The sequence below is a fragment of the Aedes albopictus genome, chromosome 1 (genome assembly GCF_035046485.1).
Source record: "Aedes albopictus strain Foshan chromosome 1, AalbF5, whole genome shotgun sequence".
In the NCBI taxonomy this organism is placed as follows: domain Eukaryota; kingdom Metazoa; phylum Arthropoda; class Insecta; order Diptera; family Culicidae; genus Aedes; species Aedes albopictus.
Window position 1 is genome coordinate 206,185,437 of NC_085136.1, and position 108,018 is coordinate 206,293,454.

Consider the following 108,018-nt stretch of genomic DNA (forward strand, 5'->3'; position numbering starts at 1 on the left):
TTTCACTTTGGATCGTATTGCTTTTTACAGTAGTGCAAATCGAAGGGATTTTCTGTTGATTTCTCTGGTGGGTTTGTTTTGGTCCTCAAATCAACATTGACAGCATTGCGATCTCAAAGGAAAAGCACTTCTGATCATGTTGATTACGACATTAAATAGTTAAGGGATTTTTCCCTTACATCTAGCGTGCAGAATTTTTACCGTGAATAGCTTTGGGCATGAAAGTAAATATATATAGATGACAGGTGGTAGAAAGTGTTTTGCTTTGATTCGCATCTCTCTAAGGGGGCCTACACACCAGTCAAACGGTTGGTCAAACATCGTGTGGCCAAAAAACAGTTCGCTCCGATTGACGCAATGTTTGTCACATACAATCAAACATAGCTCCAGTCTGAGCGAGTTGTTCGACCGTGCGGTCAGGTTTGACCAACCGTTTGACTGGTGTGTAGGCCCCCTAACAGATGTAAAGTAGTGTAGTGGTAGAACATATGATCATGACTCTCAAGGTCCTGGTATCGAAACTGGGTACGGGATCACACTTCTTTTTTAATTCTTGTTTTGAAATCAAAACATTCTCAATAACGAATTGAAGTGCATTTACATTTATTTTGAAAAGGCATTGGATGTTCTTTTCCAACTGATATTCGATTGATATCGAATGTATTAAACAGTAGTGCAAATCCAAATGCCAATCAGTTTATAGCAGCGTGAAGATTATTTACCGTGTAGGATTACTAGTAGATCCTACCCTATACGCCCACCCAAACGCCCACCTGCGCGCCATCTGCTGTTGGTTCTAATTTGTGTTGGGCGGTAGGGTTTGGTTGATTTTGTAAGAATTTATTGGGTAATTACAAAATTCCTGAAGGAAAAAAGTTACATTACAAAGTGTTCGCATGTGGATTAATTTGTTCTTACTGTAGTCTAGCTACCACTCAACAGAAGTTCTTCAACAGCAGGTGGTGGTCCACTATTTGCGGTTGTTACTATAAGATCTGTTAATGGGTGCGGTAAAACTAAATACAATGGGACTGAGTATGAAAACAGGACCTCTTACCCTAAACTGCTTAAATGGAGATTCAAATGGAACTTAATTGGCTACTATTGCTGACAAATCTCGCAGAATTCTAGCTGTAGGATCATAACATATCAATTATTTAATGGAAAGCAATTCATTGATGGTCATACCATTAATTAACTTTAAATTGATACACTGACAAAAATATCCATATTGGGTTTATGTGTCAGCTGATATAGATTTTTGCAATTAGATTTCAGTAATGTATTATATTGGTCAGACACATAACTCAAGATGAACTCTTGGCTATTCAAAAATATGTGTAGTTCTTTTGAATATCAAACCTATGATTTTTATTTTTTATATTGTGGAACGTTTGCAATTCATACACCGAAAAAAATCCAAACTTAAAGTTTATGTAGTTGGCAACCTTCTAGTTTATAAGACTCTTGAATGATTATTTTTATGTGTGTGTTTATAGCCATGTCCAGCTTTTTAAGTTGTATGGAGTTGGTCAATAAGCTGTATGTTCGACTCATTATCGTTTATGTTTGTGCAAACATAATGATTATAAGAGACTTCGTTATAGTTAAAAATTATAGAAGTTCACTTATAATTATAATGATTGCTTAGTCATGATGCCAAACAAATTTGCAACGGTTGAAAATTCCGCAACCGCCATTGCCGCCAGTTTGGAAGGTAAGTTGTTCTGCTAAATTTCTTGCCATGAAATGAATATTTCCAATTATTTTCATTCATATATGCCTCATCTGTGTCTTAATAGCCGTTACATCCCCGCATTTTCTCTTTCTTTTCAATATTTTACGAACGAATTATCTTTTTAATCATTTTATTCAAAATTACATCATACAATGATAATAATAATATAACATGAAATTCCATATTTCAATATGGCTGTTAATGTATGACGATGTAGTCCAATCCTCGTCAGATGCATGTGCCTCCCATATCGTGCATGGAACTGTTGGCCAACTGTAGGAACTGTTCCGATTCCGGTCCGTTTCCGACTTACGCCCAATCGACGAGAAAATTTGAATAGTTTCACTATGCTGGAAATTCACCTTAAGTTGCTGCAGATCCGTGCTTGTGGCCGGGTAAAGATGCTTCCAAAAAGTATTGTGCGTGGCGGGAGGCAGCGGCTTGAACCACAAGCAAATGCACTTATGTGTTTGGGCGCCGGAATGGTAGGAATGGTATTTAAAATCAGCAATTTGTTGCAGAAATTGTGGCCATGCGGTGGTCGCTTTTTCCTGAAAGGAATCTATTGTATTAGCAGTTTATAATACACGATCGTAAGCTTACCGTTATATTTCTTGTTCCTCGTTCCTCCAGCCGGACAAACCTGCCACGATGTTCGCTCTGACTTAATTTTTTTTTTTCTAATAAACTGTAAACAAAATTCATTTTGAAGTTGAATTTATTCTGGTTTGACCCATATTGGATTTATGCGTGAACAGTTTTGAATTTTTACTATTGCATTTCAAATATAAACGTGATTGGTGCAACTTTTCATAATTATGTGTGTGACATATTGAGAGTAAATGGTGTTCTAATAATGAACGAAGTGAACCTTTCGACTGAAGTATGTGTCAGGGAATATAAAGAAAATCATTGGAATTCTTTTCGTGTAGGATTAAGATTTAATTCAGTCGATATATGCCTTTCAATTGACGTGTCCGAATTCATTTGCTTTCCAAGCGACACTTTTATCAACCAGGCTGTAACGATTGGCATATGATTAGTGTGGAATATGGGCTTGACTGAGTGTAACTAATTATTTGTCAGAATTCAATAAATGTTTACATTTATATATTCTGCACCTTTTCAATTGTTACGCTTTAAATAATGTGCTCAAGAACGTGCACTCTTACGTTCTCACAACTACTGTGTAGACATTTTGAAACAGCTAAGAAAGAGGTGAGAAATACATTTTGAAACAAACGATAGAAAGAGAGAGAGTGAGCAAAACCAGAGAAAGCATTCTGGCGACTTGAGTTCATTTCCACTGGATGCTCGCACAAAGGAAGAGGGAGAGATTCTCTCGCATACAACTTGAGCAGAATTGTAGGTACCTAACGTGGTTGAGAGCTTCAGTCGAGTCAGTTTTACGAGGATAATGAACGACGACGGTTGCATCATGGAGCGAAACTCCAACGATTCGGCCGAAGACAATTTGGCTGGAGCGTACGTCCTTTCGGCCGATCAGCGTCACGCTGCGGACGAATTCGAGGAGCAACAGCCAGAAGATGACGTTTGTGCTGTTCCATCCGGTTACGACAGTGGCGCAGCCGGTAGTTCCACCGGTTCGTCGAAAAAGTAAGTATGAAAAATGTGACTAAGGAAGGTACGAAGTTAAAATACCTAAAACGACTCCGGTGGAAATAGACGGAGCTCGTTAAAAAAAGGACTCCGGTGGAAGTAGACGGAAGTCTGTATGAGAAAATATAAAACGGCTCCGGTGGAGATAGACGGAGTTCGTATGAAAATAAAAGACTCCGGTGGAAATAGACGGAGTTCTTTTGAAAAAAAAAAAAACTCAGACTCTGGTGGAGATAGACGGAGTTCTGTTAAAACCGGTAAAGATAAATGGACCCAAAACATAAAAGTGGAAGTTAATACTTATGATTACGTATAAAAAACAGGTTGAACATAACTTAATTTGTTTAAAAGTAACTAATAGCTAAAAAAAAAAATTAAAAAAAAAAAAGAATGAAACTGGCAAAAAAAGCAGCACAAAAAAAAATAAACGAAAGCATTTTTTTGTCTTACAGGAAAGTCTCGAAGAAAAAGCTGCTGAAAGAATTGAAGGAAGCTGTTGAGAAGAATAATTTCCTGCGGGAGCAGGTATCACGACTCTCCGCCGAGCAAAGTTTGGCTGACGCGCTTCATCATGCTCGATCAAGCACAACGCCGGAAGCCATCTCCGATTCAAGAAGCGAATCGATGTTTATTTCCACGATGAGCAACTGGACATTGGGCACTTTGAACATTCCAGAATGTGCACCTGCGGCAGGAGAATCTGAGATCGATAAACGGGCGTATGAGTTCTGGAAAGAAACGCTTGTCGCTTCCCTGCAGCTGGTCAGTTCAGCAGACGAGAAAGCGAAATTCGGAATGTTCAAAATTAAAGCTGGTGCCAAATTGCGTGAAATCTTCAGTACAACGGTCTCAGCCCCAGCAATGCCAGATGAACACACAGCTCCTTTCTCAAACGCTTTGGCCCGGCTTGATGACTATTTCGGGTCGAGAAACTATATCCTATCGCAAAGAGGAAAACTGATGAATTTGTGTCAGCTGCCGTAAGAGCCCAGTATTGAATTTGTGCGTCGAGTTGCCTCTGCGGCCAAGTTGTGCAACTACGGCAACGACGAAGAAATGGAAGCCGTCGTAAGAGTAGTTACCACTGGTGCAAATGACAGTAGGATCCGCATCTTGGCACGTAGAAACTGGGTAAAACAGGGCAGCATGAAAGATCTGATTGATCAAGTACAGGAACATGAGCTGGAACAGGCAAACGAAGAAGAATTCCGAAGGGCCCACAATCGCGGAGGTCCGGCAACTGTCGCTATGGTTGCCAGGAATCCTCAAGAGGCTCAAACGCAAGGAGGTTTCCGTGCAGATTGGCGTGGTAATTGGCGTGGTAGGAGACCGACACGAGGTAGTCGCGGTTCAGGACGAGGAGGAAGAGGTGCCAACCAAGGAATGTTGCGGATACAGCGCGGCGGTGGCTGCTGGAGGTGCGGTAGTACTTATCATCAACCATTTACGTGCCCAAATGCCAGCAAAACATGTCACACGTGTGGACGAATGGGTCATATCGCTCGGATGTGTTCGTCAGATGGCCAAGGAATTCAGAACCGACCGTGGAAACGACCAGCTGATTCGGAGGATCGAAGCGTACCGAGGAAGATTGCGGCTATCGAAAACCCAAGAATGGATGAAGAGGTTGCTGACGAGGTACGGAAGACCGATGAAGATCCAGAGTAGATACGTATTCTTAGATTTCGTTTTGTTTAACTAAGCTGAACTGCATTGATTTTTCTTTTAATACGTTGAAATTGATTTCCGAAACAAACAAAACAAAAAAAACTAAAGTACTACGTCTGAAAATACGAATATGTATTACTTTGAAACCATATGATTATTGAATTGCCAATAAAATAATAACACATGATAAAATAAATTGAAAAATCTATCTTTACCCAACATAGGAACTTGTTTATTTTGTTATTCAAATGGTCTGGTATGTATTACCGCAGACAGACGTTCTAGCTCGAACAAATTTATTCAAATTTTCTATGTAAATTTTCACTAGCGACACCTAGGCAACCGATTGCCACAGTGAAGTCGCGTTCAGTTGAGAGTTTGAGAAACCACGTGCTTCCAGCCGCTTACTTACCACCCAATTCACCACCCACCGAAAAATAAAATCAAAACAAACACTGTCAAAATCATTCCTACATTTGCGTCACATTCACAAAGATTTCCCAATGCGAGTGAAGTTCATCCAAATGCAGTTTTATTCAAGCAAATCTATGTAAAATGAAAGTTATGATGTGTAAAATATTTAACAAGAGTCCTGCGCTAATTTGTGGAAAAGATTTTAGACATTACATAAAAGTCATTTACTCTGCACACATTATGTGGAAACATTATTAGCGTGCAACAGGTGCGGTCTTTTCCCGCCATCCGGCTGGAAGACGACCGTGGTGACAGTTGTTGGTCGCAACGCACATGTGAGGCAGCGATTGAATATGAACGTCGCTAACGCCATCTGTTCGCTGATTGCCACTTGGCAATTTGTGGCGGCCATGTTTTTCACACAAGCTGCTGAGTCAAACTTGAACGTCTGTCTGCGGTATTACTGTGAACCCCCAATAATCCGTCAGTTTTAAGCATAAATCCCTCTTACAAAATGTTGTTTGATTGAGATGACAAAAAGGATTTAGTAGTAGAGTATATCAAACACAATTCAACATAATTAAAGAATTGTTGTAAATTTCAGTATAAAATGACGTATAATAAATTGTGTTCAGATTAGAGGGGATTAACGGTATACTACTCGTATGACATACAAACGGTTGTTTCGCTTTTGCATTTTCATATCTTTTTTCACTTCTCTAACGGAAGGTTTCATTATATCGTAGTCAACCAATTACTAGTAGCGCATTGTTTCATTTTGTTTTGTTTTTCTTCTTTTTCTGCTTCACGTTCTTATTTCGATCTTGTTGGGATAGCTGTCAGCTATTTGAAGGCAATTAACTCTTTAGTCATGTGGTTACAAGATAATACGCCAGGTAATTATCTAGAATGAAACAAAATAATAAAAGAAAATTATATTAATTACAGAAATCGATTTCCACGATAGAGATTGAGCCAAACAAGCTCATAGTAGACAACGTACACGCATACAACCCCCCAGTGATTTCAGAAGCAAACTGTCTCATTACGGCAAAGGTGGCTGGCATAGACGTTGAGTTCATGATTGATTCAGGCGCCCAGGTTAACACGGTAACGAAGTTATCGTTCAACAAAATGGTAGCTGACAAGTTAGCATCATCCAAAATACTGGGTATGAACTCCAGCACTGATCAACCATTGAAAGGCTATGGCTCTAACGATCCTATCGAAGTCGTTGCTGTGTTTTCAGCAGAGTTGTTCGTCTCTGAAGACCGACCCTTAATGGTAGAAAAGTTCTACGTCGTAGATGAACTGAGAGCACTGCTGGGTTTCAACACTGCTGTGAGATATAGTGTTCTCGACATCGGACTGAACGTACCTGTGCGAAACCATCGACTATCGCTCAACCAACGCGGTTCAAACATTGCTCAGATTGAATCTGCAGCTCGGCCCACAGAGTTCCCAAAATTTAATGTTCCTCCAATCACGCTGAAGTACAACATGAATATGCCACCCTCTCGAAATGTCTATACCAACATCCCGGCAGCATTTAAGGAACTAACCAAGCAAAAGCTAAGCGATTTGTTAAATTCGGGTATAATAGAGGAAGTCACCCCCGACATGGATCGCTCATTTTGCTCCTCCTTACTTGTAGTGCCCAAGGGCAGGGATGATATACGTCTGGTGATAGATCTAAGGGGACCTAACCGATGTATTCATAGGACGCCCTTCAGAATGCCAACGTTCGAGTCAATTCTGATGGAGCTCCACGGCGCGGAATGGTTTTCAACCATTGACCTGAAGAGCGCGTTTTTTCATATAGAACTAAACGAAGATTCACGCCATCTAACGAACTTTTTTGCTGGTGAAGGAATATACAGGTACAAGAGGCTGCCATTTGGCCTTTGTAATGCGCCTGATATATTTCAGGAAGTATTACAGACAGTCGTTCTCGCTGGGTGTGAAGGAGTGGTAAACTACTTAGATGACATCATGGTCTTCGGCAAAAACAAGGCCGAGCACGACCGAAACCTAGCGAAAGTAATGGAATGTTTGAAAAATCACAACGTGCTGATTAACGAAGAAAAGTGTAGATTCGGGCAACAGTCTGTAGATTTCTTAGGCTTCCTCGTATCCTCCGATGGGTGGAAATTGGCAGATGAAAAGATTGCGGCACTCAAGAACTTCAGAAGCCCAGCAACAGTAGCAGAAGTGAAAAGCTTCTTGGGACTGATTAATTTCATTGAGAAATTCATTCCTCACCGGGCTCAACGAACATGGAGATTGCGAGAACTGGCAAAGGGCGACAATTTCTATTGGGACCATGAATTGGAGCAGGAATTCGAATATTTGAAGAACGATGCTTGGAAAACCGTTACCACACTTGGCTACTACAGCAGAACTGACGAAACCGAACTATTCGTCGACGCGTCCCCCTATGGCTTGGGTGCAGTTTTAGTTCAGTTCGACAAAGACCATCAACCGCGAGTGATAGCATGTGCATCGAAGACTCTAACACCTGTGGAGCAAAAGTACCCCCACACGCAGAAGGAAGCGCTGGCGATGGTGTGGGGGGTTGAGAAATTCTCCATGTACCTCATGAGCATATCGTTCACTATAAGGACCGATGCCGAGGCCAACGAATTTATTTTTGGTGGCCTTCACCGAATTGGCAAGCGAGCTGTAACCAGAGCTGAATCCTGGGCATTGAAGCTGCAACCGTACAGTTTTACCGCAGACAGACGTTCTAGCTCGAACAAATTTATTCAAATTTTCTATGTAAATTTTCACTAGCGACACCTAGGCAACCGATTGCCACAGTGAAGTCGCGTTCAGTTGAGAGTTTGAGAAACCACGTGCTTCCAGCCGCTTACTTACCACCCAATTCACCACCCACCGAAAAATAAAATCAAAACAAACACTGTCAAAATCATTCCTACATTTGCGTCACATTCACAAAGATTTCCCAATGCGAGTGAAGTTCATCCAAATGCAGTTTTATTCAAGCAAATCTATGTAAAATGAAAGTTATGATGTGTAAAATATTTAACAAGAGTCCTGCGCTAATTTGTGGAAAAGATTTTAGACATTACATAAAAGTCATTTACTCTGCACACATTATGTGGAAACATTATTAGCGTGCAACAGGTGCGGTCTTTTCCCGCCATCCGGCTGGAAGACGACCGTGGTGACAGTTGTTGGTCGCAACGCACATGTGAGGCAGCGATTGAATATGAACGTCGCTAACGCCATCTGTTCGCTGATTGCCACTTGGCAATTTGTGGCGGCCATGTTTTTTACACAAGCTGCTGAGTCAAACTTGAACGTCTGTCTGCGGTTTTACCGTAAGTAGAATTCCAGGAAACATGAACATTGCGGATGCTCTCTCGAGACTGGTGGTGCAGAACCCTTCGGAAAAGTCGTTCGACGATGAGATAGATGATAAACACTTGCTGTATTTCCTGGACACGGGTGCGATGGAGCTAACATGGGACGAAATTGCATCATCTTCAGAACAGGATGAAGAACTCTGCAGCGTCAAGATGGCTATTGAATCCGGCCAATGGGGAAGTGAACTTCGACGGTACGAGTCACAATCCAGAAATCTTCGTTCTCTCGGATGCACGATATTCAAGAACGACCAAGTGATTCTTCCCCAAGCATTGAGGAATAAAGCGATACGCTCAGTGTTTACCGCATCAGCCCATCGTATCGAACAACCCTACGGTGAGCCATTGTGAGCCACTACCTAGGCCCAACGGCTTGACTGACATAAGTAAAGATGATTTGCAAAATTGAAAGCACTGGAAATTGAGACTTTGTTTTGGATAGATATTCGATCTACAGTGAAATACTAGTGATTTAAGGTGTGGTAAATTAAATGTAATATTATTGAAGTAAAGAGGTTAATTGAAATCTTGTTTGTAGAATTAGGAAACATATCTTGTCTCTGTTTGCGAATTGGTTAAAGTGAACTCAGTCGGAGACTAAAATGTGAGTACACACATTGAAATAGTAACCTGAACTTGATTGTAATAAAAACATTATTTATAGCTTTGAGCTGAACAGACTCCAAATTGCGAGTTTCTGCTACGAGAACTCCGAAAGAATCTCTTCGCAACAGATTCTCAAAGATTTTATCACGAGAAAGATGGACCTCCAGTCTAACGTGCGACAGACTCGGTCACGGACCAGGGCGATCCAGCAGGAGAATGCTGACCCCACTCCACCGGGTGACGAAGATGGGATGTCGCAGCAGTCGTCGGAGGATTTATTCGTTCCTTCGATGATAGATAGTGACGGAGGTGAGTTACGGGGCTGTGTCGGTTGTGATCGGCCGAATAACTCGGAAAAGTACATGGTACAGTGTCAGAAGTGTTCTCTGTGGTACCACTTTTCGTGTGCTAACGTTAGCACGACAACGGTACGTACGACGAAGTTTGTATGTACCAAATGCGTTCCTGGTGGTGATTCCCTTGTACCGGAGCAGACACCGAGTATTATGAGTGGGATTTCGAGCTCGTCTAGTGCTCGCCGGACAAGAATTGATCGGGAATTGAAGCGCTTGGAAGAGGAGAAAAGGCTCATGGAAGATTTGAGTCGGCAGAGAATCGAAATGGAGCGAGCTCTGCAGGAACGGGAACTTCGAGAAAAGCTGGATCGCGAGAAACAATTCATCGCTCGCAAGCATGAGTTGTTGAGCCAACAGGATGGAGAAGAAGGGAGTGTGCGGAGCGTGCAGAGTAGCCAGAGAAGTGTGCAACGCACGGTAGACTGGATCAGGCAGACTGAAGCAGCCAAAAGCTCCGGTCAGGTTGGCGTAGAAAATACAATTACGTCGATCGCTACGATTTCGGACCTACCAGACGACGCACCGGCAGCCAATCCGCAGGTTGTACAACACTCTTCAACACCACTGAAGGCTACAACATCCAAAGTTTCTCAGGTCATCGGGGAAAACCGACCGTGTGCCGGATCAGAGGTGAAGTCGATCCCTCGCACATTGGGGAGCATCACGATTGGAGACGAATCAGAGGATTCTCTCGAAGGTGCAGTCGGGGCGGATGCGGATAATCGAGATGAGCAGTCGTCCGATTTGCCGTTAGTTGACCTGCAACCCTATACCGATCTATTAAAGGTCGAAGAAGTAGCACCAGCTGGCGCAATCCCGAAAATAAATCGTTTCGGGGCCCACTGCTACAAACGCTGGAGTGCCGAAACCGGCGAGCTTCGTAGGCAGAATGCACAACAAATGGAAGCGGAACACCGAGTGATCCAGGAGCTTGTGGCGAAACATCGAGTGGACGTTGACATGAGAAGGAAAAGGGAAGTCGAGCTGGTGCACCAGATCAAAAGCCTTCAGTTGCAACATTCCAACGAGCTGAAGCTAGTGCGGCAATCAGAGGATAATTTGCGTTGTCAACTCAGACAGTGGGATCGTGAACGAACGGATATGAAGTCCCAAATTGAAGACCAGGAGAAACGGCTGATCGAAGAGCGGAAGCAGGCGCGCATTTCGGAGGAAGATTTGCGCGGCCAGCTCATCGAACGAACCAAGGAATGTGAAGCGCTTCGACTTCAAATGGCGGAACTGGAGAGCGAATTGCAGTGTCTGCGTGAGACAGAACTGCAACTGCAGTCTCAAATCGAAGCGGGACGTCAGCGAGAGTACGAAGCCATTCGTCTGCGGAATGTAGCAGAGAAGGAATATTGGGATCTACATGATGAGGTACAAGAGATTATAAATCGAGAGAAAGATCGTGCGACAAACGATCATTGTTCTTCTCCGTTGCCTCCTCCTCCGGTGTCGTGGGCTGAGCCCTTGGAAACGTCTCACAGAGGTGATTTCAATCATTGCGATGTAGATGGTTCCTCCTTTCCTCCTCCTCCACCACCTATAGCGGTCGACGTCGAATTATCCAACAGTCAGCGGAATTCAATGGCGCACCATAGATCCGCTGGTTGGGAAACGAACAATCCACCTTCAGTTCCCTTCGCTTCGAATGTCTATACTTCCGCACCAACTATCCATCCGCACACGTATTCTCAGGCATTGCGATCGCCTTTTCCAGGTGATCAGCTTGGACCATCGTCGCAACAACTTGCGGCAAGGCAGGTGGTGACTAAAGAGCTTCCCATTTTCTCTGGTGATCCGATCGATTGGCCGCTGTTCATTAGCAGCTACCGGCATTCCACGGACACTTGCGGGTATACCAATTCCGAGAATCTTCTCTGCCTACAACGAAGTCTAAAGGGAAGTGCGAAGGATTCCGTCAGTAGCTTCCTACTCCACCCTTCTACCGTGCCCCAGGTTGTGTCCACCCTTCAGCAATTGTATGGGCGCCCGGAACAGATCGTCAACAACATGGTCGCCAAGGTTCGCGCAACACCTCCACCGAAACCAGACCGGTTGGAGACTCTTGTTAGCTTCGGTCTAGTGGTCCAGAACCTCTGCGGGCACTTGAAGGCGGTTGGTTTAGAAAGACATTTGGCAAACCCGATCCTTCTTCAAGAGCTGGTTGACAAGCTACCGGCGACGGTGAAGTTCAGCTGGGCTCTCTATCAGGAGCAAGTTCCGGTGGTAGATTTGAATGTCTTCAGCGAATACATGGCGAAAATTTCCTCGGCGGCGAGCGGTGTTACTCCGCTTGTCAGCATCCCGCAGAAAGCAGTGAAGGACGAACGAAGTCGGCAGAAGGAGCGCTCCTTCGTGAACGCACACGTCTCAGCGAACCAGCCGAAAGGCAGCCGACGAGAAGAAGCAGAGAAAGCTGCAACGAGCAGTGGAAAGCAGATTGAGAGGGAGATCAACAAGAGCAGTGGTAAATTGTGCCCAGTCTGCAACGCTGAGAACCACCAAATCGAGAACTGCTCGTCCTTCAAGCGACTGGATTTGGATGGCAGATGGAAGGCAGTGAAAGTGCATAAACTTTGTGCTCGTTGCCTAACATCTCATGCTCGTTGGCCATGCAGAGGTGAACTCTGTGGAATCAACGACTGCCCTAAGCGACATCACCGGCTGCTTCATTTTGAGCCGCCATCGGAGACGAAGGCTACGAATGCTGTTGTAACAGTTCATCGTCAACTATCCTCCTCGACGCTCTTCCGTATTCTTCCGGTTACCTTGTTTGGGAAATCTGGTCGGGTCAACACGTACGCGTTCCTCGACGATGGATCATCGGTCACGCTCATAGAACGATCGATAACAGACGCTCTGGGGGTCAATGGAGAAATGGCAACGTTGCACATCGAATGGACCGGGGGCATCAACAAGACGATTACGGGTGCGGAAGTAGTTGAGATGGAAATATGCGAAGCCGGCGGAAGCAAGCGATACAAATTATCCGATGTGTACACCGTAGATAATCTTGGCCTACCAACACAGACGATGGACTATTCAGAGCTGGCAGCAAGGTACGCGCACCTCAATAAACTACCGGTGAAGAGCTTCAGATCCGCGGTACCTGGAATCCTGATCGGTCAGAGCAACTCTCATCTCCTAGCAACTCTGAAACTGCGAGAGGGAAAACTGAACGAGCCTATAGCTACGAAGACAAGAATTGGATGGGCAGTATGCGGCAGTTTGCGGAAACCTCAAACGAATTCGATGCATCGCCAGTTCCACATCGCGGAGCCAACGGTCGTTGATCTGCACGAGTTCGTTCGCCGCTTCTTCGACATCGAGAGCATGGGAATAGCGGTGGTACCAGCTGTGAAAGGAGCAGAAGAACAACGGGCACTGGGAATCCTAAAATCCACAACACGACGATTGAGCGGCGAGAAGTTCGAGACGGGACTGTTGTGGAAACATGACTACGTGGAGATGCCGAACAGTTGGCCGATGGCAGAACGTCGATTCAGGTGCCTGGAAAAACGTTTAACCAAGAAACCGGAGTTGTATGAAAGCATTCGACAGCAAATTGCGGATTTTATAAGCAAGGGGTATATCCACGTAGCGACAGCGGAAGAAGTTGAAGGATTCGACCTACGGCGCACATGGTTTTTACCGATTGGAGTTGTCGTGAATGAGAAGAAGCCAGGGAAGATTAGAGTCATCTGGGATGCGGCAGCGAAGGTTGACGGCGTTTCACTGAACTCGATGTTATTGAAGGGACCCGATCTTCTTACGCCGTTGTTGTCCGTAATGTTCCCATACCGGGAGCGACAGGTGGCAGTTTCTGCAGATATCAAGGAGATGTTTCTGCAAATCGCAATTCGTCAGCAAGATCGTAGCGCTTTGTTGTTTCCGTACCGAGATTCCCCTGAACTTCCAATGAAAATTATGGTATCTGACGTGGCAATTTTTGGTGCGGCTTGCTCACCAGCCCATTCACAATACATAAAGAATTTGAACGCGCAAGAGCAAGAACAGGAGCTACCCCGTGGAGCTGCGGCAGTCATCAAAAGGCACTACGTGGACGACTATGTAGACAGTTTCGACACTGCGGAAGAAGCGTGTGAAGTGGCGAGAGAAGTGATCGAGGTGCACAAGCGAGCTGGATTCTACATTCGGAATTGGATGTCAAGTGACAAGAACGTGTTAGAGAAGCTTGGAGAAGTAGACCGGAAACCGCCGAAGGACATGTTACCGGAGAAGGAAGGATTCGAGCGAGTGTTGGGCATGGCCTGGTTACAAGAAGATGACGTCTTTTTATTTTCGCTGCAATCCTGTGATAAAGTACGAAGCCTGCTAGAAAGTGATCGAGCTCCTACGAAACGAGAAATGCTGCGACTGGTCATGAGTATATATGACCCCTTAGGACTGGTAGCATCGTTTGTAATCCAAGGAAAGATTCTAATACAAGAAGTCTGGCGAACCGAGACCGATTGGGACAGCCGAATCCCAAAGGAACTTGCTGCAACTTGGTTGGAGTGGATAGCCATACTGAAGAAGCTGGGTGAATTGCGTATACCTCGGTGCTATTTTCCGGGGTATGATCCGAAAAGCCTTGAAACCCTAGAGCTACACGTGTTCGTCGATGCTAGTGCTCAAGCCTTCGCAGCAGTAGCATACTTTCGAATCATTGATCGAGGCCAGATCAGGGTAGCACTCGTTGCTTCGAAGACGAAGGTCGCGCCGCTTCGAGGACTATCTATTCCTCGACTGGAATTAATGGCGGCGTTGCTAGGAGCTCGGTTACGCAAAACTATCGAGGAAAACCATTCGCTGAAGGTCCAGAAAACTTACTTCTGGAGTGATTCATCTACGGTTTGTTCGTGGATCAAGTCGGATACGCGACGGTACCGCCAGTTTGTCGCCTTCAGGGTCGACGAGATATTAAACCTTTCATGTCTAGAAGAATGGCGATGGATTTCAACGAAAATCAACGTGGCGGATGAAGCAACGAAGTGGGGCAAAGGACCTTCATACAACATAGACAGCCGCTGGTTCCAGGGACCAGAATTTCTCTACAACAGTGATGAACATTGGTTGAAGACTCCGGATGAAGATACCGATGAAAGCGATAAGGAGCTACGGGAAGCGTATGTGTGCAGCCATCTAGTTAGACAACCATTGGTGAATACTGAAAGGTTTTCGCGCTTCGAAAGGATGCTGCGTACAGTGGCGTATGTCCATCACTTCGTGGATAGTCTACGGTTAGCGAAAGGGAAGGAAAAACCTGCTGATGTTATGGGGCTGACTAGTGCGGAGATTCAGAAAGCGGAAAGGACGTTATGGATGCTAGCGCAGGCGGATGCGTTTCCGGACGAAGTCGCAATCCTCAAGCAAAACTTGGAACGTTGCCGGGGAAGCCAGAAGTCAGTGGGATCGTCCAGTTGTCTTGCGAAACTTTCACCATTCGCTGATGATTTCGGAGTGCTGCGAGTAGGCAGTAGGGGCGCAGAAGCTCATGTACTGACCTTTGATGCTAAGTTTCCCGTCATTCTGCCAAGAAATCATCGGGTCACCGAGTTGCTGCTGGATTTCTATCACCGGAAATATGGTCATGCCAATGATGAAACCATCGTCAACGAGGTACGTCAGAAGTTCCATGTGCCACGCCTGCGAGTCGAAATACGTTTAACCAGGAAACGCTGCATGTGGTGCCGCATACACAAAGCAATGCCTGTGGCTCCAAAAATGGGACCACTTCCAGCTGTACGGTTAGAACCAGATGTTCGCCCGTTCACCTATGTGGGCGTTGATCTTTTTGGCCCATATTTGGTGAAAGTCGGACGGAGCGCAGCTAAACGATGGGTGTGCCTTTTTACCTGTCTTACGATCAGGGCTATTCATCTAGAGGTAGTAGCTAGTCTGTCTACCGACGCGTTTAAGAAGGCAGTTAGAAGGTTTATAGCCCGGAGGGGATCCCCACTGGAAATCTACTCCGACAATGGGACTAACTTTGTAGGAGCAAGCCGGGAACTGCTAGATGAAATCAACAGAATCTACACTGATCTGGGGAGCACCTTCACAAATGGTAACACTCAGTGGCGGTTCAATCCCCCCGCAGCTCCTCACATGGGGGGCTGCTGGGAACGTATGGTTCGCTCTGTCAAATCAGCACTACGAGCGATTCCTATAGAGCGAAAACTGGATGACGAATCGTTTGCGACCGTGCTTGCTGAGGCAGAAAGTATGGTCAACTCTCGACCATTAACGTTCATCCCTTTGGAAACGGCGGACCAGGAATCGCTGACCCCGAACCACTTTTTGTTGCTAAGCTCAAATGGTGTTCGCGAACCTGAAAAGTATCCAACAGATGTAGGTACGGCGTTACGAAGTAGCTGGAATATGGTTAAGCACACACTGGACAATTTTTGGCGGCGTTGGGTATTGGAATATTTGCCAACCATTATCCGCCGGACGAAGTGGTTTAAGGACGTAAGACCGATTCAGGTGGGCGATCTGGTCCTCGTGGTGGACGAAACCGTCAGGAACAGATGGATACGTGGACGAGTGATCCGGACTATTCCGGGCAAGGACGGCGTGACACGGCAAGCAGAGGTGAAGACTATAGGAGGAATCCTTAAACGGCCCGCTACGAAGTTGGCTGTGCTAGACGTCGGAATACCTGGTGACGCTGAACCGGAAGTCCAGACGACACGGGGGGGAGGATGTTTACCGCATCAGCCCATCGTATCGAACAACCCTACGGTGAGCCATTGTGAGCCACTACCTAGGCCCAACGGCTTGACTGACATAAGTAAAGATGATTTGCAAAATTGAAAGCACTGGAAATTGAGACTTTGTTTTGGATAGATATTCGATCTACAGTGAAATACTAGTGATTTAAGGTGTGGTAAATTAAATGTAATATTATTGAAGTAAAGAGGTTAATTGAAATCTTGTTTGTAGAATTAGGAAACATATCTTGTCTCTGTTTGCGAATTGGTTAAAGTGAACTCAGTCGGAGACTAAAATGTGAGTACACACATTGAAATAGTAACCTGAACTTGATTGTAATAAAAACATTATTTATAGCTTTGAGCTGAACAGACTCCAAATTGCGAGTTTCTGCTACGAGAACTCCGAAAGAATCTCTTCGCAACACTCAGCCCATCAAGGCCATATGGGCGTATCATCAACTAAAAGAATCATGCGTGAATACTTCTGGTGGCCGGGCATGAGTAGCGACGTTGAAGCATACGTAAAGGCCTGTGAAACGTGTCTCTTGCTTTCCAGAAAAAATCCACCGATTCCTCTTACGAATAGAGAACTTCCTAGAGGGCCATGGGAAATTATCCAAATTGATTTTTATACGGATAAAGAATTTGGATACGGCGAATTTCTCGTGGTGGTGGATGTGTACTCCAGATACTTGCATGTAATGGAAATGAGAGCGATCAATGCCGAATCAACGATCGATGCTTTGAATAAAATCTTCGTGGTGTGGGGATATCCGTTGACCATACAAAGCGATAACGGGCCACCTTTTCAAAGCGATCTATTCGTAAAGACGTGGCAGAACAGAGGCATTGCGATTCAAAAGTCAATTCCAATGAGCCCCCAATCTAATGGGGCAATTGAAAGACAAAATCAGGGCATAAAAAAAAGCTCTGGCTGCCTCCAAATTGGACAACTGCAACTGCATAATCATAACAAAGTGCGTCCTCTATCGCGGCTAGGAGTCACGCCATTTGAATTGCTTGTCGGGTGGAAGTATCGGGGAACGTTTCCTTGCCTATGGGAAGCCAACTCTGACAACAATCTAGATCGCGAGGAAATAAGAGAGAAAGATGCCTTTTCGAAGCAAGAGAGCAAGAGATATACTGATTCAAGACGAGGAGCTAAGGAATCGAACCTGACCGTAGGGGACACAGTAGTTCTTGTGCAACAGAAGCGGCTTAAATCTGATCCAACTTTCGGCACAGAAAAATACACGATTTTGGCCAGAGATGGCGCCAAACTTGTTGTTCGAAGCGATCGAGGAGTAGTGTACTCGCGCAATGTTGAGGATGCCAAGAGGGCTACTCGGGACACACCCGACGAGACCACGCCGGGTCCAACAGACAAACCGATGTTAGATCTTCCAGATTCCGACGAACCGCTAACAGGTCACACAAGTAACGATACTTTTATGCTATACATCTTAACCAAAGATATTCTTACAGGTGAATTGGATGATTCGATTGACGGAAACGTACAGCAGGCGAAGGATCAGCCGTCACGAGCGCGGCGAAACATCAAAAGGCCTACAAAGTTCAAAGACATGGTTTTATATCAGATATATGAATAGCAGCAAACACCTCGTTTAAACTGTTCAGAACATAACTAAATTGTCATCTATGCATACCGATAAAATTACCTAAATACACAATACGTTACGTACAACTTACGGGATGTTGATTGTTCAATATGTGATAGGCACATCACGGTTGGGAAGTGGCTTGTAATGTAGTAGGAGCGAATTTTGCAGCGACATCCAGAAATTCCATGAAAGACTCACACTAATTCCAGATACCAGATGTGCCGTCCAAAGGGTTCCCTCTCCCCTGCTGGCTGGACCCAATCTCCCTTCTTGTTGGTCTGCTCTAGCTCGAGTCCTGCTGCTTCACTTATCCGATGTTCTCAAATGTAATGTCCTGGCCGAGGTCCTAGAACCGTTTTCGTCTGGAAAACACATCATGCTTCGCTCAAAACGTCATTGGAGGGAACCACGTAGCAAATCATCCGGCAACACAGCTTCTAATGGGCGAGGAGATTGTTCTGAAGCTAGCAAAATATTGAACGGGACACTTTAAAACAATGAATTGCACTTGAAATTGCATCCTTCTGCAGTTTTCCCCGTAGAGATTTTTTGGTTTGTTTTGGCAACGGTGCTGACGTTTTGACTTTGACAAAAGACTTTGACAATCTGATCAACAATAAGGTGAGTGTTGCTTCATTCATCGTTTGGCCCATGATGTTCAAAATCATCGTGATGTTTACACGGAAAATAAATTATTTGTCGTGATCGTCGTGATGCATACAAATAAAGTAACGGAAAATATTGCGATTTTTTTTCGACTTAGACTTTGATGCGATAAATTTCGTCGTACTCATATTTCGCTGTCAATCTCAGTCGCAGGGTTTTTGCAACCTAGGGGCGAGACAGATCTAACGAGAGCAAATCTGTGTTCGAGGTGTTGCTCAGAATTCCTCACAGTTCCTCAGAATTTCTCCCATTTATGCCAAAGTGTGATCTGGCACCAATGTCAAACTGCAAAGTGTTGCATGTGCTGAATGAAAATTGCAGTTTTGGGGATGTCTTTCGACAAATTTTGTCGATCATTGCTAAAAAGAGTTACTCAGAAATTCTCAGAGTTGCTCTCGTTTGCACAGTGTCTTGCCCCTAGTTTGCAACTCACCCGATAATGTGACAGTTTTTTGCCGGCTGTCTCAATGTTTACCATTAAGGTCTTTTATTCTCGGTCCACCAGCTGGTTATGTTTACATAACAAAACCAGCTGGTTCACCGATGTTTACGTTCATCCTTATTGTTCTCGGCTACCAGCTGTTTATGTTTTCATAACAAAATCAGCTGGTTTCGCCTAAATCGGGGAAAGAAGGCGAAAATGTGTAAAAAATGTTAGGTTAGTACCATATTAGGGCGAGTTCAAAGTTCGTAAAAAATATATAATACAATAAGTTTTTTCAGCCCATTTTTTGACAAAAGCGGCATATACCCAAAATTGGCTTTTTGGGCCAAAGTACCCCCGGTGGGTCGATGCTTTGTTTTGACAACATCGTTGGGGGAGAATGGGAAAACAACCTTATTTTGGGTAGGAAGTTTAATCGATACTTACTTTTGAGTAAAATAAACCCAAAAAAATTAGTAGTTTTTTTTCTTCCTCACATTCTGCATCGTCTTCAAATTAATCTATAGATCATATAGCGCATTTAGTTCACCACTGGACTATCGCACTTTTATTTACGTTTTCGCACTTATGAAGTCGCAGTTCGCAGTCCAGTAGTGAACTAAATGCGGTATATGGTGTGCTGAATATGATACGCCGCGCGGCCTTTGTAATGAACCTTTCATCATGGATTTGTCGCGTGTACTAAATAGTTTAACACACTACATAATTTAATTTGTTGAATCATCCCTCAAGTCAAGCGTTTGGCTCTAAGCAAGGTTCTACACTCAGCCAAATAAACTTAAGATTTCCATAAGACCTAAGTTATGAAACGGCCTTTAAAATAATCAAAGTGAATTTCTTTATGTTATATTCTTTAAAAGCCTTAAAATAATCGAATGAATTTCATAAGTTCTCTCTATGACGCAAAATCGTCCCAGAGCTTGGTAGTCTCGTTGATAGCCGCGGGGATTAAACACGGGCTTAGTGATCCTGACGTTCATGGATCGAATCCAGTCTGCATCATTTTAAGAATATTTTTGTTTTTTTTTTTTCATAAATATGTCTTATGAAATTTGTCATAACATTGTGCTAGCACGATCAATTTTCATAAGGTATTTTTATGCATTTCGTTAGTTTTTTCGCTGAGAAAAGTGTCATTTCTTAAAATATTCGGATTAAAAAACAAAAAAAAAAAAAACAATGTTGACATAAATGGTATTAAAAATCACTTCTTATACTTTTTTTCTAGAGTAGAGGAGAGAGTGATTGTGGAATATGGGCTTGACTGAGTGTAACTAATTATTTGTCAGAATTCAATAAATGTTTACATTTATATATTCTGCACCTTTTCAATTGTTACGCTTTAAATAATGTGCTCAAGAACGTGCACTCTTACGTTCTCACAACTACTGTGTAGACATTTTGAAACAGCTAAGAAAGAGGTGAGAAATACATTTTGAAACAAACGATAGAAAGAGAGAGAGTGAGCAAAACCAGAGAAAGCATTCTGGCGACTTGAGTTCATTTCCACTGGATGCTCGCACAAAGGAAGAGGGAGAGATTCTCTCGCATACAACTTGAGCAGAATCGTAGGTACCTAACGTGGTTGAGAGCTTCAGTCGAGTCAGTTTTACGAGGATAATGAACGACGACGGTTGCATCATGGAGCGAAACTCCAACGATTCGGCCGAAGACAATTTGGCTGGAGCGTACGTCCTTTCGGCCGATCAGCGTCACGCTGCGGACGAATTCGAGGAGCAACAGCCGGAAGATGACGTTTGTGCTGTTCCATCCGGTTACGACAATTAGCACAGTATTTCCCGAATAAAAATTTACATTAGCCTGACATTATATTTCGACGTATACATCAACATCAAGATTTGATGTACTTCTGATGTTGAACATTAGTAAACATTACGATTCAGATGTGTTTATGCAAGGTAACATAATGTATACATCAGGAAATCAAACGTTTTTTAGATGTCAAGGATATAATCCGAAACATCAAAACCTGACGTTGTCAAATGTTTTTTGCTGTGCAAAAAACATGAAATTCAAACGTTTTTCTTATGTATGTTGATGTAAAAAAAACATTGGATTTAGACGTTTTCAGATGTTTTATGATGTGCAAAAACATTAGATTCAAACGTTTTTCTGATGTATGTTGATGTAAAAAACATGAGATTCAGATGTTTAGTGATGTATGTTGACGTTGATTCAGACATCAGTTTTAGACGTATTATGATGTGCAAAACATTAGATTCAAACGGTTTTCTGATGTATGTTGATGTAGAAAACATTAGATTCAAACGGTTTTCTGATGTATGTTGATGTAAAAAACATGGGGTTCAAATGTTTAGTGATGTATGTTGACGTTAATTCAGACATCAGTTTTAGACGTTTTCAGATGTTTTATGATGTACAAAACATTAGATTCAACCGTTTTTCTGATGTATGTTGATGTTAAAAACATAAGATTCAGACGTTTCCTGATGTATGTTGACGTTAATTCAGACATAAATTTTAGATGATTTCAGATGTTTTATGATGTGCAAAACATCAGATTCAACCGTTTTTCTGATGTTTGTTAATGTACAAACATTAGATTCGAACGTTTCCTAATGTATTTTGATGTATGAAACGGTTTCCTGATGTTTTGCGATGTGCAGTACGTTAAACATAGACGTTTTCATGTTCTTTGATGCACAGAAACATTTGATTCTCATGTTTCCAAAATATATAAGATTTAAACGTTTTCTGGTGTATGTGAATTTATGACAACGTTAGATTTAAACAGGGGGAGCGACACTAGTTTTGCCAAGCCGAAAAACTTTTGCGGGTTTTAGCGACTTTTTTGGTCTTTTTTCAGCTTTTTTGAGGTTTTTTGGCTTGGCAAAACTAGTGTCGCTCCCTCTAGATTTAAACGTGTTTTTGATGTTCGCAGAAAAAAATGTTTACACCTCAAACTACATAAATAACACATTATTGCCTTACTTCCGACATGATTGATTAACGCTATATTCTTAAATATTCGTTTCCCTCCTGATAGCCCGTCTAGAATATGTCTATATAACGCGTACATTTTGATCATAGCAATAGCTCCCGTGCCCCATCAGTCAGCTAACTGACCTCAGCTTACCTAACATCATATGTGGCAACTCTTTAAGCGGTATATTGGAACCAGTGCCGAACGCGCGAAGAGTTGTTAGACCACTGATATAGGCGCCAAATCATGGGTGACGAATTTTACGGCGTGCTTGATCATTTTTGTAGCATTTCAGATATTCTATGGGACAAGTAGAGAGAATCGAATAATTAATAATACCTAACGTCTTATCTCAATACACTTGTTGTTGTCTACACCTCTAACTACATAGCACAGTACCTTACTTCCGACATGATAGATTGGTGTTATATTCTTAAATACTCGTTTTTCTCCTGATAGCCCGTCTAGAATATGTCTATGTAACGCGTACATTTTGATCATAGCAATAGCTCCCGTGCCCCATCGGTCAGCTTACTGACCTTAGCTTACCTAACATCATATGTGGCAACTCTTTAAGCGGTATATTGGAACCAGTGCCGAACGCGCGAAGAGTTGTTAGACCACTGATGTAGGCGCCAAATCATTGGTGACGAATTTTACGGCGTGCTAGATAATTTTTGTAGCATTTTAGTAGACATTCTATGGGACAAGCAGAGAAATTCGAATAGTTAATAACTTCTCATCAATATACCTTCTATTGTCTACACCTCTAACTACTAACTCTAACTACTAATAGAGAAAATATAAAGAGTGTAAATCTTTCCAAGTGAGTGTTCTCATCCCAGTCCACTGTTTTTTTCCATCTCGTATTCAGAATCAGAGGATTCTTCACTAAAAAATATCATTAGCTCATTGATCAATTTTCGGCTTCGATCATTAAGGACCAAATCAAATTGGTGCATTCTCAAAAATTAAGAATGCAGCTTTCTCATTCATATTAAAATTGAAATAGGGTATTGGTTCCCTTATTAAGCATGTGGCTCCCTTTTTCATCCTACGAAAAACAAAGGATTGAAGCACTGTTTGTTTTGTTTCTTATTTTTGTTTTTTTTTTCTGTTAGAAGTGAGCACCCATGAAAACAGAAAGAAGGGAATCAATCGGAGCCGTAATCGCTTGTTTTCGAATAGGATTAATATAGGAGCGTGAGATTATTGATGGCACACATACCCTATCCCAAAAACGATCAGTCAATTCCACTGGCCTACAGAAACACGCTGATCGTTGTGCACAAGCCAATACCTAATAAAATTTGGGCGAGAAAAATGCTTTCTTGTTTTTTTTTTTTTTTTTTTTTTTGAAAACACCAAACTGAGTTGCACGTTAATTAAATAAATTGACATTTAAATCATTATTCGTTATTAACTTATTATATTAACAAAATGCAAAATGAATTCCTGGAGGAATCTCGGCAGGAAATCCTGAGAGAATTCCAGAAAGAATTCCTGGAGTTATCCCGGGAGGAATTTCTGAAGAATTCACCGGAGGAATTCCAGGAGGAATTCCGGCAGGAACCCCAGGAGAAATCATGGGAGGAATTCGTGGAGGAATCGCAGAAGGAATTCCTGGAGAAATCCCGGAAGAAATTCCTATGAATCCCGGAATGGATACCTGGTGATATCCCGGAAGGAATTCCTAGAGGTATCTCGGTAGGAATAAGCAATCCCGGAAGAGATTTCAAGGAGGAATTCTTGGTGAAGAAATTTGCCCTGGAGGAGTATTGCAAACTTCCATGCTAAAACCCCGAAAAATTTTATTAAAATAATGATATAAAAATATAGGATTTGATATCCGTATGAATTTTTAACTAGAGAATGAGATAAGTTATTAGTTTATTACTCACTCATGTTCAATCACCCTCGCATTCACCAGCATGGACTGAAGCACGGCCAGCATCACACCTGGTCCCACCGTCTCACCATCTTGCTCTTGTGCCAGCACTTGTCCGGGTGTTGGTGATGAGACGAATGATGCATCCGGACATGATCAACAAAAACCCCTTCAAGTAGCACGCCATACCGCGCACACCGGGCATCCGGAAGAGCTGAAGATCGATGCGTTGGGGGCCGACATCGGGGGAAGTCGTTCTGCATCTCCAAACCTACCACTACTTGTCGTTTTCGGCTCTTATGGAAGCACTGTTCCTCCGTATCCAACATGTTCCGTGTGGTTCGATTCGCCTGGAATGAAAACGGTCGGGGTGCTTGGGTTATAAGAATCTGGCTGCTAGTGCTAAGTGGTGGCAGAACTCATTAAAATAACGAAAAATAATACAAATTCATAGTCATCGTACTGGCCACAGGCAGCTGAAGATGTAAATGAATAACAAATGATATTTTTTTTATTACTTACCTTATTTAGCACGATTTTGTAACAAAATTCATCACTCGAACCTAACTTAACTTTGTTTTTGGAGCTGATTTTTTTTTTTCATTTTTTCTCAGCACCCGCGCGGCAAGCTTTGACATTTCTTCATTTTTTACTCATTCATGCATATGTATTGGTGAGAGGCGTGAGAGGTACACTGCATGATGTACACATATACACATAGGCTTCAGCATCGTGGTAAGGGAACGTTCAAAAAGTACGTCCATCATTTGGGGGAGAGGGGGTGTCTAGAAAAGCGTGACAGAACGTGTATTAGGTATAGGAAATTAGCGAGACAGAGGGGGGAGGGGATTTAGAAATCCCAAAAATGATGGACGTAATTTTTGAATCTTCCCTACTTCGGTAGACATCAATATGATGATTGATTCTAATGTAACATTACATTCATCTGTCGTTAGATGTTTTCTGATGTTTCAAATGAGTAATACTTTACATAATCATGATGTTTGATTCTAATGTAACATTACTTTCATCTGTCATCAGATGTATGCTGATGTTTCAAGCTAGCAACACTTTACATCAAAATGAAATTTAATTCTAATGTAACGTTTAATTCTGATGTGGTTACATGTTTTCTGATGTTTCAAGTGAGCAACACTCGACATTAATATGATGTTTGATTCTAATGTTACATTACATTTATCTGTCGTTAGATGTAGTCTGATGTTTCAAGAGAGCAACAGTTGACAACAATATGACATTAAATTCTAATGTAACATTACAATCATCCGTCGTTAGATGTTTTCTGATGTTTCAAGCGAGCAACAGTTGACATTGATATGACATTTGATATTGACGTAACATTTGAAGATTTGGTCTTTGGATGTTATATGATGTTAAATTCAACATCACATTGAAGTTTGACTTCAATGTTACATGTAAATCATATGTATTACTGTGTATTTAGATGTTACATTGAAGTCTGAGTACATTAGGAGAACAACGATATACATTAAATGTTGAGGTTTTATAGATGTATGCTGATGTTTTCCACATTAAAATTTCTATTCGGGTTCACATTATGTATGATTGTTTTCAACACCTGGGATAATATCAACAATTCTAGATAGGCGCAAACAATTCTAACTGTAGCAATCCAAACTCATAAAGATATTCCACTTAATTTCATAGGTGTTTATCACAAGCACAGCCATCACCGAGCGAACGTAATTTCATGTCTATTGTCATAGATGCATTGATTGATGCACCAAGCGGTAAGAAGAAGAATTTTGACATCCAAGCGGTGTGCCGTTTACATCCATCGACCAATCAGCGACGAGGATCTAATCGACGGCACACCGCTTGGATGTCAAAACTTCTTCTTCTTTTCGCTTGGTGCATCAATCAATTGTGGTGTGTACTTCTCAACTTCGAACGATCCTCTCCGTAGGTGCTGGGTGTGACAACCCTGATAAAAATTTCCAATAAAATCACCATAAACTACCATTAAATAATGATAAATTTGACTATTCAACAACAAATTATATTGTGTACGTATTTTCCTGCTGAAAATGATGTATTGGAACTACAATACGTGTACAATAAAATCAATGGCACTCTAGGGGCGAGACAGATCTAACGAGAGCAAATCTGTGTTCGAGGTGTTGCTCAGAATTCCTCACAGTTCCTCAGAATTTCTCCCATTTATGCCAAAGTGTGATCTGGCACCAATGTCAAACTGCAAAGTGTTGCATGTGCTGAATGAAAATTGCAGTTTTGGGGATGTCTTTCGACAAATTTTGTCGATCATTGCTAAAAAGAGTTACTCAGAAATTCTCAGAGTTGCTCTCGTTTGCACAGTGTCTTGCCCCTAGATGGCACTAGAGATTTCAATAATAAAAACACCATAAGTTGAATGGTAGTTGACTTGATTTTTTTTTCCAGAAAATTTGGATTTCTTTATGGTAAAGATACATAACAACCCCCATTTTCTATTGTAAAAGTGACATTTACAATACATGCTATGGTGGAAAACCATAAGATCTGTTGTTACTCTATCGTTTTAAACAATTGAATTAATGGTAAGTACCATTCAATTCAGCGTGTTGTAACAATCCATTCTGTTGTATCTCTATGATCTTTTTTATCAGGGAAATCAGCTATAGCTGGAGTGGGGCATATGGTGTTCGACGGGCGTTGATGTAGCGTACCCAACAAATTTGTAAACATCTTTTGTTTAGTTGTTTATAAACATCAAAAATAGTAAAAACATTAGCGTTTTTCTCTTCCTTTCGGTGCTGATGCTCAGCTTTTTAGGTAATTATCGAAATTTCTTGAGTTGTAGTGTTAAGTTATCCTCTTGGAGCAAGACACTGTGCTGGAGAGTGTATTTTCCTTCACAGAGTTGCTCAGAATTTCTCTGGATTGCTCCCGTTTTTGCTTTAGTGTTGCCTGATTTATCGCAAAATCAAAACAATATTGCCCGATATCTCGCTTTTCTTGCAGTTTTAGGGGTGTTTTTCAACGAATTTCGTCGATCATTGGTGAAAAGAGTTACTCAGAATTTCTCAGAGTTACTCTCGTTTGCACAGTGTCTTGATAGGTTATCCTCATATTAAAGCACCAGAACCGCTCTGGGAGTTTGCAATTGGGTTGTTTAATGAATAAAATATTGCTATTTTCTATAGCCTATTCGAAAGAGCTCACTTTTCTGAGTATTACGTGATTTTATTGGTCTCCAATACCTTTATTTTGATGGTCAAATTAACAAAACAGTTTTAGTTTTCGTGGATAGAATGACAGTTCAATCGATAAAATGACAGTTCGACCCGAACAAAAAAAATTCCCCATACAAACTTTAAATGCATTTTAAAAATAGTTCCCGGACTCCAAAAATTATGAAATTTTGGATTTAGACTAATTTTGGGGCGGGGAATCCGATTATGAAATAATCCAGATACCCTTAAAGAACCCAATTTTCAACCGATTTCCGCACTCCAAACAAAACGAAAACAAAAACAAGCGAGAGTAGAGGCAAATTTTTCATAATGGCGAAAACAAATCACTGATTTTTTTCGGAATAAAGTTTTTCAATATAATACAAATAAAATGTGTGGGATTATGCTTGAATCACATGCTGACTTGCTTTTAGCATGATAGAACGGTGGTAAAATCAATTTTGCAAACGAAAATAGATATTTTTTTGGTTGACCGTTACGTCCTTCTAATGGTACTAAAATTGAATAGAGGGTAGGCGCAATTTGTTCCCAGTTGACAGCCAGCTTACTCCCCTGCATTTTTCGCTCTTTGGTAATCCAAGAGCAAACATAATTAAGAAGAAGAAGAAGAAGAAGAAGAAGAGGAAAAAAGTACTCAAAAATTGAATTTATAAATTTCAAGACAAAGGCACGAAAAGCACGCACACTGAACGGTGGCTTGCGGTAAATATTACTATTCTTAATTACTCAGATCCTGCTGATCTGAGACAGCCGGCAAAAGATTGCGCCCGTTTGGTTTGTACACGGCGGCTGACAGCTCCACCCGGCGGCTGCAAAACAGTTTTAGCCAAGGTGCACACCGTGTACAAATCATACGTGCGCGGTCTGGCGCGATCTGAGCCTGCGCGTTTCGAATGCAACTTGCTGAGCATCTAAGACAAGCGCGACAATACATAACGTCACTAAATTTGTGCAGACTGATGTCGTTTTCGTTTTTGCGGTGGTGCCTCGGGTGGTGCTACCACAGACGAATTTATACAGACGTAAGAGTGCGGTACAAACCACTAAAAATTTTCGGTACCATGTTTTCTTCTTCTTTGTTGGGCAGAAGTTTAACGAGGGGGCTAGTTATTACCATTTTTCAGTTGTTTTTTACGCATCGGTTTACCCCTCCTGACAAAATTTTGACAGTTTCGCCCGTTTCGCCTGTTTGGCTCCGCCGACTCCGTCACCACCGCCGCGGCAAAAGTTTGTTGTTGTTGTGCTCCCTTTTTAACTTTTCATAAGATTCGATTGCTGGAGTTTTTTTTTGTATTATTGCTCTTGTTTTCGTAAGTATTTTATACTTATCATCATTACTTTTACTATTAATTGTTGTTTTTATACAATATCTAGTAAGTTTTTGAAATGACAACCAAATTCCAGTGGGAACGTAAACCAAAAGATGAGTTTATTTCAAGTAGGTATATTCCCGAGTACAACCTTTTTTTTTTGAGAGGAAGGGAGATGTGTGGCTGACACATATAGTTTGCCAGCACTGTTGGGCTGCGTACTTTAATCCCACTCTACACTCAGAAAAAAATCTATACTAAATAGTATACATCCCACACTAAATCAATTTCGCCTGGTTGACCCCAGGCTCCGTTTATATGCAGCCTATACTGCCCTAGTATAACTTAGATAAAAACGAAATTCAGTATAAGTTACAAATATCAAACCTAGTATAACCAGGATTTACCGACAATTTGTTTAAAATGATTTTTTTTGTTTATTTCTACTACAAAAAAATAAAAAAAAAATAATTCAATTCGGTTTACTTTATTCTCGGCTCTATTTGAACAAATAATGCACACTCGCGGTCTCGCTCGCGGCGATCTTTCTCCGTAATCTTACGTCTACTGTCTCTCATCACCGAAACATGGTTCTGGCCTTGGTTCTGGCCGTTTTCGTGACGCTGGCTGCTTGTTTATTTGCTCCGACACCTGGTAACGATCACAAATTCCTCGGCTCTTGATTCCGCCCCATTCGATGATGATCTTTGCTTTCCCGCTGTCGACATCGTCATGGCCATGACCGGATCCCGCTGCCAGTTCCACGGCCGTTACGGAATCCACCGCCGCCGGAGCGGGACAATTCTTAATCTTCATCACGTCAGAAAAATTGCACTATTGCCCTTCCTAAGCGTGTCGTTTTGGGCTGGTATCTGTCCGTCTAGGTTCCGGTTCTGCTAAGTGTTGTTGGCCATTTTCCCTGCAAAATAAAATAGATAATACATTTACTGAAACTTTTGTTCATGCATGTCTAATGATGAACAGTACTTACTTTTTATTCCTTGGAACATTGGTCGATGTGCTATCCAATGAAAGTAGATTTTTTCGTTATTACGATGAGAGCAATCAATAACTTAATCAAAATTGTCTGATGAAGCACGCTGCGATTTTTTCCTGATTGTGATGACTAAGCTAAGCAGGGGCAAACTATTTTTTCATTATTCTGGCACAGTTTAATTTTATATATGTAGTTTGTATACTTCCTAAACTATGCGTAGTGTATACCTCGTGAATGCTAAAATGGTTTAACATTTAAACTCTCCATGATTAAAAATGTTTCAGAGTGTACACACACCCCCACGGCTACGTCTCGCTCTACATAGGGAACGTTCAAAAATTACGTCCAACATTTGGGGGAGGGGGGGGGGTCTAGAAAAGTGTGACAGTACGTGTATAGGGTATAGGGAAATTGCGTGACAAAGGGGGGAGGGGGGGTCTGGAAATCCCGAAAAACGATGGACGTAATTTTTGAATCTTCCCATAGTGCGGCGATATGGGAGACGTCAGTCAGCCCGCGCAACGGCCAGCAGGCAGCAGCAGCACAAAGTCATTCACAGATTGGCTTTCAAGGGCAAAACAAAACATACTGTTACCCATCTTTGTTTCGGTAGCGCAACTACCGAACTGATGATGTTTACCTTTTTTTACATACCTATCAACATAATCTGTTGGGAGAATTATTTTATTTTTCCTACTTACAACCCACATCCGACAATTTTTTTAAGTGGGAATGGTAGAACTTTCAATTCCCTCGGTCGCACGTACATTAGTTTTGCATTTTGTTCCACCATTTCCGTGAAAAATGAGATCCGGCTTGTGCAAGTGAGGAGTTGAGGTTAGAATTGTAGGATATTCTAGGTTAGATTTGCTATCCACTTCGCCTGAACGATTTTCAGACCCAGATATATCGTACTTCTAATTACTTTTCACTGCCGTAAAAAATACTGTTATGCTCAGAATAAACAGTTATACCTTCGGATCACACTCATTTACTCGTAAATTTCAATCTGACTGTAAAAATAATGAATTTCTTTCCAATGTTTTGAAACCCCGAACGAATTTGACATTGCTTTCGGGAAGCATCATCACGACGACGACAACACTCCCAAGCGGTCGAATCGTCGTTTTGTGGGCGAATTGAGGATCTGCGCGCTGTGGTCGGTTCCTCGGCATGCAAGACGGCACATTGACGTATTTATATTGAGGGATTTGCACAAAAGTGCACGCGGCCTATCGCTTCCGAAAAGTACGGCCGCGGTTTTCACTCCCTGTTTACTTCATCCTTATGGGAAATAACATTGCGGCGTTTCCTACGGTGCGGCTGTTCCTTTCGAAAACGATAGACCGCGTGAACTTTTGTGCAAAGCCCCCTTTTGAAACATTTCAACGACCGCGCGGTGTTTACGTTTCAAGAAATCTGACAATATTAAGAGCGAGAGAGTATGACATGTTTTGTACAGCTAGGATTGATAGGACAATTTGATGATATTGTGGTGCATTACCAGGATCTGGGAGCAAAACGTGTTTGATGTAATAGTTCATCAGTTTTGAAGTTAGTGCATTATCAGTTGAAGTAAGTGAGTCGGTCAACAAAAAATGGCGCATAAGCATATTGATCAGCAATTCCCAACATAATGAAAATAACATTTTGACATAACACTTGAATAAAGTAGAGACTACAATAATTCGTTTGACAAGACAAATCGCAAAGCACTAAAGCAACCTAAGTTTGGAAACTACGGCAAGTAACTGACAAATTGTCGAGAACTTAGTCAGTTAGGTCACCTTACTACAAAAACAAGACCTGACAAGACCCTGCTACAAAATCAAATCTTCACGTTTTCTACCGTATCCTTCCGGGTCAATTTACAGCAGTATCTTCTTGGATGCCACCTCATCCGTGCACGTCTGATAAATTGCTTCAGAAGGATTACGTTCTTTTCTATCCAAGGCCTAGTTTAACGTTTTCTCTGAAGCATCGCCTTCTTGGTGGTTCCGGAGAGACGAAGGGTTTGGTGACCATGGGAATGTTGTTTAGTGGGTCGAAAGAGTAGTCCTGGCTTCTGTAGTGTATGCACCTCACATACACTACTTTTTTATTTTTTGTAGAAGACGGTCCTTAACCCCACACTTCTGTCCGGGTGTCCGTTGAGAAGATCCGCCCATGGTTCAAAGGAAAAAAGACTAGTTTATCCTCGAGTTTATCACACAGTTTTCAATTATAGAAGACGTCATGTTTATCCGTTAATTAATTTTTAAACCCGTTCTAGGTACTTCCGTCGACCATCGTTTGCCAGCAGCCCTATATGGAGGATCCTTGCCGATTCGATGTCAATGCCTTGTGATAGTAAATACACATATCTTAATAAAAATACTTAGGTGGGTGGGGCGTTTCTGTGGTCTCTATAATCCATCCGAAAAGTCTCCAGGATTCTGAACAAGACAACCTATACATCTAAGGGTTCTACAATAGTGATCTGAATTTGTTGCTAATAAGTGTCACCATTTTCTCTCAGAATGCGACGCAGAATGCTTGAAACTTATGGAGTTCCTCCAGTGGTCCTTGAAACAGTCTTCCACTAATTTTTATTTGACTCAGAAGGTTCACCACTTCCTCCCAAATTGCATGGTGATGCAAGACATCATGCTCCACTCAAAGAAGCTGTGTTCTAGCTAGGTTCACCACGTCCTCCTAAAATGCATGGTGATGCAAGACATCATGCTTCACTCAAAGAAGCTTTGTTCAGGCTAGGTTCACCAAGTCCTCCTAAAATGCATGGTGATGCAAGTCATCATGCTCCACTCAAAGAAGCTTTGTTCTAATTTGGTTCACCAAGTCCTCCTAAAATGCATGGTGATGCAAGTCATCATGCTCCACTCAAAGAAGCTTTGTTCTAATTTGGTTCACCAAGTCCTCCAAAAATGCATGGTGATGCAAGTCATCATGCTTCACTCAAAGAAGCTTTGTTCTAATTTGGTTCACCAAGTCCTCCTAAAATGCATGGTGATGCAAGTCATCATGCTCCACTTAAAGAAGCTTTGTTCAGGCTAGGTTCACCAAGTCCTCCTAAAATGCATGATGATGCAAGTCATCAGGCTCCACTCAAAGCAGCTTTGTTCTAATTTGGTTCACCAAGTCCTCTAAAAATGCATGGTGATGCAAGTCATCATGCTTCACTCAAAGCAGCTTTGTTCTAATTTGGTTCACCAAGTCCTCCTAAAATGCATGGTGATGCAAGTCATCATGCTCCACCCGCAAAGAAGCTTTGTTCTAATTTGGTTCACCAAGTCCTCCTAAAATGCATGGTGATGCAAGTCATCATGCTCCACTCAAAGAAGCTTTGTTCTAATTTGGTTCACCAAGTCCTCCTAAAATGCATGGTGATGCAAGTCATCATGCTCCACTTAAAGAAGCTTTGTTCAGGCTAGGTTCACCAAATCCTCCTAAAATGCATGGTGATGCAAGTCATCATGCTCCACTCAAAGAAGCTTTGTTCTAATTTGGTTCACCAAGTCCTCCTAAAATGCATGGTGATGCAAGTCATCATGCTCCACTTAAAGAAGCTTTGTTCAGGCTAGGTTCACCAAGTCCTCCTAAAATGCATGGTGATGCAAGTCATCAGGCTCCACTCAAAGAAGCTTTGTTCAGGCTAGGTTCACCAAGTCCTCCTAAAATGCATGGTGATGCAAGTCATCATGCTCCACTCAAAGAAGCTTTGTTCTAATTTGGTTCACCAAGTCCTCCTAAAATGCATGGTGATGCAAGTCATCATGCTCCACTCAAAGAAGCTTTGTTCTAATTTGGTTCACCAAGTCCTCCTAAAATGCATGGTGATGCAAGTCTTCATGCTCCACTCAAAGAAGCTTTGTTCAGGCTAGGTTCACCAAGTCCTCCTAAAATGCATGGTGATGCAAGTCATCATGCTCCACTCAAAGAAGCTTTGTTCTAATTTGGTTCACCAAGTCCTCCAAAAATACATGGTGATGCAAGTCTTCATGCTCCACTCAAAGAAGCTTTGTTCTAATTTGGTTCACCAAGTCCTCCTAAAATGCATGGTGATGCAAGCCACCATGCTTCACTCAAAGAAGCTTTGTTCAGGCTAGGTTCACCAAGTCCTCCTAAAATGCATGGTGATGCAAGTCATCAGGCTCCACTCAAAGAAGCTTTGTTCAGGCTAGGTTCACCAAGTCCTCTAAAAATGCATGGTGATGCAAGTCATCATGCTTCACTCAAAGAAGCTTTGTTCTAATTTGGTTCACCAAGTCTTCCTAAAATGCATGGCTATTGCAGGACGTTAACTTTCCTCACTCGAAGAAACTTTGTTCTAATTAGGTTCACCACGTCCTCCTAAAATGCATGGTGATGCAGCACATTATACTTCATTCGAAAAAACTTTGTTCTAATTAGGTTCGCCCAAATTGCATGCTGATGCAGGAATTGAGCTTTTAAAACAGTTTACTTCTGGAGGCTCGTAAGGTCCATAATGATTCGCTTTTAACCCTTTATAAAGCAGTGGAAACTATATTTTACTTCCGGCCCTGCGAACCACCATAAGTGACCAGGATCAATAGTGAAGTAATATCTTTTGGCACATGTGCTCATACGAGAGGAATAGCGTGACGTGACGCAACTCAACTCACATATCGAAGTGATAAATCTTTTCCATTTAAACGAAGAGAGATTTTGCACCTCGACACAAATCGAGCTTTGTCATATCACTCCATTCGTAGTATGAGCAATCGGTTGAAATAATGCTCAATTTCATTTCAATAAATATTTCATATTGCTGCAACAATAAATTCTACGCTTGTTCACTTGCTTAGGGGAGGGTTCAAAAGATCATTAATTGAATACTACTCGAAGTAAGAGGGAGTAAGGAAAGTCATGAAAGAATACGGTGGATAGATACGCGAGCGAGCGATGAAAGAAATTGAAATTTATTAACAGAGGGCCATTCAGGCTTATTCTTTGTGGCGTGTGAGGTGAGACGGACGGTTTCGTCTCACGTGACGTGAGACGACTAATGTAAATCAAATCAAAACTTTTGTCACCTCATTCGACTCGTCTCACCCCACACGCCGCGCAGAATAAGTTGAGCAACACAATCACACTTGCGTATCTATCTGCCGTATTTATTACGTTACGTTACTTACTCCTTCTTACTTCGAGTAGTATTTATATCAACGAAAGAAGCCAATTAAAGTTAACAATGAAAAAGTCATGCGATGATTAAACCTAGTAAAGTACAAGAGACTTTATTCCATGAGGGTCCATGATGACCCCTTATATTGGGTACAGAAGCCTTCATTTCAAGTCAAGTACCTAACAACATTTATAAATAATATATTGATACCCTACATACTGAAATTCAAGAACTGCGTAGTTTGTTTCCGAAACGACCTTACAGCAAGCTTCAATCTTCAACGGCGTATTTCTCAATACACTCATCGAAATCATTCCTGTAGATTATCCACGGTTCGTTGGACCCCTTGAATTGCTGCGCCGACTGGGTGCAGCCATGGTTTTGCTTCAGGACCACAGGGTTCTGCTACCGAATGCCTTCCCAAAATCCATCTGCTTCTCAGCTTCCTTTGAATCGGTCTACACACTCCGCACGAAGAGCGACGCTGAGGGAATGTAGAGCCGCTTATCTTCCACCCCGTCAAACGCTCCAAGTCGTTTTCGAGCATTTTGGTGTCGCTGTTTAGCTGTTAAGCTCATCGGAAGTAAAGTCTTGCAGTGGACCGGGTCCGGCCGAACAGCGGAAGCATTATGATGGACAAGCGATCGATTCATGACTTGGACTGCAGAGAATGTACCGTTCGTCGAGTTAAAAAAAGGTCACACACTTCCAGTCCAGACCACCCAGGAGCGTTGCATCGATGATGTGCAACGTATAGACGATTTTCTGCTTGTCACATTCATTGGCATGACGAACCAATTGTTTGGATTCCCGAACTTATTCAGCGGTCGCTTGTCACACATCACCGTACCGAACACCGTTGAACATTTCCACGCTGCCAACATATTTCAACGCGTAATCCGGTGCACATTTCGCAAATTCATCCGTCGGCGAGGGAGGCGTTCATGGTGCAACTTCCACATTTGACGCAACAGTGTTTCGGGCCAGTTGCCGTCAGTCGATCCGGCTTTCCGATTGACGAACAAAACCCCCTAGAGCGTTGACGATCAAGCCCTTCAGTTCATGAATCTGTCGGTTGGTCAAGTCCTCATTGGATAAAGTTGTAAAAACGTGTGTCCTCTTCCATCTGCTTCGGGGCCACCAGATGGGTAATGTCATGATCGCAGTGCTTGTTTTCCCACAGAATTTTATTGATCGAGATCAGATACCGTGTGAACAGCGACTCCTTGTTACTGATTTTGGCAAATTGGTTATCTCTTCTAGTTGGTCGACGGAAAGCTGGCTGGACTATAAGCTGGCTTTACGATGCACTTTTTGGAAGAGGATTTGGTCAACATGTACAACAAACCTTGTACAGATTCAAACAGCTGAAAACAAAAATGTTTAAACAATTGAATTATTGATTATAAAAATTGTCCCAATGAAGCGCCCTGTACCGTCCAGGGGCTGCATTAAACACTACACGGAATGTGATATCTTTCATTTCATTACAGTCCGACACAGTTTTAATAAACTATATTGAAGTATCACAAACCATCACTTATCTTATATTACAACGGTTCACTTTTTCTTATATCATCTTAACATTATCTGTATTTCTTCACCGAACTACTAGAGACACTTCCAGCTTCTTCTTGACCCGACTACTACGTCCTACCTACAGCTTTTATTTGGACAGTATCTAGAGGTGTCCCACATGGGAGCTCAAGACTTATCCGATGTGCTGCCTGCGTTAACGTTGTCACCGAACTCTCGACAACTGACTGTTCTCTACGAACTGTCTTCACTGACTCCCCGACTGAAGCCAAAGCCTCCGTATTTATAGCCTAAATTTCCTAGCAATACCCGAACCAGCTTGGGCGTGTCTAAAAATCCTACGATCATTCTCGTCTTGCCGAAGATGTCATGATAATTCCTAACAATGCCCGAACCAACTTGGGCGTATCCAAAACCCTACCAAATGAAAATACTAATAAGTCCAAAACCTAGACCTCTACCTATCCTACTTGTCCTCATCGTGATTAAAATCCTTCTCTTCTTGAAAACATCACGACTCTTCTATCTTGGGCGTATCCCAAGCCCTACCAAGAATATTAATACCAACGAAAAACTTAAATCTCCTAACCACGCCTGACTTGGGCGTGTTCGCACAAAACCTACTGAGAATCTTTACACCAAGGCCTACATCTTCTAGCCCCGCCTCACTTGAGCGTATACAAGGCTTGGGTGTGTGAAAGAATTGAACCAACCATCGACGTCATTATCATTCTCCCCATCATCATCATCGTCACCATCATCATCCTCATCGTCTTTGGAATTTGGCACCAAATTCTCCAAAACAAAGCACCCGCTTTGTTATTGAAGTGTACCTTACTTGGGCACAGTGAACCCTAGCCGGCCCCCGGCCGCGGATGTTGGTTGAAATTATACCCCCACATTCTTTTCTTTCAGTTTACTCGAAGTCAAAACAAATCGAGTGCAAAACAAGTCCGGCGCCGTATGCCGCCAATACGGTATCTCAATTTCAGAACATTCCAGCTAAGGTTCACCTGAGTTCAGAACCTTACCCGGCCAATTCGGCGCCTTGATTTCGAAACAAAAATAAACAATCTTTGTTCCAGCGCGATCAATATGATGTCGCGGTTCTATATCATTCTTTCGGGTTTATTACCCATCGTTGTCCCAAGCGTAATTGAAATTGCATCACACCGACCGGACCTAACGCGGTGCAACACGATCGCACCCGGCCACCACCGGACGATGATGGGTTATAAAAACTAGGTCAGTAACGAATGGTGCGATTTTCGTTGCTTCCAATATGCCGCGCGTGAGGTAGGTAGACCCTACGATGAAAATTGAATCTAAAATCCCCCGGGCAGCTGTTGGGAATGTGGGGTGAAAATGCATTTTTGTTTCAGTTGAATTGACTTTGAATATCGGAAGGCGTGGGAATATTTAGGTCTTTGCATGCCCTCCCACTTAGCGGAGTTTGAACGTGTATAAAATCACGTTCAAATGTAAGTATGTGGGTAAAATGTATCCCCCGAAAAAAAAAACTCAGCATTTAAATGATGATGCTAACGATGATTGTTAATATATAAACTGAAACTGCTATACTATTCTCCATTTTTCCTGAAAAGTGTCTCAAAATGTTTTCCAATACAGTTAGCTGATCTAAATCTCCCAAATAAACATTAAATTTTGTATTAACCCTCTTACATTCTTCCTCAAGAGATTGACTTCATTGGTACTCGCTGCTGCTCCTCTTGATTCGTCGTAGGTGTTGTTCGTCTGCCTTTGATATGTACCTCTTCTTGTTCAATGCCCAGATCAATTGGTTAGTATCAGGTCTCAGATGAGTGGTATCGTTGCTTCTCTGTTGTACTGGTTTGTCTTGAAGATGATGTAGTTGATTCAGTTGATGTCGTCTCCTGTGGGAACGTGACCATGAAGCTTTGGTATCCGGATATTACCTCGGTTGAATCGTATTTCCCTGCTGGTAATTCCCGCGCTGTCGTTTGCATACAGAAGAACTAGTTTTACTGTTGCTTTCTGTTGTTTCTCGAAAAAGTGTCATAAGTTGCCTTCCGAACTGGATTGTTTATCATTGTCGTTTACGGTGTTGTGGTTGATTACTTATCGCCCGCCTTCTGAATTTTGTTGGTATTGGATCAATCTCAATAGTGATGCGAATATTGTTGTCTTTGACCTGGTGCAAATTGTGGAACTGTTGCACACTCTTTAAAGAGTTTGTAATTAGTTGACTTAAATTCTAAAGCTTTCGATGATGTCGAAATGTTGCATTCCTGATTATGGTTACTGTTAATTGTCGTTGTATGAAGCACAGAGTAAGTGCTTTTTCAATGGTGAATGTAATGCGGTTGGTGAACATTACATTATGTCGGTTAATTTGGGAAACTTTGAAGACGTCCTTCTCTCATCATATGTCTGTATGAATTGTTGTTGTTGTTTTTGTTGTTGTTGTTTTGTTGTTGTTGTCGTTGTTGTTGTAGTTTTTCCCGTTGCTCTGCATTGTGTTGGTTCATATTAGCAGATTCGCAGATGTACAATAATATTTGTCTCGATGTGCCACCCGAGTTGACCTTGAATCGTCTCCGGTGAAAAATTATGTTCGCTGAATTCTCTCCTCCGCCATACCAGCACCTTTGACCTTCAACTTTTCATCCGATCTGTTATTCCTCGTCATCGTACCAATTGGCTGTGGTACGTTTTCATAGAGGTACCGTTGAACTGCTCCTCTGATTGCTCTCGCCTGGTGTTGCCTTCTCGTCTTGTCCTCCCGCGTCATCTCTCGAGGAAGTTGTATTTAAATTCTATCGAAACCATCGATTTATAAAATATTGATCTACCATGGCAAACTGAACTTTTAGTCTTCATGTTATTATTATTTGTGTTTCTTGTATGTGCAAAATATAACCTTTACAATAGTATTTATAAAAAACTGCACCATTACATTAATCATGCTCTGTTACCGTTACTTTCCTTAATAGTCATAAACTGTTATATTTTTTTTTTACTCAAAAACCCGTAAAATATTAAAATGTGAGTTGTAGCAATGGAAAGCTTCTGTAGGGTCACTATAAACATCTGTATTACCAATTCCAAAAAATCTCACTACAGAATTCTCTCCAGTGTGTTTTTTTTTCAATTCCTGTTTGCTCCGTTTCCTTTCGCAGGCTCGGCTTGATCGCCTCATTGCTACGACTTCTCCCCCTTACCGAATAAGGTTTTTGGATGGATACCTGTAACGAGACTTAGATCTTGTGTTTAATTCATGATTTGATAAAATATAAATATATTTATATTTATTTCTAGTTTTTGCTTCTTGACGCAACCTAATGATTCCGAATCTATAAATATTACTTCATTTTTCATTCACATATTATTATTTTTCTTTTTTTTTCAAATTAGTTATTCATTCACCATTCACACTCAACATTCACAAGCATCCTGGGGGGCCCTCCCTTGTCCTCATCATTCAATTTTCATCCGATCTCGTATATACTTTCAAAATTGTTATGTGACATGACCATATTATATAGGAGCGTCCTCCGTAGTTTCATTAGGGTCTAAATTGTTTCTAAATTGTTTTTTTTTTGTTTAATCCGTTTTGCTTTATCGTTTCAGAGAATAATCGTTCGTTTGTTGTCATTGATTCTTTTTATTATTAATACTCTCAATCAACAATTTATGTCTGTTGTTTGTTTGCTCAAACCTCATTTATTATGTATTCCATATGTATTAACGTTAAATAGAGCTGCTTCTTTATTCAAGAATCTCTCAAGTTATTATTTTTCTTCTTATACATTCCCCGCTATTGTTACCCGATATACCCCAATGATATTTCCCCTTTCAAGATTACTTTTTATTTCCCATCATATTATTCCCAATATATCAATTCTTCATTCCCAATTTCTATATACCCTTTTCAATTAATCATTTTGCTTAGTTATGTTTACTCCTCCCAAATTACCCCTTTTCAGCTCTTCGGTACATTCAAATCGTTCTTGCATTCAAACTCATGCCGAATTGATGGACGCAATTTTGTTATAATTCAGCTGTACAAAATTTCCAGAAAACTTATTTTCATTATCCTGATTCATTCATCATTATCATTTCTTTATGTCTCTTCATATTCTCATAAAATTTATTTATTTATTTATTGCTATTATCATTATTTTTTTATTTTATTTTTTTATCAATTCCTTTTGAGTTGTTACGATATAATTTCAATTAAGGTAATTCGTATGCTCTCCAATCGTTAACCGTTTTGTTGTGAACCTTACTACAGTTATATGTAATAATTGTTTATTTAATATAATAATTCAATTAATATTCCTAGCTATCCTACGCAAGCCTCTATCCTAACATATTATTCCTATGGTATTTTTTTTAACAACATATTTAGTAACTAATATTTACAAAAAATCATTCGTAATAAGGAAATAATTGGTTTTTCAATATTTACATCAATTTATACATTGACGACTACGCATAGCTAATCAATCATTATACTTTTTTAACCTATTATTGTGGACTTTTTCAAATTTGTTCCCATTTTTAATGATTGTGGTTTGTTCGCTGGGTAGGTCAACTACTGCGTATGGGCCTCTCCATTTACTTTGAAGTTTTTGACCTGTTCCTGTTGGGATTGCTTGTACTAAAACCAACTCGCCCCACATAGGTTGCCATTCTTCGGTTTTCCTATCATAAATAATTTTACGTTTCTCTTTCGAAATAATCAAATTTCTTTTGGCGTTTTCATGCAAATTTTTAAGAATTTGTTTCATTTCGCAAAAATAGTAATTATATGTTAGATCTGAATCTGTTGGAGTGTATATAGAGGTAGGAATCCTTGCCTTTCTTCCATATAAAAGTTCGAACGGACTGTAGCTTGTTGAGCTATTATTTGTAGTATTGTATTCAAAGGTAAAATAATCAAGATGTTGGTCCCATTGTTGCGGGTTTTCTCCGACAAATTGTCGCAAATATGTTTTCAATTCTCTGTTTGATCGTTCTACTAGATTTGCTTGTGGGTGATAAGCACTTGTATTGATTTTTTTGATTTTCAAAATTTTGCATGCGTGTTTAAAAAATTTGCTCATGAAATTTGCTCCTTGGTCTGTCACCAGTTCCAACGGAGTACCGAATTTACAAATGAATTTTTCGACAAAAGTTTTGGATACAGTCCCCGCTTCTTGATTGTCCATTGGAGCTACTACCAAAAATCTCGTAAGGTCGTCCTGCATGACCAGCGCGTATTTGTTGCCCCATTCGGATTCTGGGAGAACAACAATGTCCATATATAATTTTTCAAATGGCTCGGATGACGTTGTAGTTACTTTTAACGGAATTCTGTTGGATTTACAAATTTTATTTTTCTGGCATGAATCACATTGTTTTACGTAATTCTCGATGTCTCTTCTCATGTTTTTCCAATTAAAAATAAGACCAATGCGTTTCCGCATTCGCCTTGCTCCAACATGTCCGCCTAAAGGAGCATCATGGAACTCTCGAAGAATTGTTTCGATATCTTCATTACGTACTTCAGTGCGTTCCGAATCTGCGTTATAAAGGCTTAACGTAATTTGATTTTTCAAAGCTAAAAATTGAATCATCTCAAGTACTTCAAATTGTTTAATCTTTCTGAACGAAATCAAATGAATATTTTTGGACGCTGTTATCGGCGCTTTATTTTGATTGAAGCAGTTGCTAAGTTTGTAAAAGAATGTTTTGGTATTAATCATTGAATTACTTTTGCCTTCCACAATAATTCCGAATAAATTACTATCTGGAATAGAAACAACTCCATCTTGGCAAAAATCTTTCAGTCCATGGGGTAAATCAAGAATTTTTGAAATTTCATTAAATGCTGATCTGCTATTCAAAATTACAATGTTACAATCAGCATCTGCACTTTTCAAATTCCTAGAAATTTTCAATCGATTTACATCAGTTGGATTATTCTTGGACATCTCTAAAAATTCATCATATGCGCTTGCCGCAAATGTGTCATTAGTATGTGTGTTATTGCATAAATCGAAATCGTCGGCCATAATGGATTCCTCAACTTCAGCCTCGTCCGATATCGCACTCGTACTTGCTGGAGGTATATTTGACACCTTGTTTATGCCTCGTAGGTCGGAACCCGTGCAATTATTATTTACGCTATCATTCATATAGGTCATCTTTTGCGTTTTTGTTTTGGTTCCCTCGCTTTCATGGTCCCGGTCAGCGATCGCGCCCCCGTTATTGTCGCCAGAAACGGTGTAGTTTTTCATCAGCTGTTTGTTCGCTTGATCGCGGTCGCGGTGTTTTTGGTTGGATACGTTTTCTTGTTCTGCTCTTTTCGTTTGCTGTCGGGTGACCACAGCAATTAATTTCGACCTTGCGGTTTTAATTTCATCGGCTGGATTACTCTGCTCTTCTGATTCATTGTCTGGATTTAGCCTAGAGAGAAAATCCGCTACAACGTTATCCTTTCCTTGTTTGTATCGAATATCGCATTCCAATCCTTGCAATTTCAAACGCAAACGTGTGAGGACTGATGAAGTTTCTTTTAGATGCCATATTGAGATCAATGGTCTATGATCTGTGTAAACAATAAACCTCTGATTGTAGATATAATGACGGAAATAATTCACTGCCCATACTATGGCCAGTAATTCTTTCTCAATTGTATAATATTTTCGTTCTGCTCCAATAAGTCCCCTACTAGCGTAAGCTATGGGTCTGTCAATTGATTTTTCATTCGATAAAACTGCTCCAATAGCGTATTCACTGGCATCTGTCGTTAAAACAAATGTGTCCTTGTAATTTGGTCTCACTAGCAAAGAGTCAGACGTTAAAAAGTTTTTCAATTCTTCAAATGCTTTCTGGCACTCTGGGGTCCAGTTAAATTTTACATTTTTCTTCAATAGATCATTCAGAGGTTTTCGTTTTTCCGCAATTCCTGGTATAAACTTACCATAAAAGTTTACTGTTCCTAGGAATGATCGCACTCCTTTTACAGTTTTTGGTATTGCCATTTCTCGTATAGCCTTAATATTACCATCAAGCGGACGAATACCATTTTTATCAACTGTATGTCCTAAAAATTTCAATTCGGTTTTCAAAATTTGGCATTTTGTTGGTTCAATTTTTAAATTATGTTTACGAAGAGCTTTCAAAACTTTAATCAGATTCTCGTTATGCTCTTGAATTGTTCTTCCAAAAACAATGATATCATCCAAATAAACGATTGCTTTAACATCTTCAATTTCAAATAAAACTGTGTTCATCAGTCTTTGAAAAGTCGAGGGACTGTTTCTAAGCCCCATAGGCTTTCTCGTGAATTCAAAATGACCTTTGGGTGTAGAAAATGCAGTTTTTGCAGCATCTCTTGGGTCTATAGGAACTTGATAAAATCCAGATTTCAGATCAATTGTTGAAAAGTATTTGCTATCGCCTAGGCTATCCAATATTTCATTTATTTGTGGAATCGGATATACAAATGGTTTAGTTATCAAATTCAATGCCCTAAAATCTACCACAATTCTATGCTTTTTGTTTCCTTCTTCGTCTAAATCTTTCTTTGGTATGCATAAAACAGGTGCATTCCAAGGACTTTTACTGGGCCTAATAATCCCTTGCCGACGCATTTCTTCAATTTCCTCATTAATTTGTTTCTTTGTTGATTCAGGGAACCTATACTGCCTTTTATTTATTGGCACATTAGTCGTTGTTTCAATTTCATGTACTGCTGCATCTGTTACTGTCAGGTGATCCCCTTTCAAATAAAATACATCACAATATCTTGCCATTATATTTTCCATTGCGTCGTAATTAGCGCTTTTCAAATGCTTCAAATCAATTGTATCTAGCAATTTTTCGATACGATTTTTACCTTGTATTTGTTCATAATTCAAATTATCTATCAAACTTAGATCTTGGTTTGAATCTAAATCCTCCGGCGTATATTGATTCCCGGCCTCTACATTCTTATTGTAACATCCATTATTATAATATTCTTCATCAAAATGTTGATTTATGCATTCCTCGTCTTCATAATACTTCTCATAAAGGCACATATTGCATGAATAATCTTTTTTCGGTACGATTGGCTGTGTAACTATTTCATCATGTATGACTTCATCAATATCAAAATTTACTTGACAGCTTTTGTCATTGTTATCATATTGTATACAATTACTATTATCTTGTAGATCAGTCTGACAAGATTTATCTGATACCATTACGTACTTTGTTGTTGTAATATTGTTAATATTATATTCTACACTATCTGGCTTGCGTAGGGCTATGTAATCAAAGTTCTGGCTAATATATAATGTATGCTGTTTCAAAAATTCTGCTCCTATGATACCATGTACATTTAAGTGGTGAACTAAATAAAATTTTATCTTATACTTAGACTTCCCAATTATTAAACTAACTTCAGTAGATCCAAGCGTTCTTGTTTGACTTCCATTGAATCCCGAAATCAAAAACTTTTCAGATTCAGAATAATCTATGTCTGTTGCTCCGATTCTAGGGGCTGCATCCCATCTTAATATGTTTAGTTGTGAGCCTGTGTCTATCATGTAATTGATTTTTGTGTATGGTCTTTCTACAGTGGGTATATTTAACATAAATTGATTATTGCCCGTCCAATGTATAAATACTTTTTCTTGTGCTGGAATGCATTTATCAAATTGAACCATTTGTTTTTGTGGTATGTTATAACTCTTATTTATGTTCATGGGCATCATTTTCTTATTACTTGCAGCATATAAGCGCCTTTCTAAACTATTTTCTGATTGACGGAGTGATCGGACGCAATTAACGAACCTCCGGTTATTTAGTTTTTTCGCTCATCATAGAAAATGTTATTGTTTTGAATTCCCATGTTGCGTTCATCAAAATTTATGTTGGTCCAATAAGGCATTTGGTAATCACCACGATAAATTTCTTGTTGTCCTAGATATCTATAATTCAAGAGCAAATTTTCAATACGTCCTAAGTAACAAAATAAACAAAAATGAGGTTTTCACATATTTTTATACCTAGTCAACTGCTTTATGCTGTGTAGCAAGATCACAAGTCAAAAATAGTTAAAAACTTTTTAAATTACAAAAATATCAAACTGACCTAAGTAACAAAGTGAGCACTTTTCATTTGTGTCGCTTTGTCAGTACAATGACTTATGTAACGCACGTAACTCGCAGCTGACGTAAGTTCGCTGTCAAAACGACCTAAGTAACAAAATCATGTAAACACGACTCGAAAGTGTTTACGACAATGAAGCATCGGAACCTTTTCTAACACGAGGCGTCGGAGTTACCACACGCGTTTTTAGTGGAGAGAGCTTCCAAATAATTTCGGAGTGTGATCAATATTACAAAGCGTTTTAATATCGAAATTCGTTAAATTTCTTTGAGCTAAGTTTAATTGAAATAGAAGTGTAATATTAGACTAGTGAAAAGTTACATAAAAGTGCGACAGGACGCTAATTTTGTGGAAAGTTGTGGAAAGGAGGTCGTCAGAAGAAAACAAAATGGCGTGCAAAGTGTCGAGCAGAGTAGTGCTAGGAAGAAAATAAAAATGGCGACTGCGGAACAAAAAGAAAACGAAATTGCAACGGCACACTACACAGCTATGGATACTGAAGGCGAAAATGCAAATGGCGTCCGAACAGACGCGACAATGAACACGCACACGGGAGCAAACAACGGTCAGAAGAAGGTCAACTACCAATACGAGCACGGAGATCAGGGTCCGTTTCGTGTCATGGTTGAGTTAATCGACACACAGGATGGAAGAGTGAAAATCAACAAGTTGTCGCTGGCATGTACACTGCGAAAGATGCCATTGTACAAAACCCACGTAACCGAAATGAAGCAGGTTGGACGTAATAAGTTGATGGTATACTTCAACAATTACCAAATCGCAAACAGGCTGACAACGGATGAACATCTCAAGGACAAAAACTACCGAGCATACATACCACGACATTTGGTCTCTGTCACTGGTGTTATTGCCGGTGTTCCATTGGATATTTCTGCTGAGGAAATCATGGACGAGCTGGAATGTGAGTACCCAGTAATGGCAGTCTACCGTATGAACCGACACGTTAACGGAAAAAAGGAACCAACGATGCGATTGAGCGTAACGTTCAGAGCAGCCAAACTACCCGAGCATGTCAGAATTTTCTGCTGTTCGGTTGGCGTTAGAGCGTTCTACAGGAAAACCGTCTTGTGTCAGAATTGTCTTCGGTACAATCATCTGACAGCGAATTGCAAAAGCAAACGCAGATGCGAGAACTGCTCAAGGACACACGACAGACAAGAGGAATACAACGAGTGCAGGCAACCACAGCGGTGTTTGTACTGTCGAACGGCGCACAAAACAACGGATTTCAACTGCCCGGAAAGAACCAGACAAAACAATGTACATGCGATTATGGCACGAACAAGCCTAACGGCGATTGAAGCTGTGGAGCAGTTTCCCATACAAACCCGAAATTATTACGAAGCATTGGTTGACAGAGCACAGGAGCCCACCCCAGCCGAATCCTTCGCATCAATGACAGCAGGAAAGTACAAGGCGCGGTTCGCGCCACCACCCAGACCAAGGAAACGCACGGGAGTGACAGAAACGTCGGTCAACATTGCGGATCAAGTAGTGGTAATGCAGGAGAAAAAGAAGAAAACCGATGGAGAATGCGAAACGAATGGAGTTGCCTTGTTCAACAAGTACAAGGTCACGGAGGCGGAAAAGTGGAAGAACCAGCTACGGCAAGCAGCGAAGCAGCAACAAGAGAGGAATGACGGAATGAATGACCTACAGCCCACCCCATCAACGAGCGTGGCGGGTGCATCAAACCAGGAGGATTTCTCAAGGTTTGTTACGAACATGATCGGAGAAGGTAAGGTTAACCCTTTTAGTTTGGAACTGGAATAGCAATGTAAGTTTAAACAAAAATTAAACATTTAGTTAAGAATAGCAAAATGTAGATAGTCATAAATAAAAATAAATGCGATTAGTACAAGCTAATGTTCAGAGTCTGCAAAAAAACAAAGATGAATTATTGCGAGTATTGAATGATGTAAACTACGACGTCGGAGTGTTCTCGGAGACTTGGACTCGTCCAGGAGAGGAGGCAAGCCGAGCGTATAGGATCAGCGGTTATCATCAGATACTAACAGCACGACCAGATGGTTATGGAGGAGTTGGCGTGTACGTCCAAATGAAATACAACTACCAGCAGATAAGCGTCACGGTGCAGTCGGACCAGATTCAAATAGTAGCCGTCAAAGTGCTGAGACTAGATGTCGTCATCGTCGGAGTGTATGTTGCACCATCGGTTCCATCTAACGTTTTTGAGGCGGAACTGAATTCGATCATCGCTCAACTGGAAAGATTCAACAGGATCATCATAGCTGGTGACTTTAATTGCCACCACTATTCGTGGGGCAACAACTATTGCGACAGGAAGGGGACAATTCTGATGGACGCCATCAATGCATCAAATCTCATTGTGATGAACGACGGATCGAAAACGTTCATCCCTATAGACACCACGAAACAAGCAACAGCAATCGACTTGACCATATGTTCGGCAGGGCTGTATTCGCAAACTGATTGGAAAACTATTCCGAAATCCGTTGGGAGAAGCGAACATCTGTTGATCGAAGCCAGTTTGATCACGTCTGATAAAGACCCTAGACCAATCTTCGTAAACCATCAGAGGATAGCCAAAGAGGTTGCAAGCTGGAATGCAGATGATATTCAAAGCTTGGATGACTTCAAAAACAAGGTGAAGCAGTGTGTAGACAGCAACAAGAAAGTAAGCAGGCACACGCCCAAAGCTTGGTGGAGCGATAGAGTGGAAGTGGCATGGAAGGAAAAAATGGAAGCTGTGAAACGGTTTCGTAATTGCAGTACTATTGAAAATGCTATAGAGGTTAAGAAGTGTTCTGCAACATTCACCAGACTGAAGAACGAGGGTATCAAGAAGCAGATTGAAGAGCTTGCTGAAAGCGTGGACCCGCAAACAAGCTCGAAGATCCTGTGGAGCAAAATTGCAAGGATATCAGGAAAAAGAAACAAAAGAAGAGTCAACAATCCGATACAGGATGATGAACGCCTAGGAGAGGAGTTTTTGGACGTGCACGTTGGACAAAACGATGTAGATATCGAGGTACCAATATCCTACGGACCTGTCTGCCGCTACAATTTGATGGATGCAGACAAGTGGAGCAAGATTCTGGCATCAAAAAATTCGAAGTCGGCACCTTCCGGAGATATGATCACGTACGGAATGCTCAAGCAAATAAAACCAGAGGTTAGAGACGTCATAATAGAACATATAAACCGTATGTTCGTATCAGGTACTTTAACATACCACCTGAAGGAAATCAAAATCGTAGCGATTCCCAAGCCGGGACGTGATCAGAGCACCGTACAGGGAAAAAGGCCAATAGCCTTGATCCCAACAATTACCAAAATCACAAACACAGCCGTGTTGGAGAAGATCCAGAACCATCTACAAGAAAGATGTATTTTACCCGAACTGTCTTTTGGGTTCAGAAGAAACGTTTCAACGTCGACTTGTCTCAACTACGTGGTAAATGCCATTAAACAGAATAAACGAGCCGGGTTTATCACGGCGGTGACTTTCATCGATTTAACAAACGCCTACAATGCCGTAAAAACGGACACCTTGGAGGAGACCATGCAAGAACTACTATTTCCGTCAGAAGTTATAATATGGGTTACGTCCTTTTTGAAAAACAGGAAAATCGCAATGAAGGTAGGAGAAAAAACGTTGACGAGGATAGTAAGCAACGGACTTCCACAGGGCGATGTGATGTCGCCCTCTCTTTTTAACGTGTACACGACAAAACTACACACAATATACGATGAGGACACAATCTTGGTTCAGTTTGCGGATGATTTCGCTCTAATAGTTAGGGCGAAATCCATCGAAGCATTAAACCAAAAAATGCAAATCCAATTGACCAACTTTACTAGTAAAGCGAAGGACCTGAACCTAGAAATCAATCCAAACAAAACGAAGATTATCCTGTTCCATGGAGGAACTCAGCCGCTAAACATAAAAGTCGACAATACTGTGATAGAAAAGGTTAACAGTCACAGGTACCTGGGACTGTACATAGATAGATTTTTGGGGTTTGGAGGCCACATACGGATTATGAAGGAGAAAATACAGGAACGATTGAAGATGCTGAAAGTGATATCTAGCATTCGTAGCGGGGGTCACCCACAGACGATGATCTTGCTGTACAACGCCCTGGTGAGAAGCTGTGTGGAGTACGGGTCATCAACAGTCAACAATACATCAACGACGAACAGAAAGACAATACAAACCGCCTTAAATGCGTGCTTGCGAAAAGTAACTGGATGCAGTAAAACTACACCACTGAACTCGCTGCTAGCAGTAGCAAGTCAGGAGCCGTGGGACATACGTAGCGAGTATATAGCGTGCAAAGAACTTGCAAAAAACGTTGCATACAGAAATCCGATCTATGAGCAGTTGCAAGAGATTGAAGACTACGAAGGAGACAGTGAGAAGCTGACTTACCAGGAAAAGCAGTACTTGGAACATCGCAACATCTTCAACACTATCAGCCCTGTCCGGACGGTGGTGGTCGATCCGGCATCAGCAGAGGTCACCATCAATATGAGCGTAGGAGCCGTGTTCAAAAAGCAAAATACGAACCCGAGGGTGATGAAACAAATGGTGTTAGGACTTCTCAATGGGAAATACAAGACCAGGTGTAAAATTTACACAGATGCATCAAACTTGGATGGAACTTGTGGAATAGGAATCTTCTTGGAGTTCAGCAACCGTAGGATTTCGCTGAGATTGGAGCACCAAACATCGATCATGACGGCCGAACTGTTAGCAATAAAAGTAGCAGCAGACGAGGTCAGAGCGCACCAGGCGAGGGATGCAGTAATTTTCACGGATTCGCTGTCGTCCTGTATGCTGTTGGACCACAGCCAGCGACACTCGGAAAGAAGCGAAATAGCAGATGAAATCATCCGGACTTGCCAGGAATGGAACGTCGATATCCAATGGATTCCAAGTCACATCGACATCAAAGGTAACGATCTGGCTGATGAGTTGGCCAAACACGGAGCACAGCATGGAGAACTCTTCGAACATCCAGTTTTACTGAAGGACGCATATCTACGATTGATGAAAATCAAACAGGAAAAGGTGAACAACTGGTATAAGGATTACGCCAACGAAAAAGGACGAAAGTTTGCAGAAATTCAACCCGAATTTAAAGAGAAGCCTTGGTACTACAACTTGCCTTTGAACAACGTCGAAACAAGAACTCTCAACAGACTGATCACCGGGCACGACTACAGCAAATACTGGCTGCATAAAATGAAGCTGAAAGACAGTCCGATCTGCGATTTCTGCAACGAGATGGAGACCGCGGAACATCTTGTACTTCACTGCAAACGATACTCGCAAATAAGAAAACAATATGACTATGATGGTAAATACCAAAACTCTAAACAGCTATTCGAAGCGAAGGATGTGAATATCCTTCGAGATGTTGTAAGTTTTCTGAGGAAAACTCAATTAAAAATATAAAATGAGTCGAAATTAGTTCCAAACTGTAAACGAATACTTTCCGATCAAAACAAACCGCACCAAGGCAACAGCTGATAGGCCTGATGAGCTAATCGGCTATCCCGCCTACTGAGACCGAAACACTGCAACCGCAGTCATAGGGGTGGGCTGTCAAATCGACGTAAAAGAAGCAGCTGGACGTATGGTCACTGTCACCGGTCCAAACAAACCAGAAGAGAAGAAGAAGAAGAAGAAGCATCGGAACATTATCGCCGAAACACTTTCCCGGTGGAAGCACTCAGCTTGAAAGGGGCACTTCCTGCAATAGTTCGGATGGTAGTAATAAGTATTTTTCGGTGCTAGTACCACCCAAAGCAGTGGCTTGAGCAGTGGTTCGTTGTCCTCAAGTTATTGTGATACAGGGAGCGAGAAGAAATCTTGAAATTACTCATCGTCCAGTCCAAAGATGAATCTCCCACCGTCAATTTGTAAGTGGTGCAGCGGACATCTAAAAATTCCTCGCCGGAATGCAAATGCTCCCGCATTAGTGATGTGATTGATAAGCTCAAGGTGTCGATGAAAGTTCCTTGATGCTCTGCTGCAAAAGAATCCGGACATTGTTTTCTCGGCGCTGTAAGGTAAGTTATGAACCAATAGAGAGTAATTTCGCCAACTTTTCGCATTGATCATTACTCATCCACAAAAAATCAATATAAAAAAGTCTAACGTGCTACTTTATCTGCTTCCACAGGCCACCTTCCAAGCGGTGCTTCCATCAGATCGGCATCGTTTGCCGCCTTTGCAGGTTTGGCAACGCATTCTTTCTCATCCGCTTCCGTCGACGCTAGCAAGTCGAGCAAGAACTAGGGATGCATGATCAAACCCAGTTCGGACGGAAATAAGCTGATCAAGCTCTCGTCGTCGTCATCAACTTCCCTGCCAACTTCTAAGACCGTGCGTGGATAGGACGGTGCAAGGTAAGCCCCTCTCAGTTTTCTTACGGGTCATGAGAGTCCTCCCTGTGTTGAATGGGACTAAATGAGAACATTTTTTTTTTCAGGAAAACTTGCGGACCAGTTTGCGCGACGACTGCTGAAGGTGTCCCGATTGGTCCTGTTAAACTGGCTGCTGCATTAAGATGAGACCGATCACACCTCGTCTGAAAGCGAGAAAACCTAATAGTCGGGTGATTTCTCCAAAATGGAACGGTGGGTAGGATCCTCCCGAACGGTGGGTAGGAAGCCCAAAATTGACGCCACGCCTCCACGTCAAAGCCTCTTCGATTTCCTAAAATCCTCCGAAGCGTGGGAAAACTGCAGCAACAGCGACAACACCAGGTGCAGATTTTGGCCCAACTGCAACCCCGCACAGCAGTTCTACCAGCAGCACCAGCTCGTAAATAATTATCACGCCGACAGAATCAGGAACAACAGCAGCAATATCAGGAACAAAAACTGCCCCCAAAGTTGAATCAGTAGTAGCTCTTTCTCGTCATTGTCACCAAATTCTAAGACCGTGTGTAGGGTAGGACGGCGCAAGATAAGTTTGATTACTAATGCGATTAATTTTGCCAAAACAACGTCATCCATTGAAATAAGTTCATCCAATTAATATTCTTGATAAACGATAGTCCTGCGTGCACTTCTAGTAAACTCCAGGTAATTCTTGGGGTGTTCATTTAGCTCCGCTCCACCCTACAACTGCTAGCTAATATCTTTTCTAATAAAGTTTTAAACTAAAAGAGATTTAACTACAGATGCTGTTTCCATGCCTATTCACGTGCCTTTTAAAAAAAAGTGCTCACTTGAAAAGTAGACATTTTCTCAACACAGATTTCATATGGCCGAAGTCTGCGGTCCATACAAATTTCGAAAACTTTGTACCTATGAGCAAAAGTCTACGAGGGGGAGGGGGGAGGGGGGGCTGAGATGGCCAAAAATGTGTCTACGTTGTTTATGGATGGCGCCTAATTCGGTTTTGTACTGATAACATAATATCTAATACGTAGCGTAAACCACTACTGTTAGTAGATGTTAGGGACTAAACTCCAGGGCAGTTTGGACGACGCTAAATGTCCCAAAAGTATAAACGATTATGATTTATGCAGGCCCAGTAATTTTAGTTGATTATGCAACAATACTCTGTATATGGGGATATGACTACATTCGTAACAAGTTCTGTTATTCGGAGTAGTTGGTTGATCTCCAACATCCAAAATGAATGGTTCGTACAACTTCGAAGGGATAATATATTATAGTTGAACAACATTTAACGGCAAACATAACTATTGTACAGCTGTAGATGTCAATGGCTAAACTCCAGGATAGTTTGGACGTTCTTGAAGGCATACAGCATCTTTTAGTCTGCAAGTTGGTCCAGTAACCATAGTTAGTTATGCAACTTTTAAATTACTCTGTCCGTTGTCATGGTTATCACCGCGATGCTGGCTATCTCCGCGGTCGTCTCTATCGCCACCTCGGCCTCCTAGTTCACCGCCGCCTTGCTTTCGAAACATTGTCGCAAGCCCTAGAGCATTGCACGATACACCGACAGTCATCCGCTCAGTGGCCACAATCCTGGATGAGCTGCAGCTGATGAGCTTGCAACAGGATTCGCCCTGGATCTTCTAGATTATATTACTATAATATCATTCCGATTTCGGAACGAAGACTTCCCCGGTTCGGTTGCATCCGTTGGCGCCTGTTGTTGCCGCTAGGTATTCCAAGTTAATTTGCCTGCGGCACCATTGCTGCGTAGGAAACACTTACTGAAAATGAAAAATTAACATTAATTAATTAATCCGTACTCTGAAGCCTAAGAAAATACCTTTTTCTATGAGGAATCCGTATGGCTTAAGTGCCAATCTTCCACACAAATCGATCAACACAACGACGTAAGTAACTTGGCGTAACCAACATGACAGCTGGCTACATGACGTAAACACACCGACGTAAGCAACATAAATTCGCGTAACGCGACGTAACGTAACCGACGAAAGTAACCGAGAGGTTTCAGAATGACTTAACAAAATGTCTTATTTACGTTTTCTGACGCCAAACGACGTAGAACTGATTTAATGCAAAAAACTAATGTTTTTTTGTACTCTATCTATATTTTTAATCAGGAAGTAATAAACGCTGTTATCTGATGTCGTTTGCGCTTATTCATTATACTGTTTTCGGTTTGATCATTAAATAGGAATTAAAAATGAAAACCAAAACTTTGAATTCGATTTTCTCGATAAGATCAAAATGTTACTTAGGGCGTATTGAAAATTTGCTCTTGAATTGTTAAAATCTTTTTCATAACCTATTTCGCTCTGGTTGAATCTACTTTTATCGTAATGGAAGTTGTGATCAATACATTGTGGATTACTGAATTTCTGTTTTTCATTTTGTTGCCTGTAAAATTCTGCAGTGTGGGAATCCCTCAATCTCTGCTCGATGCGTTCTTGTTGTTCCACATCGATGCATTCTTCTTGTAGGTAATCTAGCAAATCTTCCAATGAGTCTTCTTTTTTCGTTTTTGCAAAAATTTTCAAATTTATATCTTCCAATCCCGCTAGAAAATGTATTCTTAAATGTATTTGAGCGTATGACTCAATTGTAGGATCTTTAATATAATCTTTTTCGAATTCATCAATATTCCTCTTAAGTTGAAGAACGCGATCTTTGTAGTTTTTAAAACTTTCACACTTGCCTTGTTCAAGGGTCTCTATTTTATTAAACAGTTCTTCCAAATGTAAACTAATTCCGAATTCTTTTTGGAGATTATCTTTCACTTTATCCCAAGTATTTGCAAGAATGTTTTTAAATTTTAACGCTGCTGGGCCTTTAAGTTTAGACAGTGCAATTTGAATGAGTACGGTTTCTGCATTTTTCCTTTCACTAGCATCAGTTATCCGTTTTATGGATTTCAAAAAACAATTTATTTGATATATGAAAGCATCTAATTCACATGCACTACCATGAAATTCTGGAATACACTGTATAGCAAAATTTATTGGAAATTCAAATCTAGCGTTGTTCGCTCCACTATTGTTGCCTATTTCATCCATTGTATTAGTGGTCATTTTTATGTTGATATTTTTACTGATTTTTTTTTCAAATTAACACGACCTTATTATCGCCGGTCTGCTGCATATTTACAAAATTATTATTATTTTTTTTGTTTTGATTGATTCCATTCTATTGTAATGCTAGCTTACATCTGAAAATCATGTTTAGTGTAAAATTATGCCCTAAGTTCGAAAGCATAAGGGAAAAAATACAGTAGAGCTGAAAATATTTTCGATATCCCGTACAAAGCTGGCGATTTTGAATCAACATTGCTATAACTGATAAAGATTTTTTTTTTTTGAAAGAAAAATGCAAATCTTGTTTTATTTATTGAATATTTTGCTACCATTTAAGGAGATTGTTCCCAACACTCATCAATATCTAATCTGACGAGAAAAAAAAAATAATTAGATATTCAAAACATATTACATTCAGCTTCCTATTATTCCTAAAAAGATATTTAAATTTGGTGAATTGTAACTCGAGATATTTAAATTTTAGTAAATTCTAAAAAAAACTTGGTTGCGATTGTCTCGTATAATAAAAAAAAACTGTACTTCTTAGTTTTCTTATTTTAAACACGGTCTCAAAATCAGCACGTAATTATGCATCAATAATTTTAATCGTTAACAGAAGTCCGCGACTTTCCTTTGATTTTGTTAACTAGTGTTTGTTTGTATTTTTGTGTTTGTTCGTATTTTTCATCCACTTGTTCTTCTTGAAATCATTATTCTTGTTATATTTTTCCATTATTTATTAAAAATCACTATGATTTCCTTTTTTTTATAAATTTTTGAATAACTTCTTTATTTTTCCCACAACAGTATTTCAATTAAAATGTTTTTGTTCATATCGTAAAAATTTTTCATCATTTCAAACCAACTCACAAAAAATTTAAACCATCTCAAAACACTTAATCATTTAAAAGGTTAATACTCACGATACCATCAAATAATGCAGGCTGAATGATGTCCATTGGTCCAGGCACTCGGTTCCATACATAGGTTGTTGCGTTGCCATTTCCAATTCGGTGCTACGTTGTATTCCACTATCACTTGCGCTGCCACGAATTTCATCTTTTCCATCCAGTCTGTAACATTGTTTTCTTCTCAATTGTTCAAAACTGTTCAATGTTCATGGTTTGCACTGATTCTGACACTGATTTCTTCTTCCAGTCAGAAAATTGGCGTCCCGCTGTTCTAATTGCCGAACAGTTTTTCGCTGTCACCATATGAAGCGCCCTGTACCGTCCAGGGGCTGCATTAAACACTACACGGGGCAGTTGTTGAAGAACAGAGTAATCGAGGAGAGTTCGACGTTAGAGTTGTTGAAGAACGGAGTTGTTGAGTTCAAAGACAGTCAGTGAGACAGTGGGTCAGTTTCAACACTAGAGTGTTCAATCTTGGTTCAGAAAAGACAGTAGTTGTAAAAGTTCAGTTTTTCAACGTAAGAGTAAAAGTCCAGTTCGGTTCAGTTTTTTCAACTTCGGTGAAGAAATACAGAAAGGTGATATAAGAAAAAAATTGAATCATTGTAATATAAGTTAAGTGATGGTTTGTGATATTTCAATATAGATTATTAAAAAGATATCGTCGGACTGTTATGAATTAAAAGATATCACATTCCGTGTAGTGTTAAGTTGAGCCCCTGGACGGTACAGGGCGCTTCACCAATTCGAAATTCTCACCTTCAAAATAACGTTTCCACTTGGCCAAATCATCACACTGCCTGTCGCACCAGTTGTTATTTACTGAGAACTATCAGCCACAAATGATCAATTGGGCTTCCAGCCGGTTCGTTTGCGTTTTCGTGGAGTACTAAAATGCCGCAACATTATGAGGATCAAAAATGTTCCCAAAACGTACCCAAAAACAACAAATTACAATATTAATTATTAATATTCAATCGTTCTTCTTCTTATTTCTGGCGAGCCGACACCGTTCGGCATCAGCTCTAGTTTAACGTCCGCCTATTTCTGGTACTAAGCCTAAACACGGACGGTCAGGGAGACATCCACACACACCTGACACCCTACATATCGAACCCATCAACACATGGGCCGGGACCTACGGCTTTACTTCCTATCCGAGGGAAGGCGTGATCAGATATTTTTGTCTCAGAAATACCGACGGCGTCGACTAGGATTGAACCTAGACCGACTGGGGTGAGAGGCAACCACGCTTACCACTACACCACCGACGCCGCTAATTCAATCGTTCGCAGAACGAATCGAAACTTTCCGGCAGCAAAAAGCAGAACTGTAAACAAACATGTTGGTGACATGTCGCTTTGACAGTTCGCTCAGTTCGCCCGTTCAAGGGGTTCACCATACGGCGCAATTAAACCTTGGACAGACTGGTGGTATTCGTACCATGGTACAATTATCTTGAAATGAGTTTCATACTGATAATTGTCTTCATTCAAGATAGCCTTGAAATAATTTTCTTGACAACTTGTACCATGGTACGAACACCACCAGTGTGTCCCAGGCCTTACGCAAAGCAAGAGGGGCTCGCCAAAGCGTGAAAATGAAAGTGGTACCGAAAAAAACGATTACTGCTCCGTCTGTATCTTCGTTTGTGGTGCTACCACCGACGAAGATACAGACGGAGCAGTAATCGTTTTTTTCGGTACCACTTTCGTTTTTCCCCTTTTGCAAGCCCCTCTTGTTTTCTGTAATATGCTTGCGTTGGTTAACCCCTTGAACGGGCGAAATGAGCGAACTGTCAAGCGACTTGTCAACAACATGATTGTTTGTTTTGTTCGCTAGTCTTTTTGTTACCTCCTCAGCAGCAGCAAAGCAACACCAAATTTCCCCGAAGTCGATGGAAGAGATTTCCAATTTAATCTGTTATTCCATCGAGAACTTGGCCTGCAGACAGATCCAGAGACAAAAGGGCTTAATGGACAGCCTTCACATACCGACGACTGGTCCAGGAAACGCTGTGGCGTCAGTGAAAGTTCGATCACAAAACGTCTCTTGTCGATGGATGGATTTGCGAAATGTCTTGGCAAGGCCAGCGTGTAGGTACTGTTTGGAATGACCGGTACGGCGCTACGTGGCAAGCAATCGCTAAACAAGTTGTTCTTATATCCAAACGTGTGATTCTTCATGCCGGTGGATGCAGCGGCCGAAAATGTTGAGTAAAGGTAACGGTGTGTTCTATGATCGGGACAAGACGGAAATTAGGATCTTCTAGGCGGTGCTATTGACGCGCACGATTCTATACGGAAATATTTCTGGAAAAATTTCCGCTAAGGTAAGCCATCATAACAGTTAAATATCTTCGTTTCTCCCATTATCCGTGAACGAATTTCATATTTATCCGTAAAATTTCTGTTTTCGCATCCAGGATTCACGATGAAATCGTCAATTCGTTGCATTGGCGGCGAGGTCTGAATGTTTGCGGTCAACCACTTGACAAAGGAAAAATCCTCTGCAGCAAGTTCACCAAAGCCATGAATCCGACCGCTGGTCTATCAAAATGAATTTCCTGTTCGGCTGGTCCCGCTCCGGTGCAACCTTCCTTCAGATGCAACCAGATGGCAATGCGTCGACCCACTAGCTGACCAACGGCGCCAAACTGCTCGGAAGCAACTCGAGAGTTGGAAACTAAGCGGTTCTACATTCCTCAAAGATCGCTCTTCGTGCAGTCAGGTCCAAAGGGAGCCTAGAAGCAACTTGAAGCTGGATTTTGGGATGGCTTCCGGTAGTCGGATGCTGTGGGCGTGGAAAACCAGCCAGATGTACTCGTCGGCGCGGCGTTTCGAGGTGTCTAAAAACCTAAACTAGTCTGCCGGCAGGATTTATTGGGAAACACGCCGATACACACTTCTTGAACCTGAATTTCAGTATGTATCATAATTGTAATATTCAATTGGTGTTCTCGATCAATGTTGACTTGCAATAAAGACAACGGATGTTTACTTTTCTGTTGGAAAAATGAGTTGGCTCCAGTTTAAGCTACGATTTGTTCTATGGGGTGAATGACGATGGAATCCGGATAGCATTGCTGCGTTCGTGGAGTGCAAGAAGGTGCAAACGAACCGGCGTAATGAACAACAGCCTTGTGTTTGGTGCTGCAGATATTGGCGGTGATTTGAAATGTTATTCTGCAGGTGAGATTTTCTTTGGGAGAATCTTCAATTGTATGAATTCATTTTTATTTTTAGGTGTTTGATCTGTACATAGTATAGTCTTGGCTTGAGGTCCCAAATCCTACGGATAAGTGTATCGTAAAGTCAGCTTCCAGTCGGCCGACCAACTCATCGAGGCGATATCTAGTTTGTCAGAATTGTTTGAACAGGGAATCGCTGTTCGTAAGATATTTGATTTCGGTCAATTAAGTTCTATTGGAGAACAAACACTGCGGTCATGCATGACAATTATGAACCTGGTGGCGAATTTATATATTTTTGATAGGTAAAGGTGATCAGTATCAAAGACCGCATCACTATGACCTCTGCAACGAATTTGAATATTTTTGATAAAGGTGATCTGTATCAAAGACCGATAATTTTTCGCATCACTATGCAATTTGGGAGGACGTCAAGGAGGACTTAGTGAACCAACAAATTTGTCTAAACCTCCGCAAAGAATTTAGATATTTTTGGTAAAGGTTGTCAGTATCAAAGACCGATAATTTTTGCATCACTATGCACTTTGGGAGGACTTAGTGAACCAACAAATATGTCTAAACCTCTGCAACGAATTTGAATATTTTTGATAAAGGTGATCAGTATCAAAGACCGATAATTTTTGCATCACTGTGCAATTTGGGAGGACTTAGTGAACCAACAAATCTGTCTAAACCTCCGCAACAAATTTAGATATTTTTGGTAAAGGTTGTCAGTATCAAAGACCAATCAGGCTTATTGTGCGCGGCGTGCGAGGTGAGACGAGTCGAATGAGGTGACAAAAGTCGACTCGCCCCATTTGATTTACATTAGTCGTCTCACGTCACGTGAGACGAAACCGTCCGTCTCACCTCACACGCCGCGCAGAATAAGCCTGAATAACTTTAGCATCACTATGCAATTTGAGAAGACTTAGTGAACCAACAAATCTGTCTAAACCACTGCAACGAAATTAGATATTCTTGGTAAAGGTGGTCAGTATCAAAGACTGATAATTTTTGCATCACTATGCAATTTGGGAGGACTTAGTGAACCAGCAAATCTGTCTAAACCTCTGAAACGAATTTAGATATTCTTGGTAAAGGTGGTCAGTATCAAAGACTGGTAATGTTTGCATCACTTTGCAATTTGGGGGGACTTAGTGAACCAGCAAATCTGTCTAAGGTGAATATATAACGAAGCCACACCTCGAATTTTCAAGAGCACAATTCTGAGGAATCAAAAGACGGATTGCGCTGAAAAGTTGATCGATTGGTGACCTGCTGATGGTGGCCAATCGATCAACTTTTCAGCGCAAACCAACCCTCGGTTCTTCAGATTTGTGCTTTTGAAAATTCCAAGTGTGGCTTCGTTATATATTCACCCTAAACCTCTGCAACGAGTTTAGATATTCTTGGTAAAGGTGGTCAGTATCAAAGACTGATAGTTTTTGCATCACTATGCAATTTGGGAGGACTTAGTGAACCCGCAAATCTGTCTAAACCACTGAAACGAATTTAGATATTCTTGGTAAAGGTGGTCAGTATCAAAGACTGGTAATGTTTGCATCACTTTGCAATTTGGGAGGACTTAGTGAACCAGCAAATCTGTCTAAACCTCTGAAACGAATTTAGATATTCTTGGTAAAGGTGGTCAGTATCAAAGACTGGTAATGTTTGCATCACTTTGCAATTTAGGGGAACTTAGTGAACCAGCAAATCTGTCTAAACCTCTGCAACGAGTTTAGATATTCTTGGTAAAGGTGGTCAGTATCAAAGACTGATAATTTTTGCATCACTATGCAATTTGGGAGGACTTAGTGAACCAGCAAATCTGTCTAAACCTCTGCAACGAGTTTAGATATTCTTGGTAAAGGTGGTCAGTATCAAAGACTGATAATTTTTGCATCACTATGCAATTTGGGAGGACTTAGTGAACCAGCAAATCTGTCTAAACCTCTGAAACGAATTTAGATATTGGGTAATTCTCGCTGAGACCGGCCCACTATTTACACCTTGTCTTCAAAAATGTTTAAGGTGCCGATTTTCTGAAAGCCCTCGCCTAAAAAGTAAGAAAAATGCATTTGGTTACTCAAATTGATGGACCCCCCCGTTAGTTAGAGCCACAACAATTTTTGCAGACCCCTCGATTTTGGTCAAATGGTGGCTCACTAAAACCGTTATAACTCCAAAGTTTCACCGAAAACCACCTCAAAACAAAATGTTGTTGAAAAGAGGAGAGATAGAGCTACTATTTACAATAATAAAAAGTTGGGTCGGCCATATTGATTTTGGCCGCCATCTTGGATTTTTATACAAAAACATTTTTTTCACCATGAGGGCAACCACCGATTTTCGAAATTTTTGCATCAATTGAAAGCTGGGATATTTATACATAACATATAAAAAAATTAGAGATGTCTTTTTCTTCTTTCAAAAGTTATCTGCCGTTTCGTAAATCATGCCACTTTTGCGCACTGGGCCCGGTGCCGACCGTTTACATAAATGCAGCGTTTTTTCGCAGTGTTAACGAACAAGAATTAAAATTCTGAACCCACAAATGGAAAGTTGAAGGTTTAAGCTTTTCAAAACACTAAAAAAGTTATAAAAACAATGCCCACATCATTGAGAAACAGTCAAAAACGGAAACGAACCTCCGATTTGGCCAAATTTTGCAGCACGTGCCTTTGTGTATACATGCAGGCGTAAACTCGGTTGCTGTTGCAGGTCTTTGCCGGCGCGCATGGAAATGTATGGAGAAAACGTGGCTCAATTTACAAAACTGTAGATAACTTTTAAAAGAAGAAAAAGACATCTCTAATTTTTTGATATGTTATGTATAAATGTCCCAGCTTTCAATTGATGCAAAAATTTCGAAAATCGGTGGTTGCCCTCATGGTGAAAAAAATGTTTTTGTATAAAAATCCAAGATGGTGGCCAAAATCAATATGGCCGACCCAACTTTTTATTATTGTAAATAGTAGCTCTATCTCTCCTCTTTTCAACAACATTTCGTTTTGAGGTGGTTTTTGGTGAAACTTTCGAGTTATAACGGTTTTAGTGAGCCACCATTTGACCAAAATCGAGGGGTCTGCAAAAATTGTTGTGGCTCTAACTAACGGGGGGTCCATCAATTTGAGTAACCAAATGCATTTTTCTTACTTTTTAGGCGAGGGCTTTCAGAAAATCGGCACCTTAAACATTTTTGAAGACAAGGTGTAAATAGTGGGCCGGTCTCAGCGAGAATTACCCTATTCTTGGTAAAGGTGGTCAGTATCAAAGACTGATAATTTTTGCATCACTATGCAATTTGGGAGGACTTAGTGAACCAGCAAATCTGTCTAAACCTCTGAAACGAATTTAGATATTCTTGGTAAAGGTGGTCAGTATCAAAGACTGGTAATGTTTGCATCACTTTGCAATTTAGGGGAACTTAGTGAACCAGCAAATCTGTCTAAACCTCTGCAACGAGTTTAGATATTCTTGGTAAAGGTGGTCAGTATTAAAGACTGATAATTTTTGCATCACTATGCAATTTGGGAGGACTTAGTGAACCAACACATCTGTCTAAACATCTGCAACGAATTTAGATATTCTAATTAGATCGATCAAATCTACTGAGACATCTGGAACAGCTCCAGAAGTGAACTGTTTTAATAGTAAATTTCTTGCATGACCAAGCAATTCGGGAGGACGTGTTTAAACCTATTAGACCAAACCTCTGCTTTAGGACTTAGCTCAAGTCGTTATTTTGTTTGGCTTTTGTCGGATATGTTACAGCAAAATCGCCTGAAGACCCCAACGCCCCATTTTATTTATTGAATATTCTAAAACATTTACACACGTATGATTATAGTAACAACATTTGAAATTATGGCGTAGGTAGGAACTCTGGATGTAACGATAGCGAGATTTTTGTTCGACGACGGATTAGTTCTCCAAGAAATATCGTTGAGCTGGCAGTTGATTTGATCCCGGAGTGATTGATGAATGTCCATGGTTGTCAGGAATGGCTGAAACGAATTTCAAAATGACATGTTTATACTTGTATTTTTCTATCTGGTATCTGGTTGTTTTTTTTTCTCCTCTTAGAGACTGCTTTTCAATGCATTAGTAAGCTATGCTAAAAGTCGATAAAAAGTTCACAAACTACAAATGTCAGAGCCAGAGACTAAGACTGTGTCAGTGTGGAGTGGGAATCAATACCACAATCCGTGGCTTACATTGTGCCTAAATGGCTGGCTCCGCTAACCACACGGCCCACAATTTACAAAAATGACTTAATGACTTTTTAAGTGTTGTATGTAGTATGGGACAAGATGGGTCACCTTTTGCATAATGACTCGAGACACTGAAGACAACCTTTCAATATAACTTGTCCAATAAGTTCTCATACAAAATACAAATTTGTAAAATATAAGTTTAATTCACATCTGTGATTTATATTTTCAAAACGAATGCATGTATTCAAGGGCCACATACCTAATACTGATTAAATAAAGCATACGGTTTAGAGCAACCTTATTTTCTATTTGTTTTATAAGCCTTACAGAACGCTTCCGTTTACTGAAATTCGTTTGCTCCTGTACGCAAAAAAATGTTCGAAAAGTTTTTCATTCTTCGATAGCTAAATATAGCCCATAAGGCTAAATTTTAAGTTTGCATCTCAAGTATTGTACCAGATGGATCTACATACTATGGCTCAAACAATACAATTTTAATGATGATGTGATAAAAAAAATACAAACAAGCTCAACATGGATCAATTACCTTGAAAATGACCGTACTTCTCCAATACGGAATCTCATATTTTTCTATTCTGGTCGGGAGGAGCGACACTAGTTTTGCAAAACCCCCAAAAAAGCCGAAAAAAGTTGAAAAAAAAACGGTAAAACCCGTAAAACTTTTGCGGGTTATAGCGACTTTTTTTAACTTTCTTCAGCTTTTTTTAGGTTTTTGGCTTGGCAAAACTAGTGTCGCTCCCCCTGATTCTGGTCATAGTTGCTACCATGGTTGCTACTAGCCATGGTGAGGACAGGAACCTAATTTGTTTCAACTTAAAACCATTTCTCGTTAAAATGAGACAACATAAAACTGAAATGGCATACGTGCCAGCTGAAAGGAATTTGCGACGAATAAGCGATCATCAAAGAATGATAAAGGACAGTTAATCTCAACACATATGCTGTATTTGGCCAGTGTTAGATGGCCTTTCAATAAATAAATTTACTTCGAAAATCCTAATTACAGATGTGAAATGAATTCAATTTGATTTTGTATGAGATCTTTTTTTAGACGGTGTACAGTGTACGTACAATGTCGGGCAAAACAAAAGGACCACCAGTCGTTTTCCATTCAAAATGGCTAGGATTAACGATATTCCACTTCCAAAAGCAAAACAACCATATTCCATAATAAAATGAATAGGTAGTTGTTTTATAAAGCGTTATTATATCAGTGAGATGAGCACCCCATCAGGTGCCAGTTATTACTCGAAGAAAATTAAATAATTAAATTTGACCATTTTTTAATATATTGGATATGTTTATTCCACTTCTACTTCGAATCAAACCATATGCCAAGATATTTATATCCAAAAACTTGTTCAATCAGGTTATTATCCAAATACAAATCAATACCTACCGGAGTATGTTTACGAGAAAATATTATGAATTTGGTTTTCTGAGCAAAAAAGGTGAAACTATTGTTATACGCCCATGTATTTTTATTTATTTACTAACTATTAATTTACTTTTCATAGAGTGCATTAAAAATTCTCAAATTTTGAAAATTTTTCAACCTATTATATGTGCATTATTGGTACAAATTTGAGCTCGATTCTTTAATCTATCGCAAAGTAACAACCGTTCTCGTCAAACACTATTTTTAAGCCTTCCCATTTTTGAACTGTCATATATCGGAAGCCAGTGAACCGAATTGAATGATTTATTTTATAAAATCGTTAATGAAGGCTATCATGGCATAATCTCCTCAAATACCATATGTTTTTGACACGCGTTACGTTTTGCACGAACATCCAACTTTCGCTTCCAAAAATTGATATGTTGTTAAATACATGCTAACCAGTACACCTAAACCTTGATTTACGTCCACTATTGGCTTAGCGAAAAAAAATTCTACCGACAAAATAATGATCAAAATACACATTTTTATATTTTTGTACACTTCTCCTAATCACGAAGATGTTTTAAAAAATATTAACTGTTGAGTTTGCTCATTGTCTTAGCGGTAGAATTTTTTGTCGCTCAGCCAAGCATGGACGTAAAAAAAGGACAAGGTGTATATCAAACGATCAAATTTGAATAGAAGATTCGTTTTATTCTTTCTAATTGGGAATTGGGCCTTTGTACTTTGAAAGACGGGACACCATCGTAAAAAAATACGAATTTTGACCGAACGCCAAGAAATTTGCTACTTTCTCAAAGCAATTTTCAAAGTTCCAAGTGCTATTAGAAGAATATAAGTAATTATCTTCATTTTGCTGCAAAAACAATCAAAATCGACAGCACGAGCCCAGTAATATCGTTCAATAAAGTTCAAAAATCGCGGTGTAGAAGTGCGTGGAATGTGTCTTATATGATCTAATGCTAATCTAATCTAATGATGAATGCTGCATAAAATGTCGAATAATTTCTTTATTTTTTCCGACTAATAGAGATAACATTATCATTGCCAAACGGAATCATGTTTCTTGTATATTATGTATTCGGAAACTACTGAACCGATCGGTGTGAAATTTTGTATGTGGATATTTTTGGGGCTGGGGAAGGTTCTTAGTCTGGTGTGAGACCTCTCCTGTCTTGAACGAGAAACTCCCATACATATGACTGCGGGGGACGTTCCTATGGAGCTGTATTTAAAAACAACACAAACACAGAAGACAGGCAGTACGACGTTTTCCGGGACAGCTAGTAAATTATACAAGAATGGACAGGAACCCTGAGGCAGTCCAAAATAGCATTAATTTATAATTTTTGAAGATCCGTTATGAGAAAAGTGCATAATTATAAAAGAAAATAAATTACACAAGAAGTTTGGAATAATAAACGGTATTTTACAATCATTTATTTTCTCAAATCTATATACTTTTTTCATATATAAAAATGAAATTCTGTCTGTCCGTCTGTCTGTCTGACCCTTATGGATTCAGAAACTACTGAACCGATCTGCGTGAAACTTTGTATGTGAATACTTTTTGGAGCCGGGGAAGGTTCTTAGCTCGGTGTGAGAACCCTCCTCCTTCTGGAAAGAGGGGCTTCCGGGCTTCCATACACATGAATTTGCGGGAGACGTCCCTATGGAGCTGTGCGTGAAAAAACACAGTAGGCAGGCAGTACGACGTTTGCCGGGACAGCTACTACCTAATAAATCTATCGAAACAGAATCATATGCACCAGAAACATCAATTAATGAAGCAATTTAGAAACAATATCTTGTTTCTTATTACACTGCCCCCATTCGCATAACAGTCCCATTTGCAAAAAGTAGGAATTGAGAAAACAGCATTTGAAGTTTGAAAACTTGTTTCCATATAAAACTTTGAAAAATCGCCAAAATTTGAAGAATATTTCGATCATCTCGAAACCTTCACAGATTGCTTTGCACATGAATATATAACTGTAATAGTAGTTTACGCAACAAGGTGCAGAATGACGATTTTTACAGCACGAGTCGTACATTTATCCAACGAGGCTTGCCGAGTTGGATAATTACGACGAGTGCTGGAAAAATCGAATTCTGCGCCGAGTTGCGTACAACGTTTTTTGCAATTTCATAAATTACCCTTGAGGATAGTTTTAAACAAATCTTTTTCATCAATCTGCACACTGATGTTCATAGCCATGTTCAAGAAAATCTGATCATAACAGGTTATATTGTGCAGTTGTCACAATTTTTCAAAAATGCGTCCAGTAAGCATCAAGAAGTTGACCAAACTGAAAACAGTGCTGTAATAGTTCATTACGCAACGGAAATCAGTGCTGTAATGAATCATTACAGCACTGTTAATCTGGTGTGGGAAAGTAGGCCTTTTCCTGTCAGATTTGCGTGAGGTAAAACAGCCTATTACGATGAGAAATTGCAAAAAAAATATTACAATCACTATTTACAAAGTTGTTCAGTTTTGTGTTACGTAACACAAAAATCCATGATGGGACTGTTATGCGGGTACTTTTGATATGGGACGCTCATGATTTGGTATTTTTTCACATATTGACATAACAAATCATAATTTTTATTATTGTTTTTGGAAGTACATCGAAAATGATGACTATTCATAACGTTAACTCAAAAGTGATGAAAAGTCAAATGGGACAGTTATGCGAGTGGGGGCAGTACAGTAGACGTTCGATAAGTGCAACATGTTTACGTTTCACTTAGTGAATGAAATTCGATAACTGCAACAACTGACAGACGTCAAAGAACTGTCAGTTGCTGCAGAATGCAGCCAATGTGCATACGGAAAACATCGCACTGCAACAAAAGTGCATGCGAAAAACATCGCATCGCTGTTGACATTTCGTTTTGACGGTGCGATAACTGCAAAATTGTTGCACTTAGCGGACTTGCAGTTAAAAAGCATTGCAGTTAAAGCGTTTGTACCGAGCGAACGTCTACTGTACTTAAATGATAATTCAATAAGTGCATTTAAAAGGGCATCACAATACCGAGCACCACGATCTTTTCTGAATCCATATTAGGATGAAGAAAAAATGTTTGATTTTCAGCCACAGTTCAAACGATCTAAAATCAATCTTACCATTAGATATCGAAGACATGATAAATAATAATATAATTCGTAGTTTATTAGCTTTGTACGACTATCAGCACGCATGAATGTATGTAAGCATCGTTATATTAATTAGAATGGAATCCATACATAAAACACATATCTTTTCGAATGGTTCTTGCAAAGCTTATCTTACCTTATACAACGGTTGATTAGTCAGTAGGTCTCATACTTCCATTGCCTGTTGTTCCACCTGTAACAAGCTGTCGTCGTAGAATAGCACTCGTCCTGGTTCTTTTTCATGATCATGCTGGAACGCTTTTCGTCCAGAAACAGGGAATACCTCTTCTGTGGCCGCCTTGCGCCTCTAGTTGACCAAGCCGATTGAATAGCGTAGCACAAACTGGTATGTAATCCTTCCAATAACCAACCATTTACTGCCCCTATTCGCATAACAGTCCCATCTTTGCTGGGTTTCCTATCACATGGGACTGTTAAGCGAAAAGAGGCAGTTTAGAACTTTTTTGATTTCCTTCGCTGAGTAGGGAACCGTTCGAATGATGATCATTCGATCGAGCAGATCGATTAGGATTCCGGGCAGGCTGCGACAGTTGGTCCCACGGGTTTTGATAATGCCTCGATTGATGGCCATGATTACGACCGGGGCCATATCGCTTGCCAAGGCTCTGCTCAGGAAGGAAAAGCATTCGATATCCAACATATGGGCCTCGTCGATGAACAACACTCCGGGATTGGCTTCCGCTTTACCCACTTTGCGCCATTCCATGATCTGATCGAGGACTTCCTGTTTGATCTCACCGGTGTAACCTGCAAACAGCGCCAAGAATCCGTGTGTCCTGCTATTGATTACATCGTTTTCGTGAAGCGTGGCCGTGTGAATCACTTCCTTGCGTTTCTGCAGCTGCTTCCGGGCACTGGACGAATCTCGTTTGAGCTCATGTGGCATCGTAATCCCTTGCCCGTCCCAGATTCCTGACTTTCCCGGAAGCCTTATCAATCGTAATGACATCCTCAGCTTGAATCTGCTCCTTCATAAAGTACTGTACTGGACGATCTTGTTTCCGAGATAATAGTTTGTCTCTATATACGTGATCTTAATTGCCAACCTTCTGCCCCGTGCCGGAAGCCGGACGATCGATCTGAATTTCCACAACTTTATCCTTGATGATTTCTGTCTCCTCCTCGATGGGAACTAACGTTGAAACCTTTGCGCAATGGATCTCCGAACCGGATATCCTCGTAAAGGGTGTTTCGTTGCCAAGCGCCTGTGCCATCCTCACAATAATGGCCGTTTTTCCCGATTTAGGCTCTCCGGCCAACAGAATACACCGCCCGGCAATCTTCCCTTCATGCGCAATCTGCACCACCAGGCCGGCAGCCCGCAGGGTGTCATTCTGGCCCACCATGCCCTGGGACGCGGCACGAGCTTCCAGCACTCGTCCGACCTGAGCCCACCTGTGGAATAAACAGGACGAAAAGGATAAAATAGGATTGATCAACGATTGGATGAAATATGATTGCGCAGCCAGAACTGGTGTAATCTTTTCCATGAGCTATTTGCTGGCGGCAGCTCAACAAGAGTGGTTCTTTGCTTACCATTTCTAACGACGAATATCGGCTTTCGGTGAAGATATTTCCCAGTTTCCGCTGGGCACGAACATTCCACTGAAGCCCAGGATGAGGAACTCCCTTCTACAGCAGCACGTAAATACACATCGGAACCAAATAAATATATTAGACGACATTAAATGAAATTTTCAGACCGTGCACCATGTTTTCAAATCATAAACAAAAGAAGAAGAAGTTTTGACATCCAAGCGGTGTGCCGTCGATTAGATCCTCGTCGCTGATTGGTCGATGGATGTAAACGGCACACCGCTTGGATGTCAAAATTCTTCTTCTTACCGCTTGGTGCATCAATCAATTGCTAGGCGAGCGAGGCGAAAGCAGGCGAAAAGGGGTAGAAACTGTCAAAACTTGACGAGGAGGGGTAAGCCAATGCATAAAAATAAGGCCAAAACGGTAATCACAAGTCCCCTCGGAAAACTCATGCCCAAAGAAAAAGAAGAAAACATGGTACCTGTCAGGATCGAATAGTGGTTTCTGCTTTTAGTGGTGTTGCGTGTACGTACACGCTGCATTACACGAACACTACCTGAGTTACTGGTTGAAAATAGTAAACAAAGATCAGCTGTTCCCGGCAAAATCAAATGGGCATATTTTCAACCAGTAGATTTGCATTAGTGTTTGTGACACCGCGCTGCGAAACCACTATGCGCCCTTTGCGCAGTCAGAGTAGTATAGAGATAAGTGACGTTTCAACACACGAACACTAGCGCAAGTTTTTCCTCACACAAAAGTGCACGCCGATTGAAGGGCTATTCAGATTGCATATGCAAATATTACCCAATCGAATTGGGTAAAACGGGTAAATAATGATAAAACTAACGTCCGCGGTAAGAGTGCAAATATTTTCCTCGCAGTTTCACAACTACATCTACAAAAAAGGCACGCATACATTTGAACGTGATTACCTCTATTGATCATCCCTAAGAGAGAAACGTCAGATACCGATACGCGGTGGAAGACAGAGTCGAGCACGCCATCGAGGAGATCACCGGTCGCGAGAAGAATGTAAAAAGTGATACGAAAATGGACATTGAAATAGTTGGAAATAAAGTTTGTAATTGATGTGAAAGTCTCGGTGTTAATAAGTTGTATTACGATCCGACAGTACCGAAATTTTTTAGTGGTTTGTACCGCACTCTTACGTCTGTATAAATTCGTCTGTGGTGCTACATCGGTGCAGCACTTTTACACCGAAATTGTTCGTTTTTTATTTTCGTGCTGCACCCATTGCACCCCTTTCGCAGTTAGTATGGGATCGTGAATAAAACTGAGATTTTGCATCGAATCGTTTTGGTGTCGTCTGCGCACTTATGCAGCACCTTGCATTTAATGGATATGCCTGAAGTTCATAGGCACAAAATGTGTTAAAAATGGACAAATTGAGTGGAAAAATTGCGAAAAAATCCATGTAGCTCTGGTGGGGTTTGCACCCACGTCTCCCCAAGTTCGCTAGACAGGGCGCGTTAACCTTCTTCGCCACAGAACAAGTAACAACTCTGTGAAGTATAAAGCCAACCTGAATCCAATGCCCACCTCACCCCACGTTCTTTCCTCGCAATTCACCATCTCCTTCGGTCTAGATGTCCACTTCCAACACTCTCTGAGCGTGCCTGTACGAACAACAGTGATAGCATATTATTTTTAGTGTCGAGACTGTTAATCCACAGCACGTGCTTATCCACAACTTGCGAATGAGACCATCAGTGTGTGACGGGTGTTCGACTCGGTCGCATGTCCCTCCCTGTCCCTAAGTGCGCAGAAGACCTTGCAAAAGACACCGACAGGATTCGATGCAAAATCACAGTTTTATCTAGAGTTTTAGAGCCGATGCACACGGGCGGCGCGTCCACGCAGCGTGCACGCAAGTGCGTCCTGAGTTACACACAATCAAATGGGAGGATGCACACGAGAACGCAACGCTACCGCACCGCAACCGCGCCGCACCGTGTGCGGCACGCAATGCCAACGCATGCCCCACAGGAACGCTGCGGCGATCCCGCACTTAATATCGTCGCACCACCAAATCGAAGTCGTCGCTTGAAGCACATGCGAAGTTGCAGCTGCGAAGTAAATTTGAATCTATTTTCCTATTGCGCATCATTAAGCTATTTAAGAGCTACAATATGCACTAAATCAAATTGAGTTGCGACATTTCTAGGTAGGTTAAAAATCAATTTTCGCAACGCTGGTCACTCCGGATTTCAACTAAAAGCATAATAGCTTTTAGTTGAAATCCGAAGTGGCCAGCGTTGCGAAAATTGATTTTTATCCTACCTAGAAATGTCGTAACTCAATTTGGATTAGTGATGCATATTGTAGCTCTTAAATACACTGAAATGAAAACTCCATTATTTTTTATGTGCGAATATCAGATAAAAGCGAATCGATTGAACAAATCTCTATTTTATATGCGGCATTTAGATTGTAAAATGTTTGCATTGATTATAATTATGATTCACATAATTTTTATATGTACTGCTATGAAATCTAAAACTAATGCATTTACATCCTATATTAATCGAATTTAAATTTTGAGTGTATCGATTGATAATTCAAAACATTCAGTAACGGAAAAATGGTGGAGCAAGAACGACTCTTGACGGCGACTGGAGTTAACAATCGATATTTTACCAGGACCTTCCGGTCGAATTGCTGCAGTTTTTTTGAAGGTAGCGTATTTTTATCTTTTTTCCTTATATTCTATGTATCGATAAATAAATTGCGAGATTGTTATATTTTACCAGATCGAGCTAACGACGCGTCAAAGCTGGTCAAAGTGACCAAAAACGAACTTTCCCAAGTGTTTTCCGAATCTGGCCTAAACCTAAATGTAGACGAAATCTACCGGATCTTTGTTCGAAGAAAAGATTCCGTAAGTATTCCTTCTTAGCGAATAAAGTAGCTTCCCGAATAAAAAATACAGTAGAAAAACCAAATGTGGTATTGTAACAGTACTATTTAGAACCATATTGTTACAATAAACACCACTGTAAAAATAAAAAATACAAAAACAATAAGATGTAATGTAGACAACTGTATGGTGAATTGTAAATAAGATTTTTACAATATACTATACGGGTTGTTAAGTATCGTAACAATATAAAAAAATATTTTTCTCCATATATATTTTTTAACAAAACCATACATTTTATTGTAAATGAATTGTTTGAAATACTGATACGTGGGCTTTAATATACCGTACATAGTATGGTACACGTATGGTTTCAAACAATAAAATGTACCGTAAATATATTGTTTTTAATTGTAATTTCACTACTGGTTATAAATTTAATCATGGTTTTGGGAATGTTTTTTTTTTGTTATGTTGTATTGTTTTACATTAGATAAACCATATAATGTTATATTATCTCGTCATGTTCCTTCGATAATGGCAGTTCTAGCCAAACTAACCTAAACTCGTCTAAGTCTGAGTAGCCTCTGATTGCATTAACAGTTGAAGCTTAGGCTCCCATGTCCCACCAGCCAGATAACTGGGTTTTGCAAACTAAGCATTATTTGTGGCAACACTTTGAGCGGCATGATGGAACTATGCCTAACGCGCTAAGTGTTATTAGACCACTAATGTAGTTGCATGAAGTGGGTGACGAGGTACATAAGTATCATTACAGCGTGCTTAACCGTTATTGCAATATTGAGGCTAAAGTTTGACTGAACTATGAAATATGTACATAACAACTCATGAGAAAACTGTCAAGTTCGATTCAACTATAAGTTAGGTTAAAAAGCGAAGACGAACTTATATCAGAAGTCTTTTCAGTGTCCAGTCCTTATGTTAAAAATGTCAAAGATAAATCGCATTTAATTCGGTTGTTGTACAAGGCAATTTCACATGAGAGAAGAAGAGAAAGAATAGTGTTGAACTCATCCACTGATTTACGGTAATCTGGACTGCGTCTTTCCGGGTTGACCTACATTCGTATTCCTCTCATCGCACTCTACATACCTAGCCCACCATATTTCTTGGATATGCAGTCCTTAGGACACCTGGTTTACCACTTTATTTAAACATTTTATTGACTTTAAATAGATGTTTCAACTTATTCACTTTTTTCTCTTTCATTTCCTTTGCAACACAAATGTCACGAACATCAACAAAACAAAGCACGGAAAAAATCATAAACTGAATAAATAATTAAAAATGCCCGGAAAAAGATTGTTTCGGAATAGTGAATGGTTCAAAGGTAAGAAAAACAGTATAATATATTGTTACATAAAGATCGGATGTAAATGTATAGTAGCTACCAATGTGCAAAGCTTTTAGCGAACCATTCCATTACAATACACTATATTGTAGCTGGTACACTGTATGGTACAGGAATGGTTCTCACCAAATATCCTATGGTTAGTTTTTATCCGGGTTTTGATTCTAATAAATGCTTTCTTTCAGGGTTTTCATATTATAAACTTTGTCCAAGTTGGAGGTGCTGGCAGATTGGCCTTGCAGCGACGTAAAATAGCAGCTCCAGTGATGCTCGCACCACCGTGATCTTCCGGGGAAAAGATTCCGGCCCGCAGAAGTCCGAGGTACCAGAAAACGGCACCTCGTTTGCAGAACACCAGCTCCGGAATTGTGCACGCCATCCACGGAAACAGCAGAAGCAAAAGTTTTACCGTATCTGACCGTATCCGATCGTCCACACTGAGTTGCTGTTTTGTTTGGCCCGGATCAACTGCTAACAGGAACATTGCTTTGGAATGATCCAAGCAAATACTTAACAATGTATAATTTAGAGTAACTAAATATATTCTTGTATATTCTAGCGTTAAAAATAATCTGATTTTTTTTATTTTTGGAAAATCACATGTAGTATTTATTTGTGATCACACATAAAATTTAATAGGTTGACCATTTAAATGAAAAAGTACAGACCTCTGATATTTATTTGCATTGCATGTAGAAACTAAGAGCCGCCAGAAATCAGGTTTTATGTGCGAAGCTAATTAAATTCATGGGCAAAGCTTGATTGCAAAAATCTATGTGCGCGGCATATGCAAAATAGATGCGGATTATTTTTAGTGTAGCTTAATGATGCGCAATAGGAAAAATAGATGCAAATTTACTTTGCAGCTGCAACTTCGCATGTGCTTCAAGCGACGACTTCGATTTGGTGGTGCGACGATAAATCAGTAACAAATTTTGAAAACGACGTATAATCAATGCTACACCATTGATTATACGTCGTTTTCAAAATTTGTTACTGAAATAATATTACTAACAGCGAAAGGGGTCCAGTGAGGTGGGAAATCCGCAATAATTAATGGATCACCCTATGCAAGCGAAAAGGCCTTTAATTTTCACCCTTCCGCCAACCGCTGCGATGCTTCACCTCCGCGCGCAGTAACCGTTGATATCCTGCCGATGGAAAAGTGTATGACATTCCCATCCGTCATCCTGGAAAAAAGGATAGTCGCTTTTTTCGATTCATAGTGATCAGTTTTTACAAAAATTCTCAGTAGTTCGGTTACGAAAAAATCCCACAGTGCTTAAAATCGTTACAACATAGTATTGTTTCAAGAAATGTCCTATTGCTAACTGTTGACCAGCGATGGCCACATCAAACAGCGGTGCTGCAAAATCGAGCAAAGCGTTGAAAGGCAGCGGATCTGCTCCTTCGGGTGGCTCATCCGTCTTTCAGCCGAATCATCACCATCAGCAGGACGACGACGGTAATGAAAATCAATACTTTTATGAAGACGAAATTTTTTGCCTGGACGGCAAGGGCCGGGTCCGATTTGGGCTGGTGTTGGAAAATTTCGAGGTCAGCGAAGAGGAAGGATTCGAAGAGGATTGCCTGAAGAAGGGCGAAATCCGAGCATGTTGGCATCCGGACGGACTGGAGGAGATCGTCAAACAAACCAAGGTAATCAATGTGTGGGTGTCTATATGGAAAACGAACGGAGGGAGGGTTTAGTCAGTGGAATGGATTAGTGCCCAAACAGAAATGTGTCGAATTTGAACCAAAACAAAGAATTACCCAAAATAACATAACTGTCCCATGTTGACTTAAAGTTTTTGAAGTTTGGTTTGTATCTTGGTTTTAGACCAATTAATTGTGGACTCTCCGTAATTATACCTATATTTAATACTGAGAATAAGTAATAGTTAATAATTTTTAAATAGGTATTTAAAAAATCTTACAATAATTTCCTTCCTACCTGATTAATTGATCACTCCGCCAGGCTTACGTTTATGATAATAAATTACAATTACCTTAGCGGTGCGGTGTAGGTATGTTGAGTGATGTTTTAGGGTCTGTGTCATTTGGCATAAGGTCACTTGGCATAAAGAAATTTTGCATAACGGTCATTTGGCATAATAAAGAAGGGTGCATTCTGATTTTGCCAGATGTCCATTATGCCAAATGTCTATGCCAATCGACCTTATGCCAAATGTCCCGCTCTCATTGGGAGGATTTAACTGTATGTTAAAATTTGTTGAACCAAAATTGTGTCACGTAGTTTAATAGATGTCCATCCAGTACTGATTTTTCGGAAATTCTTTTGACAATATTTGAATTGGTTCTCAAGTTATCAGCAAAAGTTGTTTTAAAGTGATCAATTTGACCCCGGTTTACGGTACCATATTCTCAGGTTTAGGTTCTAAAATGAGCTGTAGGTGGTTAAACTTAGATATGACAAAATGAAATTTTCAGCACTGGTGTAAACTATGGATATATGGATTTTTTTTTCTAAGGTAATCCTCAAGAAATTCAATCGAGCGTTTTATCAAGAATTCCTGCAGTGGATTCCTCCAGGAAATCCTTCTGGAGATTCCTTCAAAAACTCCATTGGAGGATTTCACCAGAAATCCTATCTATTGATTCGTCCATTACCTATAGCTTTTAAGAATTTCACCAGCAATTCCATATGGGAAGTCCTACAGAGAATTTCTGCACGAGCTCCATCTACGGATACTTCCAGAAATTCCAAATTGCGTTTTTTTTAAGGTTACCTCCAAAGTTCCTGTCAGGGATGGGAACACTCACTTGCGTAGACTTACACTCACTTGCTGTTTTCTCAGCTCAGAAGCGTGCTATCAACAAACGATATATGGACGACTTTTGGCTTGTGATTTTATCTAAAAGTTTGTCGAATAGAGTACGGGTCGCAAACCCATACCTAAGTCGTGACAGAGCTGCGAAAGTGACTCTCCACGAGGTGAGTGTAATTTACATTCACCTCGTGGAGAGTTGCCTTCGCAGCTCCCTCGCGCCTTCGATATGCGTGTGCGACCCATACTTTGTTCGGAAAACTTTTAGACAAAACCAAAAGGCAAAAGTCGTCCATACATCGTTTCTTGATAGCACGCTTTTGAACTGAGAAAACAGCAAGTGAGTGTAACTCTTCGCAAGTGAGTGTTCCCATCCCTGGTTCCTGTTGGAGTTTCTTCCAGAAACTTCTTGTAGGGATTCCTCCTTAAATTATATCTGAAGATTGCTTCAGGATTGCACATATAGGAATGCCAACCTTCAAGAATTTCTTCAGTGGATTCCTTCACACAATTTATCGGGAGATTTCCTCATAAACTTTCGAATGGAACTTCTGGAGGTTTTTCTCATAGAAGAACTGAAGACTATTCCGAGGAGAATCCAGCAGAAGTTCATGAATAATTCTCAGATGAAATCGTAGAATAAATTCCTGTAAAAATTCCCGGAAGTACTTCAGAAGAAATTATTTGACAAGTCTCAAAAGGATTTTCTGGAAGAATATAAGAAAACTCAAAGTGCATTCTTAGAAAGAAAAAAAAAAAGTCCTGAAAGGTACTGGGCTTGGAAAGATTTGAACTTCGGACAACGATTTCCCTCCAAATTTTTTATCTGACAGGGCTCACTTAGTAATACAAATGGGTTTGATCTTGAGACAATTTCGTTTACTACTTTTTTAAATGTAGTCTCGTCACTCTCATGTTTCTTCACCGAAATATGAAATAATGCTGCTTGATTGTGCATAAAAATCAATCACATTTTCGAATTTTCTTTAAAAAAAATCGGGGACTTCTTCCGAGCGATAAAAAAGTTTTCAACAGTTTAAACATTTCAATAGTCGTTCTATAGCAGGCAACAATACTAGCCACCTAGTCTTACTATCTGTAACCCAGAATCTTCATGTACTTCCTCGCAAAAAATTTAACGCTGACGTTGAAAGTATGGAAATATTCGTTTCTATGTTTGATGTGATTTGTGCGTTGTACAAAACCTCTTTGACTATTTTAGAGCTGAAGTGGCTACAATATTGAGTATGCTTGTTGGGATTCTTTCAAATGCGGAACAGTTTTGCGATGTAAGACGAGCGCGGGGCATTTCGCAGGACATAATTTGTCGCGGGACAATTGGCCACGAAACGCGGGACGTTTGGTCACTTTAGTCTAGGGCAATATTCATGATTACTATGATGTAAAAATTTAATATAATGTCATAAAAAGCGAACTAAACTATGTTATTAAAAATGTTATTGCTTATAGGTCGGCTTAGCCGATAGGACACTAATGCCAGGAGATGTAGTCAGACGCATGATCCCCGGCAAAGACACCCAACGTGGATATTGTCATGAAATTTTCGTGAAAGCAGATGTCAAGGTATGTTGCTCAAGGTTTTCCCGTCAAAAAAGTGAGATACAATTGATGATCATTCTTTCTTTCAGATCGTTGGAACCAAGTATGTGGTTCGAAATGTTTGCTCCGACAGACTACGACCTCTCATGTCTATGCCGAAAGATAATGCCGTATGTTTGGATTCGTGGGTGGGAAGCACCAGAAATGTAGCAGAGAAATTGGTTCTTAAGTAAGTATATCTCATGCGCAAGGGTTACTAACCGTACAAATTGATTATACTTGCTCTTTTAGGTCTCCATGTGGCTCTCTGGTGGAAACGGGCCCTGAGTTCGACTATTGTGCACTGAAAGATCTGGAATGCCGCTCCAGGTGTGGTTATTTTGCTAGTGCGCTATTCTATCCCGGGCAGACGTTAGTAGTTCCTCTCGGTGAAATAGAAAACTCTAAATGGATCAAAACCTCTGCGGAGATGAAACGTTCCATGAAAAGAAAGGTATCGGATGTGAAATTTACTGTCCAGAACGTTGAATTGGAAGGTGTTTGGGTGCACTGGCAATGCAAGGCTTCGTGTGAAGATATCGAGGCTGAAATGAAAGAAGGCGGAATCCAGCAGCCTCCAGATTATATCACCGGTGAGAATATGAAACGGCTCAAAAAGCTCAATCTATTTGAATCATGTATGCTGCAAATCAATGACAAGAACTATTTGAAAGTAGAGGAAGATGATACAATTTGCCGCAAAAGTCAATGGCGAAAGGAACTCAGCTCAAGGTATCGGAAAATGCTGAAAAAGGAGGATGAAAACTATGAAAAAGTAATCTGTGATAATGAAAACCATAAAATTACCCTTACTGGTACTGACTGTGAGGAGGCGATTAAGGATAAACTAGAAACTGACCGGGCAAAGTTGTGTCCCATTACCGGAAAGGAAGGCCAGAAAGCGGGCAAGATGCGAAGAAATTCGCCAAGGCGCCCAAACAGCAACCAGTCATCGACGATTTGCAAATTGGCGGAAAGTGATGAGTGGCAAACCGATCCCGAGGATGACGAAGATGATGCAGATGGTTGTGATTCGATGGCCTCCGATGGGGGAGGCAGTCCAATTTCCTCATCCTGCTCAAGCACTGTTACCCCAAGGGGTAGCCCGAAAAAGTCGCCTTTACTTGCGAAGAAGTTGCGTAAGCGTAAGAAACGATCTGCTTCGACTAACAGTAATGCCGATCGAATGCCTGCTCCTGGCGATGATGTAATTACGGAGACTCTAGTTGTGTACAGTAGCGCCACGGTCGTCTGGCAGGATGGTACGATCGAAACCAACATTCCGTCCACGGAACTATGTCCGATCCATCATTTGGATGATCACGAGTTCTTTCCGGGAGATTTTGTGTTAGCCGGCAATACAGACCCGTCGCACAATCCATCATTTCGGGATTATGGAGTAATTCAAAATGTCGATCACCATGGCAGAACGGCGAAAGTTAAATGGTTTAGTACGTACACCTGCACGGATGAACCCCAACCGACGTACAACGGTGAATCCGAAGTTAGTGTGTACGATTTGAAGGACCATCCGGACTTTCAGTACAGGCCAGGAACGATCGTTATTCGGGTAGCGAACTTCAACGGCGATGATTCTAACTGCAGTGCCGGTCAGGTAAGGTTTCAACCGGTAAACCGGGAAATTTGAAACTCACATAATTATTAGCATTTAAAATCTGAATTGGACGTAGGGTATCGCGCTACTTGGGCGGTGGCTTCTATATTCGTCTGTTTTCCATTATAACTCAGTCAATTTTGAACCAATTGACTTGAAATCTTGTACACGGGTAGATACTATACCTATCTCACCACATTCCAAAAGTTGTGTCAATTGGTTCAAATTTGACTGAGTCATAGTTGAAAACAGACGAATATAGAAGCCACCGCCCAAGTGGCGCTTTTCCCTAAAGAATTACAGTGCATTATCCAAGTTACTCCGATTGGTGGCACCACCGAACTCGTTAGAGTAATTTCTACATTGAACAGTATAAGAACATGTGCAATTTAGGGCTGATTTAGTACTTTGTTACTCAAACTAAGATGGTTTTATAGATAATGGCATGCAAAAAATATTTAAACTTTTTTCTTTATTTTTTGTTCTAGGTAATTGACAACTATCCCAATGGAATGGTGAAAGTATGGTGGGTAAACGATCATGTAAGCATGTGCTGGCCGCAGGACATATTCGAAGTCGGTCAATATGACTCGGAAAACAATTTCTGGGGAAATGACTCAGACAACAACTCGTGGGAAACTGAAGATGAGACATCAGAACTGGGTGGTGCTTCTCCACAACACGTCTGCAAACCAAAGCTGACGGCAAATCTGGAACGAGCGCGTGTAGCCATGGCAAGACTGGAAGAACTGTTCATAATCAATCCGCATCTGCAGAATCAAGAAATTATGAAAAAGCTACTGCTCGTTTATAAGAAATGTCGATATTTGGATCGGCTGATGGATACGAGCTTTTTCCATGAACGTCATTTCATGGGATTGGTGGAACGCGTTCGGAAGTCTAATAATCAAACTACGGCAGAACGAGTGCAGGATCAAAAGAATAGACTGTTTAATCAAAATGGATCGAAAGCCACAACACCAACTGCTGAAACTCCCAGCTCGGATCAAAAAAATCCTTCCTATAGCAATAACAGCATTTCGTCAAATGGAACTGCATGCATGGCATCGGCTTCCAAAAAACCAAACTCGCATTGCAATACACACAATTTGATTACGGCAAACTCATTTAAATTACCCTCAGCCAACAATCAGTCAACTTCATCGGACATTTCTAGTATTGACGAAAATCCCTTGGGCTCAACAAACACAAACTCTACACGGTCCACAACAGATGCAACTGGCGAAGACTCTGGTAACTTTTCAGCGAAAAGTGATAGCACAAGCGTTCCTAATGGCAAAAACAGCAGTATGAACCAAAGTGGTGGAAACGATTCGCTGTTGAACACTGAGCTGGATAATGTCAACAATCTCTACATGAACATAAGCGAGGACATGAATTCTACCAGTTCGGTGTTCAGTTTTTCACCGCAGGCAGAGAACGTCTCTGCAAAGCTCTGTTCTCTCATTAAAGCTCAACTGGTGAAGGCGTTGCAAGAGGTAAGAAACCATAAAAAGCTTTACAATGCATTATTTCTGCTTTAGCCACGCCATTACTGTACACATAAGGTTTGCAATGTTTGATGATCTTGTTTTATTTGATCATTCAAATAATATGTATTTATTCATTTATTAAAAACATAAATATAAAACATAACTACGGAAAGCTGTTTAACATCTTTTTCGGGACAATATTTGCCTAAAAAGTATGTCGTTTTAATGAATTTCTGAATGGTTCCAATTAAGATTACAATTTGACTAGTTCAAAGTTTGATTTCTTACCTACAAATTTGCCTTTATCATACATAAACTTGCATTACTAAATCATCTATAGAATGGAACGAATTGGCATTAGCTGTGCACAAGACTATTAAACGTTGATAAACACGTTGGACAGAATGCTTTTCGCTCTCGTAAAGTGATCTAGTAATACATACAACCACTATCACAAAAAGATTGCACTGATGGAGCACTGCCGCCCGAGCCAAATTTCTGATGGGGCACTGTAAAGCAGAACGGCAATACAGATTCTACGCAACCAATCAAACTGCTGTCATCGACTGCTGTATCAATCAAAATACAGACTCTCCATGTTTTTGAAATGTGCCAATTCTTACCACTCAACAAACAGTGAACCGTCGTACCGATATGGAAGACATGAACGCTACCTACAGCTTTCTCATCGCACCGGTAGACGATCTTCGGAGAGTAGCACTAAATGCCCCACACAATGCATACGTTTGCGTGTGCGTGACAGTAGTTTGACACATTTCCCATGGGAAAACTGTCAAAAAACGCAAACTTTGACGGAACGGACGCTATGTGTTCCAGGCTTTAGACTAAATTGTGTGACCTGTTGGGTTTTGTATCGAGTAAGTTTGTGTCTTAGAAATTTATATGTTTTGTGAATTTGTGTCATTTTTAATAAAATACTTGGGCTCTTAAGATTTTTTTAGACTGAAACGCTAAATTTTCAGGAAATCAAAAATAATCCAGTCGGAACTTATGAGTAGATCAAAATTTATATTCCATACTGTTTGTTTTAATTAATTTGTCAAAATTTACGTTATCCAAACTTATAAACGTTTCAAAGAAGTTAAATTCGTTAAAATTTCCCAAATCATCAAATTTGGTCAAAATCTAGCCAGAGTACATTTTAGCGTTTTGCAGTTCCACTATCCTTCGTAGGCAGCTTGGCTACAGCGAGAATTAGACTAGGTTATACGCTAATTGGGTTTTTAAATTTCAAAAAATGTATTGATTTTTTTTTATTTTATACGTTAGAGCACCTTTTTCTGAGTCACTATGATTTTTTCAGATTTTTAGAACTTTGTTTAGGTGCCTAAAAGATTTTTTGAGATCATCTTTTGACAGCTGGGCAACTGTTTGACAGCTCCGCCCAGTACAAACTGCGACGAGGGGTGATTCGACAAATCGCTCCCATACAAACTTCAAATTGTTTTTAAAATAGGTTCCCGGACTCCAAAATTCATGAAAATTTGGATTTTGGCTCAGTTTGACATGCAGATTCAGAATATCGAATTATCTCAACAACGTTAAATATGTTTTGTTGAATTTTGCAGATAAACACTCGCTACAGCCAAGCAGATTTGTTCAAAGAAATCATCATCGAGGAAATTCAACTCTCGCCTCCACCGTTCGATGCCCAAGCAATCTCATCTACTCCGTCCCAGCTGCAATCATCCCCAAACAATCCAACCGCCGACCAGGATGAATCGAACAATGCCGCAGATGAAGTTATCCCCGCTGCTCAGAACTCTGAATTCAACTTTGTTGAAAGCTTTCAAGTTCTCGATTCTGCTCCAAGCACTCATAAATACCATCTGACAGTATTTCAAACAAACAACGCGCAAGGCTTCTACAAAGCCGTCCAGCGGGAGCATCGGCTATTACGAACCGCGCTGCCCCCAGGAGTTTGGGTTCGAACTTTCGAAGATCGACTGGATTTGCTGAGCGTTATGATCGAGGGTCCTAAAAAGACGCCCTATGAAGATGGACTGTTCCTGTTCGATGTTCAACTGGGCCAAGACTACCCAACCGCTCCACCACTGTGTCACTACATCAGCTACTGTTCGGATCGGTTAAATCCCAATCTGTATGAAGATGGTAAAGTGTGCGTTTCTCTGCTGGGCACATGGTCAGGTCGAGGCACGGAAATGTGGGGTCCCAACAGCACTCTGCTACAGGTGATCGTCTCGATACAGGGTCTGATTCTCGTAGATGAACCGTATTTCAATGAAGCCGGGTATGAGAAACAGAAAGGTAAGTTGGTGTATTCAGAATACTTGATTTGTTAATTGGTGGCACCGTGTATTGCAGGTTCCCAACAAGGTAAGGAAAACTCCAGGATGTATAACGAAATGGTGCTGCTCAAACTTGTTCAGTCGATGACTAAGCTTATCAGCAATTCACCGGAAATATTCCGTGAGCAAATTCTGATGCACTTCAGAGCACGTGGGAAGGCCATGTATCAGCGCATCAACAGTTGGATGGAACTGTCGAATGCAGCCAATCGTGCAGCAAACACCAATGCTGGTACGTTATTGAGTTACGGAAGTTGTTGCAATTTTTTTTTAATCCTCGCTATCTTTCAGAATCTCTAGATAAATCACATTCCAAAGTAACCGTCAGTGAAGCAACTCCATCTGGATCAGCACAACCAACAATATCCAGCAAAGAACCCGAACTCACTGCGATTTCAACCATAATGCCCGATTTCCCACTTATTCCGGCTAGCCGAGGGTTCTGTCTCACGCTGGTGGGTTTATTGGAAAATTTCCTAAAGACGCTTGAAACCATTGCTAGCGAATAGCCTTCGAGAACCTTAATCCAACCCACCGCACTCGTTGGCTAGCACAAATGTCAGCGCTTGTTACCGGTATTGTATCCTTCTTGTTTTCTATATGTGGCTTTATATTAATTTTTGTTTCGTTGAATTCAATAAAATGGTTCCGGAGGTCATCGTTTTATAGCTAGTTAGAATACTGGTCAACAAAATTACTTCCGAAGTTTACTATCTGCAAATAGTTGGTCATTGCTAAACATAGACAGAGATTAAGATTCTATTTTTACTATAAATCAGCCAATTTTACAGTAGCTGACGTCACTATTATTATACTTGGTAAGATACAGGTTGTATCTAACTTTATTTACAAAGAATCATTCAATTTGATTTAAAAACGACTGAGTTACAGTCAATACCCCAAAATAGAATCGCTGAACCATGTAGTCCTTTTCCCTAGTCCCTACATATGATTGACTCCAATGTAAATTTACTTTATTGCTAAAACAATTAAAAGTGCCTAAACATGGAAGTACATTACTGATGGTACATATTCGAGCAGCAATCCATCTTAGTAAAAATATCTATTTTAGATGTAACTAAGGATTGACCTTCAAATATTACCTAATTTAAAACATGTTAGGAACGTTAAAAATTATCAGAAGTGATTACTGATTACGAACGAGCCGAAAAAATGCAGTCTCAGTATTTTTGGATCATGCACCACAATGCAACTATTTTCTATATGGGTACAGCGAGCAGTAACGATTCAAATGGAGCAGCTATTGACCCTTATTCTTTTTTGACTCCGCTTTCGAACGTAAAAAAACTCGAATATGTACTTCTTTCTATAGAGGGAATACAGTTTATTCTACTATCTGTACTTCCTTCACCATGGGAACATTATGTGCCCCTCTTCCATTCTTCTCTTTTCCGTGTTTGTTTAGGAGAGTGAGTAACTTCAGTGATGTGCACATTGTACAGTGAATGCGGAAAACCCACTTACCTATTATCATTTTATTTATGATTGATCGTACCAAAGATAATTCACCAGCAGTGAATCCCAACCAACGCTTGTTTACGTGTTATTTGCATATCAATTATATTCATGCATATTGATTTCTGTTCATATATGCAATTCATACCGATCGATACTAATCACGTAAAATGCTGTGCCTATATTTAAATCAATTAAATAATGAAGTAAATAATAAAAAAATAGTACATGAAAAAACTGGCAAACAAGACATGTGAATATTAGGCAGTTTATTGAAACCAAAAGTTTTATTTTTAATATGAAAATAACATTCGATCAGCCAGCAAGCTTTACAGCTAGAACATGCAGGGTCAGTCGCAACTATAATTAGTAGAAGCATGAAAGGAAGAACGGAACTCAAATCGCACACAAATGCATATTGAAACAAAACATTTTAATCGAAAATCAAACACTATAACATGGGAATGGAAATCAAAGAAGAGTGAGTACGTAACAAAAATGCTCGATTATTAGAATCCGCGATAAGAAACAGGCAAACACAAACTTGTAGCAAGTGGATGATTTTAATTAGCATCAACGATTAAAAATTTCAACATATTAGATACGATCCTACCGATTGCACAACTTGTAGTGTTGATGATGCTTTCGGAATTCAAACAGCTCCAACAACATAGCTTTCAAAACACTATTAGAAAAATGACTTTTTTCTCATTTCCGGTTTATTGTTGCAAGTCTTCGCGTATTCGCGACATGTATTGTTTGCAAGTCTTCGCGAAAGAATGTCACTAGCACTGGTTGGTTAGATAGATAGGAAGCTATTCTAAGATTTGAGCCGCTCGCTATTGGAAAGGTAATCAAAATATGTAGTAGATTCCAAGTAATCGACGAACTCCTTTAGAAGTTACCGTTAACGAAAATGCTTAAATTGAAACAATAAAAAAATGTAGAAACAAATAGCACAAAATATCAAAACTTGACAACAAATTGGGAGACTTTGAACACTAGAAAACTGAATTGCTCTCTAAATTAACTAATTCTCACCTGAGAAAACCATGATCGATAATGCAAGTGATAGCAAATAAAAATGGGTTACTGAATACTTGGGAATATTTTTTCTGTAGAAATGAACGAAATATGCCATTAAGGGGTGGTACCCTGAACTCTGACGTCTACGTCCTCAAGAATGTAGCATTTCCTAGAAAAGTTTCTTTGTATGGGAGTGGAACTCGCGACGGTCGCGAGAGCTTTTTGAGTGTGAGTGCACGTGAGAAACACAACAAGCAATTACGAGTGTTGGACAAACTCCTCGCTGCGCGACAAGCTCGCGCTCAGTACTGTTGAGGATTTGCATCGTGTTCTGAGTTTTATTTTTTCTCCTCAGAAAATCGCCGAAATCGCTTCCTCATCATCTTGCGAGGGTGTTTCTGTCAAGCATGATTGGCACCGTTGTTTCCAATCTTTGGCTTTTTTGTTTGGTGACTACAATCAATCAGCCGACTTTGACCGATCCCGTTTTTTGGTTGCCGCCTGTGAGTTACTGGATGGATTTGGTTTGACTCAGATCAACTCTGTGAAAAATTCGTTAGATCTTGTATTTCAAACGATTTGGCCTTGCTGAATTGCACTGTAAGCCTTGCTGTTGAACCATTGATTCGCATCGATGTTAGTCATCCACCGATCGAACTGGATTTATCTTGCTCGGCACCTGTAGCTTTCGAAGATACCCATGAGTTGAACAGCTATTTCCGCAAAGCCGACTACGTTGCTCTTAACCCTAAAAGGGATACCTTCACGGCCTCAGTTTCGTCGCCTCGTTGAGTGTGTTCCATCAAAGACGAGCTCTGAAAGGCGCCTGGGGTCCAATGGACCCCAGGTATTTCTTTTAGGGCTAATGATACTCCGCTTGCCGCGGATTGGAATCAAATTGGTGCTATAGATTATTTCACCGATGTTACCACCAATAATGCTATTGCTGATCGTGTACCGATTAAAACCCCCGAGAAAACCAGCGTGGTCCAACAACAATCTGAAACGTCTTGAGCGACGTCGCTCGTCTGCGCTACGCCGATACTGCAATCGCCGCTCTGCAGTTCTCAAGATGCGGTTTAACCTCGCGAGCAGTATGTACATAAACCTTACTATATGCATCAAAACAGAGAAAACCAAAATTAAAATTTGTTTGTTGAAGATGTTTACTATTTTCATTATTTTTTCACTAGTTGCTTATTCTGCCCCTACCATACTACCAGCCAGAGAGTAAAAAATTCGAAGATTGAAAGTGAAGATTGACATTCTCATTTTTTCATTCGTGTTTGGCCACATTCATTGTCAGCTGAATGCCTCTCTTTTTTCATTCAATACTCTGTCACGAATATTTTTTTGCACGTCGTAAAATGCGCAATCCGGCTTAATGGACAAATAGAGAACATAATTTATATTCTAATTAACTACTATACACAAGTTTTGAGGTAATTGGAAGTTATATCGGGAGTTACGAACCAGTTTTATTTCTCAGTGAAAATTATCAGTGACAGAAAAATGAATGAATAGGTGAAAAAATTCATTCACCAAAATGAATTTTATTTTGATCCCTTAGTTGAGAATCTTCAAAATTCACATTGAATTTCACTCATTGAAAATCCCTGCCCTTCGGTTCAGAAAGGGGTATGGGCGCGTTCTGCCAACTTGGTCGAGGCAGATTTCATGTGAGAACAAGTTGCATACGGACATTCAAAAGTGCCTGAACGAAAGATGCTGCTTGTGAGGATCACTTGAAGATCGGATGGAAGATCATTCTTTTTTTTTAGAATATTCGCGTTCGTCTATGTGTTGCTCTTCGTGTTCGTATATTTTAAGTTTCATCTTCAACTGAGTTTCATGAACGCTGCTAGTCAGCAGGGATGATCTTCGCATCTGCATCCGTTGAACCATTCTGAATGGCCGTCGTGAAAGTATCACCAAAAGCGCTACTAACATTTCTTTTATATTTTCATGTATCTGAGTATCATGAGTAATAGCAGTAAGCAGGGATAGCAGTGTAAAATGGAAGTAATGCAGTACGACGGTGGTGCGATGCTGGTTAAAAATATCGCTGGAGATGAGCATTGTTTGTACTCAGCCATGTCTAAGACGTGCTCCGAAGTCTCAGGAAAGGAAGCATGCATAAAGCACTAATCTACAAAATCCCGGGAAAAAGTTGAAAGACCTTATTTCACGTGGAAATCCAGCGGTAGACAAGAGGTAGATATGGACGGATGTTCGTTGGAATTGGAAGGACATTGGTAATGACAGCCGAATTTAAGAAAGCGACGAAGCGATTGTAGCAGGAGATGGTGAAGTTGGACTACGAAGACGATTTGCTAGAATCCGCAGGCAGCAAATGACATAGGCTTATCGTACTTCGATGGAGATGGCGATGAGGACGAAGTAGCATTCCAAGAACATAATCAAAATTTAATCACAACTACCTACCACAAAATAACAACACGATCGAACGAAAATAGGAAAGAGCAACCCAGCAAAACCAGTATGTATGTTCAAAACGCTTAACCCCAAACAAAAGCGACCCAAAGGTAAATTACGTTGACCATTTAACTAACAACACATTCTCTTACAGCTCAATACACCACATCGATTTCCCACCTTTCCCAATCCTTAACCCTTTCCTTCCCACGACTTTGAACGACTATATCTATGCCAAAAAAACGTTTCCGAAAAAAGTGGTAGAACAAAAGTTATTGCAAATTGGCTAAATTTTTCGAAATCAATGAAAAAAAATTTGGTTGTAAATCAATAGGTTTTTGATTGTTTATCAATAGTTCAACTATTGAAACAAGTAGTTAGTAGTTGGGTTAACCTTATGAGGTTATGACCATATTCTAAAAATTATTGCATCATGTTCATCTATTTCCGTTTGTCCGGAGTTCGTCGAAAATCGATGGTGCTCTAGAGCAACCATGGGAAGTAGAGGGTTAAGGCCACGCAAAACTTAAAAGCCGCAGAGCTAAAGAGGTTGCTATGCCTACTCCCAAATTCAACGGTGTATTATGGACAATGCAAGTTCTCGGACTTGCATTGGAGACTTGGCCCTATGACCCCCTTGTGCATCAATAAAATAAAATAAAATAAAATAAAATTTCACTCATTGAAAATGAAAATTTTAAACTCTGCTACCAGCTCTTTGAAGTATATTTTTTCAACAAAATAATTATACAAATAGTAGAAAAGTTACAAATACATTTCATTGGCCTAGGGAATATCAAGAAAATCGACAGATGCCCACTAAGTTGTGATTTCGATACCAAACACCTTATTTTAGGTCACCTGATTCTTATAATATTTTCCCAGTACATGACCACTTTACGCATTTTGATAAATTTTTCAAGGTAAACGGATTTTTTGACTAATGTTTTGTCATCAACTCATTGGATTTTAGATAATAAGGCTACGTCCGATACCCCTACGTCCGATGTTCTAAATGTGTAAGATGTTTATCTCAATGTTTGTATTATATTATGCAAGTAGATTTTTTTGTGAAATATACGATAGTTGGAAAGAATTATAGCAGACGATGTCGAGGAGGAGTGTTGGAAGTGCGACATATGTCTCCCTATCTGTTCCCGAGAGGGAAACCGGTTTTTAAAGCAGCCGTTTTGTTTACAGCGATGCTTAAACTGCAATTTATTAAACGCAATAATTAAATATTTTTCTTACATAACTTATCTTAATACTACTCACAATTAAGTGGTTTCCTCTACCACGATTCCTTTCCGAATGATTCGTCCGCGTTGGATGATACTTGGGACCGTTACCCTAATCGGTGTTCGTCGCACGGATGCTAATTTTGGAATTGCATTATGCTCCTTCTATTAACTATCACATGGTATCTCTATTGGTATCTACTTACAATGTGATTTAGTCGCGCGGTAGCTTTTTGGCCTACTTTTCCTTGTTTCAGGATTCTACAGTTATCGATATACAGGTTGCTGGAGGGAAAAATCCAGGTAAGCATAACACAAATAAACTACATTTTTGTTCACAGGCTTCAACTTACTGATCGAGGTACGGATAATTTCCCGATATTGCATTTCACCGCACTCCTATTTATAACTGAATTAAACGCACTTCAATTTAATTTAATTCCAAATAAATTCAAACTGCATTAACTTGGGTGTTTTTACGATGGCGAAATTGTTTTGGTTCTTTTGCCTTCTACTGCATCACACATCTCATATACGTATTTCTCATTCCACCTACCACTACTATCACGCATGCGAACTGTCATGCTGCAGTTATGCTACGGCTAGACTGATCCATTATTAGGCCGGTTCAAAAAATCTTATTTAGTAGCGGCGTCGCAACACCCCAGCCCGTAACATCCGGCATTTCCGGATTTACCTTTCTTTCTAACGCCGCAAACTGTACTACGTCTCGTATCTGCACCTTACCATCTATGTCCTCCCGTTGGTCTATCGAGCTCGTCCGTTTGAGACCTTGATGACCGCAACGATCAAGCTCCATCTCCAAGAATTCCGGGATTTCCCGTCGACCACGAATAATCACACTTTTCGATCTGCTGCTGATCGTCGAACCATTGCCAGCCGCCTCCGGTAGTGTCGTTGGCAGGATTCCACCCGGCAACTTGCGCCCCTCATCGAGCGCGCGCATCACCCCACACTTTTTACGCTGATCGATTTTGACTTCCTCCGGTTTTGCGCCACTTGCCACGAGCCTTCTCGTCGACCGCTTTCCCTTGTACAGATACGGCAAGAACTCGCCGCGATGCCTTGTCGAGATCGCTGGTCCCCACTTTGATCTCAGATCGCTCCCAGGAATCTTTCCTTCACCATCTGCAGGATGCCACGGTTCACATGCGCCGGTGTGGCTGGCTTCGCCTCTTGTAGGCCCCGTAGAGCTTCCAGCGGATTTCGGATTTCGATCCCGCCTATTGTGTTGTTCAACCTGTCTTCTTGCGTTCGGAACGAGAATCGCTATGTTCGTTGTGGTTCTTCCGGGTCTGTAGTGTCGAACGCCTAACTTCCTCGGTGCTGGGCGATCTTTCGACAGCAATTCGGTATCACAGTGATCGCCGGCAAGTGGGGTGGTTCGCCCTCGTATTTTTAGGACACATTTCTTCTTTCCCCGTGGAATTGCCACCTCCGATTCTTCCAACGAAAATTGGCTCTTGAATAGCTCGGGCGGCAGATCGTCGTTTGTTATCTGCCGATGGTAGCCGAAATAGTTACCGGCCGCCGCCGAGGCTGTCTGCCGCGGCCCATACACAGTCCATCCCAGTTTGGTACGCACTGCAATCGGTTCCCTGGGCGTACCCACCTTTGCCTCTATCGGCGCAAACGCGTGGATATTGTTCGCCCCAATCAGCAACTGCGGCTGTCCATCGTACGACTCGATGGGCAGCCCTCGCATATACTTGTACTGTGCTGCAAGCTCCTTCGAATCCAGCTTTTGATGCGGCAGCATCAAGTTATTCACCGTGTGCACAGTGTGCAACAGCATCTTGCCGCCAGCTGCAGCCTCTGTTCCCGACGCCCAAAGGCTTATTCTTCGGGAATCCTCCACTCTCGACATGTTTCCCGTCCACTGGATGGTCAATCGCTCTTGTACTCCGACCGCGCCCAGACGGTCGGCGAGCTTTTTCTCCACCAGCGTGACGGAAGCTCCTTCGTCCAGGAATGCCAACACCGAAACTGTTTTATCTCCGCAGTGCAGCTGTACCGGAACGATCCGAAACAAGAACGTGCAGTTTGTCCGGATTTGTGCACTCAGCCCGACCGTGTTTCCGACCGGATGCATGAGCGGGTTGTGGAACTCTCTGCAATCGCCGATGTTGCAACGGATTCCGAATTTGCACTGCCCGCCGTGCTCGTTGAGGCAGACATGGCACAACTTCTCGTGCGTCACCAGCTTCAAACGCTCATCGTACCGCAACTTCTTGAAATCCGCGCAGTGCTGCAGACGATGATCCTTGGATTGGCACATCTTGCACGGTTTCAGCTTACTCTCTTCACTTGCATTGTAGGTCGAACTGCTGGCTTCGCAGTGACAGAATAGTCCAGCCTCGTTCGAACTCTCCTCTTCGGATTGGGAATCTGACTCAGACGACGGCGTTGGATTGAACTCCACGTCAACGTTAGCTTCGCAGGCGTCTGCCACGATGTCCATCAGGAAATCCGTCAGCGTTCGCAACGTTGTTTCCCCTCGACCTCGCCGGTAGTGAACCCACTCACGCTTTTCCCGATCCGGCAGCTTGGCAACCAACGACTTTATCAGCAGCGGGTTGACGAGGTGTTGCCGTAGATCCGCTGCCTCCAGATGGCCGCAGAGTTGCTCCACCGTGTTTCCGAATGGAACAAAACTCCTCAGATTGTCCGGCCTCGGGGGTTCCAGCCGGTTCACCTTGTCCAGCAGGCATTGAAGCAGTTGTTCCGGGCGGCCGAAGTGCCGGCGCAGCTTTTCGATGACCTGTGGAATGGTTTCGGGAAGTAGCAACTGCCCAGACACTAGCTCGAGGGCGTCGCCTTCCAGGGCTTCCTGTAGTCGCATTAAGTTCTCGTGGTTCATGTAGCCGCAGACATCGTTGGACACTTTGTAGGCCGCGTAGAACAATGGCCATTGCGCTGGTTTGCCGGAGAATTTTGGGAGTTTGTAAGTTAATCCCATCCTCGCGGCCAGCTGGGCCTTCGTCGGTCCGGTCTGCTGCTTCCCCAGCCCGTTTTGGCTGACACTTCCCACTTTCTTGCACGTCTTCCTTGGAACGCTTTTTCTCGCTCTAGCTTCCATGGAAGAATCCGAACTCTGGGTTGACAGATCGGAATCGTCGGAGTTTTCATCGTCCTCGTCTCCTCCGTCTGTGCTCTCGTAGTCTCGCGTTAGCTTCTTCACGTTCGCCTTTCTCAGCTTCAACACGTTTTTGTTGATTTTGCCGGAAGGTCCCGCTCGCGAAACGTCCTTGACTACTTTCGGCGCCGGCTTCGACTTTTGACCCGAAAATTCCGCTAACTCCTCATCCATCGCCGCCATTTCCATCTCGAACGACGACTCCCGGTTCGCCTTCAGCCGCTGAATCTGCTCCTTCTTCTTTTGGAGCATCTCTGCTTGCCATTGCCTTTGTTTTTCTTCCTCTTCAGCGCGCATCTGCAGCTCCAACTCCGTCTTTCGCTGCTCGAACGCACGCTGCATCTCCCTTTCCTTTTTCTGCAGCAGCAGCTCCGCTTCCATCTCCTCGTACTGTTGCTTATGTTTCTCCTCTAGCGCTCGCACCTTCGCTTCCACGCTAGACGAAGCTAGGCGAGAGCTGACGCTGGATTTGTCCGACTCGTTGCCGTTTTTCCGGGTGCGAGCCTGCTTCTTGGCGTCCTTCTGCTTCTGCTGGTACTCCTGGGCCTTCTCCTGACAGGCCTTGCTTTGGCAGTACCACTTCTTCGGCAGTTTGCCCTCCTCGATGCCCACGCAACGGATGTGGAACCATTCCGCGCATCCGTCACAGCCGACCATCACTTCGTCGCGCGTAGACGGGCCACAGATGGCGCACGGAGTCGCCGTCAGGTCCATGATGGTTTGGTCGTGGGTGGATTCTGCATCGGAAGCCATCTTGCTGCAGGTTGACAGTCTTCACAACGCGGGAATCACTTCGCGGGTGTCACTTAATTTTTAAGAATGTTCCCGAGAGGGAAACCGGTTTTTAAAGCAGCCGTTTTGTTTACAGCGATGCTTAAACTGCAATTTATTAAACGCAATAATTAAATATTTTTCTTACATAACTTATCTTAATACTACTCACAATTAAGTGGTTTCCTCTACCACGATTCCTTTCCGAATGATTCGTCCGCGTTGGATGATACTTGGGACCGTTACCCTAATCGGTGTTCGTCGCACGGATGCTAATTTTGGAATTGCATTATGCTCCTTCTATTAACTATCACATGGTATCTCTATTGGTATCTACTTACAATGTGATTTAGTCGCGCGGTAGCTTTTTGGCCTACTTTTCCTTGTTTCAGGATTCTACAGTTATCGGTATACAGGTTGCTGGAGGGAAAAATCCAGGTAAGCATAACACAAATAAACTACATTTTTGTTTACAGGCTTCAACTTACTGATCGAGGTACGGATAATTTCCCGATATTGCATTTCACCGCACTCCTATTTATAACTGAATTAAACGCACTTCAATTTAATTTAATTCCAAATAAATTCAAACTGCATTAACTTGGGTGTTTTTACGATGGCGAAATTGTTTTGGTTCTTTTGCCTTCTACTGCATCACACATCTCATATATTGAGGGATTTGCACAAAAGTGCACGCGGCCTATCGCTTCCGAAAGGTACAGCCGCGGTTTTCACTCCCTGTTTACTTCATCCTTATGGGAATTAACATTGCGGCGTTTCCTACGGTGCGGCTGTTCCTTTCGAAAACGATAGACCGCGTGAACTTTTGTGCAAAGCCCCTTTTTGAAACATTTCAACGGCCGCGCGGTGTTTACGTTTCAAGAAATCTGACAATACGTATTTCTCATTCCACCTACCACTACTATCACGCATGCGAACTGTCATGCTCAGGGGGCCAGCAAAAGGCAAAATCCCCGTAGCTCACAACAAAAACACGTTCAAAATTGTTTGTGCTGAAAACTGATGCGTTACACAATTTCTTACTGATTTATTTGCTATCTTCGCGTTGTCGTGTAATTTCGAACGATTGCACGCCAAAATTTTCGTAACCTTTTGCTAGTTTTACACGTTTTACTTAAGTAATAACTTATGATAATGACTAATTCGCAGATGTCGTGCACTTCCCAGATCTGTCAGAGTGCCCAAAAGTGTCAATTTCCCAAACATGTCAAATTCATGTGGGCTACGGCACATCTATTCGTGGTTGACGTCCGCGCTACCCCGCTGGTCATGCTGCAGTTATGCTACGGCTAGACTGATCCATTATTAGGCCGGTTCAAAAAATCTTATTTAGTAGCGGCGTCGCAACACTATCTATGGGCGGCAATGTAAAGAAAGACACTTGACAATAGATTTGCATTTATACAGTTCACTTTAAGAGTCCGTGCAATAAACATCGCTAAATCGTACGGTCGTCGTTTCCCACTGTTTACGCGTTATACCGAAAGTTCCCCGGATCGATTCCCTGGTTCCGTCGTCGGTAGTGATTCTGCTGCATGACCAGTCCGTCGTGGTCCAACTTGCTCTACACATTCCACCCGACAAAGCACTTTTGGAAACAGCTAAGCGCCAATTTGCTGGACCTTACACAATTTCATCCAACAACCAAAATTTAATGGCCTCACTCGGGCAGACGATTGATTCCCTACACACAGCATGAGACAACCACCAGGACGACACAGAGGAAATTTGAAATAAAATTGGTAGAGATTTGACAGACATTCCTTTATGACAACCTATCTTTCCTACCATATGACATTGTTTCTAGCCCATGGACAGATCTGTGTTTCGGATAGTTCCAGACATTATCAAACACTGAACTGATATTTTCTAAGCTCCTTCTAATATTCGGGTTTCGAGTTCACACGTCTGATTTGTTATGTTGTTTGCGGCTATACCCAACTATATTTTGTTTGTGTAGATTTAAAAAAAACGACTTCATACGAATTTTCTGCCCTTTCCTAGCTAACAAAGCCATTCTCATTTTATACGTTAGTTGTGTGTTGTCATCACGCAAAACGATTCTGGTTCGCAAGGACTGTGATTAGATTAGGTTCTGCTCTGACTGAGTACGAGGATTGCGAATGATCATAGGACAAAATTTCTGTTAAAGTCGAACGAATGTCTTATGAGTCATGAAGTTAAAAAATAGTCGGAGTCGAGTTGAAATCGTTCTGTATAATATACACAAAGGAACGAAAGGGGGAAAATCAACCAGTTTTGTATTTTATAATTCTCATATTCCTATATTACAGAAATGTTTTAGTGGCTAAACTACTGCATTCTATATGCACCTAAATCAAAATAATGTCACAGAAACAAATATGAGGCATAGCGATACACAGAATTGTATTATCTACGTCCCATTTGAAAAATTCCATTTACTGGAAATAGAGGCGAGGCAAATTCAGCCTTCCCTCTTGCACAATGCTGAAAATGAATGATCTACACTCAAAACGAAAGGATACTGTGAAATGGTGCACTCATTGCGAGCGATTCATATGTATGGCAATGTGGCCGACAGTCCAATGTTTTGTTCTTGTTTAGTCCTGACTGTATAACTAAGTAAATTATGTTCGTAGTAAATCATCTCGTAGAACTTCTGTTTGATAGCAGAGCTAAAATAGTTCTCATGAATAAGATTAAAAAAAAAACTAAACTGTCATTCCACTTGATGCGGTCTACCATTTTCAGACATCGAAAACGGCAATGCTAGATCCTCTATTTTTTCGGTATCGGCTGTTTGAATCTCTCTTATGCGTGTTAGTTTGCTTTTATTTCACTTCCTTTGTTTTGCTGTTGTGAGGGGGTGGCTTTCGACTGTTGTTCGACCGGACACATGGTTATTCCGGTAGCACTGGTAGTGACTGTCGCCGAGGAGGTCGGCGACGATGATTGGGTAGTGGTGAGGGTGGCAACGGTAGAGGCAACATCGGCGAATATAACCGCGAGCGGGAATCGTTTCTGGCAGCTCTTCTTGAATGCATCGATTTGATCCTCAGTAAGGCCTCCGAAGAAGCCGGATTTCAGCAGGAGAAACACCTTTGTCACGTCCTAGAGAAAGAAATAAGATAAATCGAATGAAAGCATATGTTCGAAAGCATAATGATCTAAAGACAGTGTAGGGGGCGGTGACATAAGAGAAAATCAAAATTGGGGTCTGCCTACCTAAATGAAACAAAAAAAAACTCACCTCTAGTGTTACTTTTTTCAAGTCCGCAGATGTAAGCAATTTGACCGCTTCGTTCCGTCTCTTTTCATCTAACTGGTGCATAATCTTGGCGACTTCATATCTAGCTTCTGCGTTGTCACCGTTCGCCGCCAGATAGCCATCGTTGATCGCAGCAGCGGACTTCGATCCCCGGAAGAGTTTTTCCCATTCCCTATCGATGACCATTTTTACGGTTTCATCCAGCTCGTTGCCTGCGGTTTTACTTTCTAAAATCTTGTGAAACCGTATCAGACAGCTGTGCAATGTAGGATTGTTCTGATCGATAGCACGAGCTCGTTTCAGGGATTGCAACATTAACAGCAGCTTGCCTCGGCGACAATAGATTTCGAAAGCCATCAGGTGGGTTTCGATGTTCTCTTTGGCAAGCTGTTGTAGCGGTCGAAGGAACTCGATCGCCTTTTCGAGAGGATCTTCCGGTCGGGCCAGTTTATCCGGTATCAGTTCGTCCAATTGCGGTGCTTCTGGATCTCCATCTTGATTCTGGTTCCGCTGCTTGTTGTGTTGTTCCTTTTTCTGGTTTGCCTGTGCAGCTTGAGCATTTTCCTGTTCGGCCTTCTTTTTCGCAGCTTTGCGTTGTTTGTTGCGCAATTTTTTCAGTTCCGATGGCGGTAGGTTTTCTAGAAATAATTAGGCGTGAAATAGGTTGTTTGATAAAGATGTATTAGTCAAAAAGCTCTTACCAATATCCAGTTCTTCTTCAGCTGATTCTGCGGGTAGGGGTTTATCGAAAAGGCGAAGATAGACCTGCAAAGATTGATTAATCAGCAACTACATTCCTAAGTAGAATATTTTCTTACCAACCTCAATGGCGCACTTGGCAGCTTTGAAATAGAAAGGATGCCTTCGTAAAACGTCTTCTAACCTTAGCAAACCGACATAAGAGCGGAGTGTCATCTTACGCATGCAATACGTATGGAAGTCAAACTGATCTTCGATGATTTCTGAGAAATGTCGATCGATTTCGTGGCACTTTTTCAACGCTTCGCCCCACTTTTCTAACCGCTGGTAGGAGAGGGCACATTCCGTCTGGAACCACATGCATTGCATCTCGTTAAGATTTTCCATAGCCGAAACGCCCTCCCGGGTAAACTTGGCGCAAATTTCCTCCGCTTCCTTGATCTGATTGGCACGTAGCATGTACTTTGCGCACTTTGAATTGATATAACGATCAGCCGTATCGAGACTTTGTGCTTCGTCCATCCATTTGACCGCTTCCAGAACATCGCCAGCGTGTTTGTAGATGCGGCCCTTGGTGACGAAGAGCTCGATCAGCGTCGGAGTATGATCGATGGCCGCGTTTATAAAGTCTAATGCCTTCTCCGATTCCCGTAGGTGGTCATAGTGCTGTGCCAGATAGAACAGAGTCCACAACAATGCAGAGGCCGGCTCCTTGAGCAGATTTTGTTCCTTGTCAGCAGCAGAGAAGTAACCACTGCTAGTCAAATTCTGATGATAGTCTTCGACCAGCTCCGAAATGACACGGACCTTTTTCTCGTCCCGATACAGAGAGCGCAGGTTCACGAACAGAGGTGGAACACCCTTTCGAAGATTTCGTCGGAGGTGTTCATCGATCAACGTACGGAAGGCATCATCTTGGGCAACATCCAATGGTAACCGTTTGGCACAGAAGGACTGCGGATATTCGGTTTGTATTTTCTGGTACGCTGCAATCACGTCGGGTCCATCTTCCACTTGCAGTGCCTTCAGATACTGCTGATAATAGGCGATATTTTCCGGGTTTCGCTTGATCAAGTCTTGATACACCCCAACGGCTTCCTCGTGGCGATTGAGCTTAAGGCACAGTTCACCCATGGTCTCTTTTACTGCGAGCGTATCTAGGATTTGTGATTGATACTCTTTCAGGTGTTGCAACGCCTTCTCGTAGTTGCCCGATTCTTGAATCACTTGGTTCTGGTATAGAAGTAATTCACTGTGCTTGTAGTCGTATGTTTCCTAAAATATGTCAAAAATTAAGTAATAATTCAACGTTTTGATCTAATCTATCGATTCTAAAATCTATGTTTAACCATTTTAATGTTTTTTTTTTGCTGCTGTTAACTAAAGATTTTTACTGTTATTAGTTAAAGATAGCTTTTTCTATTGTATGTCATTTCTCTGAAAAAAAAAAACAATTCTTGGAATCAGCATTCGATAAAAATAATGCAGAATTAGTGATTCATTCAATATATCCTTTTTCGACTGTGCAAGGAGTTGAATTATTGAGACATATTTTCTCTATAGGAAATGAATTATTCGACAAATGGTGTACAGTACAATCATGTTTCCTTCAGCGGAACAACCTTTTTTTATCACTAAAAAGTACATACCACAGTTTGCGAGGCTCGAAAGGTTTCCAGGATGTTCATGGCTGTTTCGTAATCTCCCAGCAGATGGTAACTCATGGCAAAACCGACCCACGAAGCATGCTGCGACGGGCGCAACTTGAACAGATGATGACGAGTATCTCGGTATCCCTCGAGATCCCGCATCTGTATCTGCAGCAGCGACAGATCACGCAGAATTTGGATGTTGTCCTTTTCCCACTTGAGCGCATTCCGGTAGCATTTGATGGCTTCCTCGTACTTTTTGTCCGACCGCTGCAGCAAACCGTACACGTGCCAACAGACATGCGATTTAAGATCGTTTCGTAGACCTCGGCGAACGTAATCGTACGCTTCCTCCTTTCGACCAAGACAGTTCAGGGTAAGACCCTTCATTGCCAAAGTCTCACCATGTTCGGTGAACTTCGGATTGGTGAGGATCTGCTTCGCAAGCTTCAGCCCATTTTTATATTGTTTCATCTCGTAGCATTTCTGAAAGATTAATAAATGGATTTGTGAGTATCTTATAAATATTATTTTACTTTCCCGTAATGTAGATAGTCTACTTTAACTAGAGCTACTGAAGCAACCGGATAGCGTTCAGAATTTCGGCAGCGTTGCCGGACAAGGATGAACTCAATGAATCCCTTCTCGAGGACTACTGGAGTACACACCAAAAATCGATTGAGAGTTTCAGAAAAAATTTGCTGAATTTTGCCGAGCTGAAGGTTTTAGCAAAATTTTGCTGATTTGTTTAGTGAACTCTGCTGATCACCAGTAACGTTTTGCTGAAATTTAGCAAACTTTACTGAAAGTTCAGCAAAAAATTTTGCTGGACCCTTCAGCTCGGCAAAATTCAGCAAAATATTGCTGAAAGCGTTTGGTGTGTACGATGATATCAGCCATTCAACAACGCTGCTGAGACCATGGGTATGTGGAACGTAGCCGAGGGAACAATTGGTTCGACGATGAATGTAGAGGGATTTTGGAAGAGAAGAACGTGCAGCACGGCAAAACGTGGAACAATATAAACAAAAGAACACGGAAACAGCAGACCCGCCTCTAGCGGGAGAAAAAGCACCTGGAAGCAGCAGAGTGCAAACAAATGGAGCTGCTGTGTTGTACACAAGAAACACGGAACTTTTACCAAAAGCTCAATGCATTCTGCAAATGCTTTGCGACGCAACCCGAAATGTACAGGAATAAGGATGGAAGTATCTTCACGGACGGACGTGAGGTGATCGAAAGGTAGAAGCAGCACAACGACGAACACCTGAATGGTGCGGAGAGTGCATACATGAAGGACCAAGGCAGCGGGAGAAATGACTACATACATCAGAACAGCAGAGAGCAACAACGAGCCAACTCCCACGTTGAGAAAAGTCAAGGAAGCTATTCAGCAGCTTAAGAACTCAGCTGGGTATCGGAGCTGATCTGGGAGACCGGACACCACTACCGGGGGAGGGGAAGGAAGGGGTCATTTGCCTCACCTATAAAAAAGTGACATATTGGAGTGTGAGAGCTCCGCCAACGAACCAGACCTTTTCCGTGCAAATCCTTCAAAGAATCCGCGAATACTAGGTCCCAAAGCACCATCTGTTTGTTGACTTCAAAGCGGCGTACAATATTATTTATTAACCGCAAACAGCTATGGAAAATCATGGCTTCTCCGGCAAATTCAGGTGATCTATTTGCCACTAGCCTCTAGCGGGTAACCAATCCATCAACTTTTTAGCACAAACCAGCTTCCCGTTCTTCAGATTTGTGCTCTTTAAAGTTCATAGTATGACTTTATCATACCTTCAACTTAAACCACATTTTACAGATTGTTTTACGTTTTTCCAGAAAGGATTTTATTTGGAAATGGTCTATGAAATCTGGTAGAATTCATTCAGAGAATTGAATAAAAATAATGACTTTATTTGAAACGTCTTGAAAATAGGGACTTTATAGTGACTGATTCAAAAATAGTGACCAAGTCACTAGGTAGTGACTCGCTACCAGGCCTTTACCTAGCAGGCTCTCGTACCTGCTCTGTTCAACATCGCCCTGGATGTGTTATGTGACAAGCCGGACTTACCCCATGTCTCCACTAGACTATAGTTTGTTTATAACACAGTCCCGCAAAGAGTGAAACCAAATCTACCTATCGAACTGTCAAATCGGCTACCTATCGAGGACGCCAGCAAAATTATGAAGACAAAGTCTGGCGAAGAAGAAGAACAACAATCAAAAGAAGTCGTCTTTGCATGTCTCTATATATAGTCTCTACACTTGACATTTTGCCATTTTGCTGCCAGAAAGAGGAAACGTAACAGAAGTGATCAACACCGCTGCCCTCCATGCAAACGGCAGAACATTTCTGTCATGACACATCTGTCCGGAAAAAAGACATGACATTTCTGTCTAGTTGAGACGTCGGGTAACCCGACGTCTCCACTAGACAGAAATGTCTTGCCATTTAGCTAGACAGATGTGTCATGACAGAAATGTTATCTCGCTGTTTGCATGTAAACAGTTGAAGGTTCGATTTTCGCGACATAGATATTACAGTAGACGTTCGATAAGTGCAACATGTTTACATGAAATTCGCTAACTGCAACGACTGACAGCCGTCAAGCAGTTGTAAATTCCTGTTGGACGCAGCCAGAATGCACTCAAAAACATCGCAATGCAGCTGTAGTGCGTCTGAAAAACATCGCAACTCTGTTGACGTTTCTTTTTTGACAGATAGACGATGCGATAACTGCAAAATTGTTGCACTTAGCGGACTTGCAGTTAAAACGCATTGCAGTTAAACCGTTTGCACCGACCGAACGTCTACTGTATTACTAAAACCTTGACTAAAACTTTTGAAACGGTGGCAGAACTGTTTTGTTGCCTAAAACGTGAAGCAGCAAAAGTCGAACTAATGGAGAACGCATCAAAAACGAAGTAGGTAAATGCTGGCAGGCGAAACGCGAACGATAGGACAAGGCTAGGTATTTAGGGGCTGTCAATAAACCACGTGGTCATTTTTTGGGACTTTTCAACCCCGCGTGGTCATTAGTCCATACAATTTTTTTATTTGTCCATACAAAATGGTCATTGGCCGAAACCCCCCCCCCCCCCTCCTTATGACCACGTGGTTTATGGACAGCCCCTAGCAGTGTTACAATATACAAGGACACTTTCGAGGTGGTGGCAGACTTTGCATATATCACATCCTTATTAACGGCAGACAACAACGTTAGCAGTGAAATATAAAGGCGATCATCAGTGGAACTCGGGCCTACTATGGGCTCCAATAATCTGTGGTCGCACCAAATGTACCATCACCATGTACAAAACACTGATATCGGACTGAGAACCGCGCACAAGACCTGGATTATGATCGAAAACGGACATGCAAGCACTCGAAGTGTTTGAGCGTGTGGCGGCGAGGAATGAACCACGAGCTCGCTGCACTCTACGGCGGACCTAGCATCCGGAAGGTAGCAAAAGCTGTAAGAAAATGATGGACAGGCTATGGTGTGAGAGTGCCTGATAACAACCTCGCAAAACTGGTGTTCGCAAGAGATCTGGATGGTATAAGAAGACCAAAAAGAGCAGCGAAGGTGGGCGAATCAGGTGCAGAACGATCTGGCAAATGGAGGCCGATGATGAAGAAGGGGGTCTCCAGTTAGCTTAGTGGTTGAGGCTATGGATCGCCAATCCGGAGATGGCGGGTTCGATTCCCGTTCCGATCGGGAAAATTTTCTCGATTTCCTGGGCATAGTGTATCATTGTACTTGCCACACAATATACAAATTCATGCAATGGCAGGCAAAGGAAGCCCTTCAATTAATAACTGTGGAAATGTTCAAAGAACACTAAGTTGAAACGAGGCAGGCCAAGTCCCATTGGGGACATAGAGCCAGGAAGAAGAAGATGAAGGACTGAAACCTGGAACCGAGTATTGTGGCGAAGGATTATTAATTAAATTTCATTAGGGTATGTGTGCCATCAGTAATCTAACACTCCCATATTCATCCTATTCGAAAACAAGCGATTACGGCACCGATTGATTCCGTTATTTTTGTTTTCATGAGTGCGTACTTCCAACAAAACGTACAAAAATAAGAAACAAAACAAACCTCGCGTTTAGTAGGTATCATACGGCCGTATTTACAATGATCGATTTCTCTTCAGTAGTAATCGAAAATCAAAAAGGCCTTGCTTTCTTGTACGGATTGGAGAAAATTCTGCCCCTAGCATCAGGTTTGAAACCAGAAGGTGGCGTTTGTTTTTAGGCAAGGAGCCGTGTCGGAGGAGCGGCAATGAACGGTATTAGTTGAAGATGTGATGCTCGATTATCCAAGGGAAATGCTCCATACACATTTCAAAATGTTTGTATGGACAAAAGTCTACGACGGGGAGGGGAGGTTTATGAATCTCAATATTTGGAATGCATCTATGAATCATGCCTTCCAAGACTGCCAAACGTACGGATGCCTGTGATTTAATTAGGTATTACTTTAATTAGGCTGAATTTGTAAACGTTAGATGAGTAATTTGTAGAGTGGGGCGGGGCAAGATGGGTCACCTAAGGATGGATCACCATAACTTTGCAAATACAAATCGTATTGGTTTGTGTTCGTCCGCTACTCTTTAATACACTAGTTAACTATGCTAAAAGTCGATTAAAAGTTCATTTAATACAAAATATGATGTTTGACAAGCAGTTTTAAAAAGTTATCGATTGCACCGTGAAAAAAGTGCGGGGCAAGATGGGCCACCTTTTATTTAAGTAATTCACATTTTCTCAACGAAAAACGTCAAAATATAAGATTATATATGCTCCATATCCATACTGAGTAAGCAAGAGCTATTAGTAAACATTTTATAAATTTATTTGGAATATAAAAAACTTTACGATTTGAGTGGTCCTGAGGCGACTTGAAAATCGATGTTTTCACTAAAAAATTATCATAATTTTATGTTATAATTTTGAGCGTTCATTCCGCTTGATCGAAGTCATTTATGAGATAGTCTTGTAATAAAAAATAAATAACTTTTGTATGCTCCGAAAATTGAAGGTGACCCATCTTGCCCCGCGGCCGTTTCAATGGAGATTATATGGAATGTATCGCATAAGAAAAAGGCTTAAAACCATTTTATTTTTTATTTCCAATGACAGTGCATAATTTTTCAATCAATGCCCCAAACTTTTGTATATTCATGCTGATTATCTAACAAAATTATTAACATAATCAAAACATGAGTAATGCGCCCAAAAATGGCACTGACCCATCTTGCCCCGCCCCACCTCAATTTATTAATCGTACATAGTCATGAGCCTGTCCGTTTTACAACTTTGTATCAGGTTAAGGAAAGTTAATCTTCACAATTGTGTAACAAAGTTTACAATGGAAAATTAATCGAACTTACAAATTGAAAACCTGAAATTAATGGCAATGATTCAATTCTGGTATAATCCTACCGAACTAGTTAAATTCTTGTACCTAAATAATTATATCCTAAAATCAAGGTATCCCCTATTTTTCTCCAAGCTAGGCGTGAGATTTCTAATAAAGGCCTGCCATTATGGTTAATCCATTCGAAAAAAAAACTATTCAAAAAGTTTTGGTTTATGCAAGAATTTCCAAAAAAAAAATTTATGTAAAAGATTGTAGACAAATAAACTATGTTGAAGGATATATTTTATACTTATTGGACCATAGTTAATTTTAATAATTCATAACTCCATTGCCGGGGGTGTAATGAAGTAGGTAAACGTTCATGCATATTTAATATCTACCTAATGAATTATTTTCAAAATGGACTTAAGTCTCTAGCATTAAGGTAGACGGGATTAAATTATCACACACACGATTTTTAGATCTGGCAACACTGACACAACATCAAGAAGGGAGGAGGGAGTGAGAGACAGCAAGAACGCATTGGAGCGCTAGGCCTCGAGGAAGAAAAAATGCCCCCAAGAAGTAAATTTCATCCTCGCAAAACTATTTTCCGAAAGTTCCGTTAACGGATGCAACCCGGAACGATTATATCCGATTACTTAGGTGTATTTTATTTCACTTCACAAGCGATACTTACTAGAATCTTGCGGAACAGGGCACTCTCCTTGGGTGGCAAAGGATCGCTGGAAGGCATCTTTTCGGTCCGATTTCACTGATTACAGCTAGTGTAATACACGTCCGAACTTACACAGGTTCCCAAAGTAGCAATAGGTGATATTTTAGTGCTCCGGAGGAGACAAATTTGCAGGTTCACGATGGTTTTCCTCTGCTGCTGCGGCACCACACACAAAACTCGCACTTGCGATGTCTCGCTTTTTCTGCTAAAAAAAGTTCTCGCCGAAGCGGTTCACTCGTGATGACAGTCGCGCTGGAACCGTTAACGCGCTTGACATCAAACCGGTTCAGCGCTTCAGGGGTGGATTAAAAAGTGTCAAATAATAGGCCTTTTCATTTTACAGTTTCGAGCATGGGCCTTTTCATTTGACGTCTTAAATCAGCTGATTTTTCGGGCCTTTGACAGTTCTCCTATGAAAATGACAGTTTCGCGTTTGCGCCTTTGTTCGGCGGTTGTAAACAGTGGCATACACGGACCTGTCAGCTGAAAAGGCCTGTACCATAAAGCTAGTATGACACTCTTTGACCAATGCCAAATATTTGACCACTTTTGACAGTTAAATTTTGACCAAGGTGTACCTGGCAAACAAAAATATTTGTCACTCTCGAAAAACGAATAAGGACAAACAGAGCCAAACAACCTGCCAAAATTTATCTGTCAAAAGTGGTCAAATATTTGGCGTCTGGACAAAGAGTGTAATAGCACCCTAAGCCTTTTTAATGTCGTTTTCGTTTTTGCGGTGGTGCTACACCGGTGCAGCACTTTTGCACCGAAAATGTTCGTTTATGATTTTCGTGCTACACCGGTGTAGCACTTTTTCTGCACCGCTCAAGATAGTGCAGCACTAAAAAATTCGAGAGTGTAGCAGGTGCGCACCGTGTCCACCAATCAGCGTTTGCAAAGCTGTCAATATTTTGGTTTTTATTTATGCATACCAACGCAACTTCACCGAAAATGTTCGTTTTTCCAGTGAAAAGTGTAGCACGAAGCGGTGTAGCACCGTCGCAAAAACGAAAACGATATAAGTGACAGGTCCGTATATGCATTTGTTTACATGATAGCGATGAACAACAGCTGTTAACACGGACTAGAGTTTGTTTATATCCTTTATCGAAGTCCCGCAAAAAGTGAAACAAAATCTATCAACCATAAGGTCAAAGAGAAACTCGTTGAAAAGCTAAAATTTCTCGAGAAGCTCAATAGTCCGTTTTACAAGCCGATTTTATGAATGAAAATTTGACAGGAGCTGGCGTCCTAACCCGTGAAAATCAATATCATCATCAACATTGTTGTCCGTGTACATCCATCGACCATTGAGTGACGAGGATCTAATCGACGGCACACCGCTTGGATGTCAAAACTTCTTTTTCTTTTCGCTTGGTGCATCAATCAATTGGGTTCTTTAGGGGTATCCAGATTATTTCATAATCAGATTCTCCGCCCAAAAATTAGTCGAAATCCAAAATTTCATAATTTTCGGAGTCCGGGAACTATTTTCAAAATGCATTTAAAGTTTGTATGGGAAAATTTTTTTGTTCGGGTCGAACTGTCATTTTATCGATTGAACTGTCATTCTACCCACGAAAATTAAAACTGTTTTGTTAATTTAACCATCAAATCAAAGGTATTGAAATCCACTAAAATCTCGTTATACTCAGAAAAATGAGCTCTTTTGATTAGGCTATAGAAAATAGCAATATTTTATTCACTAAACAACCCAATTGGCTATTTGTATTAATGTTTGTATAAAAATTTGCCGTTACGCTAATATAAGGGAAGTATTTTCAAACATGTAGGAAGCAATCATTTTTGTACCAATTGCCATTCATAGCGTGGGACGTAAGTTTTTTTGTATTGATTTTTTATAGACAAAACAATCGATGACATGCGCCCTTGTCATTTGTTAGTTTTATAGGTAAATGCCGTTTTCAATTAATAAACATACAAAAATAAGGATTGAGATGATCAATTGTAATGATAGTTCTAACCACTTATCCGCGAGTGGCAATGGCGGCGGCGGGCATGCCCAACCGGTTCGAATTTTGACGTTTCTTGGAGGAAAGTCAAAACAGTTTCATTCTCCTCCTCACCCCTTCCCCCACCGTTTGTTGGCGCCAACCGATTGCGATCCCCACGAAACGTCAAAATTCGAATCGGTTATTTGTGCCCGCCGCCGCCATTACCGCTCGCGGATAAGTGGATATTTAACTGCTAAACTACGTTACCGAACAATAAACATGATTAAATGAAACTAATGTCGAATTCGTTTTTGAACCTGGGTTGGAACTGGATTGGCGGAAAATGTGTAAACAAACAAACGTCAAACAAACTCAAACAAACTTTAGTACAAGCGAAACCGAAGTCGGGTTGGGGTTGAAACTGTGATCTCATCCAGTTCCAACCTAGGTTGGAACTGAATCGAAAACGAATTCGACATAAGTTTTATAATAATTCTACACCGAGTTCTAGGGTCTACTCACCACCCAAACCAAGAGCAACTGGCTTCTTGGTGTGTGGTGCGAACTGTTCAAATCCCAAGTGTGGTCGATAAACTGACGCCACAGTGAATCGCTACGGCGAAATGCCATTTCTGGTACATAATGCTTGAATCGAAAACGTGACGTCATCGCACCTTGGTGTATTAAGCGCAAGATCCTCAATATGCGA

The 108,018-nt window shown here is 41.1% G+C and overlaps 3 protein-coding genes, 3 long non-coding RNA genes and 1 pseudogene across 6 annotated transcripts; 1 reads left to right on the forward strand and 6 right to left on the reverse strand.

The window, feature by feature from the left end:
- Positions 1-29,113: 29,113 nt before the first annotated feature.
- On the reverse strand, positions 29,114-29,910 carry LOC134286471 (uncharacterized). The gene is made up of 2 exons (XR_009996898.1): positions 29,634-29,910; positions 29,114-29,561 (listed from the first exon to the last, which is right to left on the reverse strand). It is a non-coding gene; the product is annotated as an uncharacterized LOC134286471 (long non-coding RNA).
- Positions 29,911-35,179: 5,269 nt separating this feature from the next.
- LOC109400033 (uncharacterized) lies at positions 35,180-36,032 on the reverse strand (annotated as a pseudogene).
- Positions 36,033-50,627: 14,595 nt separating this feature from the next.
- On the reverse strand, positions 50,628-55,406 carry LOC134285443 (uncharacterized). The gene is made up of 3 exons (XR_009996376.1): positions 53,723-55,406; positions 50,828-53,663; positions 50,628-50,736 (listed from the first exon to the last, which is right to left on the reverse strand). It is a non-coding gene; the product is annotated as an uncharacterized LOC134285443 (long non-coding RNA).
- A 5,639-nt stretch (positions 55,407-61,045) lies between these two features.
- On the reverse strand, positions 61,046-69,650 carry LOC109409842 (uncharacterized). The gene is made up of 3 exons (XR_003895856.2): positions 69,436-69,650; positions 68,015-69,294; positions 61,046-63,082 (listed from the first exon to the last, which is right to left on the reverse strand). It is a non-coding gene; the product is annotated as an uncharacterized LOC109409842 (long non-coding RNA).
- Positions 69,651-74,820: 5,170 nt separating this feature from the next.
- Positions 74,821-86,090, forward strand: LOC109430264 ((E3-independent) E2 ubiquitin-conjugating enzyme UBE2O). The gene is made up of 8 exons (XM_019706308.3): positions 74,821-75,350; positions 77,951-78,064; positions 78,130-78,269; positions 78,332-79,694; positions 80,183-81,193; positions 82,777-83,476; positions 83,534-83,749; positions 83,809-86,090. The coding sequence occupies exons 1-8, from the start codon at positions 75,036-75,038 to the stop codon at positions 84,024-84,026; spliced, it is 4,077 nt and encodes a 1,358-aa protein (XP_019561853.3). The 5' UTR covers positions 74,821-75,035; the 3' UTR covers positions 84,027-86,090.
- A 3,078-nt stretch (positions 86,091-89,168) lies between these two features.
- Positions 89,169-94,517, reverse strand: LOC134285444 (uncharacterized). Its single transcript, XM_062846157.1, has 2 exons — positions 94,110-94,517; positions 89,169-94,041 (listed from the first exon to the last, which is right to left on the reverse strand). The coding sequence occupies exon 2, from the start codon at positions 93,601-93,603 to the stop codon at positions 90,322-90,324; it is 3,282 nt and encodes a 1,093-aa protein (XP_062702141.1). The 5' UTR covers positions 93,604-94,041; positions 94,110-94,517; the 3' UTR covers positions 89,169-90,321.
- Positions 94,518-95,502: 985 nt separating this feature from the next.
- On the reverse strand, positions 95,503-105,593 carry LOC109430265 (N-alpha-acetyltransferase 15, NatA auxiliary subunit). Its single transcript, XM_019706309.3, has 6 exons — positions 105,313-105,593; positions 99,241-99,726; positions 97,715-98,866; positions 97,594-97,657; positions 96,875-97,530; positions 95,503-96,735 (listed from the first exon to the last, which is right to left on the reverse strand). Exons 1-6 carry the CDS (start codon positions 105,367-105,369, stop codon positions 96,445-96,447), a joined length of 2,706 nt encoding a protein of 901 aa, XP_019561854.2. The 5' UTR covers positions 105,370-105,593; the 3' UTR covers positions 95,503-96,444.
- Between the last annotated feature and the right edge of the window lie 2,425 nt (positions 105,594-108,018).

Bases quoted from the DNA above. Each gene is read 5' to 3' on its own strand.
- LOC134285444 (XM_062846157.1), bottom strand. From the start codon at position 93,603: ATGGCTTCCGATGCAGAATCCACCCACGACCAAACCATCATGGACCTG.
- LOC109430265 (XM_019706309.3), bottom strand. From the start codon at position 105,369: ATGCCTTCCAGCGATCCTTTGCCACCCAAGGAGAGTGCCCTGTTCCGC. The intron at 98,867-99,240 runs GTATGTACTTTT...GACATATTTTAG, and splicing joins TTCGAGCCTCGCAAACTGTG to GAAACATACGACTACAAGCA. The intron at 97,531-97,593 runs GTAAGAGCTTTT...AATTATTTCTAG, and splicing joins TGAAGAAGAACTGGATATTG to AAAACCTACCGCCATCGGAA.
- LOC109430264 (XM_019706308.3), top strand. From the start codon at position 75,036: ATGGCCACATCAAACAGCGGTGCTGCAAAATCGAGCAAAGCGTTGAAA. The intron at 81,194-82,776 runs GTAAGAAACCAT...TGAATTTTGCAG, and splicing joins TGGTGAAGGCGTTGCAAGAG to ATAAACACTCGCTACAGCCA. The intron at 83,750-83,808 runs GTACGTTATTGA...GCTATCTTTCAG, and splicing joins TGCAGCAAACACCAATGCTG to AATCTCTAGATAAATCACAT.